At 44.0% G+C, this 111,064-nt stretch overlaps 5 protein-coding genes across 32 annotated transcripts; 3 read left to right on the top strand and 2 right to left on the bottom strand.

Moving 5' to 3' along the window:
* Positions 1 to 3,493: 3,493 nt before the first annotated feature.
* ASCL2 (achaete-scute family bHLH transcription factor 2) lies at positions 3,494 to 5,858 on the bottom strand. The gene is made up of 2 exons (XM_015863901.3): positions 4,802 to 5,858; positions 3,494 to 4,279 (listed from the first exon to the last, which is right to left on the bottom strand). The coding sequence occupies exon 1, from the start codon at positions 5,314 to 5,316 to the stop codon at positions 4,813 to 4,815; it is 504 nt and encodes a 167-aa protein (XP_015719387.1). The 5' UTR covers positions 5,317 to 5,858; the 3' UTR covers positions 3,494 to 4,279; positions 4,802 to 4,812.
* A 458-nt stretch (positions 5,859 to 6,316) lies between these two features.
* On the top strand, positions 6,317 to 27,606 carry TSPAN32 (tetraspanin 32). Of its 12 annotated transcripts, none has more exons than XM_085550034.1 (9): positions 6,317 to 6,741; positions 7,442 to 7,663; positions 8,655 to 8,769; positions 9,276 to 9,373; positions 12,317 to 12,391; positions 22,160 to 22,261; positions 22,743 to 22,835; positions 24,238 to 24,324; positions 25,753 to 27,606. In XM_085550034.1, exons 2-9 carry the CDS (start codon positions 7,598 to 7,600, stop codon positions 25,846 to 25,848), a joined length of 732 nt encoding a protein of 243 aa, XP_085406160.1. In that variant the 5' UTR covers positions 6,317 to 6,741; positions 7,442 to 7,597; the 3' UTR covers positions 25,849 to 27,606. The 12 variants fall into 12 exon arrangements, 10 of the variants coding, with proteins under 10 accessions (XP_085406160.1, XP_085406158.1, XP_085406159.1 ...); XM_085550032.1 differs by having other exon boundaries at positions 6,317 to 6,852; XM_085550033.1 differs by having other exon boundaries at positions 6,317 to 6,883.
* CD81 (CD81 molecule) lies at positions 25,960 to 53,748 on the top strand. Of its 2 annotated transcripts, XM_015863902.2 has the most exons (8): positions 31,608 to 31,703; positions 38,729 to 38,843; positions 46,467 to 46,564; positions 48,005 to 48,079; positions 49,121 to 49,228; positions 50,058 to 50,153; positions 50,464 to 50,556; positions 50,756 to 53,748. In XM_015863902.2, exons 1-8 carry the CDS (start codon positions 31,638 to 31,640, stop codon positions 50,816 to 50,818), a joined length of 714 nt encoding a protein of 237 aa, XP_015719388.1. In that variant the 5' UTR covers positions 31,608 to 31,637; the 3' UTR covers positions 50,819 to 53,748. The 2 variants fall into 2 exon arrangements, with proteins under 2 accessions (XP_085406165.1, XP_015719388.1); XM_085550039.1 differs by lacking the exons at positions 31,608 to 31,703; positions 48,005 to 48,079; positions 49,121 to 49,228; ... (1 more) ...; positions 50,464 to 50,556; positions 50,756 to 53,748 and adding exons at positions 25,960 to 26,085; positions 27,923 to 28,079; positions 28,575 to 28,753 and having other exon boundaries at positions 46,467 to 46,489.
* On the top strand, positions 50,986 to 62,615 carry TSSC4 (tumor suppressing subtransferable candidate 4). 16 transcript variants are annotated; one of them, XM_085550028.1, is made up of 5 exons: positions 50,986 to 58,411; positions 58,692 to 58,816; positions 59,393 to 59,455; positions 59,636 to 59,708; positions 60,654 to 62,615. In XM_085550028.1, exon 5 carries the CDS (start codon positions 60,742 to 60,744, stop codon positions 61,762 to 61,764), a length of 1,023 nt encoding a protein of 340 aa, XP_085406154.1. In that variant the 5' UTR covers positions 50,986 to 58,411; positions 58,692 to 58,816; positions 59,393 to 59,455; positions 59,636 to 59,708; positions 60,654 to 60,741; the 3' UTR covers positions 61,765 to 62,615. The 16 variants fall into 16 exon arrangements, with proteins under 16 accessions (XP_085406154.1, XP_015719398.2, XP_085406150.1 ...); XM_032444733.2 differs by lacking the exon at positions 50,986 to 58,411 and adding an exon at positions 58,467 to 58,495; XM_015863912.3 differs by lacking the exon at positions 59,393 to 59,455.
* A 767-nt stretch (positions 62,616 to 63,382) lies between these two features.
* TRPM5 (transient receptor potential cation channel subfamily M member 5) lies at positions 63,383 to 110,091 on the bottom strand. The gene is made up of 26 exons (XM_015863906.3): positions 109,857 to 110,091; positions 101,392 to 101,459; positions 99,711 to 99,875; positions 98,450 to 98,630; positions 97,366 to 97,532; positions 94,531 to 94,711; positions 91,991 to 92,055; positions 90,005 to 90,196; positions 88,586 to 88,685; positions 87,645 to 87,763; positions 86,938 to 87,276; positions 85,059 to 85,190; positions 83,817 to 83,940; positions 81,801 to 81,946; positions 80,951 to 81,063; positions 79,421 to 79,516; positions 77,113 to 77,371; positions 76,324 to 76,442; positions 75,656 to 75,788; positions 73,177 to 73,351; positions 70,902 to 71,067; positions 70,060 to 70,238; positions 69,034 to 69,166; positions 67,339 to 67,411; positions 66,209 to 66,299; positions 63,383 to 64,425 (listed from the first exon to the last, which is right to left on the bottom strand). Exons 3-26 carry the CDS (start codon positions 99,825 to 99,827, stop codon positions 64,325 to 64,327), a joined length of 3,501 nt encoding a protein of 1,166 aa, XP_015719392.2. The 5' UTR covers positions 99,828 to 99,875; positions 101,392 to 101,459; positions 109,857 to 110,091; the 3' UTR covers positions 63,383 to 64,324.
* Between the last annotated feature and the right edge of the window lie 973 nt (positions 110,092 to 111,064).

Below are 111,064 nucleotides of genomic sequence, written 5' to 3'. Positions count from 1 at the left end.
CTCAAACCAGTTGGCTTCCATTTAATATAAGCAAGCCCTTGGTGCAGTCAAGCTGGTGTTGAGAACTAGAGGGAGGTCTCTATGTGTTGGTAAGAGGACTATTATGTTTGTGCATTCTTCTATACTGAGTTTTATTTGTCTAGTAGGTTTCATCTGTTCTTTGCAAGTATAGCTTTACTATAGGGACTGGGGCTCCTTTGTGAAGTCTTGGAGGAGCTGTATGTATGAAATGGGGAAATGACAAGAAGAGAGAATGTGTGAAGTATTACAACACTTCCTTCTATATCTAATATCTTGACAAAATCTATTTCTTTAAAGTAAAAAAAAAAAACAAAACAACAAACCTTGAAGTGTTTTGCTCTAAAGCAAGATATTTGCTGTGTTATAAAAGTGTCAACATCTCACTTACAAGCTGGCCATTCTTTCGGCAGTGGCTTTAACAGAAAATTCCCCTTGGGGCTATCATGCTTCTCTGTGTTGGTTTTTCTTCCCCTTTGTAAAAAAATAGAAAGCCAAACAACTTAAAAAGCAAGCACAGTTTACTGGGTCTGGTGACTGGGTAACCATTGTACTGGAGGTTTAAAGCAGTGGGGATGAGGCCAGGAGATGAAAGGGGATAGAAAGAAGGCAGGCTTTTGCTGCAGTAAGCTGGATGTTCTGAGGTCTGAGCTTTTAGCACTGCCCTGGTTCTGTTGGCCAACCATCCTATTATAAGAAGTTTCTTCTTTTCTACTGTCTATGCCTCTGATCCTACCAAGGTCTACCCATAAAAAGAAAAAAGCATTTATGGGGTTGAGGGTCGAATGTGTTTCGTTTCCTGCTGTCTGTGTGCCAAGTGAAGGATAAGCTGACTGAAGTCAGCAGGGCTATCCTAATGCTTCAAATCATGATCCTTTCTGTATCTACCACTGCTGATTATATCCTCTTACATATGTTTATCTACATGACTGTTTCTTCTCCACTGTAGGTCAACACTGATACCTTGGGCACATACTGAGTACTTCTTTTGGGTTCTTCTTGCCTGCTGGTACTGGAGCAGCCCATCTGCCTGGGCTTTTCCTGAGGATGATGTTTTTGGTGATGCTCCCAGCAGGTACAAAAGATCCCTCTCTAGAAGCTTAGCCCTTGTTCGGGCTAGTTTTCTGTTCTTGTGATTGTGTTTCAGTGTAGGCTTAAACTTCCTCCATGACTATTGGGGGAGAGGGGTCATCTTCAGACCTTGGGCAGAGAAGCAGTAACTCCTCCAAACAGCAGGCTCCAGGGAAGGATAGCCATGGAGCTAAGCCTCGAGCAGCCCAGGAGGAGGAGGAGCACCATTTAACCCCTGCAGTGAAATTAAGTGTGCTTTGTTGAAAGAAGGTGCTGGGTAAAACAAGTGGAACTTTCACCTGAGTACCTCAAAATGCTAACAGGGGAGGTGGTTGAAAACAGAAGGGTTATTTAAGCCTGAGGAAGGGGCTGCCCATCCTAATGTGGTCCTACAACTTATTTCCACTTCATCAGTGCATCTGTGATGTGGGAACTGCTGTGTAGGAAGATGGGAAGGTAGAGCCCTTCCGGTGGTGTGTGAGGTGGGCTGGGGGCAGGTTAACAAGCAATTTACAAACACCAAAGACCACACGGAGGAGGCCAGCAGCAGTGGGTCTGAGCAGCTGGAGCTGTGAGCAAACTGCTCAGGTCTGGTTTCCTCACTGGTTTTGTACATGTGTGGCTATGTCAATAGGTGTAAACATGAGGCTTGCAGAAGTGTTTTGTAGCTGCATGCTGACAAGCTTGTGCTCCCTGGTGACCCTAGCTTGCTGCTGCCTACTCTTCCCCACTAATTCTAAGGATTCCTCAGCATAATTCTTCTGTCTGACCCTCCTTCAACTCTGGGCCTGAGAGCTGGGTTTGTGACTTCCTTGGAACTTCTGTTTTGGGCACTGAATTCCTAGCTATATCCTTTAACAGAAATGATGTGTTCATGAAGACTCAGCACAGGTGACTCTCATGGGCAGAGGGCTCTTGTCCCCATGACTTCACTCTGACAGTTTGCACATATGGAGCAGGGAGGCCCAGAGGTGATCATATAGAATCCCTTATCTTAAAATCAGTATCACTGAACTGACAACTGTTTGTGGCTAACTTCTTTCTAACAGTGTTACAGTTGATGCCACTCTCATGTTGCAGCAACAGTAGCTTGGGTGATCTGCTGACCCTTGTAGGGGATGCTGGGAGTGACTTGTCTTGAAGCCAAACGTTGCTTTTGGAAATACTGAATAAATCAGTGCTTCTGAGGAAGGGAAACAGCTGCCAAGCTATAGTAAAATCATAAACACAAATGCCTTCTGCTGGAATGGGACACTTGTGAAGGCAAGCACAGTAGTCCTGCTTTCTAATTCGCTTGGAGAGGGGGTAAGCCATTGGGTCAGGCTGAGAATAAGCACATGGGATCTGCATGAGGTTTGACCTCAAAGCTCTTTTCCAGCCTAAATGATGTTATGTCTGACTGCATTTTTAGAGGTTCTCTGTGAAGATAAAGCCCTTAAGCCAACACCAGGAAAAGATCACTTGTTTCTCCCACCCCAATGAGGTGTTCCAAGTGCAGCGGATGGGTCAAGCTCAGGCCAGCTGACAGCCTCCCTCTCACCTCGGGGACTGCTGGTAAGCTGCATGGAGGAGAACCTCAGCAACAAATCCATTGAGCACTTTGATTCCCAGGGCCTTCCCAAGGGACAGCTTGTTACAGCAGCCTTGGTTAGGGAACAGGCCATAAGTATAACAGCTGTTCTTTAGTACAGTTCCTTGCCTGCAGCTCCTAATGCTATTCTGCTGTTAGAGCCTGCATTTTCACTCGGTATTTATTGGTTTCTTTTTTTTGCTGTTGTGTAATGTAAATGTAGAATACATTTATAGATCTGATTACAAAGCACCCACTGTAATTACTGAATCTGGGACTTCAGAGTGATTGTACCTCTCAAAATTTAGTGGAGAAAATTACATCTTCCCATTACTTAAGGTTTATACACACAGTTTCTGTAAAGTGGGTCAATTTTAATAACCCATTCTATCTTATTTTAGCTCAGCAAATTCTACAGACCAGCCTGTTTCACTCCACTAATAGCATTCACTGAAGGTGTTGAAGGGGGAAGCGACAGTCTCTGCCATAAGTTTCCATGCTCTTGTGGTGGTGTTTGAGCTCACAGCAACTTTTCTTGCCTCTGAAGCAGGGTATCCAGTGTGAGCCCAGAAATGATGGCCAGGAGATGCCTGCAGCACCTCCTGTACACCACCCAGGAAAGGAGCTGCCAGCCCTGGAGCCACTTGTTTCTCCTGTCCAGCCCATATTTGCAAAGGGGGTAGCACTGCAAGTAGTAGTAAGCAAGCATGACATGATGCTTTGCTGTTCCTCATTCCCTCATTCCCTTTAGTGTGTGGATACAACCCAGAGCACTGACTGATGCCCTCAGGCAGGCGTTAACTTGGTAGACACATACACCTTGCTGCCAAGAAACCATTTATAAATAGATTTTATTTATAAAGTCAATTTACATAAAATATGATACTCTTTTTAAAAACTGCATATGTACGACTTAAGAAATCCTAGCAAGTGCATACAAAAATGCCTTCAATGCATTTAAAAAACAAAACAACAACAACAACAAAAAAAACCCAACAACAAAACAACTTCAGTTATCAGAGAAGTGAACCTTCACACCAGGCAGAGTCAGACACCACAGTGAGACGCAACAGAACTTTGCAGTCCTTTAGTAAAGTGTTTGGGGAAAGAAAAACAAACAAACCCTTTCATCTAAACGGTGTGTATTCCCCAAACATTCCAGCTGGCAGTGTTCAAGAACAAGGGAATTGGACTGAAAATAGAGTTACCTCCTTACCCCTTTTCCCTAAGGTTTCTCCTACAAAAATAAGTCTTCATACACCACTGTTCCCATAGGCAGTTCAAGTTGCATACAAAATAGAATCTGACATTATAAAAAATTCCCTCCCCCTCCAGAAACAAGGAAGCATCAAGTAGTTTCCATTTCTTTTTTCCACCCTTTCCAAAGGCCGATGGGAAGTAGCTGCAAGGAGATGCGTGGCCATTCTCTGGAGTGGGTGAAAACCTTGTCTATCAGCAGCCCCGGAGCAGACATTGGAGCTGTGACACCATTGCACTTCAGCTTGGCGTGAGCTTGGAGCCCAGCAAGGAAAGCAGCCAGGAGGAACTTGAGAATTTCTGCAGATTTATTTTGGAGGGTACTGCTGGCTGCTGTGGAAGACCATAGGAATCGAGGTATGGCTGTGGAGAGATTGTAAAAACCCATGTATACTCCATCTACAACCCCACTGGCCTCTTCAGCTCCCACTTGTTACCCCAGCCCCAAGACCACTGCATCCATCCTATCAGCCACCTCAACACTACCACCAGCCACCCCAATGCCTTTGGCAACCCCATTGGCTACCCGAATCCCCATTGGCAACCCCAACCTGATCATCAATCCCACTAGCCATCCCAATCCTATCAGCCATATCAAACCTGTTGGCCACCTCAGCCCCTCATTGTCAATCTCATCAGCCACCCCAACCCCACCGGTCACTCAACCCCATCAGCTCCCCCACCAGCTACCTCAACCTCATTGAATTATGCAACCTCATGATCATTCAACTGCCATTGGACAACCCAACCCTACCGGCAATCCCAATGGTTATCTGACCCCGTTGGCCACCCCAACCCTACCAACAATCCCACTGACCACTTCAACTCTATGAGCCCCCCAAGCATAAAGGGCTGGGGAGCAGTAGTACCCCAAGCCCACCTCACCTCCTGCTAGCTCAGTAGCTCCCAAGCCAGCTGGTGAAATCCAGCAGCTCCTGCTCCTCGGGGCTGAGCACCGGCTCGTAGCCGCTCTCCTCGGAGGAACAAGGTGATGCAGAGGAATAGCCGCTACCTCCGCCGCTTTCCCCGACGGCCGCTCGCCCCGCAGAGCGGCCCGCTCGACCGTCGGGGAACGCGGCGGCGGCGTCGTGCTCGTCGAGGAGCCGCTGCAGGGCTCGGATGTACTCGACGGCGGAGCGCAGCGTCTCCACCTTGCTCAGCTTCTTGCTGGCGGTCCCGTGGGGGACGTGCTGCCTTAGAGCAGCGAAACCCAGGTTGACCAACCTCACGCGGTTGCGCTCCCGTTCGTTGCGCCGGGCCACGGCCGCAGCCGCGGTGCCGCCGCCCGAGAGGGAGGCGAAGGCCAAGCGACGTTTGCAACGCAGCAGCTCCGGAGAGGCGGGGCGGCGGCGGCAGCGTGAAGCGGCTGCGGGGGGCGGCGGCGGGGCACCGCCGTTCATCGCCGAGGGGCCACGGCGGCGGGGACGGGGAGCGCGGCAGCGCCGGGAGAGGTTGGGGAACGGGAGAGGAAAGGTGAACGGAGATGGCAAAAAGGAACAATAATTGTAACTGAAAAAGAAAAACAGAAGCCAAAGTACCTGCGAGATGGGAATAAAGGGAAGAAAACAAAAGAAGCAAAATGCGGGTAAGATGTGAAGGAAAGAGCGTAGAAAGAGAAAAGATTGCAAGTGAGATTAAAGAATGCAATAAGGATGCAGGAAGCACGAGTTGGGCGCTGAAAAAACGTCGGATGCAACGAAAGAACGCAAATAAAAGTGGGAGTGCAATGCAAATGAAACGGGAGTTAAAAAAAAAAACGCAAATAAAAAATAAATTAAAAAAATAAAGTTTAAAAAAAATATATATATACAAAAGAAGGGGGGGAGGAGGGGGGGGAAAGTGGGAAACGAACCCAACACAAACAGAAATCCCTATCGCAGAGCGCGGGGGCCGCTCAGCTCAGCCCACCCCCGGCTCCTTCCCAGCCCCGCTCCGCGTCTCTTCTGCGGCCGCTTGCCCCGCTCGCTGCTTATCAACGCCGCCGCCGCCGCTCGCGAACCCCCGCGGCCGCACGCGCCGCGCACCACCCCCAACCCCCCCCCAAACCCCCCGCTCGCGTCCGGCGCGTGGCACCGCAGCCGCCGGTAACACCCCTCCCTTCAACCTCCCCCCCCCCCCCCCCCATCCTCCCCACGGCTCGCGGTTGGCTTTATTTATTCAAATAGCCGGTTTCTTGCAGCCCGCTCCCCGAGGTGCGGCACCCTCGCGCTCCGCCTCCCCCCCCCTTCCATCACCTCCCCGCTCCACACCGACAAAGCTGCCCTCACCCTCAGGCACCTGAGTCGGAGGGAAGGAGCGCAGCCCGCTACCATCCTCCGCACCGCCGCCACCCCGCTTTCCCCAGCGGACCCCGCGGTGTTTTGACCCCCCACATCCCATCCCGGTCCGTTTGTAGACGGGGCGCTGCGCATCCCCTCCCGGCGGCGGCCGTCGGAGCGTTGTGCGGGATTATGGGGCCCCCTAGCGCGTAACTCTGCCCTGTGCTGCCGCTGCCTTCGGTTTCCTTCGGCTTCCTGCCGCGGCCGTTCTGGGGGGCACCTCCGGAACCTGCAGCCGAGGGGCTTTGTAAGAGGGCAGTGAGGAGAGAGTGGTGTCACGCTTTTTCCTGTGCAACGCGTTTTCTCTTGCGTATCTTTGCTCTGCAAGATGCATCTTCCTTCCTTTTCCCACCCATCTCTTCGTTCTGTTTTTTTTTGTTGTTGTTCTACTGCAGCTGCTGTTGTGGGACGGTTTTATCTCTTCCCCCGTTCTTTGACATATGGGAGGGCTGCAGCTATTTCCCACTGCACTGCTTCACCCTAACTCCGAAGCTGCGGATTGTTCAGGTATCAGGCACCGAGTCACTCTTTGGCCAGGTTGCTCTTCAGACTTCTTTGCCATTTTAACATCAGGAAAGATGCACCCTGCAAGCTCTGAAGCACAAAACCATGCAGAAGGTATCCCTGGACTTGGCACTGTCCTCCCCAGGTCTGCATTTTTGTGCTATTCCATATACGCAGCTTCTATGGCCACCTCAACCCCATTGGGCACTCAGCTCCCACAGCCACCTCAACCCCATGGCCACTCAACTGCATGGGACACCTCAACAACCCCATTGGCCACTCCAAATATTTTGTCCTCTCAACTCTCATGGACACCCCAACCCCATGGTCACTCAACTACATGGGACACCCCAACCCCATGGCCACTCAATTACATGGGGCACCTCAACCCCATTGGCTACATAAATACCCCCCATGGCCACTCAGCTCCATGGCCAGCCCAACCCCGTGAGCACCGCAAGCACCAAGGATTGGGAGAAGCAGCACCCCAAGTCCACCACACCACCCACCCACCAGCTCAGTAGCTCCCACTCAGAGATAAGCAATGGCTCACAGCCATTCTCATAGCCTGCTCCTACAGCTGTGAATTTGTGGTTGGGGGGCGTGGGGGGAATTGGGGTGAGAAGAAAGGAGGGAGGGACAATGTATGTGTGTGTGGGGGGGAGAAAACTGGGTATTTTGACACTGGCTTTTGCTTGAAAAGTTTCCGAAACACTGTGAGGAGCCCGTTGCTTGGGGCAGGAGTTAACAGAGTGCAGGAGGAGGAGGAACTGCACTTCCCGAGAGGCCCCACTGCGGCTGTGCCTCCTCCGGTGCCTTATCAGGAGCTGGGGGGACCAACAGGCAGCCCCACAGGGACATGGGGCTGAGACACGGGATGAGGAGCACCAAGTGCCAGCTGATTGCTGCCAGCCTCTGTGTCATGGTAAGTGTGCAGCTTTGGGGGGTGATGTCTGAAAAAATTGGGGTGAGGAGGAGGATGGCTGCTTTAAGCACTTGGAGAAGGGCAGCTTTCCCACGTTCTGTTTTTTGGGGTGTGGAAGGGTGAGCAGAATGAGCTGCTGGAGTTATCACAGGGCTGCGTAGTTATCGCTGGCCGCCAGCACCGTTCCCCGAGCTGATAGACTTCTGGTTTGCTGGGGCTACTGCTCTGCCACCACCACTTCGCAGCCTGAAAGAGAAAGGAAAGCAGAACGGGTGTTTTTCAGCAATGAAAGATGTTTGCTTCTGTGTTTAGGGGTCTAAACAAGAGTCCTGGTGTCATTCTGTTTGCTTCTGGGAGGGTGGTCACCAGTAGTGGGATGGGTGAGGATGTGAAAATGCAGCGCTCTGATGGGAGTGTGGCTGATGGAGTCCGCTCTGATGGGGTTGAGTGGCCATGAGGTTGGGGTGACCATGAGGTTGAGGTGGCCATTAGGGTTAGGATCTGCCTGCAAGGCAAAAGCAGTCCTGGGGAGCTTCTGAAGCAAATGTAATGGGAGCTTCCTGATGCTTCAGGGGAAGTTCAGGAGAAACCACAGTGCTGATGGGAAAATATGAACATTGGGAATGCTTCTCCTGGGCACTTTTGTACTGTGCCAGGAGTGCAGTGTTGCTGCTCTGGGGGCCCACTGAGGCCGGTGTTCCTCAGCAGTCTGAACTAACTGAGGTTTCACATGCAGTTTTGCTGAGTGTGCATTGAGATAGGCAGTAATGCACAGCATGAAGGATCTGTAGGTGTCATGAATTTGATTATTGGTAAGCAGAAATCGCTGCAGTTTGGATCGTCTAGGAAACGATCATTTTAGTGTGTGTCCAGAGTTTGTCCTTTTTATTGCATCTGGGAGCACGTTCATGCTGTTGGACACTGAGTCTGTATGCTTCTCAATGGTACCTTGATGCCTTGTAACTCTCTTGATGCCAACCTTCCCCTCCAGCTGCTGGGGCTGTCCATTGCTACACTGAGCACAGTCACTCGCTATGGGCTTCACTTCTCCATCATCAGCAACGTCGCCCTCGAGAGCAGCTCCTACCGGGCCATCCACCATACAGGTACAGCACACCATTGGAGAACAAAATGGCTGGGCAGGGAAGGCGCTCTGAGGCTAAAACCATCAACCCCACTGGCCACCCCAACCCCATGGCCACTCAGCCCCATCAGATTGGACACTATCACCTGTGTCCTACTGTTTTCTATTGAGCTCAGACGCATGTAGCATCTCCTCATTATTCCTAGCCCAGGTTGTAGCCTTGTCTGCACAGCTCAGCCCAGCTATGCCCTGTGGTGCTGGGAGGAAGCCAGTGGTGGGTGCTGCAGGAGATAGCTGTGCAGAGAGCCTCGATAGGGCATCTGCTGCAGGCAGCATCCTGCCTGGGGGCAGTCTTATCTAAGGGTGAGATATGAGGCAGCTCAGAGTGCCTGGTTCTGCAGCAGCCCCCATCCTGCGGAGCAGGTGGGGGATGATAGATCTCTCAAAAACCATTCCAGTCCTGCAATGTGCTCTTTTTATACCACCTCCCCCAGAAGCACTTATTTTTTTTTTATGTCTTCCCTCCAGCTTTCTACGTCGGCGTCTTCCTCAGCATGACCCTGATCCTCGCAGCCCTGCTGAGCGCGGTCGCCACTGTGCGGGAGTCGCGGTGCCTCACGGTCACGGTTCGTACCATGTCCCCCCTTGTCCCCCCCTTCGCCCCCCACCTCCCCGTGCAGCCCGGCCCTGAGCCGCCGCGCTGAGCCGCTAGGTGGAGCTCGGGGCTCGGCGCAGAGATCTGCGCGCTGATGGGCGGCGGAACCGTACACTCACGGAGTGGCTCGGGTTGAAGACCTTAAAGCCTTCTAAGCTTCAGCTCCTGCCCCTACCAGATCAGGCTGCCCAGGGCTCCATCCAACCCGGCCTTGAGCCCTTCCAGGGATGGGGTACTCACAGCTCTCTGGGCAGCTGTGCCACGGCCTCACTGCCTTCTGAGTAAAGAATTTCTTCCTAACATATCACCTAAATCTCAATGTTAGCCAAAAACCACACCCCCTCATCCTATTGCTATGTGCTGGTTGCTGTTGAGTAACCAAGGATAAAGATGAAGGATGATAAAATACCGTGTTCCAAAATCCTGGACTATTATCCCCCAAGCTCCTCTTAAACAAGAACTGCGACAGCTTTATTGACTCTCCTCCAGCTGCAGTTTTGTCTGGTGATACGTGGTGCAATGCTGAACGTAAACATCCTGCAGTTCTCATGGCCCCTGAAGGCCATGTCACCATTGTAGGGGAGGAAGGAAAAGGGCAATTTTGGTAGTGCTACTCATACAGAAGGAGTTTGTCTGTTTATCCTTGCAATGAGTGCTGGCTGGGCAGGGAGAGAGCAGGGAAAATGTGCCAGAATATAGCACGAGCTGTTTGCTTCACTGTCCCCAGGTGTGTGATTGTAGGCGAGCGCTGCAAGGGACCTTGACAACACAGCAGCACACTGTGCATCTTGCTTTAGCCGTGAATCCATCTCCTCATGGTGCTGCAAGGCATCCGAGTGCCAGCGCTCCCAGGAGCAGGCAGAGCTGAGGGTGGGATCCTCCTGAGGATGGGCTGCAGCTCGTGTTTGCCACACAGAAAGGCTGGGAATGAGGTCATGGACAGAAGAGGGACTGATGGCTGAGGGTGATGATGGGGTGGGAGGGCTCTGTCCTTCTCCTGCATGAACCCCTCTGCATTTTGCATGCAGGCTGTGCGCTACCTTTTCATTCCTTTTTGTTGGGTTTTGTTTTTGTTTTTTCTTTTCTTTCTGTTTTGCCTTATTCTTCTTCCTCCAAATGCCTTCTAATGTAATTACAAAGTTGTGCTTCCAAAAGCCTTTTGGTTGGCAAGAGGAGAGAACAGCCCATAATTCATTTATGAGATGCTCTGGGAGCCATGTAATTGCTTTACACTGGCTGCAGGCTCCCAAGGGGCCTCTCTCTGCTCCCAGAGCCGCAGGCAGAAAGGAATGGAGAGCACACACTGGAGGGCTGAGGTGGAGTTGAGCCACAGACTGTGATAGTGCAAGTGCTGGAAGGATGAGAGAGCCAGGGGAAGAAATAGTGGCGACACATCAATGCTGTCCAGGTTCAAATGGGAGATCTTTCCCATTGCTGTCAGTGGGGATTTTCAACCTGTCTTAATTTTCTGGTTTCTCAAGCCTTATTTTGATCTAAAATCAGGTGAAAGTTTTGACTTTCCTATGCAGTTTGTTTGGGGTTTCGTTTGAGGCAGCAAAATGCATGGGCTGGTTCCAGTGAGGAGCAATCTGATTATTCATCTTGCTGGCACTTTTGCTTTCATTTCCAGGATTTGATGTAACACATTTTCCTTTCTTGCAGTATGTGGAAGTTTGGGGGTTTCTTTCTTACTTTTTTTTCTTCTTTCTGTTTTCTTCTTATGAAAACCATACCTCTTAAGCAAAAGTTACTCTTCTTTATTCCATTAAGCTTGAATTTGATAAACTTTTGTGAATGGTTTATTTTTTAAGAGGTTTCAGCCATGTCATACTATTGGAATACTCATAGGGAGAAAAGAAAGAATAAGCTGTGATCAGATGGTGACTCTGCCCTGCTACGTATTTTGGATTTTGGAAGAGGAAACGTGGAAAGACTTGCAATGGGAATCATTTATGAGGAGTGCTCAGAGAGTCCTAGGATCACTAAGGTTGGAGAAGACCTCTAAGATCATGCAGTCCAACCACCAACCCATCCCCACCATGCCCACATCCCTCAGTGCCACATCTCCACAGTTCTTGTACACCTCCAGAACAGTGACTCCACCAGCTTCCTGACCAGCCTGTGTCAGCATCTCAGTGCTGCTGGTTCCTCTTGGCCAGGCTGAGCTGTGTACTTATGTCTGATGAGCCCATTTGTTCTTCAGATGTTTTACAGCCATTTTTGTGTGTGTGTGTGTGATCAGAGCCCTTGGCCCAGCTGTCACAACAGACGCTCGATGTTTACATCAGGGTCAGGTTTTGTTTGAGATCAGATTTGTTCAAATAACATGACAGCATGCCTGACTTCCAGCCCTGTGCCTGGGGAGGAGGACAGAGTCCGGCCACCTCCTGTGTCACTGCTGCATTGTTGAGGCTCTCCAGGGTCACTCGGTGGCCTTGGTTGTATTTCTGTCATTCTTTTGTCTGAACAAGACGGTGTGGCCAGTGCTGAGACATGTCAGGGGAAGCCCAGCTCCTTCCCCAACACTGGCTGCTCTCCATCTGCCTGTTGTATGCATATATGGACTATCCAGGCAGTTTTTCCCCACCATGAAACCCTTAGCTGAGTTTTAACTCAATGGAATTCCTTGGGAAGATTTAGGTTAACCATCCTATGGGAAGCTGAGTGCTTTTTTGGTCAGAACCTTTAAATAGCCACATTGTAATCACTGGTTCCTGACCAAGAGTCACAACATGCATCCCACTCCTGACAACTAACAGCAGTACAGGGCACGCCAAGAGGAAGTGATGCTGTGCTCCAGCTTTAACCAGACTTGCTCATGTGAGCACAATAAATATGTTCCTAGAGTGTTTTCAAATGGATGTTTTCTCCCCCTGTTGTAACTGGTCAGTCATAGTTTTCTCTTTCTCCCCAGGCATTTTTCTGCTTTGCTCTGGCCTTCTGTGGGATGATACCAGCTCTCTGCTGGAGATACATGCACAACACAGAGGTAAGCACTCTCCACAGGAGATTGACTTGTGGAATCGATGTCAAGAGACTTTCTTTACAGGTGATTTTTTGCAGTGATTTCTTGTATGGGAAATTGGTAATCACAGCCTGAACCTGATTAATCAGCTGAGGCAAGTGTCAGGTCAGCTGTGGGAGCACAGGTGAGAGTAATTTAGCTGTGCTCCCAGAAGGGGTGGAGCTTGACTCCATCTCCTCTAGACCTCATTTAAGGACTGACCACCACCAAGGTAGCTTCTTTTGGAGATGGCTCCTTGGTGGAGATTTCCTCAGTGGTTCCCAGCAGACCGAAGGCTTCCATATGGGTGAGTTTTTCCTGTAAATAACCTTTTGGATGTTTACCACCATCTTTTTCATTATTGTCACTGTACATTTCTACACTAGAAGGGGCAGTTGGTGGTAATTAAGCCATCCTCATCAAGGCCTATAAGTTGCATGTTATGTTACATCCATTCTTTAAAAGAGTAGGGCTGCCTTTCCCTGCAAGGTATCTAGAGGAAGAGGGAAACATGAGATACTCACTGTAGAAACCTTTGGGCAGGGCAAATGTCCAGGTAAGAAAAGATGTGAGACTTGCTTTAAATGGCTTTGGGAGGTTGCTTTTGAAAAATGGGCTGTTTGACTCTTAAAAAGTTATTTTTTTCTGAAATGCTGCTTAGCATCAGCTCCAATTCTGGGTAACGTTAGCTGGGAGCCTCTGCTCAGAGGCTGTGATGGGCTGTGGCCACCTCTAGCTCTTCTGACTTCCAGGGCAACCATCCAATAGCTGTGCTGATGACCCAGCTTTCCCCATGCTAATGCTTTGTGGCTTAGGGCTGACCGCTTGTTTCTTGCCCTTTGTCAGAGATTCCCTTGGCATGTTTTTTTTCCCTCTATCAGTTTGTCCAGCTACTTTGCAAACATGGGGTGGATACAGATGGCCCAGTAGCATTTTTGCTTCAAGTCCTTATCTGGTTTTTTTTTTGTTTGTTTGAGTGCTTTGCCTGCAAATGCATCTACATGTTATGGCTACCTTCGGTACTCAGTTTCTGGTTTTGTCTGAAACAAAACAGAAATTAGCTTTTCCTGGGCAAGATGAGAGTTTTTTGTTCAGTGTCTGCTTTCCAGATAAGGAAAGCCAGCAGTGCTTCTGACAACAGAAACATTAAAGTGCTTTTGGAGATCCTCCTGGGTTTCTCTTTTTGCAAAGATGAAAATTAACACGGGGGTTGGAAAAGAGGAAGGATTTAATTAGGAGTATCACTTACAAAACACTTAGAAATCTGGGTTTGCTTGAAAAAACTTGTCTCTCTAGCGAGGAAAGAATGTAGATATGAGTGTGTCCCAATCCCGGTTTCCTTGCCCACCAAACCACAGCAGATTCTCACTGTGTGCTAATCCTCTTGATTAAAAAAAACCACCTGAATTTCCTTTATAGAGCAAATCCTTCTTACTGAAAATCATTTGGAATGGGAAAGCCCCGTGTTCAATTGAAGAATGATTTTGATAGTTATTTTCAAGAGGCAGTAGATAGAAGCATTGTTTGAACATGATGAAAGCAAGGTGCCCTGCTTGCCTTTGGCTCCTTTGGAGACCTGTTTACATTGCTTCTTACAGAGAAGCTATGCAGGACAGGAGAGAAAGACAACTTATCTGTAAATATTCCATTTTCTCAGACCTGGGCACTGTAAACAAAATATGAACCTTTCTCATTTCCTAATCTCTGTTTTTCTGACTCCCTATAGCTACTGTTCTTTCAGAGATCTGTCACGTCTTTTTTTTACTTTCAAGTTACCTGCATCCCAGACAGAATCGGTGTCACCAGTCTTTGTAGAACTACTTAGACCAGACATCTGAGATCTATTGTGCTTTACCCTGAAAGCTTGAATCCTTCACTCAGTGTTGTGATTATCCCCTGCTCCATGGGTCTGTCCATGTGGCCAATAACCAGGTGTTGTCTTTTGTGCCCCCTTCTGTACCATCTTTGCATCCATCTGTCTGCACAAATTCAGAGGAGTTCATGTTGAGAAAATAACCTATTCCTTCTCAGTTCATGCTTGTCTGGAGGATTCTGCAAACAAAATGGGGGAAGGACAACTAAGGGTAACATCTCAGATCCTCCACCTGTTTCTCTGTCAATGCAACTTGAGTTCTATGAGATTGGTGGTGATCAGCAGTAATTAGCCTGCTGGCAAAATGCTTTTGCTGTCTCCTTGAGCTTTGCTGCATCCCAGTGGGAGGGTATCACATCTGTTAGAGGAGTGGCACCAGTGACAACCTATGAGAGAATAACACATGAAGAAGGGTAGCAAAAATGACCTCACTTTGACTGAACAGCTGTGACAACCACAGACAGGATGGGGTTTTCTGATGGTTTCCAGCCACATTAGGAAGCCCTGGTTCTTGAAGCCAAAGAGCTGAGTCTTTGTTTCCAGGAAAGAAGTTAATTTGAAGGCAACTCCTTTCCCATAAACCACTGCCCAGCACAGCATGGTGCAGCGGGTCCTGAGGAAGGGTGTAGGTTTATGCCATAGCTGGCACAGCTTGCGGGGCAGCTGCCTCCTCCTGCAGACTTGCCAGCTCTCCTCTCTTCACACACTAACTGCTGCTGGACAAACCTGCCTGCAGAGAAGAGCTGGAAATAGTTTCAAACTAGAACAGGGGATATTTAGATTGAATATAAGGTAAAAAGCACTTTACAATGAGGATGGTAAGGCTCTGGCACAGGTTGCCCTGAGAAATGGTGGAAGCCCTGTCTCCAGAAATATTCAAGGTCAGGCTGAACATGGCTCTGAGCATTTGATCTAGTGTAGGTGTCCCTGTTCCTTGTGTGGGAGTTGGATCAGATGGCCTTTAATGCTCCCTTCCAAGTCAAGCCATTCCTGTGATTTCTGGGTGCTCTGTTATAGATGAGAAGGGTTTTGGGTATTCCTGATAACAAACACAAAACAGATTTGCTCTGGGCTTTGCTGTGGGAAAGGCCCACGGATCTGCAGTGTTACATTTTGGTTTTTCTTTGCAACAGTGTAGGGAATGCTCCCAGCAGCCCCATGAGGGGAGAGTGAATCAGCAGAAACAGAACTATTGAAGGCAGTTCTGCATCAGAAGGTGCCTCTTAATTACAGATTTGATAGAAAGTAAACGTTAGCTTAAAAGCAAGTAAATTATGATTTCCTGATGCTGTGGGCACTTGAAGCCAAGCAATGGTGCAGTGGTAGTGCCAAGCTTCTCCTGGGTTGGGCTAGAGGAACAGTTTCCTTTGCTACAGGGTGCCAGGAAAAATAAATAGAGGGACTGCTGACGTACCCAAAGCCTCACAGCAGATGATTTAATCTCCTTCTCTGTACCTCCTTCACCCTGCTCAGGCTGTCAGTGTGCATCTCTTGGGTATCTGCCTGTGCTCATGGTGTTCACACCTGATTTCCTGCACCCTTTGGATGTAGGGGAGTGGTTGCTTGATGTTGCTTTGGTTTATGCTGGGGTCAGCTTCTACAGAAGTCCTGTGCAAGGTGATGGCCCCACCTAATGAAATACTTAAATACAAGTTCAGGTCACAATGATTCTAATGGGACTGAAACACAAGCTGGAGGTGGGTTCAGTGCTTTCCGAAACCAGAATCAGAGCATGCTGGCAAGTTCCTTTTTGATGCAGCAGGGCTGGGACAGGATTGCAACCACTTGCAGAGGTCTTTCAAGGGCCTTCACAAAAAGTATGGATTTGGCTGTTAAAACAACAGGAGTAGTCTGAAGCCTTCTTTGTTCCTGGTGTTATTCATGCTACCAGGCACAACTGCTCTAAAGTAAACACTGAGCTTTTTTGCTTTCTGAGAAGTATGGAAAAAAAGAAATAAAAATGAAAAGGGAGGATAAAACCCTTCCCCCCTTCCCTAAATATCGTTCATCTCTCCCATGTTTGCATTCCCATCACGTAGGAGACAGTACGCCCCTTTGTCTGACGTACTGCTGAGGCACTCATGCTTCATTATTTATTGTTGCCCCAGCTCTGAACCCGTGGCCCCTTTTCTGCTGTTTTCACTGCAGAGCTGCAGCTGCTGCCTCCAGCAGCATCAGCCAATGGTCCCCATCACCCCAGCATGGGATGGTTCTTCCAGGCTCACGTGACTTTGGTGCGGGGTTGCCCAGAGTGGTGGTGGGTGCTCTGTCCCTGGAGACACCCAAGTCAGGTTGGATGGGGCTCTGAGCACCTGATCTTGTGTAGGTGTCCCTGTTCCTTGTAGGGGAGTTGGACGAGATGGCCTTTAAGGGTCTCTTCCAACTCAAACGATACTATGGGTGATGGTGCTCTCCTGGAGTCAGATCTGTTGCTGGCTGATGCAACTTTTATGATGGCAGTTTCACGTGCTGCAGGTGAGAGATGGTTTGATCCCAACACTGGAAGGTTCATAAATGATTGTGATGGCAGCTGTGAGTGCCCTTGGCTGTATGCTGGTTCGGTAGTTCTGATATAAAATGTTGTAAACTGAACTACTTTGCTTTAAAAAAGGAATAAGGAAACAGGAAGGCCTTAGCACACTGAGACTGGTGTCTATGACAAGAGGAGCAGCATTAGGTCTGGAGAATTAAGGAGAAAGAAACCTTTGGTGTAGCAACCAGCCAGCTAGGCTTCTGCCCAACTTTTGCTGTTGGTTTGCGTGTGGAGCTAAGAAATGAGGTTTGCTTAGCAGCAGCTGAAAGGAGACATTCAAGGTCAGGTCAGATCAGGCTCTGAGCAGCCTGACTGAGCTGTAGGTGTCCCTGTACATGGTAGGGGAGTTGATTGAAGTGTCCTTTAAAAATCCCTTCCAATTCAAATGATTCTGTGTCCGTCTGTGTACATATTTGCACCCATATATCTGACCTTCTTGGCAGGTGGGGTACTCAGCTTGTGCACTGGAGACCACTGTGGTTTGGTGCTCTCCTGCCTCCAGGCAGCATTCCCCCTGCAAAAGCAGAGCTGTGCCCCTGCTCTGGGAAGCAGTGAGTCACCCACCCCAGAGCTGGCAGCTGCCGAGCACTTTGGCTGCCAATGCTGCTGCTCTGAGCTGGTCTCTGCCCCTGGAGGAGCTCTGCCTGCATCTGTGTTTCGGGAAGGCAACGCTGAAATGGGAGGGGAGCAGCGAAGCAGGTCAGCATTTTCATCAGCTCCTTGTGCAAACCACTTACAGCAGCAGAAGGTGCTGGAATTGAAGAGAAATAGCTCAGCAAAGTGTTGCTGCTGTGGACTTTATGGTTTTGCAGCGGCTTTTGTTTCCCCCTCTATTTGCATATGCTGTCAGTGATGAACAAAAAAGATTGTTCCTGTCCCAAAACCAGTAAGAGGGGGAAAGTGCATGAGTTATATTTATATATGTACATGCTATTTATTTAAATATATTTACCACTTAGCCTAAAAGATTCATTTGGGTATCCCCACTCTTACTTCACCAGCAGTCTCCAGTGACCTCCAGCATCCGAGAGGAGCAGCATCTCCTGATCTCACCCATGTGGAGGCGGGGGCTCTGAGCTATTCTGCTTTGCATGCTGGCCGTGTTTCTGCAGCTGTGAGCTCTCAGCTGGAGGAAGCCCGATGCGGGGGCGAGGAAGGGAGCTGAAGTGCTGTTAGGGAAGCATAAAGCTTCACCGAGTTGCAGTGACCGGGTTTTTGTTACTGGAACAAGGAAAGGTGTAGAAAGTGACAACCTCTTTATTCCAGTTTCACATCTTAAAACACTGCCTTACTGATACCAAGTGCATCCCTCTTGGCAGCAATGCAGATACAAAAGAACACTAGTGGTTTACAGAAACCAATTGCCTTCCTGAAATCATAAATTCTGCTTCTTTAGGGAGTGTAAAGGATATAGAGCATAATAAACAGTTGCAAAATTCCTTCATTCTTTTGCTCTAAGTGAAAAATCCTGCTCTATTAAGTTGCTTGATGTCAGCAGCATCAATCTCAGTGATTATTTTCCATTTGTTGCATCTGCTAACCTACCTCTATCACCCTTAAATGAATGTTTCATTAAGGAAAGCAGACAGTCATGGGAGACAGCAATTATTTGACTAATTTAGAGTTGGAATATTTTGCCAAGCTTCTTCTGGGAAAAGAATTACTCTAAGGTGTGACCTCCTTACCACTTAACCTGGAGATTTTTCTCAAGCCCAGCTGATGCTCCATCTTCAGCCTTAACTGATTTATTTGTTTGTTTTCTAATGGATAAGCCCTGGAATTGTATTTTCCTTCCAAGGGATATCTTTGTCCAGAAATACTCCTAGAATCATGGAGTCTTTTGGGTAGGAAGAGTCTCTTAAAGGCCATCTGGTCCAATTCCCTGCAATGAACATGGACACCTACATTAGATCAGGTGCTCAGGGCCACGTTCAGCCTAACCTTGAATGTCTCCGGCGATGGGGCTTCCACCATATCTCTGGACAACCTGTGCCAGTGCCTCACTGCCCTTACAGTAAAAAACTTCTTCCTTATATCTGGTCTATATTTCTCCACTTTCAGTCTGAAATCATTACCCTGTAGCAAAAGGTCCTGCCAAAGAGTCCGTCCCCTTCTTTCTTATAGTACCTCCTTCAGATATTGAAAGGCTGCTCTCAGGTCTCTCCAGAACCTCCTCTTCTCCAAGCTTAACAGCCCTAGCTCTCTCAGCCTGTCCTCATAGGTGCTGTGTGGTTTGAGCCCTGAGCGTATAGCGCTTGTCACTGATCTCCATCCAGACATTCAGCCACTGACCTCCTCCAGCAACAGGTCACAGTGTGCATTCTAAGCAGCTCTGAATCATGCTGTAAGTCATCAGTGCATCCTCAGGAAAAGGAAAACCCTTGTGACCAGAGTGGTGAAAATGTGGGTTGGAAGTGTAGGACCTCTGTAGGGGAAGCCCAGACAGGCTTTTTTTTTCCTCTATCTGTACCCACTGTCACGTGTTATCAGCTGAGTTATTAAGGGATGAGGCACAGCTGTGGCTTTCTTAAAGCACGTTATGAACAGTATCAGCATAACCGCTCAAAAAGCATCCGGTTGCCTAATTGGGAGAGAAAGCACCCTGATTAATTACTTTTTCTCCAACACCTGCTGCAAGAAAAAAGCCATTATTTTGGGATGGTGGAATGAAAATTGAGTATGTGATAGGAGTTTATGGTAATTTGGTGCAAAGTAGTGCAGTTATCTTTACTGTGCCTTGTTCCTGCTCCTAGGAAAGCTGAGGGATGAATTTGTGTCTCCTGAACAAAATGCACGCTGTCACAAATAAGGCTGTGTCATGAAGACATCTGGTGACTTTGTCTCACGCTTTCAGTTTTTATTTTTTCCCATCATTAGACATGCATGAGACTGTACCATTTTTGTCTGAGTAGAGGCTGCCACGTGTGGTGGCTGAGCAAAAACATAACCCCATCTTGGGCAGGGAAGATGGTGAGATGGTCAAGAAGGGAAGATTTAGGTTGGATAACAGGGGGAAGTTCTTTCCTGTGAGGGTGGTGAGGTGCTGGCACAGGCTGCCCAGTGAGGTTGTGGATGCCGTGTCCCTAGGAGTGTTCAGGGCCAGGTTGGATGGGGCTCTGGGCAACCTGGCCTAGTATTAAATGTGATCCTGCATGGTGAGTGGAGGTTGGAGCTTCATGATCCTTGAGGTCCCTTCCAACCCAAGCCATTCTATGATATAGTGACTTTATTACAGCAACCTGTGACTGTGTCTGCCTGTTGTACTGCCTATGCTCTGTGGTATGGTCCTCTGCACGGAAGGAAACAGCAGTGATAAATGTGGGGATTTAGGACTTGATAACTACCATTGCAATACTTAAACTAGAAAGTTATCTGGAGTAATCTGTGCAAACAAACTGCCACGTTGTCTTAAGGCAGCTACTTTCCGCTCCAAAATCAAATCGTTCTGGCAAAGCCCATCAAGATGATGTGGAGAAACTACAGTCAATTCGCTCTTTATTTGAAAAGAGGGGAAAAAAAAAACACTAAAATGCAGGCTTTGTAGTTGGATGTTTTGTGCCTTACTGTGATCTGAATCGTGTATTCAGAAAAATGCTGGAAACAAATGCTAGATGCAGTTGCTGGATAGAAGCACTGAGAAGGACTAATCAGCAGACTGTACTCCCAGGCTTGCCCAGACACATGTTCTAAAAGGAAATCGTTGCTGTAAAATAATTTCCATTTAATCCTTTGTGGTTTTGCTTCTTGGAGGCTGTTTGGGAAAATGAAAAATCAGTACCTAAAGGAGAACACAGCTCAGAAGTAAGCTCAGGAACACTGTGTAATTGAAGTCTTCGGTGGCCATGATGTGTCTGGAGATTATTCTCTCCTCATCGCTATCGCTGTGGCTGAGAAGTCTGTGAAGCAGTGACTGCCTGTGGCTCTTCCCTCACGGTTTCATGTGGTTGTAAAATATTTCTGCCATAGGTTTGTTGTGGGAATCTCGGCCCTTCAACCTTTTCCATCACCTGCCTTCTTTCAAATGACCTCAAAATGCTTGATGTCACTGTGGGATGTCTAAAATAAGAAGTCTCTTTGGAAATAGGTTTTGTCTGTTTGCATTCTATGAAGTACTGCATGCAGCTGTGCTGCTCGCTGTACTTACAATGCAGTGTGGAGCATATGTTATCTACAGTAGAGAATTTTGAATCATAGGGTGGTATGGGTTGGAAGGGACCATGCAAAATCATCCTTCCACTAGATCAGGCTGCTTAAGGCCTTGAGTGCTTCCAGGGGTGGGGCATCCACACTTTCTCTGTACAGCCAGTGCCTCACCACCCTCTGAATAAAGGGTTTCTTGTCTATATCTAACCTGAGTCTCTTCTCTCTTAGTTTAAAGCCATTACCCTATGCCTCATCACTACGCTCACTTTCAAGGTCAGTTCTTCCCCAGTTTCCTGCAGGCTCCTTCAGGTACTGGAAAGACTTTGGCTAATGAGGGATATAAAAGTGACAACACCACAAGAGTAGAATGAAAAATTATCCCCTTTTTCATTATTCTTAATCCATTTCTTCAGTGGAAGTAAGCTTTTTACTGAATTCATTTATTTAATTGCTGTTGCTGGGAAGCTGCTTCACGGCATACCCGAAGTTAGGAAATTTTGAATGTTTTGCTTTTTATTGGGCTTTAAGTTTTTCCTAGAGGGAGGATGGTGTGCACATCCACAGTGGAGTGCTGACTGGTGGCCTTGCTCCAGGATCCCTCGTTCCACCCCGTTCCCTCTGTCCTGTGGATCGATTCTCTGCTCTGAGATCCAAGCATTGCCTTCAGCCCATTCAGATCAATATGGGCAGGGAAGCAACAGGGAAATGAAAGGAAGAAATAAATCTGGGCTTTTTTGTTGTTTTTATTTCTCTCTCTCTCTCTCTTTTTTTTTTTCCTGGCACTAAAAGCAATTGTCATATTTTTTCCATTGAAAGCTGAGCAGGAGTTGGCTGGGATTTGTCAAGCTGCAAGTTCTCATACTTTTAGTAAATATTTAGGATCTGATTCACCACTGAGTCACTCCATTATTTTTTTGGGCTTAATTCAGAGGAACTCTTCCATCACTGCTGCCCATTGGAGGTGCTCTCATGCTCTCACCTTTATGTTTTAGCAAGGTGGCAAATAACCTTATAACCTCTTTTCAGAACAAGATGATACTGTCACCTCTCCCTGGCAGGACATGGGGGGGATGTGGAGGCATGTGTGTTACAGGCACTTATATTTCTGTATTTCTTTGACAAAACTGGCCAAAAGCTTCAGCTGTAAGATAATTGGGCAGCTGATCATCTTGGTGCACTGTACAGAAGTTTTTCTCTGTTGCAGGTAGAGAACAGTATGCTGGATGTGTACGACCTCGTGTATGAGGAGGTGAGGAGGAATGGCTCCAGCTCCAAGAGACATGAGCTGACTCGCATCCATGAAGTAGTAAGTTATCTCCCAGATTTCACAGAAACCTTTTTCTGGAACATCTGCCCATTGATTCCAACAGGCTCTGTTTTGCTAGTTCTGTTGTACTGTTTTCCTCTGGAACCAGCCTTTTGCCAAGTCTGTACATAGTATGAGACTGGCTATATATAGAACATAGAGGGCTCTCAGCACCTGAACTAGCCATAGATGTCCCTGTTCATTACAGGGGAGTTGAACTAGATGGCCTCTAAGCGTCCCTTCCAACTTAGATGATTCTATAACATGAGCTCTTGCAGTACTGGAAGTTGATAACTATCTCCCAAACCCAACAACATGGAATACATAGCATGGTAGGCATCTGCTTAGTTTAGCCACTATAATCAATGGTGAAACAATCCTTGTCTAGTGTTGTGTGTTCAGCTTCCATCACTGTGAGTACTGTTTACCTGCCTGCTTTGCTCCTCACAGCCCCATTTACCCACTCTGCCCTCTCTTGCAGTTCCTGTGCTGTGGGAAGCGCTCCCCTCTTGGAGACACAGCTGCTGTTGAGCACAGGATGTGCCGTCCTGGCACAGCGTGGGCTGCTGGACAGGTAGGGTTGCTTCTCTTTTGCTTCTCTCCAGCCTCCTCTTTGTCTTCTGCATGTGTGGAGGTTTTGTGATAGCACAGGCATGGCTCTGATGGAAAAACACTATTGAATTTGTCACGTGGTTCTGGTCTCTAAGGCTTAAAATGTGTTCTGCTAACAACAAATGTTGAAAGGCCGCACGGTGACTGTAATTCCTTTTCCCAAGGGCATTAACAGGTATTAAAAATTTAAATGAGAAACTCATAAAGCAGGATTATGTTGTCCAGGAGTAGCTTCATCAAGCAGACTTTATACTTGCTTGCAATATTCCAAAGAAGTGCTGCAGATCCCTCCAATATTAGACTGTGTATGCACTGAAGTTGTGACATAGGCTTCATAGTCTGAGTAAGTCTCTTGTATGCTTTTTTCCACTGGAATAACAAAACTAGCATCAGAACAAGTTGTCCCTAGAAAAAACAAATGGTGTTGCTACAGCTATGCAGAAATATTGCTGTTGTGTCTTGACGGGACAAGACAGAATTGCCTCAGATTGCATCAGGGGAGGTTCAAGTTGGATATTAGGAAAAATTTCTTCCCAAAAAGAGTGGTGAGGCATTTGTACAGGCTGAATGACGTGGTTTACTGTGGAATACTAGTAATAGGTAGACAGTTGGGCTAGATGTTCTTAAAGGTCTTTTCCAACCTTAATGATATGATGATTCTATGATAAGCAGTAACACAGCCCTTTGATGCACCAGTACTTGTTAATCCATGGTTTCCAGCTGTCTCCTGGAAAATCCAGTCTCAAAGAGGGTAGACATCAGCTCAAAGAGCAGGAAGAAAGAGTAAAGCAGCCTCAGGCACTACATGCCCTTGGTCAGCCCCACTAATTGTTTGCATTTGGTTGGAGGGAACTGTAGTAGTTGCTTGCTGCAGTGCATTCACTCAGGTGATGATGCTGTGGGTCCATAAGCAGTAAAAACCTTGTTCTGCAAAGTCAAGGGCAGGCTTTGTACATTCTTGAAATGACTCTTGGCTATCACCCACTAGTTTTCAGTGGGGTTGCCGGAGTGCTTAATGCTTATATATAATATATTATATGTAATAACATATATATAATATATATAATAATGCTGGTGGCACTTCCAATGCTGAGCTGTTTGTTAGTATCTTTGGGGAACATGCAGCATTGTGGCATGCTCTGCTTTCCTGTCTTTTTACAACAACCTCTCCATTTTCCAGAGAAAGGAAAACCAACACCATTTATGCATGACCACACTAGGTGTGTACATACATTCTCTACAGACTGAAATTCATCATACTAAGAAAATTGTAGGCATATTGTAGTAATGGAAAATATAATGCAGGTGTTTGTCTACCCACCTGAGCTTCTGACACACTGCAAGAGGTGTTTCTCTCCTTCCAGGACTGCCTACAAGAGATGCATAGCTTCCTGAAGAAGCACATGGGCTTTGTCTCCACACTCCTGGGCATCACCATTGGCTTCACGGTAGTTGTGCCTGTTTCTATATGCTCCTGACCCCACAGGGGACTTGTATCCTAAATAAGCCCCAAATGCTTGGGGACTTGGGGGGGTTTTGAAGATGAGCACTGGAAATAGAAGTGGTGTTGGCTTCCACCACAGAAATTAGAAAAAAAAGTAGGTTTTATCTTCTGTGGTATCTCCGTGCTGCTCTTAAGATAGGGAGAGTTCTCCTGACCAGTGTGTATGTAGGGATTTGGTTCCACTTTGACACAACAAAGATTAGAAGACTTCATCTCAAGGAAACGCAGAGGATCACAATTTGTGTGTGTGTGTATTTCATAATGCTAGTAATTCGCTAGGAAAGACATCAGGCAATGTTATAGGTACATTTCTACTTACATGGAATTATGTACATGCATACAGAGCTTTAGCATTAAGGCTTTATTGGATCTTAGCACCACTGAGCTCTTGTTCAGAAAATCCTCAGGACGTACAGCTGATGCATAGTGGAAAGTCATGTATGAATATTTGATGTTGCTTTCTAATTACCCTTTAGTGTAGGAGAAATTTTGCTTAAGCCATATCCACACTGGAGTGTTTTGTATTTTTCTATTTGTACACTTGTATTACACGACATTTTTCCCCACGAACTTGATGTTATAGCCAGATAATGCAAGAAAGCCTTTGAAGTGTGCACTAAAGGAAATCCCACCATGAGGGAGGCCATTGTGAAGGCAGGATGCAGAGCAAAGTGAGCCAGCTGGGACTACAGCTCTGATGTCCCCATCCCTGCGGCAGACGTGTCCCCACCGATCTGCACAATGAGGCCAACACAGAGCATGTTGTTGCAGCCCTTCTTACGCCTCCTGCAACATCCTCACTTTGATAAGCTGCCTGTGCAAATCCTGAGACGTGATCAGAGGCAGCACTGTGCACTCATCAGAAAAGTGTGGTACAAAGGAAGCGTGCTGTCTTCTACTCTTGCAGTGAGCATGTGTTGGGGGCTTAGTTTTGTTGTTTTTCATTTTATTCCAAACAATGCATGAGGTTGGTTTTTTTTTTCCTCTCCCTCTCTCTGTTCTGTACACAAAGGACTATTATGAGTTTGTTTGCATGGAGGGTCGTTTTGAGGAAGGAGTTTAAAGGCTGAGTTTCCTGGCTTCTTCTCGCTTTTGGATATTTTTAGGACTGAGCTTGAGCCGTGCTGTGCTAATTCCAGTCAGATGCCTTAACCACATGGGTTTTTTTTTTCCCTCTCTCCCATGTTGGAATTGATATTCACCCTTTTAGTGGAAAAGAGCTCCCTCAAGAACGGTCTGACACTTTCATACATAACAAGTTCAGAAGTGCCAATTGAACCAGCAGGCAACACTTAGGATCGCTTATTCACACAGCTGGAACATCCTCCTCTATTCAGCATTTAACTGTTTGCCCATCTTGTCTATTTCCTTTTAGGTTTATGGGATGGTTCTGACTTCTTTCCTCTGGTTCTCCATCCACTTCAGCAACAACCTGGACCGGAAAGGCAAATATACCTTGCAAGGAAGTTAGAAGCCTGTCTCCCAGGTTTCCCTACCAGGCAGAGCCAGCTCTCAGTGCAAGTCGATGCCTGGAGTCTCCCACCAAGCCTCTGGGAAGGCGTTGCGTTACTTACCTGTGTGCATTTCCAAGCTGTACCATCCAGGTGGAACTCTACAGAACAGCAGTCCTGCATCTTCACTAAGAATGGATGAGGACTGAGATGCACCTGGGCTTGGAGATGCAGGTTGCCTCCTGGAGTGAAGGATGGTATGTAGCATAAGGAGAATACACACAGCTCCCTAGGACACAACCTAAAGAAATACCATCTGAAATCGTAGCATTAAACCAGTCTTCTGTGCTGTCATACAAGAAGTTTCCTGTGACCTCGAAAGATGTGACTTCTCAAGGGCAAGATCTTTGGACTGCAGCAATGGGACCAATCTGCCATTGGCAAATATGTTTGCACTGGGTTTGGTATTGAAAAACAGGGAGCTGTGCTACCTGGGACAGTGCTCATCATTGCCTTTGAACAGGTTTCAAACCACCCTGGAGTATGTCAGCACCCAGCCACCACTACTGTTTTTTCCCTCTATCAAAATATTGCTGGAATTCTTGGTATAAATTAAGTGGGGGAAAAAAAATCAAAAAACAGTGTATGAGTTTTGAAGCAGTGGAATAAGGACACATCCCTGTGCATCTCCCTTTTTGAGTTTTTGAAATTCTGAGGATTAGGTCAGCCTTCTGGATGCTGCACTAATTTCACGTGGGCTCCTTCAACATACTGCCTCCATTCTGTCTCTTTCTGGCTTCACTAACCTACCACGCTGCTGTGAAATACAAAAGGACTTTGATATTGAACATATGCAGGGCTTGTGTTTAAATTAAGGAGAAACGGACTGATCTCCAGCCACTTAAAACACAACAGCGTCCACTTCCTCTTCTTTCCTTCTTATCAACAATAAGGAGGAATTTGAAAAGCTTCAGCCAGCTGAACATCTCAGGCGAGCTGAAATGATGGCTTCCTGGTGTGCTTTGCCCTCGTTGCAAGGAGGCAGAGCCACTTCTGAGCTGAAAACCATCGCAGCGATAGATTTATTTCCTGCTGGAAAATCTGCTGAGCTACAGTGATGGAAAATATCTGTTGAAGCAGCTTTCACCTCCCTCCTTTGCTGTGGCTTTTACCTGTGAAAACAGTAAGTGGCAATTGAAATTGTCTCAGCTTCCGAAGATGATCTCATTGAGATAAAAGAGGAAAACCCCTTGCTGATGTTCAGGACAGTTCCGGGCCCTTCGTGTGGACTGCTGTATGTATTAAAACAACATTACAGCCTGCAGTATCTCCCCAGATCTGGTTAGCATTCGAACACGGTTGCAGATGTTTTGTATTGGAAAGAATGGCACTGAGGGAGGAGGAGCCAGGGCTCTTTGCTCCTCTCCTCTGGTACAAGCAGAGCTTCAGTGGAAGCTTTGGAGGCAAGGCCAAGTCTAAAAGCACTGTGGAGCATCACCCAGCTTTCTCCTGGCAGTCACCAGCCCCATTCAAGCAGGAGTTTAGTGGTGATGTGCTTACTGTGCAGCTGCACCTGCAGACATATCCACTTACTGGTGGTGGGAGGAGATTCAGAGATATGTGTATAGGGGTTCTTAAGTACATTGCCCTCCTCAGAGACAGTCTCCACTGTGAGCTCTGGCTGTTATTGTCAAGGCTACTGCTGTTGTCATTCCTCAGGCCAGCTGGCAGCACACACGATTCCTGGGGTCCTCAATAAATACCAATCTCTTGCTAAAGGCTGTCATTCCTTCTCTTCTGCAATGTGCAGTGCTGGGCTGTTTGCAATGGGCTGCACTCCATGAGCCTTGTGGTGCTGGGAAGAGATGTTCCCTCTGCAGCTGCACATGCCTTAGCACCCAGGCTGCTTCTTACCAACAAGGTAAGCTGGAAGTCCTGCTCTATAGCCATAGCTGAGTTTTTTTGTTTTTTTGTTTTTTTTTTTGGGGGGGGGGAGGGGTATGAAATATCCAAACAAATTGTAATCTCCCCTACAAACGCTGTGTGTGTGTGTATATATATACATACACCATGCTCTTTGTTCCTATTTCACAGGGAAGGTTGCAGCCCTCATCTGCCTCTTCTTACCCAACCATGGAGGAGGGATAACAATGGGGACAGAGTGGTCAGAGCCTTCCATGTGACTCACCATGTGCCTGTTGTAGACAGCCAGGCCACTCTCTCTAAGGCCACAGCTCGCTTATATCAAGCAGTAGGTGCAGCTTTTTGTGTTCACTTCTCAAGCAGCACAATTAGCAAGGAGAAAAAGGCCTCACACAGCAGCTGAGGATGAGTGGGGCTTCTGCGCAGCAGAAAGAAAAGACCAAGGATTCAGAGCCCTTGTGCAAGCCTAGGTTAAGCAGTTAAGCAGAACCTGAAGAGGAAGTTGATTATGGGGACAGTGGGGATCTTTCAGGCTTCAAACTGCTTTGCTATATCCTGTCCCCCAGACAATGCTGGCTGCCACCAAATTACAACTTCCCCTTTGCTGTGCAATTTGAATTCAACCCCAGAGCTCATGCTGTTGAGTCCTTCTGAAGTCTTGTAATGAGGCAAACTTAGGTGAGAGGGCTCAGCAGAACCCAGGTTCACTGCTAACTCTTGCTGTTTACTTCCCTTAGGATCCCTGTTCTTTCCTAAGGCAAACTCCCCCTCTTGCTCTTAGCATCACTAAGTACCTCTGTTGTTTAACCCTGTGGCACACCAGCTTGCTGGCGGATGCACTGGTTTTCTTTTTTGCAGTGTTACATCAGCACTGAGCTGTTGCAGCCTCTATTCACCTGCTGATGAATTATACATAGGTGGCACAGCAGCAGTTCCCCACAATGCCGAGCTGGGCTCTCACCCTCCTGGCTATGCTGGAGAAGAGGAAATGTCTGCGCTGAAGTAAGAACCTGCTTGGGTTTGCTTTCTCCCTCCTATTCACAAGTGGTGCCTCTGGAAGCAACACCTGCACCAGAATAACAGCAGCTCCGGAAGCTGCTGCTGCCCTTCACCACTGCCTTCCTTCTTCACTTTATATAACCTGCCTATCACCATAGATACCCTGCTGTAAATATTTAAAGCATCAATCAGTGTGGAGGCAACTGCTGCAGGAGTTATCAGAAGCAGAACCTCAAAGTGAAGCTACAGGTCTCTGCTTATCCAGCAAGGAAACATGGGGATGCAGCAAGCAAAGATAGATGGGAAGCTCTCTGCCCTGTTCTCCCTACCAGAGCCAGCTCTGTATAGGAGCAGGAGGAGCATCACCATGGCCTATTTTTTGGGTGGCCCTGCGTGGAGCTAGGAGATAGACTCAATGATCTCGTAAGGGTCCCTTCTAACTCAGGATGTTTTATGACTCTATGTGTTTCATCCCAGAACTCATCTTCCCTACTCAGACCATAGATGGGGACCTTGTGGTGAACAATGCTTTTCTCAGAGCTCAGCTGGTGTCTGTGAAGGGTGGAGCTGCTGGTGTTCCCCTGCAGAAGCTGTCAGGCAGGCATGGGGCTGGGATGCAGCTCAACGCTGTGTCTGCTCTGGAGCCCTATGAGTCATACCCATAGACGGCTGTGCCAAAACCACGAGCATGACACTGACCTTTATAACAGCATCAGAAACAGGGGAGGAAGAGCAGCAGAAGGGAGTTAGACCAGCAGATGGAAGAAACACAGCGAACACCTCTGTTCTCTGCGACTTCACTCATTAACAGAGAAAGCATACTTAAATGGCTGCTCCTGGGGGTTGGTTTGTTTTTTTGTTTCGTTTTGTTGTGTTTTTCTCCTTTTTTAACATCCCCAACAGGTATTTTCTTCATTGGTTTGCACCCTGGGAAAGCAAACTGGCATTAACTGAGTGTCCCACAGAGCATCTGAATTTAACCCATCTCTGAATTAGGGAATTCCCCAGCCCTGTGCACAGCACCTGCACTCCATCCCAGGACGTGATAAGCACAACTTTGTGCAAATTAATTCAACTTACAGAGCAGCCTGCTTAGGAAGATCTGGTGAAGCTGCTGGGAGGCTTTGAAATGCATTCCTGATACTTTGTAGACTGTTCAGCACTGGGGAAAAGGCTGCATCTGATAGCGCAGACCTGCTTGAGAAACAGTCTGTGTTACCTTGACTCTGGAACTTGGTGTTTGTTTTGTTGGTTTGGGTTGTGTGGGGTTTTTTTTCAGTACAGAGGTCAAAGTTTTCAAGCATGCTCGGCTGAGCTGCCTGGAAGCAAATAAATTGATAGAAGACTGGGATGTTTGGATAAAATTTGAAATACTTCCCCACTGCCAAGCCGCAGAGAGGTTCAGATGGGATCTGTGACCCTTGAGCTGGAGCCCTGGACAATGTATGGTTCAGGCATGGGGATGCCCTAGCAGTAGGAACACATTAGCTCTGAGCCAGATTGTTTAGCATTTGGAGTGTATGAAAAGTTTTGTTTCTTGTTTGCTACTTCCCATAGATTCAGGCAGAAAGCAAAAGCCATGATACCACCTTCCAAATATCCCAAGCTCCCCATAGGTGGCTCCAGTGCCAGTTTGGTGGTAGTGATTGCAGTGGGGCTGCCAGCTTCCCAGCACACAGACACTGATTTGAGTGTCTTTCCTTCCTAAGCCCAGCTCTGGCTGTGCTGCTGCTGAAGCCTTATCAGTTTGCATGTGGTTCTTTCCCTTCCCTGCAGCAAACCCTGCTTGTTTTGGGCAGAAATCAAGGCACTGTGGGATCCTGTGTCATAGCAGGGGAAAAAAAATTGGGATCCTGTCATTATCTTTTGGATCAACTGGCAGGATCCAGGCAGGATTACACCTACAGCCAACGATTCAGTCTATCAGCTGGTGCATGAATACCCCTGTGAGCCTCCAGCTTCACTGGTAAGGCCAAATGAGTAAATGGGGCTTAGAAACAAAGGGTTTATGCATCCATGGCAAGCCCACGATTAGGGGATGCACTCAGTAATTGGGGAACTGGTTTGGCTTCTGTTCTGCCTCAGTTCTCACTGGGTGCTCAGCAGGTGCAGAGGGCAAAGCAGGGTTCAACAGGCACCAGGGGTGCTGTCTGAGCACTTGAACTCATTTCTGCTTTTTTTCTTTGTTTTCCTTTTTGACACATAAGGTCCTGCCTTCGATCAGGCTTTTGTGTTCTGAGTTCTGTTCTGACTTTTTGGTACCGCAGCCCTAAAAAATAAGCAACCATGCCTGCTGGTTGCACAGCAGGGTGTGAGCAGGCTGTGTTTCTAGGGATGCACAGATGAGCCAAAGTGAGGTTAGCCTAGAAGGTGAGGAAACTTTCTGCTGGTTCTGTGGTGCTTTTGGCTTTTAAAATTCAACTTCCAAGCTGCAATGTGAGGGATACTAAAAATGTCAACGCGTGTGACACAGATCTCTTTGATGGTGAGCCCTGAAATACCCCCAGATGGATGGGGAAAGGAGCAAAGCAAGCACGGTGAGTGCTTCTGCACAATTTGGAGGTGATCTTTTGGGTGGTGGGTTGTGTAAGGCTGAAAGGAAGCATTGGGAAGATGGGGGTGAGTTTTAATGTAAGAGCAAGTGGGAAAAGGGAAGGTGCGGGGGTGGGAAGGCTACAAGAGGGGGGAAAAAAAGAACAGGGGAAGGGAGAGGGAAGGGAAAAAGCAATCGAAAGGAAAAAGAGCGTTAGAGGGTGGGACCCGGAGGGCCCCCGCCGCTCGGGAGAGGCGGGCAGGGGGCGGCACTTCCTAGCGCTCCCTCCCTCTCTCCCTCCCCGCCGCCGCCCAGCTTGGCCTCAGATCGGGAGCTGCTGCCGCCGAAGCCGCCATGGGGGTAGAGGGCTGCACCAAGTGCATCAAATACCTGCTCTTCGTCTTCAACTTCATCTTCTGGGTAAGCCCCAGCGCGATGAGGGCGGTTGGGCTGTGCGTCCTGCTAGAGCCGGGGTATTTTCTATTCCTTTCCCCCCACCGGCCAGCCCCCATGTTGAGCTTTGCACCCTGCTATCAGGGCTTTTTGGTCGGCGGGGCGCGGGGAGCATTTATCCTTTGGTATTTTTTTATACGCGCTAACGCAGCTTTATTTATTTATTTATGTGTTTATTCATACGGCACATCTATATGCACTCACGTAGATGGATGTATTTTTTAATGTATATGCATCCTCGGCGCGAGGGCGGGGGTTCGGCTCTCTGTTCTCTCCCCGCACGTCCTGTTGCCGTGCGGTTTTTCGGTTGCTGAGGGCTGGATGGGGTGAGCCCCCCCGTGCGGAGGGGATGCGTAAAGCAGGGGAGGTTGGGGCTGGCGCTGCCCCTCGCAGCCCTGGCAGCGCCTGGAGCGGGCTGGGTTAGGGCTGGGCGCTGCCTTTGGGAACTTAGTGGAGCCGGCGGATATTCCCAAGGTGCTGAGGTTTGCTTTTCTGAGAAAGTTTCTCATGTAATAATTCATCTGCCTGGGCATGGTGGTGGCAGCGGGTCCTCCTGCGGGGGAGGGAGGTCACCGTTAGCGTTCCTGTCCGTTTTTCCCAATTCTGGGTCAGACGCCGACGCGTCAGGGAGCGGTGGAGGCGCTCCCGAATCCAGCCTGGTTTGAGACTCTGCTTTGCCTTTCTTCTCACATAGCGGTGACCGAGGAAGGCTGACAAACGGTGACGACAGCGGCATTAATTGATATCCGATGCTGTGCCAGCTGCAGGATGAGCTGGGACCGTCCTCCTCCCTCTCTAGGCAGCAGGACAGGGCTGTGTCTCCCTGGGCTGCTCTCCCACGAGCTTCGGTGCCTATCCGGGGGCTTTGCTTCCCTCCTGCTCCAGGCTTCCTGCCATTCTTGTTGCAGAAGTGTGGATGCAGAAAGGAAGGGTCCCATGGGGACAGGAAGGATACAGGAGGGCCCTGTGCTGCTGCTGCTCCTGGGGAGGCTCCCTCACTCGTGCTATATACCTAACTCTTAGTAAACCATCCTTTTACTTAAAAGGGGAACTTCCAGATCCATTTTTCTTCCCTTTATGGCTTTTGGTTCCTGCTCTCCAGGGCTTGCCAGCCAGCAGTTTATTCCGGGGGCTTTTCATGAGGCTGGGTGGCCAAACAACAGGTCTGATGGCTTCCATAAGCTGGAGTCGAGGGTAATTGTAAGGTTTAGCGCCTTATCAGTGCGGTGAGCAACACGTCTCGTGCCTCCAGCTATGGGTGGGGGATGCTTTGGTCGTTACCCCATCGTGAAGACCTGAGAAAGTTTTATGTTCAGAGGGAGGAAGCAGCGCTGAAGCGCTTGTCGCAGGGTGCCCGTGCTGCTGGCAGCGCAGCTGCCTGGGTGTCCCAGCCCCTGGGAGATATGGGATGAGGGGCTTGGGGCAGTGTCGATGCCAGCCATTTGGTATGCGAAGGCTGTGGAACTGCTCTGTTGCTTGTTGTGTGCTTGGCGCTGAGTCGAAAACAAGCGCGAGGCAGAACTGGGAGCTTGGCAGACACCGGGGCTTGGCCGCATGCTGAAAAGCAGCTCACTCCGGGGGAGGAAAGGAAGTAATTCTAAGCCTTGCTGTGTTAACAAGTAAGAAAGAAGCTGATAACTTTTTGAAGTGGCCTCGTTGTCCTGCTGGGGTGTAAATAAACGGACACCCCCGTAGCAGCGCAGGGACATAACAAAGCCGCCGTGTTGGGAAGCAAAAGTAAAATGTTGCTTCAGCACCAGTTGCCCTGGGCGCCTTGGCAGCAGCCCCGTCTGCCTGAGATTTCTCTCTTTTGGGGGCCGTTTTTCCCTCGTGCTTTAGGAAGAACCGGGCTGTTTTGCTGGCTGGGACATGCAGCTGGGCCATGATGGCTGTCAAGGAGCACACATAAGATTGCACGCACATTGCTGATGTGTGCAGAAGGGTGCTGGGAATGAGAGTCCTGAGGCTGCTCAAAGCTTTCTGAAACTCTGGAAGACCTGTGGCATGTCCAGTAGAGTTGTGCTGGGTTGTAGTGTGATGAAAGTGGGCAGACATCACTAGGGTGGTGGAACAGAGGACAAAGGCAGCTCCAGGAGAGCTTCACCCCACTAACAAAACACAGGGATAATAAGGAAAAGCTTTTATGTGCCACGAGCTTGGCCTGAAACCTCAGTAGAAATACTTGAATCCCATTTCTGTTATTTCTTGCATGGCTGAATTAGGCAGTATACTTGTGATATTTGAGAGCCACAGGGAGCAGTGACTTTTGGGAGATGGCCAGCTGTCCACGAAAGGTGCTGGGTTATTGGATGGTTGCTGAGCGAGCTGCCAAGCTCATGCCCTGAGGCACTGCTGGTGGAATGGCCTTAGCATGGTTCAGGTTGTGGCTGGTACATTGAGCTGGAGCCACTTTTATATAACCTGAGAGGCCAAAGGAGGCCCAGTAGGTCTTTCAACATGTGATTAAACATAACTAGAAAGGAATCAGCCTGCTCTCACCCAGCCCATCAGCTAACATGCACCTCCAGGCCCAACACACTGCCGCCTGCTCTGGTGAGGGGTCTAGGTTCAAAGAGCTCACTTCTGGCATGGTAGTGACAAGTTGATGGTTGGACTAGATGATCTTAGTGGTCTTTTCCAACCTTAATGATTCTATGATTCAGTCCTCCCTTCCATGCTACACACAGCTATTTTCTCCTATGCTTGCTGAGTTGTCTGTGGCATGGGTAGGGATGAAATGGAGGAGCACAGGGGGGACATGAAAGTGTAAGACCATGCATTACAAGAACAGGTTCAAGTTGCTGGGTATTCTCTTAACAATTCTGGGAAATTCTGCTGGTCACCTGCCAGCCTGCAAAGCACACGTGCAGACATTTGGTGACGCTGAGGAAGGTGGCAAGCCCGTACTTCCTCAGCCCTCAGTAGTAGCCCCATGGGGACTGATGTACTCCAGGGCTCGTTCCCCCAGTCACAACAACAGCAAGGCTTTAAATGCGGCTTAAAATAGGGAATGGAAACACAGTGAGAGAGATGGAGGTTGATGTGTTGCACAGCTCAAAGGCTCTGCTCAGAAGCAGCCTGGCAGGTTCGTAGAAACAATTTGAGTCTTGTTTGGGTGGCAGCCCCACACGCATGCCTGGACTGGAAACTGCTTAAACAGTGTTAGTCACAGTGTGTCACAGGCTTTTCCAGCGCAGTGGGGTTTATGTTTTGATCCTTGGTCTCCCTGGGAATCACAATGTTGCAAACACTGAGGACAGAAGTCTTTGCCAGCATCTTGCTGTAGTGACCTGGGGCTGGGTGTAGTTGTTAATGCACAGTGCAGCGTATTTCCACGTGCCTTGGCGGCACCTCCCTGTGATGTTTATGGGCTGTCGTGTGAACACAACTGTATCTGTGAGTCCTTCAGTGTCTGCCTGCAGGAGCTCATTTAAACAGTGCTCCATCCCATGGCAGTGCCTGCCTTCGCTGCCCAGGGAGGGAGCATTGTTACCAGCTGAGGGGCTGTTGTGTTCCTGTGGTTCATCTGTCAGACACCCTAACTATCTCTCACCTCCTGTGAGAGTGAATACGTGCCTTGGGAGCACTTTGATGCTGTGATAGAAAGTGATGTGTGGGTGTGTGTTATTAAAAAGAAAAAACAGTTGTATCATGGGTGGAGCTAAACACTGATGTGTGTGGCCAAAACGATTCTAAAGATGTATCTGAAATTGTTTTCCAGTACTGCTGGGGCAATTAACCCTTGTTGCTGGGTGCCAGTGCCTGAAGTTGTACCTGTGCAGGGAGCGCCACAGTGTGTCCCCCATCAGTGTGTGGGGGCACGGGGCTCTCACCCCTCCCCTCCTCCTCTTTGGGCTGCATTTGGCACCCAGCCTACCACTACTCTAGGAGTGTTCCTCTGGGTCTGTTTGGAAGGGCCTCACAGTGTTGTTGGGCTGGTAACTATAGGCACCAGAGGAGAACTTGGTCCTGCCGCTCTATTAATAGAGACTGCTGGAAAGTGGCCATGGCTGAGCTGCTCCAGGCAGAGCATGGACAAAATGCTGCCTTTCTCCCGTGCATGAAGAAAACGGGCCTTTCTGCTTCATTTTTGCCCCAGTTTCTGAAGAGACTTAGCCTGCACATTTTTAGCCATATGTCCTGACCTTTGACAGTCATCAGAGATCGTGATATCAGGAGATTATGGAAAGGTCTCATCTCTACTTTCCAAAATAAGTGTTATGGCTTTCAAGTGCCTGTGTTGAGTTCAGTAAAGAAGGTTTTAAGTTCTGTGGCTTCCTTCAGTTGAATTGTATCTTCCTTTATCTGACTTAAGTCACTTTACCTTCTTACATTCAGCTCTGATGTAGCAATTAATTCCTGTCTGCTTGTTTGGTGAGCTGCTTCCATCACTCCCCATGCCCCAGACTGAGTGAGGAAGGTGGTGTCCCAGCAGGAGGGCCAGCCATAACCACGGGAAACTGTACTGCTAAAAATACAGCATTGTGAAATACCTGCATCGACATAACCCTTCTTCTCCATGGGGCCAGGCTGCAGGATGTCTGTTGCACTTCAGTCGAGGAGCCCTGTAGCCATGGCTTCTTCTTTCTCCTCCTCCTCCCTGCCAGGAAAGCTACTGGGGAGAGGGGTGGAGAAAGGCAGCAGGAGGAAGAAGGGTGGTAACAGCAGGAAAACTGAGAGTGACACATGTCCTCATGTGCACAAGCATCATCTTGTATAAGGATCCCCCATGTTCAGAATGTGCCTTGCACTCTTAAAAGCATGGGAGTTTGCCTCTTTATCATGATGAAGTGATGGCCCATCTCCTGGATTGTGTGTATCGGGGGGGCTCTCATTCCCTCTGTGCCAGCTAGCAGCCTCGGACATGTCTTGGGCAGGCAGGATCCAGCTAGAAAAGCCTGTCTGTCTGAGGCAGAAGCAATAAATCTCAGAATGCTGGAAAAGAGCAGCAAAGAGGAAACAGCAGAACTGCAATGGTCGGCCATTCTGTGCCAGTACGCTGTGCCCTTTGGGGTGTAAGGCCTAGGAACAGCTCCTTGCGCAGGAGTGGGGGTGGCAGGAAGAGGGTGGAAGAGGTGTTGTCTTTGTGTTTTCTTTTCTTATGAGGTTTTTCTAGATTTTTAATATCATTTGTAAAATAAAGGTAGGCAAAAGCACAAGTGCAGGTAGGCATTAGGGGAACTGTCAGTTAGAGGAGGGTCATGATGTGGAAACCACACCTAAGAGAGAAATGTAGCATGAGCTTTTCTGAAATTGAAGCTTTTACTATTGCTCCCATTAGAGTAGTCCTCAAATAACACAAATCAGGGCTGTGTTGCGTTTGTGTTTACAACGAGTCTCAGAGACCTTATGGTCTGAACAGCATGACAAGGAGAAAGGAATTCAGTAGCCTGCATGAGGTGATGGATACCTACAGCAAAAAAAGAGACATGTAGGCAGTAAGGCTATACAACTCAGAGACCAGGAACGCGCCCAGGGAAATCAGGGTTCTCTGAGTGCCATTGCAGTGTAAATGCTGCACATCCCGGCGGACACAGGGTTACTCCAACACACCAGAAGGGTTTTCTCCCTCTTGTTTTCATTCCTTTGGAAAGATGCCGTTGTTGCATTCTGTGCTGCTTGGTGGTGGAAGGATGTCTGATTTTCATGGAAAAAGTTAGTCAGCATAGCCTAAATCCTGTTTTCATTAGTGAATGAATGTCGTTTGCTCTTAAGAAATGCAGCTGCTGTTGGATTGAAACTTCCAGCTGAAGGTCCTTGGTGCTCTGTTTAAAAAATGCTTTTCTTTCTGGGTTGTTCTCTAATTGGGAAAAAAAAACCCATCACGTTATTCTGCTAGAACCTGAGTTTTCTGTGGCAATCGAATGCTCTGTTTTCCCCTTCCATGCTCTCCTTCCTCTCTTCTTGTTTCCTTCCCCACTGAATCCCAAGTGTGGCTGAGTTCTTTGCTACATTTAGGAGATGGCTTGTTTGCGATGGCATCCGTGAATCTGAGGGCCACCCAGTCCTGGTGGAGGATAAGTGGACACAGGCTTTGTTGTGTTCTCAGACAATGAGCAAGCAATGCCGGACTTGATTTGGGGCGATGCCGCCGGCTGCCTTATTTGGAGCCCAGCTGGGGTGCTGGCTGCCTCCGTGGCAAGTCCATAGCCAGGGCTGGGAGAGCCACAGTGGAGGGAGCCTGAAAGCAGGAAGGTGGCATTGATCGCCGGGGACTAGTGCTAAAGGTGGTCACTGTAGAGAGCAAAGCCTTTCTTCCTTGCCCTCCTGAATTGCCCAAAGGGTGCAGGTGGGGATTTTATGCCAGGAGCCACGATGTCAGCTTGCTCAGAGTTCTGCATGGGCTGTGGGCTCGCCCAAGCTGTGGGAGCACCACAGTGAAACAGTCTTGGTTGGTATTTGCAGGAGGCAGCAAGGGAGAAACTCACCCTCTGGCCCAAGGAGGTGTGAGACTGGATAGAATGCAAGGAGCCTTTTTTGGAAATCTCAGTCCATGTGCATTTGGTTAAGCACTGCTGCACTCACACAGCTGAGGATTTTGTCCTTTTCCTAAACAAAATCTCTGTTTTCGTGACCCTCATGCTTTCACCTGACCCGCCTCAGACCCTTCTGAAAAACATTGTGCATCTGCTTCTGTAGCTTTCAGCAGTTATCTTCTGGTTTTGTACATGGGCTCTTTTTTAGATGATTGGCTTCAGGGGCTTCAAACACTCAGATGGGTCATTTAAGCAATGTTTCCAGCAACTGATTTGAAATTGCTAAGATTTTTTTTTTTTTTTCCTTTTAATCAAGTTTTCATTGTTTCCCCTCTTTCTCTGGTGCTTTTAAGTGAAAGGGAATTGCCATGGATAGCACAGCGCGAGTCCTGCTGGAAGTCCACTCTGCCAGGGAGAAATAACTGGACATTAAAGCCACCTGCAGGTCATCATTGTGCTCCTGTCTGGGAGTTCAGGTCTGGCCATGGGTAACGTGTGGCTCTGTTCTCTCTGCAGCTGGCCGGGGGCATCATTCTGGGAGTGGCCCTGTGGCTCCGCCATGACTCGCAGACCACCAACATCCTCTACCTGCAGCTGGGTGACAAGCAGGCTCCCAACACCTTCTATGTCGGTGAGTAGTGCTGGGATGGGAGCAGAAGGGAGGCTGACCAGATATTCTCTGTATTGCCCTGTTCTGTGGTGATCATTTGTGGGTTGCACAGGTGGGGTGAGGACTGGTCCCTACAGAACACATCAGATCAGTGACACAGAAAGTATGTGTCTGTATGTCTGGGGAGGGCGGAGGTCTGAGTCTGCTCCTCTTCTCATCTGTAGCTGAAAGTGTATACGTTCCATTTGCCCATCAAGTTGTGTATCATACAATCACAGAACAGCTTGAGTTAGAAGGGACTTTGAAGTCCACCCAGTTCCAACCCCCTGCCATGGGCAGGGCTTCCCCCCCACCAGCTCAGGCTGCCCATCCAGCCTGGCCTCGAGCACCTGCAGGAATGAGGCATCCACAGCTTCTCTGGGCAGCCTGTTCCAGTGCCTCACTGCCCTCTGAGGAAAGAATTTCTCCTCACCTAAATCTCTCTTTTAGTTTAAAGCCATGTCCAAGCCCTTCTGCCCAGCTGTGCATGGTTTTGCCCCCTCCTGCTTTGTACCCAGAGCTGTATCTAAAGCATTTCCCCTTTGTATGTTCTACATTAATAATAATAATAGAAAATGTTAAACATTTTCCTTTCCAGGAGCTGATCCAAACACCTCCTCCCTTTGGAGGCCAAATGGATGTGTCCCAAAAGACACTTCTCCGAAACCTATGAGCATCTTTTGCTCTTCAGCTTATTTACGTTCACTTTCTGTCCTTGCCCTTTGCTGTTTGGGTGCGGGTGGGGAGTGTGCAGCAGCAAGCCAAGCCCCCCCAGCCTTGCTGGCTCCTAGTGTTCCAAGCAGCCCGGCCACATGGCTCCTGCTCTGTTTAAAGTTATAGTCAGCAACACTCTGCCTGGATTCCTTCTGGTGGCTGTAATTTCCATGCAGTAATAATAGCAAAGAGTTTCTTTCAGCTGCTGTCTCTCTTAGCCAGCCCTCTACAGCCCAAAGTCTGGGATTCTGTTTTTCTCCATTTACTCCTCTTTTTCCCCTAACAACTGGCACACCTCCGCACCCCCTTTCTCCCGGCCATCCAACAACCACAGAGTGTTTCTGCCTTGGAGACCTCTCTGTTGAGCCCAGGACTGGCGTCTAGGGATGGATTTTTCCCCTTCAGGCTGCTTTTTGGTGGCTTTCAGGGCTTGTAGGGAGGCTGTAATGCTGGGCAGGCCTTGCTGTGGGATGGGGATCACAATGGAACAGTCAACAGGAGCAAATGTGCATAGTGGGGTTTGTATCTGGGGGAGGGAATGACATTTTGTTACCTCCTGTTTTTTCTGCTGTGTCCTTCTTCCCCAACAACAACAACAAAAAAGAGAGTTGTTTTGTAAAGGTTGTTGTAGCCACGTGTGTGTTGTGAGAGAAAAAACAATGCTGCACGTGGGGTTGGGCAGCAATGGAGAAGCGAGAGGAGGAGGATGTGGGGAGCAAGGAACGATGCTTATCTTTCTCAAGCCTATGGCAGGGCTTTGTGTCTACCAAGAAATAAGGCAGAAGCAAAGCAGCTTGCCACTACAGCCCTCTCTTCCTGCAGGTCCCATCTTGGAGAGCTCATGCTGCAACAAGGGGCATGGAAGCTGCTCTGGGGCTTCTGAGAGCCAGTGAGAATGGGGATGGGGATCTCTGGGGTGCCATAACTTCATGTTTTTGAGACTGTAGAGGAAAGTTATTGTTCTTCTTCCCAGTTTATAGTTTTACAGTGTGCAATTTTCAAGGTGATTTGACTTGCTAGGGGGTTCTGCTGGCACTGATGAGTCATTTTGCCTAGAAGAGGGAACCTGAGCATGCTTCTACGTGTACATCAGTTGTAAGTCCTCAAGTGTAAGTTACCCTATGGAGAAACAGTGTGAGCCTGCAGTGGATGCTGGGTGCTGCACAGCCCTCCTGACTGGCAGTGGTTCTGAGGGAGCAGCTGGGTTTCCTCCTATTCTTTCTCTCTCTCCCCTTTTAGTTGTGGATTTCAATCAAGAACCCATCCTGAAATACGCTGTTAGCCGGTCAGCAACCTGCCTTCACAGTAGCTCACAACGTTGACAAACTGAATGCCAACAACTGGCTAACCATTTCCTAGATATCTAGTGACCTCCCCCCATAAAGAACTGTCTTCTTTTTCAAAAGAGCAATGTGGTGAGAGCCTTGCTGCCGGCTGCTCTAGGCATTCCAAACTGGGCAATGTGCACCCAGCTGTTCCCAACTAGGAAGGAGCAGCACGACCCACTGCTTTCATTGTCTTATCCCTGGGCCTCAGGCCAAGCATGAAGCCATTCAGATTTGGGGGTAGTTTTCCATGTGGCGCTGGGTGTAGGAAGAGGGCTGCATTTGCTGCTGTTTAGTTTACCCTCTGACTTTTCACTTTTTGTCAGTGGTTCCTCTGCTGTTTCCATCCAAAACAGCAATGCCAGCACTCCTTGGGAGGGTGTAGGGTTTCAGTCAGGCATGCAGTAACAGCTTAAATTTGGACATGGAGGCTGTCACTGCCACTCCCTTTCTTTGCCCTTCTCTGCTGTCCTGCAGTGTATTGCTGCCCAAATAAAAAATATATCATCGCTTTGCTATATTTGGGCTTTTTCCCCTAGCAACGAGGCTGATAAAGACGGAAGTTCTGGCTCTGGCTCCCCAGCATCCACATGTGATACTGATGCGATACCTATTGCTGCCGTCCTTGCTGCCTACTTTCAAGAGACTCTGCTGGCCTCGGGGTCTCTAATGCTCATGTTAAAGCTTATTTAGCAGCTGTGCAGGAGTGGTCAGGACATCTGAGCTTCCCTGGGTTTACCTACTGGCCTTCTGGCATGCAGGGGCACTTATGGCCGTGGGTTCCAGTTGTGACCAACCCATTATGTCACAGGGCTTGGCTCAGCAGCATGTCTTGGGTGCAAGCTCTCATGGAAAGACCCAGAGAGCCCCAAAGTCCCAGTTTCTGGGTTCTTGTGCTCTGCTACTTCAGGGCCTGACATGTAGGCTGATAGGCAGAGGTGTGAGCAGTGGCCAAGCTCACACACCCAACAGTAGAAAACAGGGTTTACATTTGGCATTGAAGCACAGTGAGCAGAATGGGTGATTGCTAAAGCAGCGTGTACATGGTTTGTTGTTTGTTTGTTTTTTTCTCAATTGGAAGTACAAGTATTTTTCTCTATTGGAAGTAAGCCTATTTATAGTTAAGGACAATTTGATTATCTAGTCCCTTAAAAGAAGAAAAGGCTGTAGTTTGCAGGTCCTGGACTTTCTGCTAATTGCTGACAGATCAACTCCATCAAGAGTGGTGGAATTCTTAAAGTAATTGATGGAGTGCACAGCACGTTGTCAATAATTCCCTCTAAGTGTTTGGCTCAAACCATTTCTTTAACAATGAAAATAATCACCTTTCCATATTTTAGCACAGAATTCAGTTTCTATTAAAAAAGCAACTTAAACTTAATTGTAACCCAGCATACCTTCGTAGTGACTAGCTCCTGAGGATCATTTACTCTGCAAGCTAAAATTGGTTCTGACTTAAGGCCACTTCCCTGCTGGCTTAGTAAATCTTGACTTAAAGTTGGTGGCAGTGAGTTATTTTGGGTTCAGATCTACCCAACTGCAAAACAACTTCTGTCATCGTGTATTCAGGTTAGGCTGAGAAGACAGCCTTGTTGCCTCTAACATGCAGTCTGCTCGTGCTCCCTGTTTGTGCACTGAAGGCAGGAAGAGCTCTAAAACTCCCTGGGTTTTGTGGGTGCTGGAGACATGCAGAAGGCCTCCTCCAGGCTGCGTGCTGACTTTTGAGACTTAACGTCTCTGTCATATGATTTTGTGACCCAATATTTCCCAGACAGGCAGAATAGAAGAAATCTGGTTGTGTCATCTCTTCCTGTGGGGTCAGTTTGGGTATGGGTGTGTACGCATGTGGACCTTGGTTGGGTTTCCTCATGCATTCCCTTTGTTTTTGCAAAGGAAGGTGAACCCTTTTCCTCTTCCTCATGTTTTCCCACACAAAGGCAGTGTCTCCACATGCATGCCGTGTGGTCCCAGAGGACTTTCCATGCTATATGACAGGGTTGCTCCATCTGGAAGGCATTAGCAGCCATGGAGCAGCAGCATTTCTCTTAGGAAAAGGGCTGGAGGGAAAGGAAGGGGCTTCCCAGTTGTCATCTTCCAGCATGCCTTCTCTGCTTTTCTCCTCTCTCACACCGTTTCCAGGAAAGCACTGTTGATCCTGCTTGTACTGTGGGATGGGATTCAGGCTCCTGGGGCTGGGGAGACCTGGGCTGATTCCATAAGTGGATAAAAATATCCCAGTGCAGCCTCCCCTCATCCAACCCAACTTGGAGGGACTTCCCACGCCCTGCCTCTGTCTCACCCTCAAGTTGAAAGGAAGCGGGCCAGGGTCAGGATTTGCTGGCTGTGGAGACAGTGTTCTCTGGGACTCATCCTCCCCACCTCCAAGCAGTGGTGCCAGCCTTCCCTGTTTGGCGGCCACAGCCCTGCCAGTCTCACTGGTGGTTTGCACAAGCCTTGCATTCTCCTCCTTGGGAGCCGCTCTGGCAGGAGGATGAGAACAAAAATCTCTTTTTCCCTCCCCACAAAGGCTCCATGAGCCCTGGCCTGGCAGCCTGGGGCAGAAGGAGCGCATCCTAAGGGGGGCAAGGCTTGGAGAGCAGCCCAGCTTTCCTGGGAAGAATGGTGCGATGCTGGGGAGATTTCTTTTTGCCTTTTTTTCCCCCCCCCTTTTTCTTTTCTTTTGGAAACATTGCCATGGTGACCTGAGGGGAAGAGACTGGCTTCCATTAGCTTAATGAGTTAAAGCTGCTGAGAGAGAAGAGAGAGAAGGGGGGGGGAGGTAGGTGGGAGCTGCTTGGGAATGCCCCTGCCTGGAGCCTTACACAAGGGGAGGGCTGCCTCTGTCCCGCTCCTCCTCATTTTGCAAGGACTATGCTGGGCTTGTTCCTCCTTTTATTCTTCTGTGGGTTTTTATTTTATTTATTTATTTTTAATTATTATTTCTTCTTTGCTTTTTCTATTGTTTTGGTTTTTTTTTTTCTTTTCCTTCCCGGCAGAGACAGGGTCTGGATTTTACAACACTGCGGCTGCCAGCAATGTGACCACAATGCTGGAGCAAGCAATGACATCCAGTGCTGCCTTTACCTCTCCCACCCCTGCTCCCAACACTGAACATCCTGGATCCTAGCTGCAGTAAGAAGCATTTTCTGTCCAGGATAGGCTCACAGGCATTAGTTCCCTCCCTGAAGATGGAATTAGGAGGAGGCTTGGGCAAGGGGAAGCCTGGCCAGGTGCTCAGAGGAGCAGTGTGTCATTCAGGATGGGATGACAGGTGCCTTGCTCAATGACGCCAAGCCCACGCTGGCTGTCATTGCTGCAGGCTACCAGGAATAAGGGTTAAGAAGTGTTGGGCTGCTTTCTGAGAAATGGGCTGGGCTGTTCCAGACTTGCTATGAGCAGACTTCTCGCTGCCTGGCACCCAGGCAGACACCAGGAACCAGCCCCTTTCCCTCAGGGGAAGGGGTGGGTGTGGGAAAACATAATCCAGAGTGTGTGGCTGGGTGTCTCGGTTGGCTTTTATTTTCTTTTGCAACCTTCCGTGCGGCATTTCCAAGGAAATTTGTATTGTATGAGACCATGTACTTGTGTTATGTATTTTGTGAATGTTTTTGAATAGGCTCCATTGCCTCCCCATAGGCTGTAGTGCTCTAAGAGGACATTGTAAGGGCCACTTTTTTGTGTCTCACACTGCAACTGGCCTTTATCCCCCAAGTCTTAAAGGGTTTTTGATCTTTCTGTGCTCAGGCTCATCTCACTGTCTTGGCTGTCTGGTCCCAGCATGGGATGTGGGAATGGTGGTGAGGTATGGTATGGTATGGTGAGGTGGTGAGGCTCCTCATGACCCTTAAACAAAGCACAGGAAAGGGTTCTTGTCCCTTCTGTTCTCCCAATGGTGTTCTGGCAATGCTTGCTCAGCCTGGAAGTTGCCTTCAGTGTTCATTTTGAGGGATATAAGAATGCAGCCCTCTACAGCCCTGTGTGGGAGCCGCCTGTCAACTCCCTGCAGCATCATGCCCTCCAGAAGTGTTGCATCTGCTTTGCTGACACCTATTGGGGGGGGGGATGTCAGTGGGAGTGGTGGCTTCTGTGCCATGGCAATGACTTGCTCCCTTGTCTGCAGTGAAAGGAGCAGCCAGTGGGGTCGTGGTGAGGATGTCTGTGTCACCGTGACAGGGACATCCTGCTGGGTCAGCTTGCCATTGTGCTGCTCTTCCCTTGCACCCGGCTTCCTCCCTCCTGCTGCCTCTAAATATAGCAACGGAGAGATGTGGGGTCCCAGTAATGGGGCTGTCCATGGGACACTTCCCTGCCCAGGTGGGCTATGGTGTTTGTGTGGCAATGGCTTTTGTTTTGAAAGGAAAGGATTGGGAGCTGAAGTTGACCCTTCCCCATGTTTTACACATCCATACTGAGGTTTTACACATATCAAGGTTGTTGTCTATGTAAATCTTAGAAGGTTTACCTTGGCTTAACTCCACTTGCAGAGAGGTCAGTAAGAGCACGCATGTCATATGAGCGACCCATTACAAATGGTGTGCCCATTCCAGATGGCTTTGGAATGAAAAGTAGAACCCGATTACAAAATGGCAGACCCACAATACTTAAGAATATTAGTTAATTAAAATACACCAAACCTATGGGCTGCACGAGGAGAAGGCAGCGCTTCTGGAGCTGGAGCTAGGCGAGGTGCAACCAAACTGGCAGCATTTGGCCATTGAGAGCAGCTCTGGGTTCTTGAGTGAAGCTTTGGTTTCCCAGCAATTTGTGCCTGGAGTCCCAGCCTTGGAATAGTTGGGAAGCAAGTTTGCTGTGAGAGTTTAGTAAGCTGAACTAAAGAAGACTTCACTGTGGAAGCACCTCTAACAAACAAAAGCTAGATTGTATTAAATGAGATGCTTAAGCAGTGCTTTTCCTTTAGTTTTGTGGTGGGATAAATATTTGTTTGATGTATAATATAAACAAACCATACGCCCTGTTGCTTGTTTAAAAAGATACGCTAAATCATCATTTTTATTTCCTCTGCTTAAGTATTTAAAATAGGGTGCCATGGGAATTCCTATGATGCAGCCTTCAGGATGCTGTAGTGCCTTTGTATTCCCTGCTATGGCCTCTTCCTATCACCGATCAAGCAATTTTGGGGGTGCTTGCTTTTAAAAGGTTCTGTGTTACTTACTTGGGGTGCTCTGAGGTCTGACTCTCCTCTATGCTATGTGGTTTGCTGGGGTGTGTGCATCCCACTGAGCAGGGAGGGTTGGCTAAGGATGAGGGATTCTCTGTGGACAAAGTCACCCCAAAGATGCTTCGTGATAGTGGTAACTTTTATTTTAATGGGAGGAACAATAGAGTAGAGGTTTGAACCTGAGGATGTCAGTGTTGGTGGAGCAGCAAGCAGGGTGAGATGCAGCAAGCAGGCTTTGCTGCTGCCACGTCCACCTCCACGGCTGCTCCTCTGTCTCCCAGGATTTAATTATGCACACCTGTAATTAGCAGCAGTGGGCAGCCGGCATGCCCGGCTATGATGAGATGCTTCCATAGATCATCCCTTACCTCTTGCTCTGCCTTGCAGGTATCTACATCCTGATCGCGGTTGGTGCTGTCATGATGTTCGTGGGCTTCTTGGGATGCTACGGTGCAATCCAGGAGTCGCAGTGCCTTCTGGGGACGGTAAGGCTTCAGACCAGGTGCCAGGCTTCGTAACATTGCCAGGCAGGGGCTACAAGACTCAGAGAGACGCTGGCTGCTAGATGCTATCAGTGTGGAAGATTGTGACCCATGGGTGTAGGCCCTGTTAGAACAGGAGGAATGAGAGCTTTCTTCCCCTTGCTCCACAGTTTGCTTACTCCCAGGCTGCTTCTGTATCCACACTGGCACTAAGGAGGGGCTTCTCCTCAGCTTTTATAAAGCGCTTTTGTACATTGGTGGATAAGAGCAGGGTTTTGCTGCAGGCTTTATTGGTGCTACCAGGAATAGGAGGAGCCCCTGTGCAAATCTGACAGCGATGGCTGCAGCAAGGTCTGACAGCTTTGGGTTGTTTTTTTTGTTAGCGTGAGCAATTACAGAACCTGAATTGCCCCTCGTACCCTCTTGAAGTTGGAAAGAGGATTAGGAGGGCAGATGGTACGACGTACCTGCAGCCCACTGGGGAAGCTGTCTGCTTTGGCTGAAATTAGCAGCTCGAGCTGCTGGGTGCTGCTCACATGTGTTCGTGCTGTGGCCTGCCAGGAGAAGGCTGGAGGTGCTTTCTGATGGCCCTTCTTGCTGGCCAGAGCTCCCACTGGGCTCCAAGGACATTTAGGGCAGCATAGTTGGGGTGCACTGCAGGAATGACCCAGAGACCTCCATTACCCAGCCAGGAGCACCTGCATGTGCTATGGTGTAGAGCTGTACCCGTGCTGCTTTGCAGCTAGCAAAACTGTGTCTGCAGAATGCTGGATCCCCTGATCTGGGCTGAACAAGCCACCTTTCCTCAGAGAGTACCACCATGAGAGTGAACCCTCCTACTGAGCTCTGTGTGAGCTCTGCAGCACCCCACTTCCAGTCTGACAGATTGACCACCATGGCATGTTTCTGGGACACAAACCAAGAGAAGGAAGAAGGCTTGGTGTGGTGGCAAGGAGGAGTGTGGGAGCTGCACCAACAGGGCAAGGCTGTGGGAAGGCATCACTTTTTATATTTATTCAAAAAACTGCAGTATCTTTGCAGGGCTGAGAGCTGGCCGTTAATCATCCTCTGACGCCCTGCAGCTCCTCAGCAGCCAGAATGTGCTTTTAACTCTGCATTGGCAGCTCCTACCCTGGGGCAGGCTGGGAGGACTGGCTGGGTGTTCCTGCAGCAATTAGTTTTGTGATACATGAGGCATCCTTGAGCCTGCTGTCTCTGGGGGGTTGCGGGGGAGGGGACTCTGGTTGTCTCTCCTCAGCCTTGTCAGTAGGGAGCTTTGGAATGGAGTGGCATCTGATGGCTTGTAGGATTATGTGTTTGGGATAAGTGTGTGAGAGACCTTGCTTGGGTCTTCTTCACTAGAAGTGCTGTCATCCACCCCTTACTGCTTCTTCAGTCTGTACAGCTATGCTTAAGCATCCCTCTCCTGCTTTGTCTCTACAGTTCTTCACCTGCCTGGTGATCCTGTTTGCCTGTGAGGTTGCAGCTGGAATCTGGGGATTCGTCAACAAAGATCAGGTAAGGCAGCTCTACATCCTGTGACTGTGGGATGGGGAGGCTGTGCAGGCACAAGGGTTGGGTTTGACCTGGCTGCCACTGGTGGGAAGTGAACTTGAGTTTGCAAGTAATGCATGCCCTGGCAGAAGGTGGGACCTGCTCAGCTCTTACATAGCTCAGGGCTGTGGATAGAAACATCCTTGTACCAAGGAATCCTAAGCAGTCCAAGATGTGCGAGTAAAGTGGCACAGCAAGATGGAGGCAGGGTGAGGAGGGCTGTGGCTCTGCACGCAGGTAGAAAGCTCCAGGATATGGGAGAAACAAATTTGCCCACGTGAAAGCAGTGACCGCAGCAGCTCACAATGAATTTCAGTTTGAAATGGGTGGGGCAGCTTTGTGTTGGCCTTTTCAGCCACAATAAGCAAGCTGCTTGGAAGCCTCTGACAGCTGGCTGTTCCCCAGTATTGTGTGAGTGCGTCTCATGGGCTGGGAGGGAAGAGCTGGGTGCTGTGCCATAATCAGAGAGTATCGCCCTCCAAAGCCAACTTTTTGAGTGATTATGGGGAAATGCTGGGATAAGCGATTGAAATGGTGCTCCTTTTTGCCACAGTCCCTTTATTTGTGTGCTAATTCAGCACGTGCTGCAAAAATAGGTGAGCTGGAAAGCGCTTTCCTTTCCATAGTTGCCTGTATTTTCTATTGCCTGTTCTCCTTTCATTGCTCTCCCAAATGATTGGGAAGTGTTGGAGGAGAAGCTATAAGTGAATTAGGCTTTTTTCTTGGTCTTCTTTCTTTTTTTCTCGCTTTGCAGAGCAGATCCTGGTGGGTGTGTGCAGTCCATCAGGCCAGCTAGCAGAGCTGGGGCATGGCTGTTATTTCTCGAGCAGCCATTACAGGATGGGGGACGTCCTACCCCATGATAGACAAAGCTTTCTCCATAATAAAAAGGGTCCAAACCTATTAGAACAGTATGTCTGCCTGTGAATGCCATCTGGGCGAACCTGCTGGATGGGTTTCCTTATTCTTCTCAGGCTGAAAGGAAATTTTTCTGGTCTTTCCTAGATAGCCAAAGACGTGAAGCAGTTCTACGACCAAGCGTTCCAACAGGCGCTCATGGCGGATTCAGACTCAAGCAATGGGAAGGCTGTGGTGAGGACTTTCCATGAAACGGTGAGGCGCTGAGCTCTGCTCCAGCTACACACAGTTGGCCAAGGCAACCGCTGGGGAACTGCTCCCCACGGAGAAAGAGGCATTAAATTCACCTGCAGGGCTTGGAGTGAGGACAACCCTGCATTATTAGTGCTTAGAATTGAGGTGAAGCAAGACTGTTCTTGCTAGGCTTTTGCTGCCTGCTTTCCAAGCTCTATGGAAAAGAAAAAAAAAAAAAAAAGCTCTTCTGTGTAGGAATTTCCTTCAGCCAGAGGAAATGAGAATGTGGGAGGAAGAAGGAGAAACTGTGGGCAGGAAAATGGATAGGAAAAGCAGTGTCCAAAGCAAATGATGCTTCATTCAGGCCCTACTCTGTAAGGCTACTGCTTCTTAGATGCCGGGTAACAGAGCTGCACCTCCTTACATATTCTGTCCTTCACACTGTGTGAGGAAGCGTGGCCTGAGCTTTAATAAAACTACTTTTAATTTACCTCAGCACTCTCAATAAAGTATAACTCGGTGCAAGACAAACATTGCTCTGAGGGGCTGCATTTCAGACTTCCTCTGCTCAGCAGGAAACAAGTCTTTGGAGAGAGCTGTATTCATTCTCATCCAGGATATGAGGCCAGACATGTCTGGGATCACTGTAGGAAGCAGCTGCCCTGCATGTGAATAAAAAAGTAGAATTTGTAGAGTTGTTTCTTCCTCTTGCCTTCCTCCCCCACCCCCCCACACATACAAGATGCCTCTAAAGTCTTGGGTGGCTTTTGGAGATGTTTAGTGGTGAGGAGAGCATTGCAGGGGAGATGGTTTGCTGTGTTATAACCTGTTTTTTTCCTTCTCTTTGCAGTTGGACTGCTGTGGTCCTGATGCTGTGGTTGGAACACTCACTCCTCTGTGGAGAGATGACCTGTGCTCGAAGGACTTCCTGAAAGGCTTGCTGCAGGTAGGACTGACTGCTCTGCCTTCAGCACTGCCATGGAAAGCTGGGGATTTATTTGGGATCTGAATACAGGGTAGAGCTGTTGTTTATTTGGAGTTTGTATAGAGGGACATTGGAGGTTCCTCTTGATACTCCCCGTGCTGCTCCTGCTTGGGGAGCTCGCAGAGAGGTGACATCCACTGGGGAATCCTAGAGCCAGGACCTATAAACACGAGTGGGACAAGGGGAAAGCAGGGACCTCAGAGTGCTTTTATGGATGCCTGGGGAAGGTGGGAGGACAGCAGGTGCTGACTGTGGTGGTTCTCTGCTTCAGGCTGACGCAAGCTGCCACAAAAAGATTGACGAGCTCTTCTCTGGGAAGCTGTACCTGATCGGTATTGCTGCCATCGTGGTTGCCGTGATCATGGTAAGCATCACCACGGTGAGGATGGGAAGTGGGGAAGCTGGACCCCCACCCAGCAGACCCAATGCAGAGCAAGTACAAATGAGAGTGCTTACTTGGAGAATGTGGTACATGAGAATGGCTTAATCCCTAGCTCCAAGAGAGGGGAGCTCCCATGTGTTGGGGATCAGCACCTCACTGGTGGCTTTGTGTCTCCTGACAGATCTTCGAAATGATCCTGAGCATGGTGCTGTGCTGCGGCATAAGGAACAGCTCCGTCTACTGAGGCGTGAGAGCGGGGAGGGGAAGGGGGGAGCAGGGCAGACGGCGCTGGAGGGGACCCCAAGTGCCACCAAGTGACCAGGAGACATTTCAACAAAAGACAAAGAAAACAATGTATATAAATACTTCCAATATTACCATACAGTACTTATCATTTTTATTTTGAAGTACTTTTTTTTTTTTTTTTTTTAAATAAATAAAACTTTCCCGTATCCTTGTGGCTCAGTTAGTTACACATCAGTTTTGTGTGATAGGGAAGGCTGCTGTAGCAGATCTACTCCTTCCTTCCCCCTTCCCCAGCCCCCAAAATTCAGAAATAACAGTGGTGGAGGACGTACAGAGGAGAAGGCTGCGGCCTGTTATCAGAAATCTTTGCCTTGCTTTTTACTCTTTCAACACAGACGGTTTTGGTTGTTTTTTTTATCATTATTATTGTTATTATTTTTATACATGCATAGTTTGATGCTGAAGCTGGATTTAGCTTTTTTTTGGTCATTTGTTTTCTTTTCCTACCATCATCCTAACTCCCAGCGTTTCCACACTGTTGCCTGGGAAGCCCAGGAGAGAGGAAGGGAAGCAGCCCAGGTTTGGCTGGGTGTGTTGCATCTCGGGGAGGTGGAGGTGAATGCTCCTATCGGATCTGTTTGCATCACTAGATAAACTCTTATGCAGCTCACGCTAGTGTTGTTTTGGTTTTTTTTTACTCTGAAAGTGGAAAGATCTTTATGGCTTTATTTTGTTGTTTTGTTTTTCTATGAGCTCTGACTTTATAAATTGGCTCATTTCCAGCGATCTGTCATGCTAAAGGGTCGGTGGCTGGGGGTGAATTGAGCCCCAGTTCTTCTAATAGAACATCCTGAAAGCTAAGTTTTTCTATTATTTTTTTCTTTAAACCTCACTGAATGTTTATATACATATATTTCTGGGGTGAATCTAGCATTGTACAGAGCTTTCCAACTGATGCTTAGATACAAATGATATCAGGGAAAAAGAAAAGCAAGATTTTTTTTAAAAGAAGAAAAAAAGAAGTCCTTAACCTTTAAAATCCTACATTTACATACCGCAGGGTGACATATAGGGGTTCCCAGCTGTATGCGTATATGCTTTAAAATTTCATCTTTGCATCACTCTTCTGCTCAGTGAAATTTTCCCTGCTTATAGCATATTGTCTCACTCTGTAGCATTGCTGGGATAAATTCATAGTCTGATTTTTGAGGAAAAAAGAAGAAAAACAGTTGTTTCTCTCTTAAGACCTTTCGTTTGCAGTTACAGTACCTAGAGATCAGCTTACCAAAATAAGGGAATTCAGGATTATTGCACCAGTCAAACACCTCCCTGTGCCCTGGTAAGCGCTGGTTGCCAATTAGATGTATGTGGCTTCTGTTGTATGCCACTGTTACCATGTACATAGAGGGGAAGAGTGACCCAGGATCTATGTAATAAAATCAGAGTGTCTCTAAAAAGATTATCTATATGTATAGTTCTATAGATATATATTTTTAAGCAAAGCCTTTTCCTTAGTCCAAATGGGCACCTGAGCTGGAAATCTTAGCATCTCTCAGCTCTTTGCTGCATCGAAGTAGGGAAGGGAAGATGTAAAACTTGCAGTCACCTTCCTCACTTCAGGAATATCTCTGTTTCTTTGAGGATTTCACTCTCCCTTCACATTGCAGGGAGGAGCTCCAAATCAGATGAGGAGAGTTGTGGTCAGTATGATCACCTTGTCTGTGGCATGTGGGTGCCAAAATGGAGCAGGAAATTCCTGCAGTGGGGCAAGCTGATCCCTGCAGTGGCTTTTCTCCCCTTCCGCTCACCCCTTTCCCATTCCTGCCTTTTAGTATATAGGGCCTTTAAGAATTATATAGAGGGAGAAAAATATATAAAATTGCGCTAGGTAAGAGGAGGACGTGCTTCCACAGACCTTTGTTTTGAGGGGTTTGGAGAAGAAAAGATTCAGCCTTAGAAACAGCCTTAAAGCAACACTGCCCTGAATGTTCACTTTGTGCTTCCAGCACCACTTCGGGTTTGCAGTAGGTAACCCCTTCCAGGCTCCCCAGCATAGCTCGTTTCCACGTCATCTACTCTGTGGCTATTGATGTATACATCGGCCAAGCATGTGTGTTTACATATATGTGCATCGGGATTGTCAGCATACAGAATGGATGTGTAACTCGACGACTTTTTTGTTGACTGTTGATAAATATGTGTATAAATATGCCATTAAGCATTTCAATTCTGTTTTCTTGTACCGTGTTTTTGATATTGTTCAGTATTCAGTTGACGCTGTGTAAGTAGCTGCAGCTCTGTTTGAAGATGGACTAGGCCTCCCTGCAGAGAACTCGATGCAGGTCAGGTGCATCCTTGGCTGGTATAGCTTCAGGGATCCGGGCTGTCCCGTGCAGGAGCAACTGGGAGAAAAATAGTGCTGGCTGAGGGAGCAGGGAGAGCAGCAGGGTGTTTGCTTGGACCATGTGCTGCCTCCTGTCCCTGTGGGTGCTGATGGGGATGTCACGGGAGGGGCTGAAGGAGTTCTGTGGGGAGAGAGATGTGCTTTCTTTGGAGTTCAGCTGAGAGTCCCCATGTTCAGTTGTACGGGTTGACCCAGAGTGGCTGCAGATGAAATTGTGGGTGGTGCATACAAACCCTCCCCCATGAAGCACCTTTCTGAAGCAAGAGGCAGCAAGCTGCAAGCAGAGTGATGGGGAGGATGGGGGCTGTGGGGAGGGGGTGAGTGAACTGTCCAGGTCTGAGTTCAAAGACCACATGGAAAAGTCAAACAGAGCTGCTGACAGCTCAACTGAATGCTTGGGATTTTTTCATACTGTGGAGCATGCCACAAAGCAGTGTGTTTAACAACTTCTTTTTGCCTTTTTTTTTTTTTTTTTTTTAAGAGACAAAACAGAACTCGATTTAATAAACATTTCTCATAGTGTGCATCGTGTGATGAACCGCTGCAATTTTACAACCAGTTAATCTTAACGACAGGATGCTTTGTGAACCAGGCCTCAGCAGCGTGGGTGGGGAGGGGGTGGCAGGCTGGGGATGCGGCTGGAATGGTGCTGAAGGGTGAATGAGGATGCAGCTCTGGGGGAGCTAATGTGTATTGCAGAATGTGTGACTGTTGAAATTCAGGGTTGGGGTTGTGGCAGTGGCATGCATACCTAAGTGGCTTCTAAACTGACCCAAAACTTGGAAATAGGCCCCAAAGACCTCTGCTGCCTTCTGGCCTGGGGCTGTTTGTATAGATGGTCTGGTAGAGCCTCTGCAGCTTCAGGGGAGCAGTGAGGGAAGAGACCAAGCGCTGCGATCTGACATCTGCCTTTCTGTCTTGTCCTGGCTGGGACTCCTCACTGTGCCTAAAGCATGGTTGTCCTGCAGCCATCACCTGTGCTGATGCAGAGAGGGATGGAGAGCCCGGCTCCCTGCTTGCAGCAGCTGCACCCGTGCTATGAGATTGTGCCCATCTGTTCTTTCACTTGTTTACCTGAATGTTAATGGAGTCAGAAGTAATGACTTCTGGAAAGAAAGGAAAAAAAAGTTATATTTAAAAACAATTTAAAAAAAAAATTAAAAAAAAAAAAGGAACAAAGCAAACCACTCCCTCGTTAGTGGATTTTTAATGATGTATTGTCAGATCTTGTTTCTTTCCATCGCGTACCAATTTCTGCCACGTCTTCCAAGGGAACAGGGTTGTCTTGTTCTCACTTTGAAGCAGGAGTCGGGCTGCAGGGAATGCAGTCCTTAGCTGACCTTCCAGGTAGTTTCCCGTGAGTATGATGCTGGTTGCTTCATGCCTTAAAACGCTTGGACTGTGGTGCTGCTCCAGATGGGGATGAAATTATTCCTGTCCTTTTGGAGCTAATGTTACACTGATGTGAATTGCTGGTGTTAAACAGGGAGAGAGGCAATAGTAGAAACAAACTGGCAAAGCACAGCACGTATTTGGCATCTGGGCTGTATGCCTTGGGACTCCAGCCTGGAAACATAGCTGGGATCCTAAAGCTTCTCCAGCTGTATGCTGTACCCTGTTGGCACTTCAGGTCTAAGCATTAACACGTGTTCAAAGCAAATGAGTTGTATGCCACGCTTGAGCTGAGATGCTGAGAGGAGAAATGGGCAAACCAGGCCCTTTTAAGGTGTTGTTCAGGGAAGGAGCTGGTTATTCTCGGAGAACAGCGGTCCTGCTGCGTAGGAACATGTGAGCTGCACGGATAAACCACTGTGCGGGGAAGGGTGGGTGGAAGCCTGCAGCCCTCTTCTTCTCAGATTACACCACCAGCCACGGCTTGGCCTTTTTTTGAGCAAAAGTTTCTTGTCCAGAAGGTTGAAGGACTTAACAGGGAAGGGCTGACTCACTGGGGATGTTACTAGGGACTCCTGTTTCTTAGGAATACTTACTAGAGATTATTGTTTGGGGGTATTTTTGTTGGTTTTTGTTTTTTTGGGGTTTTTTTTTTTTTTTGGTCAAGCAATTGTATACTAATTTAGGCTTTTCCCAGCGGAGTCCTTTCATCCTCTGCCCCCACTGACCAGTTTTAAAAGAACTTTCTAGAGCATTTCTAATGAGAAGTTTTGGATGTATTTTTTGCTTTGGGCAGCTCTATTTCCTAAACCAATTCTGGGCTGTTTGTGTTACCAGTAGCAATGTGTCTAATTGCTTCCTACTAAGAGGACCAGGACTAGTAGCAAAGGTATAAATTGCTGATGTCCATTCTGAGCTTAGATGTTGTCTGAGCTCTAACCACATTGTGCTGTACTCCCATGGGGTGTTGGGAGCAGGCAGCTCTCCCATACAGAGCTGTTTACAGCAGCAGTTGCTGCAGGGGAAGGCACCCTCCCTCCCTCTTCTCCAGCTGCCAGCTCCACTTGCCTGGCTCAGAGATGAAGAATGTCTCAGTCACTGCACTCAAATTCCTGCTCTGAGCCGCTGCAGCCTTTGCTGGGCATTAGTGGGTGCTGAAGGGGAAAGGCAAACATAATTAACTGCATGCCTGGTGCTCGATTAAGTGATAGACACGGGCCAGAATCCCCTAATCCCATATGCACCAAATAGAAGTTAAGGGTGCGGTGTTAATTTCTGTGTTTTCTGCCTGACCATTCCTCAGTTTCAGCCTAGGGAGCATCACGCTGTCCTGCACAGGGCAGAAGCTCAGCAGGAGGCAGATACACAAAGATGCACTCTGGTGGTGCAAACATTTCAGCTGACCTCTAGCAGCTTGCCTGATGCAGGCAGCTCGCTGCTTCCATTTCAAAGCCCAGGGAACTGGAGAAGAAAGAAAACACAACTCAGCTGCCAAAAATGCTGGAAAGCCCACATCTTCCCACATGCAGATACATTATAGTGGGTATATAGCTGCAGCAGTTAGGCATAGGCAGGTGGACTTCCTGACATTTCTCTGCTGGGATTCAGGAGCCCCTCTAGTCTGATGGTTACAAGTAACATTTCTTGTTACAGTTTAATCACTTTTTTCTTTCTTTCTTTCTAAGTGTTTCTTGGCCCTGTTTTGATAGGGAATCCCCTCATGTTCAAACAGAGCACCCAAAATGTGGTGGTGCGAGGCCAGGCAAATCCTGTCTTACACATGCAGTGTCCCTAACAGAAAACAACTGCAGGTTCTTCCTACAGGTTGGCAGTAACTTTGTCATTGGGAAGAGTCAGGTTGATACCTGTCTTCATTAAATATATTCCCTCCACATGAGTTGATTTTTTCATTGCTCACTTAGCAGGGTGAAAACTCCAGTGTGAGTAAACAGCACTGGAATAAATCAAACCTGCTTGCATGTGAGCCAGAGCCAAAAGAAAGCATAAAGTAAAACAGGTAAGCAAAAACTGATGTAGGAGAAAGGCAGTGTTAAGCACCAAATCCTGGAAACATCCCACCGGGTTTCAAGGATATTTATAGGCTTTCCTTCTTGTAAATGGGAGAGGTCAGGTGATTATTTCCCCCAGCCTTTACTCATTCTGGCTTGGTGCAACTGCAGTCTTCCAGCAGAGGAGGATGTGCTGTGCAACGCTGTGCTTGAGATTTTTACCTACAGGAAAATGTTCCTTTCCTTCCCTACTTCCCCTCATGAACTCTGGCATCAAGCTGAGCATGGCCATACCAGACTCATGTCCACAGTTGTTCTGGGCGCATGAGATGGAGAAAATACATTGGATCGCTGTGCTTGGCCTTCAGTATCACAGTGGCTGCCGGGGAATTGCCTGCCAGTTTCCTACAGCCATGAAGAGAAGGACAGGCAGCCTCTCCCAGGCTCCAAGTGCAGAAGCCTTCAGTGCATAGGCTGGGGCTGGAGCCTGCCAATTGAGCAGCGGAAACAGTCACCGGATAGGGGCCAACAGCAGATTTATGTGCAAGAAAGGAACACAAGGCTCCCAGCAGCAGGGCTGAACGAAGACGCACTGCTCCCTGCAGAGGCACAGGGCAATCTCTGCACAAGAGCTATGCCTGTCCCAGGCATGGTGTACTTGTTTGGAAGATGTCCTGTGATGGCACACAGAGCCATGTCGAGTCCCGCACCCCTCTTCAAGCCATCTTAGTTCACGCTGGCTAGGGCTAGGCTTTACCATCTGTTCTTCTTTAGGATCTGACTCATTATTTTTATTTCAGCTGTCACCAAGCAATAGCAAAAATCCCAACACAACAGCACATTCACCATCGTGAATTGCCTTGTCTGCAGTCAGCAAAGAACAGCTCATCCCCAGTTCTCTGCGGTGTGTGAGACTCACCTTCTGCACAGCGACAGGAAAGGAGTAAAAGGATACAGACAGCTGCTGTAGTAACCTTAGCCATCAGCTGCATCCTGACAAAGAAAAGCCCAACCCCAGATCCATGGCTTATGCTGCTTGCCTCCACCCTTACAAAAATAGGGCATGACCACGCTTAATGCACATCCTTTCCCTGCCTGCTGCTGGTATGTCCAGACAGCATTATGCAGCAGGCTCAGCCCTCAGCCACTGTCTGTGTCTCCCCTGCCCATTGCCTGTCTTTGCCTGTGACTCCTGTTTCTGCTCACATGCCAAAGGACCCTGCTTTCCTCTCTCTTCCCTCCAGACAGGAATCCATCTGCCTGTGTCTCCGCTGTACATGTATATATGTTTAAGGAAAGGCTTACCAAATGGGGAAACACCTCTAGAGCCTCTGCTTTAGAACTTAAAGCTTTTAGCTGAAGAAGGGGGAAAAGAACCAGATGGCCTCAGCCAACACCAATAAAACATGTTCCGACAGAATTCCACATCTTGACACATGAACAAAAAAATGTTCTTTTGGGACAGAGGATGGAAACTTGCTTTTGGCCGGACACTTGTCTCACACCCCAGTGACTGAAGGCTTTCTGGTTATAAAGTACATGCAAATAAAAACTCCACGCTTCCTCTGAACCGCTCGCTGCTGCCAAGCCCAAGAGATGAGGAAAAAACCAACGCCTGACTTGTTTTTTCCACGCGGTTTGGGTGAGGAGGGGCCACCCCCGACAGCTCCACAGGCTGCAAAATGGAGGGCGAGCTCCTGGGAGCTGTAGTCCGGCCGCGTCGCTCTCAAAATGGCCCCCAACGGGGAAAGCGCAGACAACTACAACTCTCAGGATGCAAAGCGAGGTGACGCTAACGGGAAGCAGGGTTGTACTTCTGCTTCCTGCACTTCCCCACCTCCACCTTCCTCCGGGCTTGCGCGGCTTTGGGGTATGGGGCGTTTATTCGGTGCTGGGTGTGAGCGGGGGGGGGATCCCGGTCCGGGGAGCTGGGTCCTGGGTTGGCAAGGAATGCGGTATATGGGCCCATGGTGCAGTGTGAGGCGGTGGGTTGTGTCGTAGTGCTGTCTGTGCGATGAGAATGGGGTCGAGATTTGGGGTGACGGAGCTCTGTGTTTGCCTCCCAGCTGCAGGAGGGTGAGCAGAGCCAGCAGAGCGAGGCCAGGATGGGAGAGGCTGATGGAGAACGTGGCAGCCAGAGAGACACGGGCCTGTGTGTGCTGTGCAGTGCCCACGTTGCTGTAATGAACGTGTGAGTTTGTCTGGTGTGTTGTCAGCATCTGCGTGTTTGGTATTAACGCTGTTAAATTATTCTTCCAGTAGCAACGTTTTCCCTTTCTGTACAAATGCTCTTAGCAAAGAGGTGCCCTCATTCATAGCCTGAAACATCTGTTTTGCTCAGCCCTGCTTTTTGGTGTTTCTTTTGAGTTGCACTCGTTTCTTTCATGTGTTATAAAACTAAAGAGAAAGGTGCAGGATCTTCAAATGATTATTTTGCATTTGGGGGTTGCACTAGAGGCCACGTTTCAAAAGCAACGGTGTCAAAACACAGCCAGACTACACAGAACACAGCATTCAGGCCATTCAGTTCTTTGCAAGCTTCTCCACATACTAATTCCTCATGCAGATGTGTCTCTAGTGGTAAATACGACCTTTCTTTGCAGGCATCTCTGTGGTGTCCTGGGTCTCTTTCCTATTGGCATGTAGTACCTGCAGTGCATATCTAGTACCTTCTTGGCTGCAGTTAACACAGTACATTTACTAATTGTTTACTGCATGTGTAAATTACAGCTTTGTTTTTTTTTTAAAAGTCTCTCTTCTGTTGTAGAGAATAAGACTTGGCTTTGTGAATGTGGAGACTGAGTAACTGTGGTGGAGCCTGTCCTATTAGGTTTGTGCTGTTCTTTTGCTAGTATTCAGGATTATCTGAAGACTTTTATGCAAGCTTGAGCTTGTGTCAGATTTAGAACTCTGCTCTGTAGCTTTGGGTGACTCAGGGAGAAAGAATTATTTTCAAAACTCTTTTTAAAACTACATTTCCAGTATCTTGATGGAAATGTTTGTTTTCTAGGGTGGAAGTGCTGAGATCTTTGGTGGCTTTAACTGACCCTCAGGAGGGGAAGCTGACTCAGTCTCAGGAGAAAGTGAGTGACCAGCACACTTCCCATGTCTGTTTACTGCGGCTTTTCAGAAGAACCTATAATTGTGTTGTTTAACTTAACCTAATAGTAAATGAGAACACTTTCCCTAATTCACGTTTTGGAGAGCTGAACTGAAGTGTATTTTTGCCAAGTCTATTTTTGACTGCCCAACAAGCAGTGGTGTTTCAGCCTGTACTGTACTGGAACTCAGGGTTCAGGTCACCGTGTCTTTTGATTGACCAAATGGGCAGCTCTTGCTGACCATTGCTTGCACCCTCCCCTTGTTTCCAGTGTGCTCACACAAGCATGGCATATGCAATTAGTTTTCATAATCTGTCTCAATTCATTTCTCACGCTCACTTATCATGTGATTGCAACTATCTAGTAATAACGTAAAAGCTTAAAGCCAAGGAAGGAGTGCACCTTGTACTTTGTCAGTTTAAAGCTGACACAGAACTGTAGCTCTGAGACATTACAGGCTGTTCTGATACATTCCTTGATCAGCAGCAAGGCCCTTTTTAATACGTAGAATATGATTGGGGACAGATGTGAATTGGCAATGAAGAACTGCAACAGACAAAAGAAAGTCTAAGAGATTAGGATTTGTTTTTATGGATTTATATGGTATGGGTAAATGAACGGTGTACTTTGGAGAATCACTGCTGTTCTTGGAAGAAGATATGTGGAACAGTTATATTCAAAAAACTTATGCTCATCATTTAGCAATTGGTCTTGCTGTTACCTTCAGTGAAATTCAGTGCATCACTATTTATAATTACTTTGCATTCTTGTACTGAATTTTGTGGAAGTCTTTAATATTAATGTGCATCTGTTCCACAGCAATGTACTGTGATATAGCAGTAATCATTATCAGGACTGTCCCAGAGTGATGGTCATATGTGTGATTTTCATTGCGCAGTTGAATTTTCATGCTCTTTTATATTGTAGGCATTAAAGCTGCTGGACATTTGGAAAACCATATTTACAGCCATTCCTGGGCCTGCATTAAGGACCTCAGTGGAGTGATAGCTCAAAGATGGGAGATCAGGATGATGCTGAACCCTTCCTGGGCACCAGGACTGCCACTGCAGCAGACTACGAAGGAGCTCAGCCCTCTGACGCAGTGTCGCTCAGCGATTCTGATTCCGATGATTTGGGATTAGCAGATGAAGCAGAAGTTGATACAATATCTCCTGAGGATCCATCTGTAGATGATGGGGATTACAGACCAGGGGACACTGCTGACCCATCAGAAAGCAGCGAGAGGTCTCCTGTTCAGCCATTCCTTCTGAGGGGCATGAGTTCTACATTCTCTCTCCGCAGCCAGAGTATTTTTGATTGCTTGGAGGAGGCAGCAAAATTGTCTGTTCCCTCAATGTCTGAAGATAATGTTGTTGATGGGAGGTTTAAACGTCCCTTACCTCCAACTACCATGTCAAGTAATGTAATACCAGAAAGCCTTGGAAAGCCAACCAGACCAGTGCAGTCTCCCAGAATGTCTCCAGCAGTGCCTGACTATGTGGCACACCCAGAGCGCTGGACCAAATACAGCCTAGATGGAGTGTCAGAGTCTAGTGACAAGACTAACAGGGCAGTGGCTATGGAATTTCTAGAAGACTTGAAGAAAAGAAGGGAGGAACAAAGCTCAGCTGCCCAAGACAGCTACACCCCATATTTCAACCAGGATCCTTCCAGCTGTGGAGCTGGGAGGATTGTATTCACCAAACCTTCAAAAAGGGGTGTTGATGGAATAGAAAAGAAAATATCGACAGGAGAGGGTGATAAGAAACAAATCAAAACAGATCTGAAAGGAAAATCTGTAAAGACTGATGACGTGAGGGAGGAAGATAAGGTAGAGCTGGGACATTTAGGTGGTGCTGATAGAAAGGCAACAGAGGAGGAGGGATGCCTGATGGTGGAGAACGTGAATATGGAAAATGAGCATGGTGTGGGTGAAGAGCCATTGGCAGAAAAAGTTGGATTCCATTGCAGCAAGAAGAGAAATAGAAAAAATTTCCGACCTAAAATAGATGACGAGGGAGAGGAGGAAGAGTCTTGAGTGATGGAACGAATCGGAAACATGCAAGAATTTCTATACTCTTGTTTTGTTATGTTTTTGGTTTTTTTGTCAGGGACCCATGTGATACCATTTTGTCTAATGCTTTGCTTTATAGCCACCCAGACCACTTTCATTTTTATAAATTAAGCTACTAAAAATAAATTACAGTCTTTTTGTTAGTGAGAACTTTGCAGGCAAAGGATAGTTGCAGTCTCGCATGAGAGAATAAAGCGTGCTTTGTTTGAGCAGCTCCCTGGGGTTTGCATTGGAGCTCAAGTCATCATGAGCACCACAGAAAAAACAATTACCCCACATTTAGAGCTTTTCCTAAGTCCTGTAGAATGTGGGAACAGAGGTGATGATCTTATCATGCGGAATTGTTTAAACAGTGAAAATAAAAACAGGTCTTCCACTAGGTTTGATTTCTCCCGACCTTTCCTTTTTACATTATCTTTGAGAGTACAGCATGAGGTTTAGAGGGCCCAGGTGGGTGCTGGCAAACCAACTATTTTTTAATGTGGTTTCAAATATTTAACTTACTGTTACACAAAAAAAAAAAAAACAGGTTAAGAAAATACCATTTTTTCCTGCAGATGGGCACAACTTTGGAAAACATTCTAGTAAAGACACACTGAAGATCACTACTGCCAAGTCTCATCATGTTGAGTGTAGATCAGTTATGCAACAACTTCTCTTAGTACTGTGATGTGTTGATTTCTTTTGCCTGCATATTTGTTTAGCCTTTCCAGATGGCCCTGCTTCCACATTTCTTGGTGTACATTTGGTGGGAATCAGGATGTTTGTAGAACTGGATGCTTTTTTCCTTGGAATTCAATAAACTTTCAGTTGTACTTTTGTTTCTCCATCTCTTTCAACTATACTGATATTAATGCAAATATAGGAGTTCAAATGACTACATTTATTTGATTTGAGAACCATTTAGAACACTTACTATCTGGAAGGTTAGTCTCAGCTTAACATCTTGTAACTTTTCCTTCAGCTTCTTAAGGTTTAGAATCTAAAGTTCACATTTTTAACACTGTGGTGATTTTACAATACATAGAGAATCACTTGATTAAACTGAATCAGGTCAATAACAAAAATAGCTGTATCAGAAAGGAAGTGGTTAAGAAGAATACAGCGGGTGCAGATTGTAATATATACATTATTTCCTAACAAATGTAGCTCAGTACAATCATACTGCTTTTACGACTTATTCTTTGCCTAGGGTGAAGAGCATTTAGCACAGGATCCAAGTTCTGTTGTTAATGGCCCCACTATGGTCAGGGGTGCAGCTGAATAAGCTGAACAATCACTTATTTAGGCAGAAATCGTAAGATTAATTTCTATTAATTAAAGACTCCAATTGAATTGGAGTCTTTAATCAAATTGCATTTTGAGCACATATGAGATATTTTTTCCCCCCCAACTCTGTTTTGAGGCAATAGAGAGTTTTCTCACCACCTTTCTTTGTATACAAGCAGCATTATAATATGAATGAGGAAACTAAGTTCAGCTGAAGCTTATCAGAGTGTGAACACAACCCACTGCTTACTTCCCTCTTTTGACACTTTATATCAGTGCAAAGAAATTTCCCATTAAAGGACAGCAGTCATTTTATTTGTATGTCTCCTCATACAAAATTATAATAAAGCCAGCTAACATTTGTGTTCTAGAAAGTTACATGCCAGTTGAAGTAATGCAAAAAAAAAAAAAATGGCCATCAGTCCAAATTTATAGTTTCTAAGTATTGCTATAGAATGAAGTCAGAAAATTGCTTAGCTGTAGATGCAAGGTTGATGTCTCCTTGTAATAGCAGTGAGCTGACAGCAAGTATATCATCTGGCATTGAACTGAAAAAGCAAGTAGCAGAGGTTGGGAATCTGAATGGGAGGGTTACCTGCTTTGTGTTTGGAAACTGCCTGCATGCCACCGAAGACTTGAGGACCACGCAGTGAGTTTTTGGGGATGAGTGAAGAGCCTGCATTAATAAACAGCCAGAAAAGAGTGCCAGAAATGGGAGGAGAAAGCGGTGAGTGCAATCATTTGAGAGTTACAAGAGCTCTAGGAACTGTCTGAATTGTATAATAAGTCGGTATCCCAGGCCCCTTCTTTCCTGTGGAAACTTATTTTTTTTTCAAAGCAACTCATAAATGCAAGCTTGCTTTCTTGGCATAGGAAGTGGGTTGGTTTTTAGTGAGGAAATGGTCGCCCTTTAAAGGGGAAAATCCTTTGGAAAGAACATGGAAATTAGTGATGATGAAGTGTGATTGAGGGTATGGAACTTTGGGAACAGACTGTAGAAAACAAGGTGGTAGTCATCCTGGACATAGTGCAGTTTGTGGAGGGGAGCAATGGAGAAAAGGCCAATGCAGGAGCAGTAGGGAAGAAAGCTCAAGAAATCCCCAGTAGTGTCAAACATTATTAGTATTTCTCATAAAGTGTGAAGATACTGTGAGGACTTTGAAGTTTGGGTCTTGAGCCTTCCTGAAATTAGGATTTTACTTGGATGGTAATTCAGCAGAGCAAAGGGTTTAATCCAAAGAAATGAGAATGAAATTTAATTATCAATGTATGCGATGTCAGCCTCAGTTGGATCCGCATGCTCTTCTCTTTCAGCTCTTTCTGTCAAAGGCACTTCAGTGTTGGCATTTCTCGAACCTAGTAGGATTGTAAAAGCCATATGTTTCTTCAAAGCTTCAGGATAACGGTTACATAATAGTAATTAGGAAACTTTAAAATGTTGGAAATAACCCACAGTAAAATAATACTGTAGGTTGTAGTACTTCATGTTTGTTCAGTAAATGATAAAAACAGGTTTCTTGTTTGTTTTTTTCCCTTCTTATTTCCCCAGCTATTTAAGTCTCTATGCAGTACAGTATTAAAATAGTTTGGGTAACATGCTACAGGACAAGTTTTTCTTACTGGAATGCTAATAATGAAGCAGTATATTTATGTGCTTTGAAAACTTTTACCAAAATTAAGTCAAGTATGAGGTTAGTTCGACTCTGAGAAGCTGTTTATAGCAAACTGTTGTAGGACAGAGCTGCAGTTAGGACTAAATCTGCTTGTTTATCAGTGGACTTCAATTTTCACTGATAATTCCTTTCAGCGTTTTCAGAATGTTATAGCTTGTTATGCATCCTGAGGTAGTATTAAAGAAAATATTTTTCTAAGCTGGCTTTGCTTTGCCTACGTTTAAAATTAGAATAATATGCCTGGCTAAGTATGTTGATGTTTCCTCCCATGGCTGGAAAAATTGCAAATTATTTGTTTCTGCTGTACCTGTGGTTTGCTACAGGAACCTCAGACAGATCTCATTTCCCCTCCACCTTCACTGACGTCAATACAAACGGACAAGGAAAAACTGCCATATTAAATGGGATCCAACACACCTTTGTCTGCATGGATGCTTTCAGGTCTTGTCATGTCAAGACTTAGCTGGGCTTCCAGCTACTTGTTTCCCATGTGGTACCTACGTGCTTGGTTTAAGTTTTCGGAGAGATGGGTTTGTGGTTGTTTTTTTGTTCTTGGTGGTGGTTTTTTGGTAATATATTGTAATTAGTAAATACTTGATATTTTTCTTAATCATCTATTTCAAAATACTTCCTGAATTGGATATCCTGTACTGGCTGAGCAATGCTCTGTTTCTGTCTCTAATGTTTCAAATTGGATAGTGATAGTAATAGGACAAGGGGGAGTGGTTTTAAACCAGGACAGGGGAGGTTTAGGTTAGAGAGTAAGAGAAAGTTTTTCACACAGAGGGTGGTGACACACTGGAACAGGTTGCCCAGGGAAGTTGTGGATGCCCCATCCCTGGAGGCATTCAAGGCCAGGCTGGATGTGGCTCTGGGCAGCCTGGGCTGGTGGTTGGCAACCCAGCACATAGCAGGGGGTTGAAACTGGGTGATCACTGTGGGCCTTTTCAACCCAGGCCATTCTGTGATTTTATGAAATTCCAAAAAGTGGAATTCTGGGTCATAAGACAAAGTTACTAGATGACAGAAAGAACTGCACCTCCACAGGCAGATGAACTGAGTTGGTTAAAACAAAGTGTGAATCTTTTTTCTTTTTAATCATGAGTTTTATCCAATAGTCAATTTCTTGGTATCATTATCTCATTGACTCAAAAAAAGAAAGGGGAAAAAAATAAGGAATCCCAAGAGAAAGTCCCTTCAGGAAACCACATATCCTTCAAATTACATGACATCATTCTAACCTGCAGTGAGCAATAGTGCATTCCCATTCCCCCAAGCTTTTAGATATGTTTTGCAAAAGGTGCATGAATATTGTGTTTGTTGATTGTATTTCCATTACCTGTAGGCATATTCCTTTGCACCTCCCTAAGTGACTCTGCCAATCATTTTTGTCTTTGTTGTATTTTTCTGAATGAAATTGCTTGACCATGTTAATTAGGTTTTCCATGGTGGCTTTCAGTACTTACATGCGTAGTTTGGATCTGTTTGCTTGCAGAAGAGGTTGGTTTTGGTTAAAACATCTGCCATCGAGGAGATAACAGCTGTACAGTAGCAAATCTATAGAACAGGCAGTGATTTCTGCATCAGTTATTTTTTGCAGCATTGTATCCAATCTTAAATTTACAGGAAAGACAACGTAAATAGCAACTGAAAGCAGCATCAAAAATATCATACACAACTTTGTTCAGAATAGTTGAATTGACTTGCAGGAAGATTGGTGTTGAATGTCTTCCTTATTTTGAGTATATTGTGTTATCTCATTCTGGCACAACCTTATTAAGGCATTTATTGCGTGTTCCCACTGAACCTGTATTTAGTTTCAACCTTGTTCATTGAATAGTGTTACTTTTTCCAGGAAGCCATAAAAGTGATAAAGAAAGGGGAGAGAAACTGCAACAGGAGCATTAAGGCAAGCAACTTTCAGCTAGGCCAAAACTGCATTGGAGAATTCTAGGAGCAAGGAAAACAATAACTGTTTTACTATGTAGTATACAGTAATGCTGAGTGTTTCAAGACTGTTTAACAAATGTTTATTTATGTTCCAAGGGTCTGCCATCAAAAACTTTAGACAGGGTTTCCTCCTGTTATTTTTGTTGCGCATTTATGTGTTAATGCTTCCCCCTTTGAGAAGCTTGTATGTGGTACCTAAGAATACTTGAAAACCAATGTCCAGTATTAGTCTCTGCTGTATTAGACAGAATATGGATATTTTCAGTGTTGTCACTTTTAAAGTAAGAAATGGTTGGTTGAAGAAAGAGAAAGGAGTGTGGAGGATTTGCTTTCAGAGGCAGCCTAAGGGGAAGAAGTGAACGCTTCTGAAGTACACTAGCAAAGAGAGCAAGAAACTGTGTTCGCCTGTGCAAAAAACTGTGTGGGAGGTTAGAAAAGTTTCTTTATATTGTTGTAATTACAGATAAAATAAGGAAAGTGAAGTCATTATAAAGATTATTTTTCCTTCCTTTTATCCTTATAGAGTCTATACCAAACACTGCCAACACTGAAATACTGCCAACTGAAAAAATGGGCCAGGCCACACACACAGAAAAAGAAAGAAACAATGAGATCCTAATGTTGAGGTTATGTTGATATGACTTACCTGGGATTCTATCACTTTAAGTCGCTTTTCTTGCTCTTTCAGCCCACTCAGGTATTTAGACAAATTATCCACCCTGTGGAAGCAAAAATGATGTGCTGCTGAGCAACAAGGAAATTACTCCGATTCAATCCTAAACCACAGAAAATGAGTAACTTACTCTGTGACATCTGTGACCTCCTGCTTGCATTTCTGTGCTGCCAGGACATCTCAGAGCCCCCTAGAAGTATTGCCCTTTTGAAGGGTTCCTTTAAGTATTCACTGAACAGAGCAGCATTTTTGGCACAAATCTCCCGTACCTGCTGCTATGAACTTGCCTAGATGACAGTGATCATACAGCTTGTGGTTAGGGCCACTTAGCTATGTCTTTCCAGTCCATTACATCCCATCTATTTCAAAGGCAACTTGATCCCACCATGAAAATTAAGGCCATGATATATGCTCCATTAATACAGGGCTGATGGGCCATTTGATTTCTTCACGGTTTCATCTTCAGAAACTGATTTGGTGTATAAATCTCTAACAGGACTGTGAGGAGAACTTGAAAACGATACCTCCAAATCAAACTGTCCACACATCTTTTACATGCTTTACCTCTTCTTGCATCCCTTCTTTATTTCTCTCATCTGACTTCCCATGAACTCCCCAAATCCCTCTTTAGTTGGTCCTAACTGTTATTTAAATTTTCCCTTTAACAAGTTACTTGGCATTCAGTCCTATGTGAAGAGGCTGCTGCTTGATGTATCTAGTGCATTTTGGGATTGTTTTAATGCAGAGTTAAGTGAATGGCTTTCTGAAGGTTATATAAGATTTCAAATAATCAGGCAGATTTGCTAACACCGAAGAGCAAAATAAGAAACCGTACTCTCAGTGATAGTCATCTGAACTTGTCTGATCTCTTATTGGCTCTGCTATGTCTGATATCATGTCCTTTGTTTAGGAGAAATTACACACATATTTATTGTTAGATTTCAACAACAGAGTAATAAAGTCTAAATTATTAAGAATAAAGAGCCTGTTAAATTAGAGGGAGAAGGGTATTTTCCATGAACATGCATCTCTTTATGTCATTGTTATTTAAAGAAGTGAACTTCTGAATAGTAATTTTGCACTTTTATTCATCAGAACAGTAAACTAATTTAAGTGATACTCCTATTGGGATGATATCTTAGAGGACAATTTAGATGGTTAATTAAATGTAATTTGAGAGCTGATACCAGGAATTTCTTGTGCAAAATTGTAGTCTTATGTCATCATGCCATGAGTAGTAGCTCTTCTGGAGATAGCTGGGGATAATTCCAGAGATGACAAATTTTCATTCAAAAGTCTAAATCTCTTCCTGTTTTGGAAAGGGCAGTTTCACTGGATTTTGATCAATGCTTTGTATCCAGGTATGTTATGTTCCTATATAGGATGGAAGTACGTGCTCTGCAGTGTAGCAGCAGAACTATTCTTCCATCATTTCTTCACGAATTTGAGCTTAACTGCAAGTTTGGCTGGAGTTTACATGTTTGTAATTGTAGATACTTCAACAGTGTCAAAAAACTTCTCAAAGTGATCTTTGTTCATGAAAAACATTCCATGGAGAGCATAATTCCTATTAGACTCCTCATATAAACCTTACCAGTGCCTGAATGTTTATCTCATGCAAATCTTAAGACCTGCAAGGTTCACTCAATGTAGGTCAGAGTAACATACTTATTAGATGTGGCCTTCAGCCTTTCTTCATTGCTTTCTTTCCTTTCTTGTTCAAGTTTTATTAGATAATTTTCTTTTTGCACCAGCTCCCATGTTATGATTTTTTGATCTAGCCCAACTGGAAGATCTCTTTCTGTAGGGGGGAAAAAAAGATACTAAGAATTACATGTTGCTCCCTTTTCACCTGCACTAGTTTAAGTAATGAAAGTCTGCTATACAAAGAAACATCAGGTCTTGTTTTGCCACTGTAGGAGTGACAAGCTGCAAAAATAAGTATTTTCTACACTTTTTATTTTCTTGTGATGCAAGGTAGTGAACTTACTGCAGTTGAATAAGAGTCCTGACTTTTCTACTGAGTTTTCTAAAGAACAGCACAGGCCAATTTTAGTGATTCTTGAATAATTCACTCAGTCTATCAGTTGTTATTTCTTCAGAAATCAAGGCAGTTTGACATCAACATCTTTGTCATAATAAGTATTTTACATAGGGAAATGCATTATGGGAAATTGCTTATTGTACAGACTGCATCATAATTTTCATGTCTGCTCTCCTAGCAGTTTTTGTTAAATATAATAAATTATGGCTCTTGGCTTGTGGAGATCTTACTTGCTCTTCTGTTTTGCTTATGCAGCATGTCCTTACTGAGTATCAGGGTATCCTGTTGATAGATATGTGTTAACAGCTGTAGCAGAAATGCTAAGTAGCTTGAAGCAGTGATTGAGCACCTGGTGGGAAGGCAGGGCCAACCCAGGGGAGCTCAGGTGCATGCAATGTACGTGGGTGATCAGAAGGGGTGGAGTCAGGATCCACCCCTTCCCAGATCTCATTTAAGGGTTGGCAGTGGAGGTGAGGGCCTCTTTTGCTGGAGTTCCCTGCCTACTTGAGGGCTTCTCAAGGTAAGCAGATTCTTTATGTTTGTGCTTGTGGCTGTTGCATTTGAGTGATGCCTTCTCTGTAGCTTAGGACTTTGTTACTCCCCTGTCATTGCTGTGCTTTCCATCACATTCTAGCATTACATTAACTTACCCAGACGTTGTTTTTTATGTTCCACTTTGTTGAAGATTATTTGAAGAACCAAAGTGATGTGGTTAATAATGATAAATGGTGGTGCTAAGGCAGGCCGTCCATGATATTCAACAATCAGGTTGTAGCGTTGTAATTTCCAGAAGATGTCTGCATTGCCCTGAACAACTTGAAAAGTGTAGCTGTAATTGGGAAAAAAAAAATAAATAAATTTAAGAGCTACTTTTATCTCAACAAGCTGAAGCTTGTTATTACAAAGTATAGTCTGTATTTTCTTTAATAAAAGGAACAGCAAGTTCAGTGAGTAGCGTTTATTTAAGCTAAAGTTTGTGCAGATTTTTAGGTATTAAAGAATTGTAGTTTCAGTTTCAAATGACAGAAAAGTAAAAAAAATACTATTTGTTTTAAAAAAATAAAAGGCAATTCTACTCTGGTAAGGTTGGCAAACATGCGATGTTAGTTCTTCAAATTAATCATCATTAATTATTTTGACTTGATGTGTTTCTCTGGAGTGCAGAATATCCAGCATCTGCCATGTTTACAGCTGCTCTGCACCTGCAGAATCTTGCTGCAGCATGGCCAGGGATCCAGACACATTAAATTGAATTTTTTGCAGTAAAAGGTCCGTTTTTGTTCTTGCCTTTAATGTAGCTGGTGTGGTGGTGATGATGATGAGAACTTAAGAACTTTATGATCCTGAAAGTCTACCTATCAACCCTCAAATAATTACTTAGGAAAACTACTGGTGTGTTTCAGTATAGCTATCCAAGAGCAATGTAGTAAATATGGGCATTCAGTTAAACTCTTAATTTCTCTGTCTTAATGCTTATTGAAACTGCTCTTACCTGAACATTGCAATCAGGAGATTCATAAGCAAAACATTTGTGACTAGTAGGAAGATGACCAACAGAAGTATAACAAGCCAGTTGGCGTAGTTGTTGGGACATGATGGTGAGTTCTGCAGAATCTGCAGTGGATTAAATGTACAGTTCCTGGCATATGCTCGTGATGCTACAAAGGAAGAGAGGGAAATAAGGTAGTTTTGACAGATTCTTTTGCCATGTGTGTTTTTAGCCTGGAGACAAAAGCTTTGCATTTTGGTGAGCAAAATCTCTTGCTTTCAACAGAGAATGGCAAGAATTACGAATTGTTTCTGGAGGTGCTGCATTTTACAGATTTTTTTGAGGAAGAAAGGGATCTGTGTACCTTTAAGCATTCCTTCTTTTAAGAGCTCACAATGAGAATGATTACATAATTTAATACCTTTTTCTGTTAAGGTGCAAATCAAGAATGATGATATTGATTACCATATTGAGATCGCAGCTGCATGTGAACAGTAGCATAACTTCATTCTGAATATGTGTAATTATTAGAGCTTAAGATGAGTTGTGATAGCATGTAATTTTTGTACTGCACTGTGTTTTTTATTAGCAAGCATGGCTGTAAATACAAGGCACACAGGACAGCTTTCTGGCTGCTTGAACTGCTGAGGTAATTCTTGCAGTCAAACAATCCTTTATGTGAACTAATATCCAATGTTGCAGGTTTTGTAAAAAAAAAAAAAAAAAAAAAGGCATGGTGCATCACTGCATCAGTTCAAATACCTTTGGTGTGTACGCCCATGTCCTTGCATCTCCTCAATCCTTATGCTAGTATGCATGCTAGAGGAGAGAACTTGGTAAAAGCGGGAAATGGGGTTCCTCACTCAAATTTAGACTACTGCTTTGTACGTCAGAGCTTTCCAGTTAAGGTTATGAAGAACGGTGCTATTACATCAGACTAGAGGTATAGCTACCCTTCCATCCTACCTCTGGGTATGGCAGCAGCAAGTTCTTAGACTAATGTACAGGGAAAACATGGAATGACATTGTTTGGATATTTCCTCCATTGGAGCCTGTGGCTAAGCAACATGCCCAGGAGGATTATTTGTATTTAATAATGATATTGAGGGATTCCTCAATAAATTTGTCCAACTGATTTTTTGAGTCTATGTACATTTTTAGCATTCAAAGCATCAAATCAATTTAGCAGCCCACCTTTATGTATGTGGGAAAAAAAAAAAAACAACTCCTCTTATTGGGAATCCTTTGCTACTTATTGAGGAAAAGGAAACAATTCTTTATTGTTTATATTAATATTATTCATCCAAATCTTCCTACACTGGGATGAAGTTCATAATTAGTTAAACTGTTTCTTTACTTTTTGTTGTTGTTTGTTTTTCTGCAAGTTATATCATGCGATTAATCTATTAATCCACAAATTTAGAGCACTTATATTTACACTTTTGTTTCCTTTTTTTCCCCCAGTAACAATGCCTTTCCCCACAATCTAAGGTAACTTTAGTACTCTAAGGGTACTTTAGTACTGTTATCTCTCAGGCTGCAGTAGCTGTCACTAAGTACATTAACTTGTTAACCTTACTGAATTTCTTTTGATGTTTCTTCAATCGAGAGATCCTTTTGCGACTTTTAGGAGTTACCTTCAGTCTTTACTACCTAGTAACTTGTTTCATTAGCAAATTGTCCTTTTCATTACCTTTTTTCTTTGGGGTTCCAATGGAGAGATGGAGGTCCTATACTGTATTTTACCCAATCCCATATTTACATCCAAATATTTGCATGTCTTGTGATTGTTTTTATGTTGTTTTGTTTGAAGTACTGCGCAGACTCAGTTACTAGCTGTATTTGATTTGGGCAGGTTTAACTATGGAGTAAACAAATGCTCTAGCAGAGTATTTATTAGAAAACACAAGTATTCCCTTATGGGTAGAGCTGTACTGCTGTAAAACTGTCATGTTAAACTACTGCCAAAAGTATGGAGGTGTTGTTATTTTGCTTTACATGAAGGTTATTTGGGTCCAGATTAGGCTGAATGGACTGAGGCAAGAGAAGTTATGCCAGTCTCTAGAACTGAAAGTCCTTGCATGAGTACTTCAGACAGCTTCTCTAAATAGGGTTAACCCTCATGTTTAGTGTAATCTCATTTTGATTCACTGTTTATATCATAGTAATGTGAAAGCTTTGGGTTTTTTTTTTAAACTATTATTTATTTTTTAGAAGATAACACTGGGAAGAAAGCATTCAAAGATGGCAAGGTTAGGGGAGAAAGAAATATCCTTACTGTCTATTTCATCCAGTGGAATCTGGCCAAATATCTGGAGGTAGGGACGGTAAAGCACCCTTCTGAATATCCACTCCACTCGGCTGTCATCAGGGTGAAGCAGAGCTTGAGTTGTCACACCATAGGCAATGAGCCACACACTCAAGAAAAATAGGAAGAAGAAAACATCTTTCATCTAAAAGAGGCAAGGGAAGGGAGAAAAGGAGGGCAAGTGATTGTAGCAGCATATTGAAAGTAAGGACACTAGTTGTTCAGCATGATAAATGTCCATGTAATTATTCTTCTCTACAAGATTGTTTAGGCTGAAGTAGGTTGACTCTGATACAGTTTCTCACACCATTCTCCTCCTGACTCAGCAGTTATAATATGGTGCTTGGCCAGTAAGCATCATTTTAATTTTGTTAGTTCACTTAGATAAAGGCATGTTATAATTTAAAACTTTGCTTTTCAGTCATGAACCGCTGATATTTTTAAAACATTTTCTCTTTTAAACAAATGCCTTTTAAATGCAGGTTTTCTATGAGATCTCACAGTACTGTTGAATTACAAAAGTCTGCTGCTGCAGCGAATCCTGGCTGACAGCGCTCATTCATAAACTCTGAACCACTCATACAGCAAACACTGAAGATTAGAAGGATCAGGTAGCTAAGTAATGCACTTGAGGGATTCTTTCCAGGGCTTCCTGCTTTTAAACGTTGTGCTTCTCTACAGAAGCAGAGTAATTGAATCCTAAAACACTTACTTAAATACATATTCAATTTTTATTTTTTTTCAAGTGCAATAATTTTTCCCTAGTGGAAGAAGAACACTTTATCCTCTTTCCATCTAATCTGACAGAGTTCATTAGGGGCTGTAGATTCATTTCAATTAGATTTCAGGATTGCGCAGTTACCCAAATGCATAGGTATTTCAGACCTTCAGGAGGTAACTAAAGGTCCCATTAAGGAACACAGTATCTGTGGCAAGCAAGGCATAGTTGATGCCTCTAACTTTTAACAAACTATTTTGTTTTCTGGATGATTCTGGATTTGTTGGTGCTGCAGGCCTTTAACATTGTATCTAACTGAAAGCAGTGGTTTGTTTGGGAATACTCTTTTCCAGTCTGCGGTCTCTCTAAACTGGCACCAAACTACCATTGCAACAGTTGCTAGACTTGTTTCAGCAATTCTGTTGTTTCCCTGTTTAAGAGAAATGTTCTTGCTTGAACCAACCTGATGAATGTTTCAGGGAGATGCTGTTTACTGAACTTAATTTCATTGTTCTTTTGATGCAAGATTCCTTTGAACTACCAAGCATTGTACAGCATTGTGGTGGCTTGGATATGGGTAAGATGAAAGCTCCCATGTTATGGCTTTGCCTAGGCTGCCACTTATTTTCTTCTGAGTATGTTCTTAATCTGTGTTACTTTATATTAATTTAGATGCTAATGTAGTAGATGCATCACCATATTTGCTCAGGGCCATGGTTTAGCTTGCTATGAAGCCACTAGGAAGGGTTGGGAGCTGTAGATCTGCCTTGTTCTCTCACTGTAAAACTCTGCTAGTGTGGTGAACTAGATAATGTACAAGAACAAATATTTATTTGCCATTTACCCTTTTGCTACTCAAAGCAAATGTCATGCTGGTGCTCCAGTTATTGCATTTGTAGACAGATCCAAATAGCATGGCAGTTATGTTTATTCAATGTATAGGCTTATTTAGACTGTAGGGTTTTTACTGTGAGTCACAAGTCAAATGTTTGTAGAATCTGTAATAGCGTTTACAATTAGATAAACTATTAATCAGTTATCATGAGCTAATTGGCCTAGAAGATTAACATGCTGAAATAGAAAGCTATTTCAGTGTACCACCCCGTAACGAAGCACAGTAACCATAGTCCTCCTGTCTCATTTCCTGCAGGAGAGCAGAAACAAATAGAAATCTTTCATCAGCATCTTCCAGCACATGCTCACAAGGTGCTATGTTTTCATTGTAGATTAGATTACAAAGTCCAAGTAAGAACAATGCCTGTGGGGAAACTTGCAACTATCCATTTTCACAGATTTTTCTTCACACTTGCAAATAATGTAATCCATTTCCCCAAGCAAAGAACTGCCAGTCAGCAGTTGCCCTTCTGTAAATGGCCTTTGGTCTTCCTGAGATCTTTGCTCTGAAAGCACACAGCCTGTGAAATAGGAGGAAGAGTCTGTGTCTCTCAAACCAGGAGTATGGTGTCTCAGTACTCCTGATTTGAGAGACCAAAGTGTGAAAGATTAGGTAAGAACAAGGATTTGTGTGTTGGGGTCAACTTAGCATACTACAGAGCTCTTCAGAAGGATCTGTTTCAAACTTACTGCCTCTAATTTTCATGCTAAGTAAGACAGTTGTATGCAAAATGACAGACCTTAAAAACATAAAGACATGTTATTCTTATTTCCTTTGTAAGGAGAAGATTTCCTTGGCCAGTTTTTTAGCAAGTATTTGAGAGAGACTGCTCTTACCATCCTCTCCACAATTATGATCTTTGGTCCAAGTTGTCTGTGAATTGCAAAAATGTGTATAAGTCTAAGTGTAAACACCATAAAATCAATGGCAAGGATTGTGCGGCCAGCTTGAAAAGTTGAGTTCAGCATCCTGAAGAACAAATGAAAGATAATATCAGATTTCAGCAAGTACTACTGAGAGATCTCTTCTCAAATATTACACTCAATTTCCAAGCATTGTCGAGTTAGGAAAAGGCAAGTGCTTCAAGCTTGTGGTTGCTTATGTCAAGGTCATTACAGCTGTTAGAAGAATGTAACAGTGTCTGTACTTTGGTGAGAAGTGACCACGACATGGAGGGATACTTTCTTGGCTTGGCTTCAAGGGGATACTAAGGGATAAACAAAGGACAGGGATTATTTTGACTAAAAAAGGCTTGCAAAAGAAGGAAAAGCAGAGCTTCTTAGTACAAGTATTTGAATATTCCAATAAGGTTTTTATAGTCTGTGGAACAACATCTGCAGTTCAGTAGGAATGCAGAGGCTCTTGTTGCAGAAACATAGCTCACAACTCATTAAAGTAAATGTCATAGCCTCCCCTTGTGTGCACTTGCATGCCTGGTGACAGGTCAGTTGTAGCACGTGCCCGTAGCCCTGATGCTGACCACACAAAACAGGTGTATATATACCTGCAGGTTACCCCAATTATGAAGAGGAAAATGGTCACCATATCACATTTATTCCAGTTATCCTCCACGTATAGTTTAAACTTTTTCATTAAACTTGTGTCTTCATCTGTGAAGAAACTCTGAAAAAGAGGAATGGTCGTTAGCAGTGATCTGTTTAAACTTGCATTGCTTCAGTGGGAATTTTGACTTAGTACCTGCTTCATATTTCTCTTTCACTGCAAACACCATAAAAAAAAAGATTCCCAGTGTAGCAAGTAACAAGTTTACTGTCTTTAAAAAGCATCTCTGCGTGTGTTTTGTCTTGTGATGTAGGCCTGAGAATTTCTTTGGCCTGATTTAAGACTTTGTCAGCATTGAGGCTGTCAATGCATCAGCACTGTAGTTCATGTGTTATATTGGTTGTTGGATGGGGAAGTACTCTGTTGCACTTCCAGGGTCGGACTATGGTTTCCAATGAACATTAATTGTGGACCTAGTTCTAGGGGGTGAAACCAGACATGCTTTGCAAAGTGAAGGACACCTGAGTCTTAGTAGCCCACCTGTTTGTTGTCTGCAGCTGAAGTGCTCTGGAAAAACAGAGAAGTAGCTACAGGTTTACATGGAGTTGGAAGAGGTTGGTTTGGGGGAGAGAGAGTTTTGGATGAGGTAACATTTGTATTGCTGTTCTTTGCAAAGCTGCATTTGACAGTTGAAATCTTCAAGCTTGCACAGTTATATAGACTGTAAATTTATTCAAAGCGTTATTTCAGGGTTTGTTGTGTTACATCTGAGATGTTGTATGTAACTGACCTGTCGGATTTCTTCCAAGACCAGAGTAAAAACCCAGAAGTAAAGTATAATTTCTTTAACAGACGGACCTTCAGGTGGAGGTGGCTTAAAATCCAGTAGGAGGACATAAGTGAATAGAAACAGAAATGCAAAATACATAATAACGTTTCCCATAAATACAGTTACAGGGGCACTCCAGAATTTTTTCCACCGAGTAAAGATGAATGTTGCCCACGCTGTGTTTTCAGAAGGGTTCTGCTTCTCTAATTTACCACTTCTTCTGGAAAACAGAAAGAATATAGGCTTGGTTGACTACCTTCTAAAATCAGTTCATGGGAATAGCTCCAGTGTTATTCTCTATAAAGCTTTTTCTTTTTAAAGATAGTAATGGATGCTGATGGGGTGAGGCTGTGGGATTCTGAGCAATCATACTGTTGTAGCAGGAATGCTTCGAGTCAAATAGACTCTGAAAAAACAAAGTCACATCAGGTTTACGTGTGTAACCTTGTTATTTCAGTTTTGCTGCATTAATCTGATTTGTAGCTGCAGTCTGCTCCTACATGTAGTATAAACAGTGTGTGGATAAACAAGAAGAGTGGGTATTTGGCCAGCTGCAGGAAAGGCAAATAGCTACTGTAAGTCGGTTCTTATTTTGATCCTAAAATTTATTGCAGTAATCACATGCAGAAGTTCTTGCAGTTGCTGTGACTGCTTGAGACAATTACTAGTTTTGACCTAGAGTCAAAAATGCTGAATCATGCACTAAACATGTGTTCCTTGACTAGCCTTGCTGCAGCCTGAGAGAGCTACTGGAGAAATACTGCAGTTTATGTAACTATGGATGCTGGCATTTTGCCCTTTGAGACTAAATCAGATTGGAAAAAGATCACCAGAGAGGCCTTTTAATAAATAATTCATTATGGTGATCTTTGAGTATTGTGCAGTTGCGCAAGTGTTTTGGTAAATGAAGGAAAACCAGACCTGTAGAGATCTGCGTGTCTGATGTTCTGATAATTATTATATACATTTGCCATAAGGCAAAGTTTCTCCTTGCAGCCAGTCTCCTCTGTATGCCTGACATTCTGTACTGACCCTCCATTTATGACATTGTAAGACACATTCCCACAGCAACAGGCTAATATCGTAAATGGGTAATTGCAGCTTTACTGTTAGATGCTGAAACAGATCTGGGAGGGCAAGAGCCCCTTTGTTAAATTAAATCTGTAAGATAATAGCAATTGGAACACACAATATTATGACCAAGAGCCATCAACCATGCTTTACTCAGGTTGTGAAATTACTTTATGATATTATTTACCAATAGTCCCCAAGAGGCATACAATTTTGCATCTATTTTACAGGTTTGAGAGGGAGTGAGAACTCATGAATTTATTTTTTTTTTCTGATATGCTGACAGCTAAATGCCAGAGCTAAAAATACAAGCTAATGACTGACTTGGTCTAGCACCAGGTACTGTGGATTGTTTCCTTGGTACCATTATTCACATATTTGTGAAGCTCTTCAAATCACTGAAAAGTAAATATTTAATACAAGTGTCTATATGGCTCTCATTAACTGTAAAGTGAACTTTGTACCGATCAAAAGTTTTCCTGCCCTTCCCCAAGTCCCTGGGCTTTGCTGATGGACGTTTGCTAGAAGTAAAGCTTGCAATTCAAAAGTTCTGTACTGTAGATCTATGAATGCTTGTGAGCAACTGCCAAAATCTTTTTGCTTTGACCTCTATTTCTCTTATGCTGCCTCTGAATTATGTCTGCTGTTATGATTCTGGTCTCTCAGGACTTATTTTTTAAAATAGAAATGAAGAGTCCTCCTGGTGTGGTGGGAAACTACAAATTCACAGGTACTGATGTTTGCAAGTATTTCTTTTGCTGCTATTGTAGCATAGTATGCAGTGATGCACTTAAGAAACACAAGGGTTAGCTGTGAACCTTCTCCCTGCTTGGGTCAGTAGCCTATAGGGGATTACTGTTCCTAAATCCATTGTGTCAGCCAGTACCAGCTGAAGGGAATCCAAGGAATGCATTCTCATTGCCTGTATACTGATCAGACTCCTTGGCCTGTAGAAATGACCAGCTCACATGAAGTAAAGTTGTCTGTTTAAATACAGTGCTATATCCCTGTTTATCTCTGGCATTTACTTTATGGAGTTCAACTGCAGCAATCAAAGGAAGCAATGCTTTCCTAGTGAGTAGTGACTTCCTTGGTCTTTTAGTTGTTCCTTATATCACTAGCTGGTCATACATCCCTGAGAAGTAACCTGTTCTTTGTAGTCAGAAAACATCATTTTAATTGATGGTTTTAAACTTACCTGTATTCTTCCTTAGAAAGAAACAAAGTCCTTTCTGTATCTAAACTGTCCAGCTCTTTGAAGGGCTCTGTCTCATTCTTTGGTTGTTTTTCCTCACTGTAAGGAAATAAACTAATTAGTTGAAGGATTCTGGTTAGCAGCTCAACTACTGAAGTGGCTTTCCTACAGAGCTCTGAGCATGCACTTGTCTTGGACTCGCTCCACCAGGAAGCTATCAAATACAATCCTTATCTCTGTGTATTCTGATTATTTGAAAGCTGAAGTCAGCCACAAGAGTCAATGGAGAAATGATAATCAGTATGTGTTTCACAAGAGTGCAGCAAGATGCTCAGTCTCTTCAAAACTGAATGGAAACAATTTGAGTGGAAATAGACCACTCGGTCAGTCCTGGAAGATAATACCACAATGAGTCCATGTTCCAGTCCTGGCCATGCTTGGTAGTGCTTAAGACAGGAAATGCCAGAAGCATTAGGAAATATGATGTTAATTCTTGCATTTCTAGTGAAAGAAGGCAAAAATGTCCTTGAGAAGAAATTTAGAAAGGCTTACTTTCATTAGGAATCCTTATTTGAACCCTTCTGTGGAAACAGACAGCATTTCATGTTAATTTACTTGAATTTGTGAATCTGGCAGCCAGCATGCCAAGAAGACATTATCTTTACTGACTGATACTGACAAAATGGAAGTCTTAGGTCAGCAATGGCAAGGAAGCTTTCCTCTTGCTTTACAAGTAGCTTAATAATTATGAAATGTAAATGTATATTTGTTAATAGCATATTATTCCATGATGTTAGTTCTGATGATCTGTAGCTGATTCTCACAATACTAGTTTTTTTTGTTTGTTAGTTGTTTTTTTTTTATCAGTTTCTGGATTCTAATGACTATCTGAACACCTTGACTGCTTTGTTTCTTCTTTTTTCCTTTTTTTTCCTTTTAAAGGCTTAAAATTCTAGCTACCTTCACAGTGGTAAAAAGATGAAAATTATGAACTCTAAAGCTATGCCAGCAGAAGACTAATAGAAGCGATCTCCCAATATATTAAATCTGGAAATCTTAATTGGTTTCATATAAGCCCTGTGCTTTTAAGCTTGACTTTAGGCTCCTAAGTTTTGTGGCTGATAGTTTTGGTTTGTGATGGTTGTTTTTCTTGCTAAGATACTGAGGTTTCTTCTGAGCCAGGCAGCTTCAAATCTAGAAATGGGTGATGCTACATGGGGAGATATTCTATACAATACATATCATACATTCAAGGGGAACTGGAAGAATTTCAGCAGGCTTATTTTGTGGACCATGCGAAACGGAAGTGATCTAGTGAAACTGGCTCCAGTGTTATAACTGTTAGAACAGGCAGAACAGTAGCCCAGGGCACTCAGCCCCGTAGAAAACTGATTTGGTTAATAGTGGTGCAGTCGTTTTGTTGACCTTCTGAGACAATATTATTCTTTACATGAGAAATTTTCAGTTTGCATACTTTTTTTTTTTATGACTTTTTCCTTCACTTATCTCTTGCACTCAAATATCTGTTTGTACCTGAATGCTATTAAATTTGTGTAGATTAGGAAGGGACACCAGAATCCACATATTAACTTCAGGATCTGTGTGTTTGTAGACATGTCTCCCCACCATATTTTTGTTAGGAAGGCCTGAAATTGAAGGAAACAAGAAGTAACTTTAGCATCACAAAAACATATGCAGATCAAGTACATCTATGTTCTATGTTCTCCTAAGGTAGCAAAGATTAGGTGTTGCTCTAAAAACCTGGAGTATACGGGTGTTTTGCACATCCTTCTGCAGTTTCTTAGTATCCAAAGAGTTATTAGAGGACAGTGGAAAGGAACTGTAACTCAAATGGAGTTAAGAAACATTTCTACTGAGGAAGTACAAGTCAGCTACTGGAAGCTAAAAGCATCATCACTCTTAATTTAGTTTGGTATATATGGACAGAAGTCAGGCTGTGGGAGCAAAACAGGATGATAATTTGATTCAACTTTTATCAGTGAGCTTCTCTGAATCTGAGCAAGCCCTGCTAGGGAGATATCTCATATTCTTAAGATTCGTTAAAGGCAGATTTTTAAGTGCTTTCCTGATGGTTCTCTGTGATCAATAGAGGAAAAAGCACAGGATGGGATGTGGATTAAACCTTCTCTTCAGGGCTAACTGGATGAAAGAAGGAACTGTGTTGCATTGTCAAGTATGTAGCATGACATCCTTTTGACCTGGTGCTTAGGGAAAGGGCAGATCTTTCACTGAAAAGGATGCATCTGAGAATATGGTATTCCATGGGGTCATTCAGTTGCTGTAGTATCTTTTTCTGTGTCTAGCATCATGCTTAAAGGCCCTAGGGAATGGAGAAGGTAGGAAAAATGACAATAAGTGTTACCTGGACACCATCATGTGCAAAGAAAGACTTTGCATCTGCTTCTGTAGCTAGGTGCAGGCAGGTGGTTTTGCTCCAGTACTGATTTTTCCTCACCAACAGAGAAAATGCTCTCTCCTCGCTGTTGCGGTAACATTCACTGAACAGCTCTGTCAAACGAAGGAAATGTAGACAAATGTATCTTGCTGTTGTGAGGCAAGAGGGTGATTTGCGTAGGGTACAACTTGGTCACACTGCCAGGTGTGTTTTCTGCATTAAAGAGTTCTGGGAGGCTGCAATAGTCACAAAGCCCCAAATAGCAAAGATGAGGTTGGTGGGAGTGAGGACTAATTCTGATCATGAGAGTAACTGTACAGAAGGCATATGCAATGGACTTGCATTGGGGGGGAAGGAAATCACTGGAATTATTGTAATTTTGAAATTCCCACTATCAGGAAGGTGTGATGCAAATCTCAGCACCTCCCAGTCATCTCATTTCATCTTGCTTCCTTCTTAGCTCTGAGATGCTCCACTTTTGTTACTGTTTGATTTCCTATGGAGAAGTTCTTCCTTGTCAGTTCTACAGCCAGTTTTCAAGGCATGCCTTGGAAGTCTATCAGTATACATTAAATAGTTCCTCATCTGTAGCTGCCTTGTGCAGAGATTTAGACAGTACTGAGCAAAAGCAAGTACCATGGGAGATCTTTTAGCACTTGAAGGATGAGTTGCCACTGTTCCCCTGAGTACACTAAACAAAAGGAGCAGCTCAGGTTTGACTTGTAGCCAACAGATGCTTTAAGACATAGATGTTTGACATAAAATAGTATTAGACCTGGTAGTATGTTGTATAGATCTATTTCAAGAGAAGCTGGCTCTAGACTCTGATAAATGGTAGAAAAAGTGAAGGTTTTCTCATTAGACAACATATGGAATTTGAACCTGATTCATTAAGCATCTCAGTACCCTTCCTAGGCTAGCCTATGCTTTGATGTTACACTGTGAAGGCTGGAGAAGGGTCAAGTTCATGTAAAAAAAAAAAAAAAGCTGGTAAAGTCTTTTGCAGTTGATGTGTTATTTACCATTAAAAAGAATGTCCATTCTATTTAGCATTGCCAGTATTTTCTGGGCCAGATGTGAGAATTGCAGATCTCATCTAATGCTTACCAAAGCAAAGGAAACAGACTGCTGTGTATTGGATTAGGCCCTCTAATTCCATGACTAAATTGTTGGTGTCCTGTGATTGTATGAAAGCCTTGTCATTTATAAATAATAATGGTCCTGTGAAAGGAGGGTAAAATGCCTATGTTTAAATAATGCAGCAATGTCTGTGTGAGCCATCAGCAGCTTGAAGTGCTAGCTGTATGAGGAAAAAGCTGCTGCATTTCTATATGAGGTGTATTCTGAAGCTCTCAGTACATTGCAGCATTACATTCAGGTAGAAACTGGACTGTTGTCAGATCAACTAACATCTGTTTCTAACCAAAGCGGGAGAGTGCTTGGTGTTCCAGCACTGCAGACGCCTGAATGTTGTGGGGAGGGGCAGCTTGTCTGCTGTTAAGCCAGTCTGAACCTCACTTGGGTCTCTGCAGCAGTCAGCCCTCTTTTAGGTGAGGTCATCTCAGGTTATTTTTAGCAGTGAAGAAGACCCTTCAAGTTTGTTTCTCTAGTGGCCCTTACAGAGCAAGCTTGATACTGCAGAAAAACCAGGCTGCTATGAGCTTGGAGTTGTTCGAGTTCTTCCCTCTTGCACATCTTTGTAATATATCTTGTGCTAAAATACCAACATGTCACAAGGGGGAACTTCTTCCATGCATCTCATGGGCCAGTCAGTCTTAGAAAACAACCCCACCCCGGAGTGAATATTTGGAGTGTTTTAAGCCTCCCTTCTGTAGTATTTGAGTGTTTGGGACTGGCTGTGTTGCAAGTCTGTTAAATTACTCACATCAGTTAATCTTTCACAACTGGTTGTTTTTTCTATCTTGTCTTCAGTAGCAGCCCCCTCTGCAATTTGTTACACTGTTAAAAGCTGCTGTCACTTACCAACAGCAAGCTGCTCATACTTAGCCTCTTTCATTATGTGAGCTACTTCTGTTGTTGTCTCCAGACGGGACATCTCCCGAAGGATCTTACAGGCTGCCAGAGCTGAAGCCACACCCTCCTGACCCTGTAAAATTGAATGAGGTGCAGGAGTAATCACACAATGGAGGGCATTTATGAAATAGAAAAACTTAACTACTGAATGCATGTAACAAATCAAATTCCATACATGTCTGCTTTTGGAAGAATCTTCCTTAAAATGCACGCTTAAGTTTAAAATGTCAGTAGAAATTGTAGGTTTGATATGAGAGTTGAAAGCCATGTATTGGTATGTGCTTTTTGGTATGTGCTGGGGACTTCTGCATATGCTTGACCTTAAGGGAATCTGATTTGGGGTAGCAATCAAGGGCTTGTAGATGAATGGGTTAAGAAAGTAGAACAAAAAGCTCTCATGCTGCTGAGTTTCTTCAGACATGGCTGTGGGACCTCGCATAAGGATGCATGGGAATGGAGAGGGCACAGCTGGCAGAGGCACAACAGAAGGATGCAGCAGAGAATCGTGCCTTCTGGTAACTGAGCAAACAAGGCCCTCCAAGGTGCAGATGTGTCTGCATGCACACACAGCTCACTGGCTGAAGAGCTGTGCTGCTGTTTGTCCCCCTCCCCATGCCAGATGCAGCTAGCTGGATGCTCAGACAGCCTCGTCTGCATCTGGTCTCTGCAGAGAGAGGGAGGGAGAAGAGATGGAAGCTGTAGCATTGCATGAGGTGGGGCCTCAGCTGTGCAAGAGTGCAAAACAGGAGCCAATTATGCCAGTTTGAAGCTCAGCCCCTGGGACTATGATGCTCTTGTTCTGTACACAACCAGCAAATAAGCTGGAGTTACTCAACTGTGCGCCATCCTCCCTCTAAAGCAAAACCAAACAATTGACCTATTGAAGAGGGAACAAAATCCGAGGCTCAGCAGTGAGTCATCAGCAGCAAGGAAGACAAGGGGTCAGCTCTGCAGCTGAGTTAATCAGCAGTGTTTCAGGCTGTACTGATTTACACCTGCTGCTGCTTGCTGCCAGGCACTTTGGCCCCTGCTGGCATGAGACAAGCTGAGATGAAAGGCTCTATAAATGTGCACCCAGTATTATAGATACAAATCTACCTGTCATCTTAGCCTCAAGACTGAGCAAAAATCATCTCATATACATGAAATATGACAGTATTTCACCTGCAGGAGCTATAGCTTGATGCTTACCATAGCCCAGAAATAGTTTGCCATCTTGTGCCGGTTTTGAAGTACTGCCCATACAAACAAATCCCTCCAAGGCTTTTCACTTTTCTGGTTCATATCCAAGGGCCCAGGTAATTGCCTTGTATTTGTTTTATCCTGAAATATGGTTTTCAGAAATTAAAACTCAGTCTCATTCCATGCAAATGACATGATGTAATTCGCCCTTGGCTCTGCCAGCCACTTCAGTCTTTTATTTCCTCCCTTTTTTTGCCCCTCCTTTTCCCTGTAGGTCTGAGAGGTAATTAGTTCATTCTGCACCGAATCAAAGGATTGTTGTGTCCCTGACATAACTCAATATGTGTGAGAACTCCCTGGATGAAACCATGACTCCATTGAAGTCAATGGCAACGCTCTCATTGACTTTATTAAGGCCAGGATTTCGCTGGTGGTGTGTAATATCATACAGCACAGGCCTGTGATTAACTAATCAGAGCTGGCCTATGTTTATATCAGATTCTGTTCAACTGCCACAGAGGCTGTGGTTTCAGAGAAAAGGGAACAAAAAAACATTTTATTTAAACAGGAATAAATCTCGCCAGGGCTCTGTACATGGCAAGAATAGAGCACATCAGTGCCCTCTTTCTAGTCTTTCCTTCAGGTCCTTTGAGAAAAAAAAACAACCTCTCCCTCACGCAGGGAGTATTTTAAATAGAACATCACTCATTCTTTTAGCATTTGATTAAAAATCTCTCTGGAGGAAGTATGGCAACTTAGGTCAAGTGCTGAGTTTTATGTAAATTCTAATATTGCCTTTATATCTATTCTGTTAGGGGCAGGCTGTGTGACTGCTTTTGTTTATGATTAAAAAAAGCTTCTATAGGAATGTATGTTTTTATTGATTTGTTTTTGAAGTCCTTTGGACTATGGGATTCTACTCAAATTTACATTAATGGTTTGGGTTCTTTTTTATCACCCCCTTTTCCTTTTTTTTCCTCAGTCTGCAGTGAGCTAGTTAATCTACCAAATTACATCGAAAGCTAAAACGTATAATTTAGCAGCAGCAACACTGATATCCCATTACAGTGATGTTCTTACTGTTGCCAGCTTTACTGAGGTCAGTCTTTTGGTGGCAGCTATGGAAAGAAACTTTTAAAGGGGGAGAAAAAGTGTTTAGGCAGTGCGGTCTTGTATTTGACATAGGCCTTAATTACATCACTTGGTTGTAGGTCATTTACTGATGGATCACACAAGGGTGAGATTGTTATATGTTATATATGTTCATGAGAATATGTTACATATTTTAATGTGTGTATATATATTCATATATTTATTTGTCAAATTAATAATAGAAGATATGTCTAATGCAAAAATGCAGAGAGTTCACTGCAGATGTTCCATGGTACATCATGCTGTCTTTTCTGTCTTATATCAATAACAACTGTTGTTATTTTTTTGCTGTGTGAAGTCGCTCAGTTATAAGATTATAACAACCTAAAAGACAACCATCACACACAGCACATCATTTGAATATCCAGTCTGCTCCTATACATTATAAATCTGAATAGATTCACTATTAGGTTACCATTTTTGGACTTTAGCTTACAGAAACAGACCTGGGTCTGAAAATGGCCTGTACCTTCTTGTCCTCTTCTTAGACACTCTTTTGAGTGTTTATGCTTGAAATTCTGTATGATAAATGCAGAATACTATTTTGATGTCTAATTACTCTTTAGCAAACCTAAATTTATTGAATGAAAGAATGAGGGATATATTGGAAATAGGGGTGACTTACTCATATCTACCATTTTGCTCCCTGTCCCACCCGTGAATACAAGACCTGTTTGGGATTTTTCAAATTGTAAACTGTAGAGGAATGGATAAATTATGGCAAGTTGCCACTCACTGATTTGTTCTTGCCTCTGTGTCTGACATCTTGATAGAAACCTTTACAAGCATCATGGAGAAAATCCTTTAGAACTCTAGAAACTTCACTGAGGGTGAAGAGTGGGGAGATATTCTGCTGTTGATCAGTGAGGCCTGCCAATGTCAACTTGCTTTCCTCATGTTTCTTCAACAGAAGCTCATAGAGGAGGCACTTTTGTGAAATGGAACAGTAGAGTCTCTGCAGACGACTGTATGTCAGGAATTCGGATATGTTGGCCCCGTTGTCAATAAATAACTTTACAAATTCTGGTTTGTCATTGATCAGGGCATCCATCATCACCTCCTCCAGGTCACAGGACTAGATTGATTGAAGGAAGGAAAAGAGAAGAAAAAACAATGAAGTGATTTTGGAGGTAATTGCTGATGGATGAGGAAGGGCACAGAACTTTTTATTAGGACCTGCGCATTTTACTTCCAACCCAGTTAGCAGCAGGCCCAATGAGACAGAGGTAGAACTATGTAGAAAGTGTCTATGCAAGCATTGATGTTAGAAGGTTAATGTTATCATCTAGAGGATACTGGGAAGATATCCTGAGCAAAGGCTTCTAGGTCTGCTTAACCTCTTGGTGAAGAATTCAGGTAATGCTGAAAACTGAAACCTTCTGTCAGGATGCTTGTTTCCCACACCTGTTGGATTAAAAAGCAATAGGCAACAAAACCGTGTACCTTCCACTCCACATCACCATTGAATATTTCACTTTTAGCTATGTCCACTCTATTCCAGGCCACTGCCAACTTGAGTTCATCCAGATATTCCTGAGCATCCTGACTGTGACTTTTACATGCTGGAAAAAAATAGGAAATACAAATAAACTCAGTACTTTACACCAGTTACATTTAATTTAATATACCGCTGGTAATTTGATTAACAAAATGAACTCTCGCTCAGTTATCCCAGGTTTGTGTGTTACTTAAATGGGAAACCTGTACAGGAATTTTTTCTCTTAAACAAAAATCTAAAAGCTTTTATTTTTTCAATATTGGTGGCTAAATTGTTGTTGACATGTTAATTTAAAATGTCTAGTATTTTAAGAGGAAGCCTGATCCACAGAAAGTGATGGATAGGCCTATTGTTTTTTTTAATCTTGTTTTAATCAGAGCATCAAGATTAGGATGCCATTTCTCCATGTGAAAACTAGGCTAGTCTAACACAAATTGAAATGGCAGGCAGAGCAAGTAATGTATTTCAGAAGATATGGTGAAAGGTTTTGATAAAGGCTAGTTGTTTCTCAAACTGAGGTGATTCATGTCTGCTTATGTTTTCTTTTTTCATGGCTTTTATGTGAAATAGCTTCCAGCATTTTTCTGTTCTTCTATAGCCTCTACTACTAAGAGAAGCAGGTACTGAAATAAAGGACTGATTGTAACAGTACCATGCAATAGCATGAGATTAAAAAGCGAACACTAATTTAATGCAAAGTTCAGGAGCTTTCCTCCTGGTGGAGGTAATTATCTGGTGGTAATTGCCAGTCACTTTCTCTGATGCAACTCTGCATCAGAAATGAAATCTTATCCAGCAGCCAACTGAACTAGTTCAGGACAAGAGTAAAATACATTTACAGCATAGAGAAGTCCAATAATAGAAGTATTGCACTTATTATTCTTACCTTTTACTAAAGCTTTTAAAATGACTGTGTCTAGTTCTGAATCATCTTGCTCAAAGTTGTGAAGAGTAAGAAGATGTTGATGTGAGATAATGGTCTGGATCTATTGGGAGTTGGAATGAAAATCATTGAGCATGTCACTCTACTGCTAAATGCTAGTGCCTAAGAGCTCAGCGTAGATCACATGTACAGCTTTTTCCCAAAGAACTTACATTCTAAATGTAAAGCTGAGGTTTGGCAAGAAGACAAACATTAGTTTCCCATGTAAAAAGATCCTAGGGCATGGAGGGAGTTACTATCTTTTCCAACATCACATAGCACACGTGATAGGAAGAACAGAATTTGGATATGCTGAGAACCAGAGCAGTTCTTGAACTGAAAGATCCTAAACTCTCATTCTTGTTTGTCTGGTAGTCATGCTGCGACAAGCAAGCCACTAATTCTGCTTTGCCTCTTCCTTCGTTATTATTAATGTTTTCTTCCCAGAGTTGTTTATGTAAAAGCACAGTCTCTAAAGCTTCTTGGAGCAGAAGTCATATCTAATATTGATATAAATAGTGCTCTCCTTCTGCCTCTCTATCTGAATTTTGTTTCTCACAGTGTGCAGCTGCACTGCGTCTGCGTGAGCATCTGGCAGTGTTGCTTCTTGATGCCCTTCCATCTCCTTGTGGTATAATCTGACAAAATTCTCCTAATGGAATTAGCATGTGGAACTATAAAGTTAAGATTTACAATGGGGACTGCAAAGAATAAGTAGCAGGTCAGGTTCTGTGGATTTAGTTTGTCTCAGGGGCATGCAGTGCTTTTGAATCTCCACATTAAGACTGTGTTCAAGTGGTGGGTTTTTGTGTTTCTAAAATGTTTATGCATAATGGCTTAAGTCCAGTGTCTCAAAATCTATTCTGTTTTATCTTTCCTTTTTTTTTTTTTTTTAGAATATGTATAACAAACAATAGACAGGATAACTTCTAAACACCCTTTGTTCTCATTAATTTATTCATGCGTGCCCACAGTAAGTGAAGTTCTCCTCTTAACAGCTGTAAGTTGTGAATTAGGTCTCTTCTGTCACAGTTGTACAAGCTCCACAGCTGTGGAGGATAAATAATGCTTCATGTTCCCCAGAAAGGCTGTGGGATTCTTGGGTGCTTGTTGTTACTTCAGGAAATAATTGAGAAAGGGCAGAGCCCTTGGTGTTCAGCTGAATCACTAGGACCACGTCATTTATATGATCAACTGAGCTCTTGATTATAATGCTAGAAACGTGTTCTGTCATCAGGGCAAAGGGGTAAAAACATTCAGGCAGTACCTCCTCAAACCTGTGCTGAATGGGCTACTGAAGCTAGAACTGGTAGGAGAGAGACTGTGAAAGTAATGCATGTAATTATCGAACACTGCATGCAGTTATCAGACATATGATCTCACTGTTGCTGTCCATTGGAGAATGTCCTTCCACAGGAAGCTTTCCGCAGGGAATTTCTCTTTAAATTGCTTTTCAACAGCTTCTGGCTTGATGAGCTGCGGCTCATCCATGAATGCAGCTAGGATGTCAGCTGTTCCTCCAGACCCTGCTAAGATAAGCCAGGGAACGGAATTTTCCAAACCAATGCAGATCCTCTGTAGTTTAAAAAGAAGATTATTAGATTTCATGTATGGGAAGAAAATCTTGCTCAAAGAGGAATCACTTATTGTGAACTAGGAATAAATGTGTATCCGAATCAGATTTACTCTGGATTCAGTTTAGACCCTTCTAGACTATCAGGATTTATTTATTTTTATTATTTTGTAGCAGATTAAACGTTGTAGGCCCCTGACTATACATACTACTTTGCTTGACGCATATGCTGAGGAGATAAGCAACTGATTTGGACAGGCAGTGCATAACACCTAGAAGTCTGTGGCTGCTTTCTTGTTTCCCCTCCCTCCCCAGCTCTTTCCCTATTGCAATTTGTGCTTTCAGTATGGTCAAGTACAAAAGAAGCACTAAACAGGAATTCTCATCGGGTTTTTATGGCAGCTAAACTTTTACTATATGTTCTGAAAATTGGGAGTCCACTTGTGAGAATACAATGCTGAGCCACAGAAAAAGCACACTAAAACACAGCAGCTGTAAGAGTTAAAGGCTGCTGGTTCTGTTGTGCAATTAGAAGGAGTCAAGACAGTTGTTGGGAGAGAGGAAAGCAGAGGCAATGGTAGCGCAGTTGCAATAATGACTAATTGCTGCCAGTTACTTCTTACTGTGGAGTTATGCAAGGTGATGACGAAACTCCATGCGTTTCAATACCACAAACAGCAAGAGAATCAAAGGTGTTGTTGGTTTATTATTTGTTTGTTTTAAAACAACTGCTGTAGTCTTTGGTGTGTTGGTCCATGTGCAAATGTAGGTCAGGTCCAACAAGTCACCTTTGGTTTTCCAAGTCACTTTGTTCTCTAGAACTTTGAAAAGATGTATAGGCTCTGATGTGACATTTCAACACCCAAGATGTAGAAGCTGCTGCCATACGTAGCTTTGAGAATGAAAGCACAGGAAGTGACGCTGTAATTTAAACAGTGAGATTTCTAATACCAGAGCATGTTTCAATCTATCTGACAGAGATGTGATAAGATGCAATGACTGGAAACTGAGACTAAAAAACGACACCGGAAATGAGCTGTTATTCTTATTAAAGAAGAAATAGTTTACCAGGTTGTGTAACAGTCTCATGATATATAGCATTTAAACAACAGCTAGATCTCTCTTTGGATATTCAGTACAGTATTTGTCTTCATGAGAGGATATTATATAAAAAATAAAAAGCTGTGTGGACATTGCTACAAAGTACCAGAATAAAATATCTTAAAAAGCCTGAGTGCCTCCTAACCAGTAAGTCCTGTAAGTTATAGAAGTGCTCAAAAAAGAAATAAAAATCATAACTGAATTTTTTCACTGAAGATGATGTGAATGTTAGCAGGCAACCATCCAGCCTTCTGTCATACAAGGTGTTTTTTGCTCAGGGGAAGTAGGACACTATAATTTGTAAGCTGCATATCTAGCAAACCTGGCCTCGTATCTCCTTGGTGCTCTGTGAAAGTGGCAATTGTCTCTCTCTTGCTGAGCAGTGCTGAATAATTAAGGCTTTTGTATGTCATCTCAATAATAATACATCTACACTGCTAGATTTGAAGCTGATTTCTGAGAATTTATGATTTTATGATTCTGGGTTTCTTCCTTTGCACTGTACTAGCTGGCAAAAAGCCCTAATGATTTGCTGGCACCTTCTCAAAATGAAGTATTTCTCCCAAATGAATACTCTTCAAATTTACTATTAACAGAGTTTGGTTCTTATTTGGTGTATCAATCTAAGTTTTGAATTTATATAAAGGGCCAGTAGGTGTATTTATCATCCAACCAAATTTTCCAGGGCCTCTTACCTCAAGTGTGACTGGTCTTCCATTCACCAGTAAGCAAAGCACAGGGATCTCAATGCTGCCTGTTCCTGTGAAATAGGTGATTTCATTTAAAACAAACAAACAAAAAGCTTTCATGAAACTATCATGTTTCTGCTGTCCCCTTGAAAACACTTCTTCTGCTTTGTCTTGATTCAGTATGTATGAAAACCTGAGTCTGAAGGGGAGTGCAGAAGAATGTATTGGAGGGGTTGATGAGGCTGCTTTAGGTTGCAAGACAAGGTTATGTTTTTAGAGAGAGGCAGCTGGCAGTATTTATATTCAGATGCAGTTAGAATTGACAAGATGTCACTTTGTCCCAGGTGTTGAGGAATGTTGTCTCATTATTTTTATGCATGAATCTAGCACCAGCAGGAATCACAGATTCATAGAATGGCCTGGGTTGAAAAAGGACCACAATGATCATCCAGTTTCAACCCCCTGCTGTGTACAGGGTCACCAATCACTGGGCCAGGCTGCCCAGAGCCACATCCAGCCTGGCCTTGAATGCCTCCAGGGATGGGGCATCCACAACCTCCCTGGGCAACCTGTTTTAGTGCATCACCACCCTCTGTGTGAAAAACTTCCTCCTAATATCTAACCTAAATCTTCCCTGTCTCAGTTTATAACCATTCTCCCTTGCAGTGAAATTCAGGAGAAGCACACACGAGAAACACCAGGAGACAGACTGTGTAGACTAGTTAGGGTGGGATGAGTCAGAGATGAGTTGATAAGAACTGTATGTTCTTCATTATTCTGGTTAAACAACCTAAAATATTATTCAATACCATTTAATGTTTTGATAATCAATAGCATAATATTGCATTATTAGTAGTGCTGAATTCAAAAGAAATGCCAGTGAAATATTTCAATTCTGTCATGGCCACAAGGGAAGAAATGATGTAGGGCTCCCTGTCCTTAGCCATCCTCTCACAGGTTTTCACTTATAAGTAAATAATGAATTTGGCATTCAAAACATGAATGTAGATTGGTTTTTACAGAACTTTAAAAAGTTCTGCCAAAGCAGTAGCATTGTGAAATGAGCGCCTCTTGCAGTTGGAAGATGAAAGGCTTTTGGTTCAAGCAGTTTTTTTTATGTTTCCCAAGCTGTACATGGATTCCCAGTTACTACTGGTTGCAACATCTGTAGTGGGATGATGAAAAAGTTAAGGTAGAACTGAGCTATAGGCTAGCCATTCTTGGCATGTAACTCCATTTGTCTTAGTGAAGAGCATAGCATTGCCATACCTCTTTAAGTTGTTATTCTAAGTTGAACTGTGACCCCTGTGACTACTGGATCCTCTGGAAATCCTTGTGGCTTCAAATCTTTTTCATTTCGATTCTATTTAAATCAAATTCAGCCTTTCTTTTTGTGTATGGTCATGGGTAAATTCTAATGTTATACTGAGGAGGGAGGGAAGTTCTTAAGTGCAAAAAATATTCAAAATACCAAAACTTCCTTCTTAACTACTTGTAGATATCTTAGTAGAGAATTATGTGTGATCTTGGAGTGTTCTTGTTGTGTAAATTCAAAGTTTGCTAAAGTTGAGATTAAATGAACTTTGATTAATGATACTGGTTTTGTTTATTGAAGATCTCACTGCACTTCCATCATTCCAGGAAAATATTTACCAAGTAAATCAGCATTTTTTTTTGACAGGAAATTGTTCCTCTGAGATCTGTTCAATCAAATTTGGTCTGCATGTAGAAAGAGGCCAGCATTGAGATCTCACCCTACTATTACAGTCCGTGTGTGCTATCTGACTGACTGGATTTCACCTGACTGTGTGAATGCACCTGAAGAATGCATCTGTGCAACGATAGGCTATGTAATTGAATATTCCAGTGGTGCACAGAAGTGTGAATAAGTGATCAGTTTCTCTTCTGTTTTAGCACTGTAGGTACTATAGAAAGAAAGAAAAGGGGAAAGTAATCGCGTTAAAACTACAACTGAATTATTTCCACAAGTAGTAGAAGGAGGCCTGTCCCCGTATTCATTTCTCATTATAAACGAAGATCACATAGGTTTAGATGGGCATTATATATATTGCTTACCTAGATAACATACTGAAACTTATATGGTTTAGAATTTTTTATGGGGCTTTGGATCAGCTCTTTTTGGCCAGAGTGGGAACAGCTCAAGATCCTGTGTGTGAGAAGGGAGATAAGTGTACAATAGTGAACATCCATTTCTTAGAGCTGCTGGTTTAGGGCACTTAAAAGAGGATTTATTTTCCATTTATTGTGTTTTAAGGCTATTTGGGCTGTGCTTTGAACGTCAGCTTTGAGTTATAGTTGAGATGCAATAAATATCAGGATTCCTGCTTTGCAGTGCTTTTTTTTTTTTTTTTTTTAAACCTAGGTCAGCTTAATTCTGCCTCTTGCAGTGACAAGATCAAGTGTTTACTTGATCTTGCCTATGCAGATAACAGACTGTGAACCTGACTTGCCTTTTATAGAGAACCACAGGTATCCCTTTAACATCACTATTGCTCAAACTGGCATTGCTTCTCTAGTCTACTTACCACCATACCCAGTACGCTGTTCAGAAATGTGCTTTTCCAAGGTGAGCCGTAGCTTAGCTGTCTCGTCTGGCTCATCTGATGTTACATGATCCACCAAAATAAAATGGGAGTGATTGTGGTCCAATGAATACAGTGGGCCTTGGGCATTATCATCTGATTGGTAGTGTACAAGACTTCCATCCTAGAGATAAGAGGAGAGATGTTAACGTTCTATACAAAGTACAACCCATGTTTTCTCTTCTTCCATAAGAATACCCCTTTCTAGCTCACTGCTGCACATTCACTTTGAGATATCATTTCTAGCTGCATGCCAGGCTGTAAATGTCTTGTTATTTTCCTTTTTCCTCTTCATAATCACTATTCTGTTGCAAGTAAGCCAGATTAATGCTGTAGTTTAAAAGCTGCCTTTTCTTTCACTGTTCTTCTTTCCCAGTTCCTGCAGCCTTTGAGCTGATGAGCAAAGCTCAGACTCTACTAATTTAGCTATTGTGCTGATGCATTGCATCATTTCTCCTGCTAATTTTGTGTATGTAGATGTTTTAAAGCCTACCTAGGCATAGCAATGTGATTATGCAAGTTACCTAGTTGTTATTATATGGTAGAGAGACTTATATTGTTTTTAAGAGCCAAATCTTATGTGGAACCCTCGTGAATCTCAGCTTTTGTCATTGCTGTCTGGAGAGAGCACATGTCCAGCTGAATCCTGGGGGAAAATTCAAGCTAGGATCTGTTCAGGTTCTCCTCTACAGCTGAGGTGATGGTTGATGTTGGAGAAGCAGTGAACCTATCGCTAGGAGCTTGTAGCAACGTTATGCTAATTCATTAAAAATGTAAGGGAATTTGGAGAACAAGCTCTTTTACACAGCTGATAGAAGGGCTGAGCCCACTGCATGCCATTCTGCCAAATGAACTTGATATCAAAACATTTATGGATACGTTTGATACTAAGATATATGGTCCATTCTGCCAAATGGCCTTCTGAAACAAAGCAAGTATATGGTCAAACTGCAGAAGTGAAATATCTTCCAAAGGTCAAAAGAGTTATAATAAGATTTGTTCCTATGGCTTCTTTCCCTCTCAGCAGCTCTGGGAAGAGCTGGAACATTGGAGGCTGTTCCAGAGGAAAAAAGAGTAAACTTGCACGTTCCAGTGTCACAAGTTTTTCTGGCCTCCTCCTCTCACTCCACATCTCTCATTTGTTGGGGAAAGTTATATTAAAACAGTTCATTTGTCTTTAAATTTTGCTTTGATGGAGGGCGTGCCTGTGTTCTGCTGCCATGTAATTTTAAGCCTACTTGCCAGAGATTTGGCCTTAGATTAGGACCATGAGATGCAACAACTAACTGAAAAAGGCTCACAGGGATTTTCCAATTTGTTCCCTGGAAACATGGAAGTGATTGTTCAAGGGTATTTAAGGCATATCAGTAAAAGAAATGAGGAAGAGATCTGCTGATTTCAGGGCTTGTTTTTCTCCTTACAAGTGTGTGTTGTCAGCTCTGTTTTGTACGACAAGCTGTTTGTGCTAGTAGCAAGTGGAAGGTGAACAGGGTTTAGATCAACGTTCTTGTCTATAGTTCTTTTGTCTTGAAGTAACTGACTAAAATCTAGGATGTCTTTTGGTAGATGTGGTGCCAGAAGTCAGCAGGTCAAGAATGTTCTACAAGTATTCTTTGACTAAGAACTTGGGCTCTAGTCAAGAAGGAGAAAATCTAATTCAGTAACAGTGCATTTGTTTTGTAGCTCTTGTTTGGGATAGATTCAGATGTCTCGTGATTGTTTAGTTCAGGAGGGAGGTGCAACGGTTGGTTTACTCTTGAAGTAATTTCCCTGAACAAAATTCCCAACTGTGATGAACCAAATTCTTTCCTCTGAACCGTTCAAATAGGTCGCTGTCTTCCAACTGGAGAGTCTCATCTGACAGAGCACTCAGCTTGGTGAAAGGTGTGGAAAGGAGGGAAGCCCAGTGACAATAAATTGGCAATACAATCTGGCTGCCTCCCCCTGCTGATAGCAGTATTTGACTGCTGCCTATCTGATAAAGAGCTACATATAAGTTCAGAGAGCTGTCTTTTTTCATTTGCTTCTCAGCTTTTGTGGGGAAGTAAAATAGCACATACAGATTGTCATTAATTGTCACTGCGCACCTACATTAATCTTATAACAGTCCGCTTAGGATAGACAGAATATACAGTGACAAGAATGTAATTAATAGTCTTCTCCACCCCCTGGTCAACTCAGCATCAGCTTATTTTAGCACTTGCTGCAACTGATGCATAAACTTCCATTGCTTTGACCTGAACTGTAGAGAGCCTAGAACTCATGCAGACCAGACTAAATCCTGAATGGATAGTGTTTTATGCTTGGAATATAGAAAAGCTTTTGCATGTTAGACATCAATTCAATGACTGTTTAGGAGAACTTGATATTGAAACATTTATGGATTCGTTTGATACTAAGATATATGGTCCTTCTGAAGTAGCTTGGAATTCTGCAGTAAGTGGACAGGTAAAAAAAAGCATTGAAAGTATCCTGTGATATGTGTTGTTTTTCCTTAAGTTCCCTTATATACCCACACGCTGTGCTCATGTCCAATACTGTCACCTTCTGGATATTTGGAGAATAGCTGCCAGATATACTCCAAAAAGCACAGAATTATTGGGGTTTGTAGACTTCTCGTGCTCTTTACCTTTTCCTTTCCCACAAAGCACACACTGAACTCCACTTCTGTTTTTAAGATATCTCAATGCTTTGTTCCCTACTACTTCAACATTCCGTGAACGTGGAGATCACTTCTGAACAATTCAGTCTTGCAAGTAGAATAAGGGGAAAAAATACCTTTGTGTTGTCCAGAATTTCTCTCTGCTGAATTTTTCCAAGGGAAGTGATTCCTATGGCAATCACTCTTCCTTTGGATGAAGTACTGGCCAGTGCGTGATCTCGGACTGCTTGCACCAAGTGCCTTGTTATTCCAACACGTAAAGCACCAGTAAAAATCCAGGCATCTGAAATTATTATTATTTAGTTGTTAGATCATTTCTTTGTAGTTGAACATTTGTGTGTCTTGTAACACTATTTTAAGTACCAAATGTAAGGTTTGTTTAGATAGTAGTAGGGTAAGACGTGGAGAAATCTTGATAGAACCATAGAATGGCCTGGGTTGAAAAGGACCACAATGATCATTCAGTTTCATTACCCTCTGCTATGTGCAGGGCCACCAACCACCAGACCAGGCTGCCCAGAGCCACATCCAGCCTGGCCTTGAATGCCTCCAGGGATGGGACATCTACAGTCTCCTTGGGCAACCTGTTTCAGTGTGTCACCACCCTCTGAGTGAAAAAACTTCCTCCTAATGTATAACCTAAGTTTCCCCGTCTCAGTTTAAAACCATTCCCCCTTGCCCTATCACTGTCCACCCTCATAAACAGTCTTTCCCCCTCCTGTTTATGCTTTCCCTTCAAATACTGCTAATCTTGATAGATCGTAACATTTAGAATTAAAAAAGATACACTAAATGCAAGGCTATAATGGAGAAAGTAAGAAACCATGTGCCCAAGAAGACACGCTTGTTATATATCATGTGATACAACCTTGTCATCTTTTCTCGACTGTGAGTTAACAGATCAGCTCCAAAAATGTAATACAAAAGACCTGGAGATCTTAATGCTATCTAATCCTAAGTACGGAAATCAACTGGATGTAAAACCAAAGAAAACTGTCTGGAACCAAAGTGCCATAAGAAAAGGTTTGATAGTAGGCTCTTTCATTACAGAAACTGAAGCTGTTTAAATCTTGTCTGACCCAGTGAGCTGAAACCAAAAGCTGTGAAGCAATCATGTGAGTGGGGCTACTGACACTAGATCACTAGATGTGAGAATCCAGCAGGAGTAGAAGTTCTTCCTTTAATGCCTAAAGTACTAACCTGTGCTTTGGGCTGCCTTTATGAGTCCTTTTTTTAAGGTGTCTCGCAGCCAAGGCTTCATCTGGAAGTTTTCTTCTTCCCCTACTAAGGAGACAACCAAATTGGGAGCTGGTAGCTTCCATTTGTTGAGCATGACTTCAAATATAACTCCAGGGTGAATAGTACTCGGGACCTTAATAAACTTGAATAAAAACAAAAAAACAAATTGATAAAAAAAAACCCTGAGCAGTAGCAGTACCGTAGGATTCAGGAAGTGTAAATGCAAATGTACCATAGCAATTAAACAATTAGTACTCCTTGATTATTTGAGCAAGACCTGACAGAGAACAAAATACTAGAATGAATTTAACAGGCTTCTGTGAAATTCATAAATAATAAATATTCATAAATAATTCACAAACAAATTCAAAACAACCTCATGAATCATGTCAGCTCCATGGGTTTGTTCTGCTTTATGAGCTGATAAGTCACTTTCTCCTTTAATGCTGCTATTCTTCTATAATTGCCTTCAGTTCCGTGGCAGTTTAGCAAAGCCAAGAAATCTCTTAGGCATTTCTTGTTTCTGTGGTAGCTGAAATGTTTGTCTGATTTTATGTCTGTTTTTCAAGTATCCTCATCCTCCCACTTTTCAGCAGAGTATTTTTGGCTTTTATTCAGGCTAGGTTTCCATTTGGCAAAGTAAATGCTTTTCACTGTTGGATTACCAGTGGGCATTTTGCTTAGACTTCACAATGGAAATGAAGCCTTAAGGCTGAGCACTGATCCTAAGAATTCCTGTGTGTGTGGAGGGGGAGCAGATGCAAAAGAGTACTGAAGAAGTGGGTCTGCCCATGTACAGCCTACTTTATGTATTAGCAGAAAAGGGAGAGAGAACTTTGAGATCCTTGAAACAGCTCAGCAGTTTAATCCATAGTAATGAACTATTTGGAAGAAAGTGGTTAAAACAGGGGAATGATGCAAAATGAAGGAAGCTAAACACAAGATTTTATTTATTTATTCATTTCTAAAGGGGAAAACAGATGAGCAACTGTAACTGTAGCAGGTCTGTGTGGGTCAAGTGATTGATTTTGCTTTGTTAATAAGTGTCATTTAAAATTATACTGCTGTTTATACAGTTTTGTTCTCTATTTTGGTTGGAATGTGGTGCTTAGCACTCTAGTAAATTGATCTTCAATATTATAATCTCTATATTTAATGCTAAGTGAGTAACAGCTGAACAATAGCAATAGTGCTACAAGGTTAAGACTCCTTATTGCTGTACCTTTCCACGTTTCTTCCCAGAAGCTGTGAAGTCAATTTCTCCTATGCAGTATGGCAGTTCTGTTTTGAAAGTTTCTTCTTTGTCACTGCTGCAGTACTTGATTTCCATCTTCTCCATTCAGTTTCTCAGGTGATCACCAAGCTGTTCACTGAAATGATGGTGAGACTGGGAAAGGAAAAACTGATTAAAATGTAGAGGCCACAAAATCCATCAATTTACATTTATTTGAGTTTTTAGCTTAATATTTTCTTATTTCATTTTTATGGTTGTATGGCCCAGCTAAGACTGAAGATGTTTATGTTGGATGTGTGAGTAGAAGGAGGCAGATTCCATAATGCAGCTTTGTAACTTAGGTTATAGAAAGGCATGGAAGAGTAAAGCCACTTAAGTGTCATTTAGCAAGTAGAAATCTGAATTACTGAGTACTAGATCCCACAGTCTGTCCGTATCTGTGTGGGGTGTCTTAGAACCCAAGAGATAAACTTAATTCTAAAAGAGAGAAACAGATGCCTCAGACATAACTATTGCAAGCAAAGGCTGAGCTGCATCAGTGGGTGTCTGAATAATGCTGTCTTTCTGTTGTTATGCAATGTGTTAGTCTGATTGAAATTTTCCAACACGAATGCTAAATAACTAACTGATGGCATTGTCTTCACCTGAAGATCATAGGATCATGGAATGGTTTGAGCTAGAAGGGATCTTTAAGACCTTCTAGTTCCAACCCCATGATACATTCAGGGACACCTCCCACTAGACTGTGTTGTTCAAAGCCCCATCCAACCTGGCCTTGTGAGGGAAGGTTTACTCTTTACTTGCTCCTGGAACAGGATATTTATTCATAAGCCAAAATATGTAAGACTAAATTTTATTTAACAGTGTACAGATCAAAAAGTGATGTGGATTTCTTTGTATATGGCTACAGGAACGATGGCGAGTAATTCATCCTAAAGCAAAGGTCATACAGTAAGAGCTGCTGTTCTGTTTTACATTTCTGGAAGAAGTTTGCTTGCTTTCCAGTTCCAATGGGCTGGTATAATCGTAACTCGAAAACAATACATACAACTTGTATACTTTATTTTGTTACTCTTTAGTGCAGAAACAATGAAAACAAAAGATCTCTCCCCTCTGCCTTCATCTTCATACTCAGTACGTTCTTTAAAAAAATCTGTGTGATAGCAAGCCAGAAATGGTGATCAACCTGCATTAATGAGACCATAGTCATTAAAATCCTAATTTCCAGGTCAAAGAGGTCTGCTGTGGGGTTAAAAGTGGGTCAAACTACCAAGACTCACGTGGCTTCATTAGGATGCTCCAGCAGAGGGAGCAAGCCCTCCAGCTGTTTTCTACGGAGTAAGCCTGTGCTGTCTCTTAATTTCTTCTCCTTCACATTTCCCGTGATAATGTTGCTAAGAGTTTCTTAGTTCTCAGATTTTTCTCTGAAAATTGTTAAGGACTTTCTCATATTAATTCTCATTGTAAACTATTCCACGCTTCCCTTCCTCCCCCTTCTGGCTTAGATCAACAGTCTAAAGACACTGCTCTTCTCTCTGACAGCACACTAGTCACATCTTGAGAGAAGTGTTTATTTTGAATAACAGGATATCAGACTTTCCCAGGTTAGAGTCTTACCTAGAAGACCTTATCTCAGATTATCAGTAATGGTAATTACCACAAAACCTACCTTTTTTTTGAGCTCACTTGGTCACAGGAGACACGGCCTTATCTCCTAAGATCATAGAAGACAGTATTCTGAGGGGGATAGTAAATACAAGTATAAGTATAGAAGTATTACTTGCTGACAAAACAAAGGATTTGATTAGAAAAAGGTATTCAGGGCTGAATTCCCAGGGTAGATTTAGTCACCATTCATCACTGTCCTCAATAGTATATGTGTACTTGTAACTGCACGCAGGCAATAGACAGCAATTTAGTAAGTAATCTGACCATTAATTTGCTCTCGTGGATAGGTCTCAGGTGGTCAATTCTATGTTTAGTTCCAGATCCTAACTTGTAAAAATTGATCAGGAAGTTATATGTGATATCTCTTTTGGAACAAAGGCAAGGAATTACCAAGTCTTACGTAGGATCACCTTGTATTTGGACGAGTAATTTTCCTAGTTATTTGATTTTTAATTTAGCAACTCTGACTCTGGATGGTAGCAGATGATGGTGAAAGAGACAGAAGTAGATTAAGGAGCAGAAGCTTTGTTCATAAGCAAGGAAGGCAGCTGGTATCTGCTACTGCAAAGAACGAGCTTTTTTTTCCCTTTTTTTTTTTTTAAATTTTAATTTTAGTTTTTAATTGAATAATCTTTGAACCATGATGCTAAAGACTGAGAGCATATTTTGGTGGAAGCATGATGTCATGTTTCCATTCTGTTCTTACGTCCAGTCCTTCAGTACCCCTGCCAAGCCGTGGTCTATGGTGGGATACAGAGCTAAATGGAATTTGATATCTTGTACAGATGTTCTTGTGTTCATATCCTAAGCCAGAAAGACATCCTGCATTAAGAGAAGCAGGAAAGTGGTACTGACAGAACAGCAAAACAAGTCCCCAAGTTGTGTAGGATTGTGAATGGTATCCATGCAAGAACTTAGGCCCTACATGAAGCTGAGAAATGACACTGGATGAGGTCGAGAGCTGTTGTTGGGTGTGGTTTACCAAGTTTCTACATGTAGCCTTCAGGAACTTTTACAGAGGAAGACAACCAGTAAACTAAGTATCTTTTTGTTTTCAACAAGATTTGACACGCAGGTGGTTCAGTTTTTACTTTCTCTGCTACTTGTTGTTTAGCTTCCAAGGAGTAAATACTGGGACTTTCAGCATGACATAGTATTGTACGGGTGTAAATGTTCCATGTTATTGCAGTGTTCTACCTAATCATACTAACAGAGTAAGGAAATTTTGCTTTGCTACTTGAAAGTGTGGGGGAGAAGGTTTTAAAAGCAACTCTATAGATAGTGCGCAAGTGAAAGAACCAGGGGTTTCTTTAGTTATGGATACTGCAAAATCAGCAAGACGTCAGCAGCTGCATAAGTCTTGCAGCTGTGATTACTGAACCTGAAAGCTGATCCACAATAGAAGCTGACTTGCCTTTCCATACAGCTGTATCAGCTCTTGCAATACAGTCCTTCCCTGTGATGGTCAGAATCCATAGAATAATTGTTTAGTACCGCACATGTCCTCACTTTGCACTTCAGTGAAGCTCTGCTGTATAGAGGTCAGTGGATTCAAGAGCTGTTTCTTTGAGACTTGAGGCTGTACTAGATTGCAAATGTCAGGTCACAGCAATTAGGTCAAATCTTTGTGGTCAAACTCATGACGTTACACTGAAGTCAGACTAACTGAGGATGTTGCACCACTGTAACATCACAGAGCGCTGTTTAATTGTGAGGCTGTAGAACATGCTATGCCTTAGGAAAGATAAGCAGGTGGCCACTAAGAGGAGCTTAGTTCAAGTACTTCTGAACAACAGGAAAGATAAAGAAAGTAGTAGAAAAAAAAAAGAGATGATCACAGAATCACAGAATTGTAGTTATAATGATTTATAATTTTTTATATTATATTTATAATGAGTTATAAATGATAATTATAAGCACAGCTGGCTGAAAAATCAGTGGGCAATAACTTCAGTGTTTTTTCACTCTCTGAATACTACTTCCTGTTGTATTTCTTTTAAGAAAAGAAAACTCCATCTGATGCTTTTATCCTATTTTTTTTTTTTTTTTAGGGGGGGGTGGGAGGGTCATCCTTCATTATTTACGAAGATACCATTGTGTTAAATCTGATGAAAAGATTCTTGAAGACAGGCAGTTGGAAACAGCACAGGAGTAAAAGAATACAGTAAGAATCTTGCCTGCTACACTCTGTGTATTTATATTTTAAATATTTCCTGTGTGCATATGTATATATTGAGCAATCTTACTTTAATTCTGATTCAGGCTCAAGTACAGATTTTCTATGTAGGCTGCTGCTGGATATTTAAGTTTGTAGGTCAAATTCTGCCCTAGATGTTCCCATTGACTGTAAGTACAAGACATCTATGAAAAGAATGTACCTCTAATGATTATCAGATTTGAAATATAACCTAGAAAACTATTTCTAACTAGCAAAGCAAGTTAAGACAATTATGAGAAGACAATTGCCAGTTCCACCTGCAGCTGGAAATGTGAGTCAATGTCATTTACATTCGGGATGGCCTGCTTAAATCATTCTGGGTGTCTGCCAGTCTCATGAATCATTATTTCTTTAACCTCATAAATGGGAGCTGTTAGAATTGTATCATTGTACAATGAGTGCTTGTAATACTGGAGTTTGCATATCCCTAGTGCTCTTTTGTCTGGGCAGTATTATGTTCTTATTTAGGCATTATGGGTTTCTGGGTTGTAGGAAGTTGGCAGATAGGTAAAATATTAAGGGGATGATTGTTATCATTTCATGGAATCTCTAGAAGGCAGATCCCTATTGAGATTCTTCCAACATACATACATCCCTTTCTGGACTGTTCTCTCTCCTGCCCCTGTCTCCCTATTGTTCCTCTGCCATGTCTTTTCTCCTGTCAACTTCCTTCTGTCCAGACATTTCTTTCCACTTCTCCACAGCTTTCCAGAGATTCTTTCCAATTGCCGTCACTGCTACTTAGCCCACTCAAAACATGCAGCTCTTCTTCTTTGTGTGGTAACAAGGGGAGAGGTCACTCACCTCCCAGTGGGTGATGAGAATGTTGGTCTCAGTTGTCCTTTCATTTCAGTGCTTTTTAGACATTAATCAGTGTTTTGGACTGTGTTCAGGATGTGGACAGAGGTCAAAATTTGAGCGTTTCAAACACATCTTGTGAAAAGTGACCTGGTCGAGGCATGACTTGACCTCAGTTAATGTCTTCAAGTGTAATGGTTGGATTAAGAGAGTAGGTGTGTGGTATCCATATGCTCTCAGACCTAACAGTAAAGAATTCTCCTTCATACCAGTAGGTTGATCAGCAGACTGAGACGCACCCTGATTTAATCACTATTTGATTCTTCCACCCACGTAAGGAGTATATTTGAATATGCAGGTAAAATGATTTAGTGCTGTTTACTTAACATCAGCAGCACTGAGCCAGTCACAAAGCCAGCCCTCTTTTAGCTTAATTGCCAGATGGAGCAAATCCATTAGTTCTTGGTTTGTATATTTTAGAGGATATTTTCATGTGGAGAAAATAAATCTGTGCTAATTACCAAAGCAGGTAATTGGCACAGGATGAGATGGTGATCCCAATGAAAACTGTTAGTCAGAAAAATAGAAGGCTCACAGAAAATATGCAAGTGAAGAATAAGGGAGAAGCTGCAATAGAGATGAATGCATTGAGTTTCACTTAAGCAGGAGCATTCAGCTTTGAATGATCCCATTGGGATACAATTGGCTTAGCTGAGGGAAAGAACCTAAGGGTTTCAAGCAAATCAAGCATAAATGAGCAATGCTGTTCTTGCAAGATGGAGAAATATCATACTGAACCAAATCAGCAGGAGAACCTGTGAGAAATGTCAAGTCACTTGGTGGTGCATCAGATCAGCTTCAATTGCACTATTCTGTTTGGTTTGGTGTACAAGGTTTCAAAAAGTATTAAGGAATAGCTGAAGATTTTTTTGAGCAGGAACACCAAGAATAGTTGGAGGGAAAAAAAGGAGTTTGAGCAAGTCAGAATTGTGTGACCAATAGGATACCATACAGGAGACTATGGTGGAGGGATAAGGAAAGTGTAACAGCCTACCACTGCAAAACATTTATGGGAAATTTATGTTCTTTAAACAGCTGTAGCTGGGATTGCAAGTAAGGCTGAAGGGAAGGATGGTAACATGGCTGTCCAGGGGTAATTGCTACATTTACAAAAATGTTTACTTGGAAAGGATGAAAATACTTCTGCCAGTGGTTCTGGAGCTTGTAAAGCCACGGTCTTTAACTGTGATATCTCTATCTCATAACTCAATGAACTTAACCTTAACCTGCATGTCATTGCAACCCTAAGAGCTGCACATGTAACTGCAGGTCTGATCATCAAAATTCATCTAAGCTTATGTAACATTAATAACTGAGATGTTTCTATTGATTTCAGTGCAAGTGCTCACTCAAGGAAAAATTGCATCAGTGAGCTTACTTGGTTAAGGCCACATAATAATACAATTATTTGTTTGGTAGCCATATTTCCATTTCTATTTTGGTCTGAAACAAAATAAATATGCAGAACAAAGTAGAAATTGAGGGGGAATGCAGTGGAGATGGGGACACAGGGGAAGACATCAATTTCAATATCAGAGGAAAAAAAATAGATTATAAACATTTAAAGTGTGAGAACTTTTTAGAGAATTTGTTAGAGGAAATACATGCATGTATATGTGAGAGTCTGTTATATGTGTTCATGCAATTAGACACATTAACTAGCTGATCTTTACCGCTTTAGAAAATGTTTTTTGGGAATTAACCCTTCAAATTATGGTAAGAGTGAAGGAAGGTGTTTCTGCATCACAGCCTTTAAAACAGAATCATCTACCATTATTGCCAAAGAATTGTTAAATCGTTGAGACCTAGGAATGGTCCTTCTTGTGCAAATGAACTGGGCCAGATAACCTCCAGATGTTCATTCCAACCATTCTGTGATTCTGAGGAATACACCAGTGAAATCTGTGATCAGCTGTCCAGTGGAAAGGACAAGTATACTGAAAACAACCAACAAGTTTCTCCATATGTTTGAATAGAATGGAGATACAGAGCCTGTAGTGGGGTCTGACAGCAACTTTGGAATCAGTTTGCTAGTTGTAGATTTTGAGTTCTTAGACACAGGACCAGACCAGAGGAAACAATTAAAGCAAGGAACTTGGAATAAAATTATGTGAAGAAGCGAAGCACAGAAGCAGCCTAGTAAAATACAGTTTAAGGCTGGTTTTTCAGATAAATGAACTGGCCCCATTAGGTGGTTTCAAAAACATCAGTGTTAGTTTCCTTACTAGAAAGTCAGCTGTATAAAGAGTGTTATCTCAAGTAACTTCTCCTTATTGCATTGTGTACGTAATTAATCAGAAGAAAGTATCTCAGGAAGAAAAAATTGTTTTTTAAAAAATCAACAGTATGAAGCTATAGGGAGATGTGTGGGAGGGCGGGCAGCCTTGTTAAAACAGTGCCTGTGTTGATTCAGTAACATCTGCTAGAATATACCTCTCAAGCCTATTCCTTCTTGTAACTACCAGAACATAAGGATGTGAGGCAAATCAAATATTTGCAGGAGTTTTCTCATTGGTTTCTTGGAATTTGACCTGTGCTTCGTATGAATGTGCAAAATGCTAATGTAAATGTAGCTGTTTTGTCCTTTTTGTTTCTGTCTCTATAAGCTTAATGCAGTGAAGAGCACCAGAGGCTATTTGAATAATGTACTTTTAAGTGAGTCTGCAGAAATTTGCATACAGATGTCAGTAGATGTGGATTTATCCTGGGGATGGAACCTGAGAGGGTGGAGAGGTAATAAAAGGGAAATGGAGACATCAGGGAAGTAAATAATGGAAGGATCAGATGGAGTTGATTAGAAAGGACATCAATACTGCTCAATTAAAATAAAACAATTGATTGTCCTTATGTAGTATATTGTATGTAGCATTGAGGGCAGTTTGACATCAGCTTCACATCCTCCTGGCCCTTCACACTGCACTGATACCACAGCATGGTGCACCACTTTGAAGCTGTGCCAGCATAACCCTTTTGTGGGCTGAGTTTACTCAAAAACAATTTGTTTTTTCCAGGTCATTTTTCTGCAAAATCAGTTCACTAATGTGGTATACAGCATGACATGCAGGCTCCTGAAAATGATGTATTGTGAAGCCACAGCCACAGTTAATTCTGGGAGAAACTGTAGGAACATGAGAATGGATCCAGTTCAATACAAATGCATCAGCAAGGGCAGTATTCAGATAAGACAGGCATAGCCTTGCCTTAAAAACTTAGGTGAAGCTGGCTTGAATGTGGACACACAAGAAATGGCTGCTATTGAAAGCAAACAATACCACTGTACTATTGAAAACAGAAGGACTAGAAAATAAAAGGGTCAGCACTCAGGAACAGGAAAAGCTTGCTGTCTACTGTAGCTTTGCTCACATCAATAACTGCTGTTCATTCCTTACAACTTTAGTGTACTAAACTTGTAGAATTCATAACAATTACGGACCTATTTCTCTCAATGCCAACACCTGACCCACCAAGTCAGCCTTTATCATTAAGCTGATCTTTTACAAACTCCACTTTACGACTATGCTAGAATAATCTTTGTCTCATCTCATGTTTACAATATATCTGGGTAATTTCATGTCTGCAGCCATTCATTCTGTTCTGAAAAGTACGTTTATTATAGGGGGGAGAAGGAAAGAACTCACAAAAATTCATCTTCATCTTGTTTCCTTGTGGGACTGCTTTAGTATCTAAATAAGACTTTGTTCTGTGCTTTCAGGCAAATTATGTAAGCTCAAAAGGGGAGTGTATTCAAAACAATCTCTTTTGCATAAACCATAGGCAAGGTATACTGTGAAAAACTCAAGCCTTAGGAAAAGAATTTATTCTGTTTTGTTTCTTAAATACAACAAAACTGCAGGCAAAATTTCCTTTTATGTTTTGAATTTGGTGCACTGTGCAAAACTGGTATGGGTAAGATTGACATTATTAAACTGCACTGCACAGAAGAAAGAGTCTGAAGGTAGGTGAAAATGGTTGACTTGGATTGTTAAGGATGGCTTTGGTGCACAGGAGAAAGAGAAACCTTACATTTGGGATACTTGATAACAGCCCTTGCCTGCAGATAGACAAGAGGTATGTGCTGGTAAGCACAGTGATTCCAACTCTGTCAAACTTGTTTGGTATTAAAAGCCACCGTTTCTTCCCCATATGCATATGCTTTTCCCTTATCTGTAACAGTTCTGCTGGGAAATGTATTCACGGCAATATTCAGTTATAAGAAACAAGTAAATAATCAATTAATTACAGTGAATTCTGTGCTTGACAGAAGGGTGTAGTGTAGTAAAGAAACAGTAACAAATACTTTCCTTCCCTCGATGTAAACATTCTAAGTGTTGCCTTGCTCCTTTCTTTTCTGCTTGCAATGTCTGTTTTATTAACTCCACTTTTTGGAGTTTCATAGACTCATAGAATGGCTTGGGTAGAAAAGGATCACAATGATCATCCAGTTTCAACTGCCCTGCTATGTGCATGGTTGCCAACCACCAGACCAGGCTGCCCAGAGCCACATCCAGCCTGGCCTTGAATGCCTCCAGGGAAAAAGAATAGCTGTCATTTAAAAAAATATATTGATTTAATTTAATTTTTTTTTAGCTTACTGGGGGAACACGCTTTCCCAGATGAAGAGTTAATAGAGAGTAAAATTAACCAACTCTGGCCTGTCAACATTCCTTTGTTCCTTGTGATCCTGTCTGAAAGGAATTAAATGACTTTCATCAGAAACCTTCAGATACAGAGGGCTCTTTCTACCTTGTCTGTGCCAGTGAATGTTCAGACAGTCAAGTCTGTTCTGAATGCAAAAGGAGAACCAAGCAGTATAGCATACAGTTATGTTAAGCATATGGTCATGCTGTAAGCTCAGAGAAGAATCTGGTAGAAGAATCCCATGCAGGAGAAATCTATAGTGCTGGAAAGCTAGTACATTGTCTAAGCAGTGTAAGGTACAAAGTAGTAGAACCCTGAGGTCTAATTGCAGAACAACAAATATTGCATGTTAGGGACTACTTGTGTAACAAAACCAAAGTACTATACAGTAAAACAATTGTTGGGAAGCGATCCTTAACATGGATGAAGAGCAACAGTGAGAAGTTTGAAATTCCAGATATGGAAAGTCTGACAACTTTGCACATACTTCATATTCAGAAGGACAGAAGAACAGAACGGCTCTTTGATATCGCTACTGATTACTCACAGATGATTAAGAGGGAAGAAAATACAGACTGAGTAATTAAGTAATGTTCTCTTTCTGTCTGATTTACAGGCTTCCCTTTTAAAACTAAAAGAGAACAGAATCTGCCTTTATCTCCCAGGGAGACAGAATCATTCTAAATATTAGCAACACACACAACTCTTATATAAATGTATACAGGCACTATAGTACAGCTAAGTGACCCTACCTGCTGGCTGTCCTTTGCAGAAGGCATGACTTCCCATCTGTAATGCTGAGGTTGCATTGAAGTGGCTGTTGTCACCAATGTTTTTTGATGCTGCTCTCTTTTCCTGTTTGGGAGGAGGAAGATATTAACATACTACCTGGCACACCCATCCACCCGGACTTATGACAAAGAAAGTAAACACTGCTCATGTATAATGCTAACAGCTCTTCTCTGGGATGAAAATGAGCCCAGTTAAGTGTGGAGATGCAAAAAGTAAATATTTCTCTATGGCAGGAACGGGGCATAGGGTTGTCAGAAACAGGTGGTTTGCTGGAATAGACTTTTGATGAGAATGTATTTTCTAAATCAACTTTTCAGGGTATGCAGTAATACAAGTTGGGTAACTGTACCAGTAGTAACTCTTCATTTTCCTTGGAAAGAGCCACGCGCCTAACATTTGCTTTTCTGAGCTAGACGAAATCTTTAATGATCTTCTGGATTTCCAAACAATTAATGTTCATTTAACTTCAAAGATAAGTTCAAATTTTGGTGTGCAGCACATTGGCCTTAATAATGTGTTTATTAAAGGGAATTATTCCGTATGTAGTATATAGATGTTGCATTATCAATGCTTGCTTAGGTAACTCACCTGTGGGGTTTCATGGATGTGCAACAGACCTTACTTGTAAGTCCAGCTGATGGCTGTGAAGCTGAACTGCTTTGGGCAACCCAAAGTTATATTTCAGCTTTTCATCATCTTCATGATCTGTCACATGGTTGTTGAAATGTTTTCCCATCTTTCACTATCAAAATAAGCGTTCTCAGTTCTACTTTTCTTTGTGCTGGGATTGTGGCCATTTCAGCATAAGCTGATCTATGCGATAAATGTTGAACATACTCAAAGCAGATCTGTTCTCTTTGTAGGCCTTAAACTCACCTTTCTTCTGCAAGTCTGAATTCCTTCCTGCTTTGTTTTCTAAGGCTTTTAGAAAATGAATTTTTGATGTTCCTTGGTTTGATTAAAGGCTGTCAGATATCTAAATTCTATCTGTTCAAGAAAACAGCAAATTTTGTTTACTTAATGGTGGCCTGTATAATTATTCTGGGTTGCTGAATGTGCTTTTTACACTGAAAATTCAGCACACCATTTATTCTGCCCTTAACACTTCTTGTTCTGCCTGAGTATGTGGAATGACTTATTACCCGCAGTTCCTTGTCTTAAGAGGCAA

The sequence above is a fragment of the Coturnix japonica genome, chromosome 5 (genome assembly GCF_054131305.1).
Source record: "Coturnix japonica strain WE chromosome 5, WE-NBRP24, whole genome shotgun sequence".
In the NCBI taxonomy this organism is placed as follows: Eukaryota; Metazoa; Chordata; class Aves; order Galliformes; family Phasianidae; genus Coturnix; species Coturnix japonica.
The sequence above is the reverse complement of the archived record's forward strand: the minus strand, read 5'-3'. Positions and strand labels throughout refer to the sequence as shown.

Excerpts from the sequence above, each read along its gene's own strand:
- ASCL2 (XM_015863901.3), bottom strand. The coding sequence starts at position 5,316 with ATGAACGGCGGTGCCCCGCCGCCGCCCCCCGCAGCCGCTTCACGCTGC.
- TSPAN32 (XM_085550034.1), top strand. The coding sequence starts at position 7,598 with ATGGGGCTGAGACACGGGATGAGGAGCACCAAGTGCCAGCTGATTGCT. Across the intron at positions 7,664-8,654 it reads CTGCCAGCCTCTGTGTCATG|CTGCTGGGGCTGTCCATTGC; the intron begins GTAAGTGTGCAG and ends CTTCCCCTCCAG. Across the intron at positions 8,770-9,275 it reads CCGGGCCATCCACCATACAG|CTTTCTACGTCGGCGTCTTC; the intron begins GTACAGCACACC and ends TCTTCCCTCCAG.
- CD81 (XM_015863902.2), top strand. The coding sequence starts at position 31,638 with ATGGGGGTAGAGGGCTGCACCAAGTGCATCAAATACCTGCTCTTCGTC. Across the intron at positions 31,704-38,728 it reads TCTTCAACTTCATCTTCTGG|CTGGCCGGGGGCATCATTCT; the intron begins GTAAGCCCCAGC and ends TTCTCTCTGCAG. Across the intron at positions 49,229-50,057 it reads TGAGGACTTTCCATGAAACG|TTGGACTGCTGTGGTCCTGA; the intron begins GTGAGGCGCTGA and ends TTCTCTTTGCAG.
- TSSC4 (XM_085550031.1), top strand. The coding sequence starts at position 60,742 with ATGGGAGATCAGGATGATGCTGAACCCTTCCTGGGCACCAGGACTGCC.
- TRPM5 (XM_015863906.3), bottom strand. The coding sequence starts at position 99,827 with ATGGAGAAGATGGAAATCAAGTACTGCAGCAGTGACAAAGAAGAAACT. Across the intron at positions 69,167-70,059 it reads ACATAAAAAACAACGTCTGG|AAAGAGATCTTCCAGTTGGG; the intron begins GTAAGTTAATGT and ends TCCCCCCTACAG. Across the intron at positions 64,426-66,208 it reads AACAGATCCAAACTACGCAT|GTTCGAGAAATGCCAACACT; the intron begins GTAAGTACTGAA and ends CAATCCTACTAG.